This window comes from Triturus cristatus, chromosome 4_1, assembly GCF_964204655.1.
Source record: "Triturus cristatus chromosome 4_1, aTriCri1.1, whole genome shotgun sequence".
NCBI classification, from domain to species: domain Eukaryota; kingdom Metazoa; phylum Chordata; class Amphibia; order Caudata; family Salamandridae; genus Triturus; species Triturus cristatus.
The window spans coordinates 84,250,971-84,395,149 of NC_140585.1; the positions used below are offsets into that span (position 1 = coordinate 84,250,971).

Sequence of the window (144,179 nt, forward strand, 5' to 3'; positions counted from 1 at the left end):
AACAAAAAGAGAAGTATGACACAGCCAGTGTTGACAGCAACATAGCCCTTTTTAGGTCTTGCTGATCCCAGCGCATGCGCTGGCTCGGAGAGACATTTTGTATGTGGGATTTTCAAAGTGCTACCCACACTGTTTTGCAGGCCTAAAGCTTGAGTGCACGATCGCGTGCACGTGCACAGCTGGCATCTAATGGCTCCTCAGCTCGCACTCCCACCTCCCTTCTCATTAGCTTTATAGATTGAGGCTCCTTTGTTTGTATTACTCCCTCCCTTCTCTCCCCGCTCTTTTTGCACTACCCCCTCCCTTCTAGTCAGCTTCCTTGAGGCTCCTCTGACTGCAATTCCCCCTCCCTTCTCTCCCTGCGTCATCTCATTGCACTACCCACTCCCTTTTTGTCAGCTTCCTTGAAGCTCCTCTGCTTGTGTTGTTGTCAGTGAGAACTCCAGCCCGGCATGGGCACAGATTGTGTGCATCAAAAGTAAAGCGCGGGTGCCACGATTATACCAAAAGTAAAGAAATAGAAAAAAACATCTATTTCTTTACTTTTGGTATAATCGCGGTACCCGCGCTTCACTTTTGATGTTATAAGTAATGCGCGGGTGCCGCCGATAATACCAAAAGTAAAGAAATAGATTTTTTTTTCTATTTCTTTACTTTTGGTATAATCGCGGCACCCACGCTTTACTTATAACATCAAAAGTAAAGCGTTGGTGCCGCGATGCTTGTTTAAAGTTGCACCACTGTATTATATACATCAGCAAACATACGTTTTGTGTTTAAAATCTCCACCAAGTCATGCATAAAGAGATAGGATCCAAATTATTTACTAGCGGTAGGACGTCAGATCTAACAAGCATGCACAATTCACATAAAAGCATAGAGCCCTATGGGAGCATGCTGTGCAAGATACACTTTGATATCTCATTGACTTTGAATTTCCTCTTGAAACCGAGGAACCCTGCAAAAGATCCTCTTCAGTCAGTCGCAATCGTCTGACAGAATGTCTGTTTCTAACTGAGGAGTGCTGTGAAGCTACCGTCACATCCTGTAAACATGGCTGCGTCTACTTGGGGTTTGTTACTCGGCCTATGAAAACAAGCGTCGATGAAAATTTCAAATTATGGAAAATGAATCAAAGGGCGCGCGCGTGCCTCGGAGAGATAATTTCAGAGCTGTAGACAGTCTCGGCTCGCGAGCGGATATTGTTATTTCGATTTGCATCGGTACTCTTCTGTGCAATTTACAGAAGGTGTCTAAACCTTCAGAGTGGACGATAGATGGAGTGGATTCCAATGGGATGTCGCCATTATGTATTGTCGAGTGCCCGATTAACCTCCAGTAAATCAACATCTATTTATTTAAGCAGTAACGATGCTTGAGAAATTATTAATTCTTATCAGTGGGCATTATGCGGTTATTAGACTGCCACTACTCTCGCGGAAATTCATAGGGCCACCTTAATGATCGCGCTTTCACTAGCTGGAACGCCTGCCAGCTCGAGTAGAAATATTGTTTTCATCTGTTGCATAATTTTATTCAGAGATGGCAGGGAGGTTCAGTTTATAATATGGCCTGAAATTAGCTATAAATTTCAAGCTTTCATTGTAGCTATAAATTTAGAAGTGCTGGCACCACATCACACGCTGCTAAGAGCGGTTGGTTCGAAATCGTGGATGCATTTAATTCTGTATACTGAAATGATGCTTATATATTTTGTAAATTATTCTTATGGCTTTGTTATCGCTGTGCTAATAAAGTGTGTGCAGCAGTGCTTGAAATGGAAAAATAGAAGTGCTTGTTTCTGAGAAGTGCTGGTACTCTCCAATTAAAAGTATTAAATTTCTCTTTAGAAGCCCATTTAGAGCACTGGTACAAAGGCAAAATGAACCACGCATTTCACAAAGGACCCCACCACCCCCCTTGTTCACCAGAAGGTTGGCAGGAGGCGGAAATACCTAGACACAACTTGAGTTTTCATTCTTCCTTGCGTTTACTGAAAACATAAACATGTAATATAAAGGCAAAGAGCAGATCTAATTGACCTTACATTGTAGAGCGCTCATTTGTTTCTGATATAATGAAGTAAAGGGGGAATGGCCATATTATAGTGTTGATTTAACCTTTTAGAAGCTCACTGAGTAGATGGTTCCAATGAAGAATGTGCCACTTTATCGTTAGCAGGAGCATTGCAATAAATACTAATTTACCATTGCCCAATTTAGGGTCAAAATGTTATTTGAGGTCAATCATGGTTTGGCTGGTACAACATTACAGCCCAACTCAACAATTCCGAGTAATGAGGTAAATCCATATGAAATGTTTTCAGAAAAACTTTCACCAGGCTAATGTGCCAAATTTTCTCCCCAGAGTAAGTTATGGAATTGCAGAATTACCAGTGGAAATCGGTGTGGTAACACACATTTCCCCTAGGGAAACATGAAAGGTTGCATTGATGTGTGGCATTTAAGGGTAAGGGGAGAGCTTTGGAGCCACTAGGCCCATTTCCCCACCACTTACCTGGTACTGATCCTCCGACCAGTCTAGGCCCTTCCTGCACCAGCCTTGCGCCTCGAGTTCCGCACCTCAATCTTCCTGGAGCATCCTCTCTCCTCTCCTCTCTCTGACACTTGTTCCATCTCAGTCTCAATTGCTCTCCTCTCACTCTCTCTCTCGTGCCGGTTCCTGACTTTCTGTGCACCCTCTTCAGGGACTCTTTCTGTCTTTGCCTCTCTTTTTCGCCTCTTCTTGGGCTTTTGGCCCTCTTTCTCACACTTTTCCACACTCTCTCTTCTTTTTTGCCTCTTGCCTCATCATTTCGCCCCTTTCTTGGCTTTCAGCCCTCTCACTCGCACTTTTTTCATACTCTCTACTTTCAGCTCTTTCTTTTGTTGTAGTCTTGCATCCTTCTAGTCCCCCTCTCTTTTCTTTTGCCTCTTTCTGGGCCTTCAACCTTCTTCCTCGTGCTTTATTATACTCTAAGCTCTCTTTTCCCGTTCTTGCAAACTGTGGGTGCCTCTCCCCTGTTATTTCAACTCTTTGTGCTTATGGGTCTCACTCACACACACAACAACATACACACAACCACACACACACAACCACACACACACACACACACTCACAACCACACACACAACCACAACTATACACACAACCACAACAACACACAACCACAACAACACACAGAACCACACACACAGAACCACACACAACCACACATACACAACCACACACAACCACACACACAACCACACACACAATAACACAAACACAAAACCACACACTCAACCACACACAACCACACTACACACACAACCACATCACACAACAACACACAACCACACACACACATAGAACCACACACACCACACACAGAACCACACACACCACACACAAAACCACAAACAAAACCACAACCACTCACACACACAACCACACATACACAACCACACACACAACCACACAACCACACATACACACAACCACACACATACAACCACACACACAATAACACACACACAAACTCAACCACACACAACCACTACCCACACAACCACATCACACAACCACAAACAACCAATACACACACAACCACATCACACAACCACATCACACAACCACAACAACACACACACACACACAGAACCACACACACAGAACCACACACAACCACACACACACAACCACACACACACAACCACACACAACCACACACACAACCACAACCACTCACACACACAACCACACACAACCACACACCCACAACCACACACTCACAACCACACAAACAACCACACCCACACAACCACACACCCACAACCACACACCCACAACCACACACCCACAACCACACACACTCACAACCATACACACACAACCACACAACCACACAACCACACACAACCACACACACACAACCACAACCACACACAACCCAACCACACACAACCACACACACACACAACCACACACACACACACAACCACAACCACACCCACACACAACCACACACAACCACAAACAACCAAACACAACACACACACACAACCACAAACTGTTTTTTGGGCTGTCAGCATAAATACGCTGTCACCAAACACAATGAACACCTCGGGAAAGTTTGGGAAGTCACCCCCAACTTTGAAACCACTTGCTGTTGCAGAGTGTGTGCTGTACACATGGCAATACCTTGACACAGCGGACTGTTGCAAGGAATGCTTTGAGCCTCGGAGACTGACAGACCTCAGTCTGTGCATTAGTTCACCCTGTCTTGGCGCTGCATAAAAACAGGGTGCCCACTGTCCAGCATGAAGTGAGACATTGTGATCGGGCTGGAGATGCTGTTTAGCAATCTGCTTAGAACATTGTGTTTCATTTAGGGCATTAAACATAAAGGAGGACTGGTAACGTTAAAAGGATTTCATTTTGAGTAGTGACTAAAACTTTTAAAAAGCCTGCAGTACTGAAACAAGCATTTGCAATGCAATAGGTCGCGCATTTGCAAAAGTTTCAGCTATTGTCATTGTTTATGACAATGCCTTTCTTTTATCTATTTTATAAAACAATCACATAAATAAATGGCATTATGATTTACAAAGCCAATAGCTAGTGTTGCATTATTATTAGCAATGCCAACTGCTCACACTTTTATAATGCGAGACCTATTGCATTGCAAATGCTTGTTTTATTACTTTTCTATTCATTACAAAATTCCTTACCCAAAAACATCTTGTTAAGGTGGATTTCATGCTCTTGAAATGAGAGACACTATAGTCACACCAAAGCTGTTAGGCACATGCTACACATGGGCGCTCAGTTTTCAATGAGACAGCTGTCTTTACAGTGTGTGAAAAGCAAACATGACACCCACTTTAGAAGGATAGGCTTCGTTCATTCAATGCCTTCGTCTTGCTGTCCCCCCTATTCTACTCTCTTCCTGCTGTCCCTTATCTTTCTGCCCTCTTCTGCCCTCCACTCGGTCTCACTTGGCATGCTTCTGCATCCCACTCTTCCTCCCACTGTTCATGTTGGTCCAACCCTCCCCGCCACAAAAAACAAGCACTGGCAAAGCCAATAGATCTCTGCAATATCCAAGCTGTTGGCCTTGTCAATGAGAATGTCTTTTAGCCATGTTATGTTATGTTATTCTAGCCTCCATTTATAGTGCGCACAGCTACTCGGAAGTGTCCCGGCGCGAATGCCAAATGGTGGAAAAGGAAAAAGGGTTGGCCCGACGTACGATTACTTAAATAGCAGGGTTTTAACTGTTTTTTAAACAGCCTAAGGATCTCAATAGTGCGTAGTCCAAAGGGCAGGGCATTCCAAGCCATGGCCGCTTTAACCGACAGGGAACTGCCGCCTAATCTAATCCGGCGGTACCTAGGAACAACAGCAATGCATTGGCCTGTAGATCGAAGCTGTCAAGGCGGTACGTAGAATGAAAAACGTCTCTTAAGATATTGAGGCCCTGTCTTATAAAGGGCACCATGAACAAGTGTGAGAGCCTTAAACAGAACCCACTGCTTGACCGGGAGCCAATGTAAATCACAAAGGTTCTGACTAGCACTGGATCCACCAGGCATACCCAACAAAGCTCTTACCGCCGCGTTCTGAACAATCTGCAGCTTTTTTAGCTGATATGCCGGGAGACCAAAGTACAGGGCATTGGCATAATCTAGCCTTGACAAAATGAGTGCGCGGGTCACCATCTCCTTAGCCATTTTAGGCAAAAGGGGCAGAAACTTCTTTAAACGTTTTAGTGTGCCAAAACACACACCTGCCAACTTATTAATCTGGGGGAGAAATTTCAAATCCTCACCGAACCAAACCCCCAGATTTTTCGCCGGACACCCTGAGGAATTGGGCATAGGGTAGCCCTCAGGCCAGATGTCCTCCCTGAAATGCGGGGGAAAGGAACCATAAATGAGCACCTCCGATTTCTCCTCGTTGCATTGTGGTAAATATTTTATTACCGGTACTATTTTTTATGCGGTAAAGTCTAGTAAGAATAACTCAGTATAAATAAGAGGCAGAATCCGTGGTATTAGAGGTTCTGAAAGGCTTTATTCCTCTACAAAGGAATTATGGTTCGAACCATAGGCTTCAAATTCCATCACCACGAGGGTTCAGGAAGGGAAGGCAATACATTATTGACAAGTAAAGATATTTATATGAAAAGCATTACGTTAAGACAGATGCAGGAGGCGTAACAGCTGATAGTACAGATAATAATACACATACGTAATGAAAAAAGGCGTACATATAGGCGTAACTAGAAACGTCATTAAACATGGTGTCACAAGTGGGTGGATCCATAAGAGAATCCTGCAATGTCAGCAGAAAATACTTGGCAGAGATGCGCGCGCAGCCGCATGACGTGTGATTGACGTGCAACTAGAGGATGAAGGGGCCTTGACATTTAGCTCTACATGTGGAGACAGAAGTCTGAGGGGTCATGTCAACCTAATCCCAAATCATATCTAATATCTTATGTTTAAAGAACTGTATTATCCAAAAGGAAAGGTCTCTCGGACGGAATCTATTCTATACTGACTGTTAGTGCGTGTACAAGCGTCTAAGTGTCTACATGAGATGCGAGGAGGCAGGAATCTTCCATGGTAACAGGGGCTATGATTTACTTGCATGAGGACTGTGAGGCCTGGCCCTTTGCTCGGCAGCTGGAAGAATGTTTACCTAAACTACTAGACAGGAATGCATCGGATGAGGAGCGGAGCAGATAATCTTGAAGGTGAAATACAGTTTTTGGCAGGCAATAGGCCGGATCAGGCACCGTTAGCCGCGCAGGGAGTAGGACAAAGTTCATGGGTACAGATGCGGGCTCGGACTGGGGCTTTCAGAGGCAGAAGGCAGAAAAAGGCTTGATGACAGAATTCAGGGCCTACTCGCCTGAATCTGTAAAATGTGGAAAGTGAACCACATAAAGTCGGTGGCCTTTCATACTTAGGAATGGAATATCTGACCCATTCATGGCGGATCTGAAAGAGGACATGTTGACGGTGGACGCACATGTATTTGCGTCTTCATAACTGGAACTGGAGGGAACATACATGTACTTGTAGCATGCACATGGAGCCGTTGGGGTCTACGATAGGGGACATAACTGATCATAAAATTCATATTTCCTCATTCCCTCCTTGTCCCCTACGGACCCTCAGGAGATATCGATCTTCATCAATCCATCAATCTGTTCATATAGCATCATTTGTTCTTCTTTCTTCTTCCGGGATTTTGAACGAAAACTTGGATGCGGGATACACGATGTGGCACACAGACCACAAATCGCTGGCCCACATTGTAGACATAAGCAGCAACTGAATAGTATGAGAAAGCCAATACCTAGGAAGGATAGGATCCTCCATCCCCAGGCTGACAACACGCTCCAGAACCAACCGGACCAAGTCCAGGTGCCTGGACTCTGGTGTATCTGGCTTATAATCTTATGAAGGCGAGTTATGGCTTTATATACTGACGGCGAATTTTCTGGTATGAAAACACAGCAACTTGATCCGATGACCCTACAAGCTCCGCCCCTATCGGCCAGGATGACGTCAAGGACAAGACGATTTTGAAGCACAACAATCCGCATCGCAGACTGCTCCTCTGTTAAGTTGCCTAGGGCGGAAGTAGTTTCATTCACTACTGCTTCAAGGGTTCTAGTTAATCTACGTATCAGCTTACTATTAGTGACCGTACCTATATAGGGAAAGAAACCTTTATTGAAATCTGTGTATTGCTCCCATGCCGTTTCAGTGTAATCGACGATCGGGAGATCTCTCTGCTGTCTATTGTGTACTAAATGGGTATTTCTGTGATAGTCAGGAGGGGCTAGGAAAACAGGTGGCAGAAGGAATGCTATGTAACAGGTACCATCCCAATCTAGAGGTAAACGTATATATGCGGTCTGGCCACATATGAAGTAGGAATGACGGGAAGCTCTAAATGTAGACTTGCCTTGATCACTGAATCTTATTACAGTGGTACATTTACTATGGCCCAGGTGTATGGAACCATTCTTTCTTACACATAATTCTCCTTTAACTGGAAATACTGACATAGCGGGCAAGATTGGTGTGGCTTCGGATTCAACATTCAGAATCATGAGGTTAAGTGTAAAGTTACCTAATCCATATACTTCATTTTCTAGATCAGTTCCTGTTCTTTTGGGAAGTCCCTCCTTGTTAGGGTAGCAGACTTTAAGCAAAACTAGGTTCAGGTTTCCCCATACCCAGTTGTCTTGATAAACTGCGGAATTTGAATCTAGGGAATTAATTAAACTAAACCATGCTCCACAGGAGCCATTGTGTGTGAACGGATACGGAAAGAGAGGCAAAACTCCCTTATAGTTCTGATAGGGAGGGAGTCGGCCACATATCCAACAATTGGTAGCATTGCTGGTCTGATGGGAATGATGTAACATACTAATAAAAGTGTTGTTGCGCAGCGCAAATCTATAAGACAACTCATGCGGAGGTAGTTCGCTAAAAGAATGTTCAGCAGTAGCATTGTAAGCACGCTTTGAAATAAGGTAATACATGTGTAGCAATACACTAGAAATGATGATCAGAAGACTGAGAAAAAACAAAATTAATAATGTCACTATGCAATGACTACGAAGCGATTTACAGTACGCATGTTTTCTAAGCTGTATCTGTCTATTTCTCTCTCTATTTCGGTCTAGAGGATACATGTCAGAGACAAATTCAACCGATTCACCTTGGAGAGGACTTAAACAATCAAATTGTCTGACTTGCTAGACCTTAGTTTCAGTTTATAGAGTTCGTTTTTCGTTTGTTCAACCAAGGGGAGCTTTGAGTCTGTCTGTGAGGGAATGCAGGGCTGAGTGTTCACATCGGACGGTAGTCCATAAAATTTCTTGATATGACTCGAGTGCAACCACCCTTTACGTCCCTCAATCTTCACGGCTGTCCTTGTTGTCAGCAAGACGAGTTTGGGCGACTTCCACCTGGGCTCCAACTGGGTCTTCCGGTCGAAATTCCTTACAAGAACCAGGTCACCTGGAACCACGTCATGGGGCTTTACCTCAGTGTTATCGGGAAAAGCTGCAGCTACCTGTGAACGACAAGATTGTAGTGCAGACATCAAGGAAGCCAGGTAATCTGTCAGCATATTACAGTCAACATCAGTGATTTTACGAGGTATAGGCGTCCCCCACATATTTGGTGGTCTACCGAAGATCACCTCATACGGGGATAGCCCTGTTCGAGAATGTGCTACCATTCTCATGTAAAAGAGCGCAACTGGTAAGGCTACTATCCAATCGACACCTTTTTCTCTACATATTTTGGACAATCTGATTTTCAGAGTTTGGTTATGACGTTCCACGAGACCTGCTGCCTCGGGATGTCGGACACAGTGGAATTTCCATTGATAACCTAACAGAAGTGAAACGTGTTTCATTAGTTCGGATGAGAATGGCTGGCCGTTATCTGAGTACACGACACGAGGCAAACCGTACCGTGGGAAAAATTCTCGAACTAACTGTTTGGCAGTAGTCGGGGCAGTGTAATCTGAAACCGGGTAGGCTTCTGTCCAACGGGAAAGAGCACAGACAACTACGAGAACATATTTGAATCCTCGACATCGTTCCATCTGGATATAATCCATCTGGAGGACTTCAAAAGGGTGATCGGGAGGTTGAAATCCACCCTGCTCTACGGGAATGCTTTTACCTGGATTAAACTGACAACATATCATACAGGTACGCACTTTCTGTTTGGCTGCTGCTCGCAAGTGTTTGTTGAACCAAATGTGTTGAATGCTGTCTAGCATAGCTTTTTCTCCTAGGTGCGCTGGACTATGTATTGTGTTAATGATGACTTGAACCATGGAGTCGGGAAGAAACCATATAGATTTTCCCTTCGTCATCCATCCTTGATCCGTTTGGATCCCTCCTAATTCAGTCCATTTCTTTATTTCTTCTGGTGTAGCATGTGTCTGTATGTCAATTACATCAAGGGCGGGATCCTTAACTGTCATGCAATGTGTTGGTGTCGGAACTATTGTCTTTGTCGTGTCAGTTGTATGAGTCTGGTTCTGAGCAGTCTGTTTAGCTGTTCTGTCAGCTAGGTCATTACCCTGAGAAATGATATCGGTAACTTTTGTATGGGCTTTGCATTTCATAATCGATATTGCAGTAGGTAGATGAATCGCGTCTAATAGAGCTTGAATGAGGGGTCCGTGTTGGATGTGGGCACCGTGAGAAGTTAAATAACCTCTCTCTCGCCACAGTACGCCGAAGTCATGGACGACTCCGAATGCATAACGTGAATCTGTGTATATGTTCACTTTCTTATTTTTGGCTTGAATACAGGCTTGTGTCAGAGCGATGAGCTCTGCTGCTTGAGCTGACAAAGTGTTAATACAATTTGTTTCAATGACTTCAGTGTCTGTTGTGACTGCGTAAGCGGCCACTAACTCTCCTGTACTTGTTCTCATACATGAACCATCTACATACAATGTCAGGTCCGGATCTGATAAAGGGATATCTGTCAAGTCTTGTCTGGGTTTCGTCGTGATAGTAATGACTTCAATACAATCATGTGCTAATGGATCTGTTCCGTTTACTGGCAAAAGTGTGGCAGGATTTAATGTATTACAACGTCTGATTTCTATGTGTGGCTGAAACAATGTTAATTCATAACCGGTGAGTCTTGCTATAGTCAAGTGTTGTGTTTGTGTGCAGTTCAAGAGAACCTCTACTGCGTGTGGTACTTGTACGGTCAATTGATGTCCTAACACTATGGCATCGCTTTGTCTGATTGCTAAAGCTGTTGCTGCCACTGATTTCAGGCACGCAGGAAGAGCCTGAGCTACGGGATCTAATGTACTAGAAAAATAAGCACATGGTTTGTGTGATCCTGCTTGTTCCTGAGTGAGTACTGACAAGGCAGTACCTTCGCGTTCTGTAACAAAGAGTGTAAAAGGCTTACTGTAACATGGTGTTGCTAAAACAGGTGCTTGGCATAAAGCTTTCTTTAAGCTTTCAAAGGCATGTGTATGTTCTTGAGTCCAAGGGAGGACAGTCGATGTGGCTGCCTCCTGTGTTGTCAACTGAATGAGTGGTTTTGCTAGAAATGCATATTGAGGGATCCACTGCCTACAGTATGAAGTGAGGCCTATAAAAGCCCGCACCTCCTTTTGTGTCTTGGGTGGTGGCATGTTAGCAATTAACTGGATGCGGTCGGGTGTAAGCTGTCTTCCCTCCTTGGACAGCAAGTGCCCAAGGTAAACAACTTGCTGGACACAGAATTGCAGCTTAGAAGGGGACACCTTGTGCCCCTTGTCGGCCAGAAATTGTAAAACCGTCAGTGACGCTTTTTCACATTCAGGTTCGCTTCGGGCGGTGATCAGCAGATCATCGACATATTGAAGCAGGGCAGTGTTAACTGGCATGTGGATACTGTCAAGTTCTCGTTTCAGTGCTTGGCTATAGATGCTGGGGCTTTCTGTAAATCCCTGAGGAGCGCGTGTGAATTTAAAACTTCGGCCATTTAAACTGAAACCGAACAAATATTGACTTTCCGGATCTATTGGGACGCTAAAGAAAGCATTCTTGAGATCAATTACAGTAAAGAACGTTGCTTCTGAATCAATGGCTGTTAATAATGAAGAGATATCTGGGACCACAGGGTATTGTGGTACAATACATTTATTTAATTCTCGCAGATCAATAACTAATCGATATACTGGTGGTGCTTTTGGTTCCGTTCTTTTAAGAATCGGAATTATCGGGGAATTACATACATTGGAGTCGGTTTCCACAACCACTCCTTGTGCAATGAGCTCGTCAATGATTTGCAGTAAAGCCATAACAGCATCTGGTGGTAACTTGTATTGTCGCATTCGTGGTAGTACCACTCCTGTTTTTAGTGTGACTCGATATGGTGTAATGTTCATGCAACCAACATCAGTGGGGCCTTGTGCCCATAAATGTGTAGGTAAATTCTGCAGCCGGTGATCCATGTCTCTGGACACGTAGTGACCTTTGAAGTCACGTAAAAATAATCGTACTCCTTCCGGAGAACAACATATTATAGCTCCTAGAGCTTTCAATGTTTTTATACCTAACAAGTTTTCTGGACATGATTTAGTAAGCAATAAATCTGTAGTTCGTGTCAATGGACCAACCGTAAGTGGAAGAGGTTGCGATACTTCATTAATGATAGGCTTTCCTGAGAATCCAAGGGAAATATTCTGTGAGCCTGAGAGGGGTGCCCCTGGAACTTCACTGCGTCGTATTGTTGTTCTGCTTGCCCCTGTATCAAGTAAAAACTTTCTGTCTTCCCCTAATAGTTCACTATGTACATAAGGTCCCTCTTGATCTACAGGAACCTCGATAAGGGGTAAGCCAACTTCCCTCTCTAGGCTATTTCATGTGTATCGCTGATAATCGGGATAGTCATTTTGTGCATACTGGTACATCTGTTGTGTCGTTGCTTGTGTTGCAGCAATAGGCTGCTGCTGTGGTGTGGCTACGGTCTGTTGCGGAGCTGCCTGTTGCGGAGCTGGCCTAGATTGTGCATGCTAAGGGATTTGTGGTTGATTCTGATCCTGTCTAGGTGGACGTGGTCTTTCCTGCGTTCTACCCGTGGCGATATTATGTTTCAGAACTGGACAATCGTGTATATAATGACCTTGTTGTTTACAATAGTTGCATGTCCCTTTCGTCGGACCTGCGGAATCACCCTTTTTATGACCATCAGCTGGAACTGACTGAGCCACAAGCATTTTCATTTTCGTGTCTTTCATACGTCTTTGTTCATGTTCTTGTTCTTCTCTAATTCTATTGTGGTGATATTGTAACATCTGTAACATCTGTGACGGGGTGTTACCTTGCCAGGTACTCTCGAATTTCAATACTCTATTCTTAACTTGCGGTAGGGAATTTTCAACTAATTTTGTCACAAACAGATGTGGATATGACTCGCTACTTGCTTTTATGCCACTATTTATACCAAAACATTTTTCAAATCGGGAATAGAAATCACTTGTATCTTCATCTTGCTTTTGTTTACAGGCTGAGATTGCACCCCAGTCCTCCTTTTTCGTAGTTAATAAACGTGGCAGTACCTGCACTAGTAATCCTGGTAGTGCTGTAGTCTTTTCCCCAAGCCCTGATCCTGCAGCTCGGGCCTTTTCTTCGTTTTCTAATGCTGTCCAATCTATCTTTTGGTCTCCCACCTCCCATTCCTTTTCTTTTAGTTTCTCGTAAATACCGGCAGGCATTAATACTTTTAATATTTTCATAATGTCGGGGTAGGTATACTCTCCCATGAGTAACATGTCTTTTATCTCACAGTGGAAACCTGCTGGATCCTTGTCATGGCTGGGTACTACTTTCTTCATTTCTAATAATTCAATTTTAGTTATGGGCGTGTACACAAACACGCGTTTAAAATTATTGTCCTCACCTCTTATTGGGTGCACTTCGCGTAAGGGATTCTGTCTATCTATGTGATACATTTTTCTTCCCATAGTGGGAACTGGAACATGTTCTGGGCATACGAAAACTATATACTGGTTTCGAAATTCTAGAATTTCTTTAATTAAATCAATACCTGACCCTCTCCATTTATTCGTGAGTAATTCTGTCAATATGTCAGGTAAGGGTCCAGGATCGGAGTGTTGGCTTTTATATAATATAAGGAGGTGTTGAATCATGTATATACCAGCTAAACGCTGTTCGTCTGGGGCAAGGTTCAGAAACGTGTGTGCTAGTGCATCATCACTGTATTTGCTGGGACTGTCAGCCCATTGTACTGCTGACCTGGCTAATTCTTGTTCATCCATGGAATCGAGCATATGGTACCCCCTTCGGTCTCGGAGTAGTTTATCAGCAGCTTGGAATAGGTGTTCAGGAGACCTTGTATTTAACATAGGGGCTTGGAAATGTCTGTTACATTCTGGACGTATCGGACGTATCGGATCATTAAAGCATCTGGTATTATTAAAAGATCTTCCTTTACCTACATAAGCCATTGTCTCTAAGTGTCCTGTAGGCATTTCGTCCTCCTCTCCCTCTGATTCATGTTGATCTGACTCTAATCTTTCTGTATGTATTCGTTCTACTTCTTTGCGAATCTTACGGCACATAACTACTATACATGTCTGTTTATCATGTTTCCCTTCTGATATATTCTGACCCCATTTGGTAAGTACTTGCATTTCCTCCTGATCTACCCCAGGCCTATCTCTGTTTCTGATCACACAGTTTATGAAGAAGCGTAACAGTTGTCTCTGTACATCCACTTTCTGGTATTCCATAGCTTCGTCAATACTTTCAGGGCCTCGCCCTGATTGGACAAAGTGATATATATTATCTAAATGTGCCACCATTCCTGGTAGCGTCGCTAAATACCTTGAAGCTCGTCGTATACGTAGTGATGACAGCAGCATACCGTCCCGTCTACCGGGCACAGGATCATATCTACAATCCACTAGATGCTCTTTAAACAAGTCGGAAGTTGCTAGTTGGGGTGTACGTTCGTATGCTAAATCTCTAAGGGATAATTTATTTCCTCGGGCTGGCGTGGCAAAAATTTCTGTCGTACCTCCTGTCGCACCGTCTGAGGTGCTAGGCACGAAAGGATTTGTTGGATGTAAGATAGAAACTGTAGAGGTAGGAAAAGTGGTAGAAACAGATGGACCTGTGGGAATGTGCGTAGGAGTTTGTTGTTGCGGGGATACAGACGGATGATCTTGGTGTTGAGCACCATCGGTGGGCGGTGTGTGTGGCGGAACATTAGCATATTCAGGAGCTACATCATCTAAATAGGAAGAAAGGAAAATATCTTTTGCTGTTTTGGGATGTACTTTTATCGGGAGTAATGGAGGTGTCAAGTTTTTCGGTATTTCCGGGGTGGCCTGAGGTAACCCTTCGGCCAGAAGAGGATACATACCATTCATAAGAGTGTTTCGTTGTCTGTCTACTTGTTCTGCTTTTACTCGGGTACCTTCCTCAATTAATAAATTTTCTCGGGCTTTATTCGAATTCTCCCTACTTTTCTCTTCCTGTCTGAGCGCTTTTTCTGTACGTCTATATGATTCTTTACGCCATAATTCAATGGCATCTTTCTGTGACTGTCTGGCTTTATTTTTCCATAATACTTCTTCTACTCTCATGATGCAATCTGCATCCCAGGTCCCAGCTGCGGGCCACCTCTGACTTTCTGGTAAATCTTTGGTGTAGTCCACCCATAAATCAAGAAATAATACGGCATCTAGGCCATGCTTATGATACATAAAGTACCCTGGAGTGTCCCTAGGTGGAATGGGAACAGCTTCTTCGAGTACCCCTTTTCTGGTTTTGATCTGTCTTAATTTTGAAAAGAGCGGCATTTTTAGACCTTATTACTTGAACACACTTAATACAATAAACGCAATAATGAACAATCATTCACACCACAATATGTAGAACGTATTAAAACATTTAACATTTAACAGTTTAACGAACGATGATAACTAATAGGAAACTAGTTACTGACATAATACTAACACTAGATAATACTGAATTATATGCAAGACATACTAGATATACTGCTAAACAGTACAGATACACTGCTGAAACAGTGCAGACCGGATTTGTGTACCCAAACCCGTCTTGACCGGCACAACCAATGTGCACGTCTAAATGCCTCCCCGGCAACGGTACTCACCGGGTAGCACGGAACGGAAGGCCTCGGAACTGAACTGGACTGGACCGGACTGGACTCGACTCGACTGGACTCGGAACTTCGGAACCTGGTGGGCCTCTGTATACCTCGGATCTTGCTCTCTCAGCTAGGCTCTGGTCGGGATACTTCGCACTTCTCACCGCCTCGTCTGGGTGTTGATCGCAGCCTCAGTCACCCCCGCTTGGCCGGAGGGAGAAACAGGAAATCCTGCAGGTACGCGTTTTTGTCCGTTCAGCTGTGGCAGGAGACCGGGCCTGCAACGCACCTCCGGCGCGTGAGATGAGAAAGTGTCCCTGTTCGGGCGCCAATTTATGTGGTAAATATTTTATTACCGGTACTATTTTTTATGCGGTAAAGTCTAGTAAGAATAACTCAGTATAAATAAGAGGCAGAATCCGTGGTATTAGAGGTTCTGAAAGGCTTTATTCCTCTACAAAGGAATTATGGTTCGAACCATAGGCTTCAAATTCCATCACCACGAGGGTTCAGATAGGGAAGGCAATACATTATTGACAAGTAAAGATATTTATATGAAAAGCATTACGTTAAGACAGATGCAGGAGGCGTAACAGCTGATAGTACAGATAATAATACACATACGTAATGAAAAAAGGCGTACATATAGGCGTAACTAGAAACGTCATTAAACATGGTGTCACAAGTGGGTGGATCCATAAGAGAATCCTGCAATGTCAGCAGAAAATACTTGGCAGAGATGCGCGCGCAGCCGCATGACGTGTGATTGACGTGCAACTAGAGGGTGAAGGGGACTTGACATTTAGCTCTACATGTGGAGACAGAAGTCTGAGGGGTCATGTCAACCTAATCCCAAATCATATCTAATATCTTATGTTTAAAGAACTGTATTATCCAAAAGGAAAGGTCTCTCGGACGGAATCTATTCTATACTGACTGTTAGTGCGTGTACAAGCGTCTAAGTGTCTACATGAGATGCGAGGGGGCAGGAATCTTCCATGGTAACAGGGGCTATGATTTACTTGCATGAGGACTGTGAGGCCTGGCCCTTTGCTCGGCAGCTGGAAGAATGTTTACCTAAACTACTAGACAGGAATGCATCGGATGAGGAGCGGAGCAGATAATCTTGAAGGTGAAATACAGTTTTTGGCAGGCAATAGGCCGGATCAGGCACCGTTAGCCGCGCAGGGAGTAGGACAAAGTTCATGGGTACACATGCGGGCTCGGACTGGAGCTTTCAGAGGCAGAAGGCAGAAAAAGGCTTGATGACAGAATTCAGGGCCTACTCGCCTGAATCTGTAAAATGTGGAAAGTGAACCACATAAAGTCGGTGGCCTTTCATACTTAGGAATGGAATATCTGACCCATTCATGGCGGATCTGAAAGAGGACATGTTGACGGTGGACGCACATGTATTTGCGTCTTCATAACTGGAACTGGAGGGAACATACATGTACTTGTAGCATGCACATGGAGCCGTTGGGGTCTACGATAGGGGACATAACTGATCATAAAATTCATATTTACTCAGCATTTTAATTAGGCCTTTGCTAGCCATTTAAAGAATTCGGAAAGGCAGTTTTTAGCAATTGTCGGAGAGGAGTCAGTTTTGTTCCACGTGAAGAGGAGCTGGGTATCATCAGCATACGCTATGATTTTAGCACCCAGCTCCTCTGCCAGTAGACCAAGGGTGTCATGTAAATATTAAACAAAAGTGGGCTTAGTGTAGAGCCCTGAGGGACTCCCGTATTTAGACTTCTAGGCCTAGAAGAGAAAGGAGGCAACCATACTGTGATCTATTGGCTAAAAAGGATTCGATCCACTTCCATACCTGCCCCGAGATGCCGATATGAGACAACCGTGCCATAAGTTGTTGATGAGGCACGGTGTCAAACGCGGCAGAGAGATCTAAAAGCACTAACACTGCTCTGCCGCTGACATCCAGACACTCTCTAATAGCCTCCGCCATCTCAACCAAGGCTGTCTCGGTGCTGTGGGAGGCCCTGAAACCCGATTGGGCGGGGTGGAGGAAGCCAGATGTCTCAACAAACTCCGAGAGCTGCTTAAAGGCGACCTTCTCACACACCTTCACCACAGCCGGGAGGAGTGAGATTGGGCGGTAGCTAGTCAGGGTGGTAGGATTAAGTGTGGGCTTTTTTAGCAAGGGAAGGAGTTTTTCCAGTTTCCACTCCAGTGGAATCGTAGCAGTCAGGAGGGACATGTTAACAATTTTGTTAACTTCTGAATTGACTACATCTGCAACTGCCGCCAATAGCCTTGCGCGACAGGGGTCAGTAGGAGAGCCTGATTTTAACGATTTAAGAATAGTCAGGGTATCAGACAGTGGAACAGATAAGAATGTAGCCAGAGAAGGGTGCACTGAGCCTGGTGCACCGGCTCTATGATGGAAATAGGTCTCCTAGACCTCCTAGACCTTCTAGACCCAAAACTATTCTGTATATCTTTGATTTTATCGATGAAAAAGTCCAAAAGCTGTTCGCACCAAACCTTAGAACCAGGACAAGTCCTCTGTTCAGCACAGGGAACCAGGAAGCTTTAAACAATGGAAAATATTTCTTTCACATTGTTTTTTGATTGGGCAATACGCTCTGCGAAAAAGTGGCCTTTGGCCATATTCACCATGGAATAATAAGTATTCTGAGCTTTCCTAAGAGCTATTTTGGCAAAAGGACAATACACTTGTCTCCATTGCCGCTCTAGCTTCTTACATGAGGATTTTTGTTCCTTTAGCTCCTTAGAGAACCAAGGTTGGGACGGGGATTTTCGTGCTCTTTTATGGCCTGATGGGACAGACAAGCTCCCCACCGCATTGACCAACCAATTCTTGAAACTGCCAGCTGCTACCAATAAATGTTCCATGTTGTCTAGCAACAAATCTGCTTTTCATCATGACTAAAAGTCACTGATAGCATAGAATCAGAGGATGTTGGGCCGATGCTGAGTCTCTTCGCCCCCATGTTGAGTTTATTGTCCTGCCCCTCCTCACACAAAAAAGCATTGTGACGTGGCCTGCGCCGGACGCGTCGTATCGCTTTTTCCGGTGACTTTCATCCATTTCTTTCATGCATAATGGCAACTTAATGCTTATTGCGTGTGGTGTCCGATTCAAAGGGCGTGACCCTTAGAGGTGGTGATGCACCCATAGTAGTGTCTCATACTACCTCATATGGCTCTGCTGGACATGCGCCTGTGTGTGCGACTGGACTAGTCTCGTGTAACCCAAATCAACGTCCACCAGACATTGCGCCTCATTTCCAGGGATGTATCGAATTTGCGATTCTTCCTTTTGTGTGACCGGAATTCCCTGCTGCAACCCATATTAACGTGCACTAGTCATGGTGAATAATTTCCAGGGAGATATGGAATTTGCAGCTCTTCATGTTTGTGACCTGAAGTGTCTGGTGCAACTCGTACTAATGGGCACCGGACCTTGTGCACAGACTGCTTGGGTACGACATTGATCAATGTGTATCTGACGGGCGCCTTCTGCATCAGCGAGGCTCCCCTGTGTTATTCCCTAATCATTGTTGCTCCCTTCCTGACCCTCAAAAAGGTGGACCAATTGTTCTCTTCTCACCTTGCCCCTCTCATAGATATCGAGGTGACAGGTAGTAGCAAGAGAGATTCACTGGGATGGAGAAACAGTTCCGAGACAGTTTAGGAGCGGGTCAAGGGACTGCGTGACTCCTTTGTGTTTTGCGACCTATGGCTGATTTCCCGGGTGGCTGCAAAACACCGCTATTTACTTCTAAACTCTTCATTAAACTTGTTACTTTCTCCACCTGTTCCTGAAAACCCGGGCTAAGTGAGACCTGGGGATCTTCCATCCGGGGTGCTCCTTCATGCACAAAAACAATCCTGCCAACAACACAGATACCATTGCACCAGGGTGCAAGGGTGCCTGTTTTGGCTCTAGGCACCATATTGTGTGCTGGCTGAAAGGACATGAATGCACGGTATCTAAAAAATATGGTGTATTCCTGCCCTATCAATATGGTGTAGGGAAGTGGGACAAAAAGACTTCCAGCGCTGCCAAATCACTGTAAATGAGGCCCAATGTTATTTCTCCTCTTTGCGCCTCCCGCATGCCTTCCCTGGGGAGGTGCAGGCTTTTGACGATTCCCAAGTTTACAACTTGTAAATCTGGGAATGTGTCAAAGTCCATGGGTGTTCGTGGGAACACCCACAGCAACACCCATGGAACATCTCTTTAAAACAGAGTAAGGCAAGGCAGTAACTTGTGCTAGGTTGTCTTACACAACATCTATAAGGTCATGAAAAGCCACGCAGGGTGGCTGTGTGTGGCCTTGTAGATATGGCTAAGTCCTGTGCGCCGTCGCAAAGCCACAACACGTGATGTTACATCGGCGCACAGGGCTTGCAAATGAGCCCCTCCAGTTGTAACGCTGCGGCAATGAGTGCTGTGTGAGTGCTGCACAGGAGTTTGCAGAGATGCTGCAAGGCGTGGCAGGCCAAACGCTCCCTTGATAACTATCTCGAGGCTTAACTCATGTTCTCAACCGCCCGTGTGTGCCAACTGCCGAAGCTGCAAACACTCACACGTGCCACTCTGCAGCGGCCATGCCAGCCCTCTGCGGCAGCGGGATCCACAGATAAATGTGGCATTGTCAGCTGTAGTGAGATAGGATGGGCACAGCAGGAGATGTGACTGAGGTCATCCGGGGTCACGCGCTGACCAGTACTGGCCCGGGGAGGGTGTGCAGAGTCCAAGAGGGATTGCAGCGGTGGCCATTCCTGACCGGGGAGAAGACATTGGAACCAATCACAAGCAGGGGCCTTAATCAGAACAAAATATTATGGGGCAGATTTATGAGCCCCTTGCGCCACTTTTGCGTCACTTTTCCCATGTTAAAAGTGACGCAAAAGTGGCGCAAGGGGCTCATAAATCTGCCCCTATGTATTTATTTTTAAAGAAGTGCTAGCTTTTGACAAGAAGGCACATGGTAGCGCTGAGTTTATCCCAGGTGTATTGAAGGCGCTCTTGTTAAATATGTATGTATTATACATCTGTAGGCGTGTTTATTGCAAACATGAGATGTATTAAAACACCAATTACACAGAGAACCCCAAAATTTGGAACAGCTGGGATTATGCGGTAAAGTTATCTGAAGTAGGTGCACTCCACATCTATATGCTCATGATATGTTTTTAAGACAACTCGAAGTGCAATAATATTTGCTGCCGTGGACTCTTTTTTATTTAGAAGGAGCTCCTAGTTCTGAAACTTTCAATAAACCCTTGCCTTCAAATCATTGGAGAATAGGGACACGAGTGAGTAACACAATTGAGGGCCATATCACCAGCATACACCTAAACCTCTCAGTCACAACTATTTTACTGGCTTCTTACAATATAGATATGATTAATCGACCTTTGAAGAATATTGATCTAAGCTACTTTTATTGAGAAATCTCTGGTACTTGATCATTGCACCCACTGATGTATGCCAACAACTTTCCAATATATCTGTCTACAAGACAGTAGTTCAAAGCCTATCAGCATTGGCACTATTATGGAAAGACAGGCTGGTCCAGCTGCATCTAGAATTCTGGAAAAGCAATGGAGGAAAATGCATAATGGGAACAATTTCCCCTTATGAAAGTGAAAAACGTTCAAAGCAACCATTGGGGATTTCGCTACTCACAGCACATCTCAGATGAAATGTCCAACTAAAAGAACTCTTCAAAATCATTGATGAATTCAATTACTTGGACTTCACCTAACACCTACACTCTCGGAAACCCTATCACTCAACGCCACTATTGTTTAATACTTACCTTTGATAATAGGGACCATCACCACTTGCCAGTTATTCTAAAACCTGCTTCCCTCACTGTGCAATTAAAACTCTGCTCAAATTGAGTTCTATAAATCTGTCATTATTTGCAGACTGCATTATAATATACTTGTTAGAAATGGGGGTCTCTAGTTGGCCATGGCTGGCGCCAATGTCCAAATAGGGACCCTTCTTCCTAAGTCAGGGCAAGTGGGCTACCCCCTTTGATAACCCCTGCTCAACCCTGTGGTATCGCAGCACGAGCAGTTAGGTCTATGTCAGAGGCAGTGTGTGAAGCGTTTATGGCCACGTATATTAAGGCAGTAATGACACCACAAAAGGACACAACTCAGGTAGATATAGAAAAATAATATCTTTATCCAACAGTTTAATTCAAAGACTCTCAAAGCGTTTCAACAACTACAATTCACGTCAACTTGTAGGGACTAAAAGAGACAACAACGTATTCACCCAAAGCGGGACACGGGCTGAGTTCAGGGGCCTACACGACCCGTTGCGCACCAGGTACTTGTCATTGGAAGGGACTACAGCACGCAGCTTCTGGAAGAAGCGGAGACAGTGACAGGCGGACTCCCAGCGACCACAGGTCTTGGAGGCTGAGGTCCGCAGCGTGCACTCACAGTGGTTCGGGCACTCAGGTGCAGGCGGGCGGTCAGTGGCAGCAGCGCACGGCTGCAGCGGCCCGGGCTGGTGGTGGCGATGACTCTTGTCGGGCAGCTCTGTGGTGGGCGCACAGCGGCAGCAGCTCTCTCTTAGCTGTGGTGGCCCACAGAACAAATCCCAAGGATGCAAAGTTGTCAATGGGGCGGGTGTTCAGCGGCCACAGCTCTCTCTTAGCTGCGGCGGCCCACAGGACAAATCCCAAGGATGCAAAGTTGTCAATGATGCAGGTGCTCAGCGGCCACAGCGCTCTCTTAGCTGCGGCGACCCATGAAGTAAATTACGAGGATTAAAAATAGCACCAGGGGTTGGCACTCAGCGACTACAGCTCTCTCTTGGCTGCGGCGGCCCACTGGACAAATCACGATGGTGCACAGTAGCAAAGGGTGTGGGAACTCAGTGGCAGCAGCTCTCTCTTGGCTGTGGTGACCCACGGGACAAATCACGATGGTGCACAGTAGCAAAGGGTGCGGGCATTCAGCGGCAGCAGCTCTCTCCTGGCTGCGGCGGCCCACGGGATGAATCACGATGGTGCACAGTAGCAATGGGTGCGGGCACTCAGCAGCAGCAGCTCTCTCTTGGCTGCGGCGGCCCACGGGACGAATCACAATGGTGCACAGTAGCAAAGGAGGTGGGTGCTCAGCGGCAGGAGCTCTCTCTTGGCTGTGGCAGCCCACGGGACAGATCATGATGGTACACTGTAGCAAAGGGTGTGGGCACTCAGCGGCAGCAGCTCTCTCTTAGCTGCGGCTGCCCATGGGACAATTTAGGGTCTCGACCAGGCGGGCACCACAGTGGACGCTCAAAAGCCACAGCGCTCTCTCGACTGCAGCGTCCACGCAGATTCAACGGAAGGTCCTAAGATGCTGATTCAGGCGGCAGCCCTCTCTTAGCTGCAGCGGCTCACACGGATCCAGCGAAAGGTTTGAAGATACAGATTTAGGTGGGCTCTCAGCAGCGGCACCTCTCTCTTAGCTGCAGCGGCCCACACAGGTTTAGCATGAAGGTTCAAAGGTTCAGAGTCAGGCAGGCACTTAGCGGCGGCAGCTCTCCCTTAGCTGCAGCAGCCCGCATAGGTTCAGCGAAAGTTTAGAAAGTCTCAATTCCGATTCAGGTAGGCTCTCAGTGGCGGCAGCTCTCTCTTAGCTGCAGCGGCCCTCACAGGTTTAGCAAAAGTTCAGAAGCGCCCAGTCCGCGGTCCTTACAGTAGAACTAGAGGCTCCGGATTACTCGACGGAGGCCTCACCTGCAAGCAGAACTCCTCGCACAGGAATTCCGATAGCGGACGGGGTGAAGTCTAATGTCCCTGAGACTTCTGCAGGAGGCACTCTCGATTTAGGCCCTCGGTTTCTTCAGCAAGCTTGATGAAAATTGCAAAGTCCTTTATTCTGTTCACTCGGACAGAGTTTCGTCTTGACATCCAGAAGGAACACACTTGGCCAAAGTTCCAGTGCAGCATTTTATACCTAAAAAGTCTTTGTTCTCTAAGGTTTCAAATCACTGACACCGGTCAGAAATCAGTTTGGGTGGGTCGGGGCGCACTTGGTTTACGAGGTGACATCCTGCCCTTTCAGAATGAGGGGGTCTGCTATCAGACACCCAGTGGGAGGTGGAGACATCATTCACCTTGCCAGGCACGGCCCTGCTCGGATCAAAGAGTCACCCCTCCCCATGCTCTGAATACCGATCTCTCTCTCCAGCCAGGTCTGACCCAGCTGGCCCTGCTGCTCCAAAACCAGACGGCCAATTCACATACGCGCAACAGCCTTAACTAAAGCTTAGGCAAGAAACTACCACGTTTTCAGGAAAGGTATTTCAACACATGCAATATATAAACGTTCCTTACTAATAGGTGCCCCTCAATGTCCTGAGCATATACATATCAAACTCGAGGGTACTATCAGGTTCCTGGGGGAAACATCGTTAACATCGCAGTCAGTACACCGCGATGCTGTTACATCGCGGTCGTTACAACGAACGCGATGTAACCACGCGATGCCATTACAACGCAAGTCTTTACATCGACTTGCGCTAGATGGCGTGCTAACATTACAAATAGTGTTGTTTACTATCCCAACACCTTCCCTACTGTTAAGTGGACTGGAGTTGGAATAGTAAATTACGCTTTTCTAATGTTAGCACGCCATCTAGCGCAAGTTGATGTAAAGACTTGCGTTGTAATGGCATAGCGTAGTAACATCGCAGTCCTTGTAACGATTGCGATGTAACTGCACGCGTTGTAATGACTTGCGTTGTTACGTCATACATCCAGTTCCTGGGGCCCGATAGTATGATAGAAAGCAATCTTTAACCGGCCCATCCTGGCCTATGAGAATGGATCATTTCGCAGTAGCGACAGTGAAATGGAAGGTAACTCACAATTGAAACAGGCTACACCGATGTATGTATTATAGTTATCCTTATTCATACAGTCATTTATATACAGGAAGCATTTGCGCAGTGGCACTGAGTAGCAGTGGCACAGCGCCCAGAACATCTAAATCCAGCCAATATAAAAGATAGGGAGAGTAGAGAGGAAGGGAGACCCACGCTAATGATGCCAGGTCTAACAATACTCAACATGGGATGCTCCAGTGGCGTTGCTCTCTACCCCATATTTGCAAGGCAGCATTAAGCCACTTAACGTGGCTTAGTGCCACCTTTTAAATATGCCCCTTACTGTAGCAGTCCGCTGCGGCGAAGTGGCAGACAATGGGCATTCCAGCGCAACACCCAAATCTTTTAGATGCTGTGACAGCGTCAACAACTAAAACCAGGTAAAACCTGGTATAAGGATGGTGATACAAAGGGGAATTATTAATTTCTCCTGATATTGTGCTCCACCTATGTGCATTCTCCAGCACACATAAAAACAGCAAAGCACCTTTAAAGATTGTTTATGTTTAGGAATGTGTCCCCTGTAAACAATCGCCCCTGCTGCGCGGCATCCATGCAACATGGCGCAAGGGTGCCAGTGCTGGTGTTAGGCAGTTTTAGTGCTAAGGGAAACACAGGGTTGAGCTGTATTTTTGTGAAAATGGTGCATCCCTACAGTTAAAAAAATGTGTGGCGTTACCAATTTTGAGGTAACACCTCACTCTGACATTTTCTTGTAAATTTCCCCAAGAGTTTTGATTAGACACTAATGTACAAGACACTCAGGTTGAGTGAAGACAGTCAGCATGTTTCAGGGTTCCATGTGAATCTCACAAGACTAGCGATGGTGGTGGTTATTTAGGTTCATTACTAGTTCCTCATGTTTCATAGCATTCTTTAATACGCAATCCAAAAACGTAGACGCAGCAGCCAGATACTGCCAAAGTTAGGAATTCACAGTTCTTCACTTGCATTAATCAAAGACTTGCTGGGTAGAGAGAAGAATTCTGGTAAGAACTTAAGATCAAGGATTTAGGCTTTTGATATTTGGTAATTCTTACTGGTGGCATTATTTTAAAGATAATGAACTCTGAGAGTAATCCTGAACCAGGGCTGACCTATTTATATTTTCTTTGACTCTCCTGTGGTAACAAGGCATTGACAAAACATGATTGTTTGCTAACAAGCAAATGTGTATTCATTAAGTTACATCTGACCAACGTGTTCAGATCACAAACTTAATTTAAAAATCACAGAAGGTAGTTATAATATGGAAATGATGTTGTATTTCTGGTATTTTGTAACATGCGTTTTAGAGGTTTCTTTGTTATTTGAGCATTAGCAATTACCAGAGACTGTCACAAGGTTTATCATATGTCAAATTAGGAACAATGACTTGGAATCTCAATGGCAAAATATTAAGAGTTTTTCTTTTTTCAGATGAAAGGGCATCTGCAGAGCAGGTTCAGCTCAGCTGCATGAGAAGGCTGGGTGATGTCCAACTTCTGGGATTCATTGATTATTTCAGGTTGCAAGGTAGCATGCATTGCTGCAAGCCTGATGTGGTCTTTAAAATGTTACATACGGTGTACACCTGTCATTTCTCATTGCAGTGCCACGTTAGCCTGCCTAGGGCCAATGGCTTCACCCTTGTGTCATGGTGCAAGGGGGCCTGGCATGATGCTGACCAGCAGTACAGAAACATCACATGCCTGAAGCATGATTCAGGCATGTGATGATAGATACCTGTGTCTTTCAACATCTAGGCAGCTCAGCCTTGCAAGGTGACTAGCTGCATCCCATAGTAATGCAATGTATTCATATGTGTATCAAGAGTATTTAATATGTTTAAAACACTGTGATATCCAAGTATTTAGAATGAAATATGGACCTTTGGTAGCTACACTATTTAAAATGCAATGTAAAAATCTTTGTCTTGTAGGTGGACATGTACCATTCAACCGGGGTGAAGTCGACACCTTCTAGGACCCCATTGCAACCAGTAAGCATATGAGTACATGGATGTAGCTCTGTGACGGCTGTGTGTGATCCATGTGTGTTGTAACATTGTGATGAATATGGGGAGGCATCAAACATCTGCAACCAAATTACAGTCAGTGTGCCAACACAACAGGACTTGGCCACAGATTCATTTGGAATTGACAAGTTATTGTGAGTGTGGGGGCAATGTAAACAGGCCCACAGGAAATCTGTAGTACTTTTATCATATCAATAGTCGTTATGCATTGGGCACATGAACCATCATCTGGTGTGTAATGTACAGATGTTCAAAACAATCAAATTTGGTCATACCACAAATGGCGCAAACGTAACAAAATAAAAACAGAAGGATCCCTTCTCTGCTATATATTACTTGGTCAACCTATAGTCAAACAAAGTGCAGTGCACCAGAAATGTACCAGGGTGTGTATTAATCAAAAACACACATATGGTTCTGTTTCCTTTATCCATATTTTAAAAAGATTTTATTATAAAATTATATTTCAATACATTAATGAAGTACTTATTTTGTATTTAGTACACACTAAAAAGAGTATTTACAAAAGTACCAAAAATATCTTTTACACAGTATCCTAATTCAATAGAACATACATATGCACAAATACAATCATAGTGCCAATTCACATAAAAAGCATTGAAGAAAAGATTTTTTCTTTCCTATATAGTTCTCTACCATATAAAAAAAACTAACACTATTGTTCAAGTTTTTCATGTGCGTATTATAATTGAAATAATGTCGACACATCATTTTGGCGGCTTATCAGATCAGTCTTCGCCTTCTTCAGGACAATTTAAAGATAAAAATATTCTTAAAACACGTTTAAAAACAGTAGGTAATCCGGGAAACAGATAAAACACATAATTTGATACATATCATACATATACTACTCTGTTCAGTGCACAATGTTGAGTGGGTGGGTTACATCCTATTATATTCATTCGTCATATTTACTATTTTTGACGGTATATATGTTTTCTATTAAAACAGAGGTACCAAAGTAGGAGAACCCTCTGAATAAGTGTTTCTATCCCACAGATAAGCTTTATATGGTTCGCTATCCAAACCTGGGTAATATTTACTTTCCCTGATTAATTACCTCTTAGATTTTGTTAGTATTCGGCTTCCTTTGTGCTTGTGGATATATTCAAATGGAGCCCTGCACGTGGGGTATCGACCTGTAAATTATAAGAGACTATCAATCTAATCAGCCTTTCCCACTTAGGGTGACCACATATGCTGAAGATCCCCTCTACCCTTATGAGACACTTACTTTGTTCGAAGCAAAACAGGGTCAACTATGAGCATTTTGCTTCCATCTGTTGTTGCACTGTTAGCCACTATACCAATGGGTAAATTATTCTAGTCTCTAATAGAATACAGGAAAGGGACTAATTATTACTTACCCTTCATGCCTTTATTCATTGTAATTGTTCTTGGGTGTTGTGTTCTGTACTTTAGAACACTTGTTCAGTTTCTAATGAAACAGTGATTCCTGGTCACGTACAATCCAGAATTACCTAAAGATGTTGATTTAACAGGATATTTATTGAGCCTCCGTAGTAAACAAAATAGAAATATAAAACACTTTTTTCATAGGACTACATATGTAACATAAATGATCCCATAGTGGTCGTGCTATTCACATCTAGCTCTGCTCATATTGTTTACATATTACTGATCGTATCTATCAGAGGTTCCTTCATAGGTTTACACTTAACATAACCATTCATTCAAATGTAGTTCGCATTACCTCTCACCTACGTAGCCTTTCTGGCGAGGGCTGATGATGTGGTAAATTACATTCTTGGTCTTACAGTTTACTAGATCATTTATCCAGTGACACACTCCGTTTAGTTCTATTTTATTTTGCTTGATAAAGGAACTACAGTTTGTACAGGAACTCCATGGAAAGTTTCCTGTAATGTTTGATCCATCTACAATTATTTACTATTTTCTTCTCTGTAGGTGTGTATTAAATGGTTTTGCATAGTTTTATTTCTCCTATATGAGAATATAGGTCTGTGAAGGGGTAACCACATTTCAAAAGATGTAGCAGTGAAGTGGAACGACCATCGCTAAGCTTGTCTGTGCAGGTTTATTTTGCATATGTCCATATTTGTGTATGAAACAGCTGCTGATGAGGTGCGAACAGACTACCAGAGACTGTTACCAAGTGTTAACATAAAGATATTATGAAATCAGATAATTGCAAAATGCATGTTAATATACCACATACATTGCTTTACCCTGCAGCATACTATGCTCATACATGCTGCATACGTTTAACCTCTCCTGCTACATAATTCCAGTGTGACTGACTATAGGTGTGGCTGATTTACACTTAAAATGTTTACTGACACATACATGTCATGTACCTGTGTGTCAATTAAAAAGCTAGTGTTGATCCCTTGCTCACTTTGCCAATGGATTCAAGCAAACCTGGCTGATGAGGGGTGCTACCCCGAAACCAGTCCCAGGATGCTTGTTTCCGGTCCAGTGAGGACCTGGCCTGCCATTTCAGGCTGGACTGTTTCCATGAGGCACAGGGTCAAGACTGATTTGCTTATGGCTGGGTCCAAACTGCGGTGGCGAAGTGAGCTGAAGAACGATGATGTAGTCAACCCAGATCTGTGACTGGAGGTGAGTGTCTGAAAAGTTTCAGCACTCTGTCCATCATCTCCTTGGGTTTACTTGCTAAGTGTGGCACATCATGCATCTCACTTTTGTCAGTTACTTTCAAAGTTTCATGCCCATATATCTCCTATTTGTTCAAAATAGTCCAGGAGTTGTTGGAAGGAGTAATCATCCATGGGGCAGAATAGAATCACCAACAGGCTGGTCTTCAAGGACAGGCTGCTCTACAGGAGGTGTTATTTGTCCTTCTGAAAAGAGATAGAAATGTGTCAATCATGATCCATGTTAGATGTATACATAGATGTTTCGGTGACAGTCAGACTGATTTTTTATCCATATATATTCACCGGTGGGGTGTTTTTGTGTAAAGTGTAGGAACTGGCGTCTCTCAAGTATGCGTAAATTGCTACTTTCAATCTGTGCGGTGCAAAAAGGTGAGGGAAATACACACCCTGAACCCTCCTTCTGGACCGTTTGCACGACCCACCATTAAACTGTAACACTTATCCTATGCACACGCTAGTGTTCTCTAGATATTCATCTGTATATATTTCTTATGTTTCATATCAAAAACACAAAAGACAGTGTAAACAATTGTTTTTCATCAAACGTCTCGAATAATTAGTCGTTGGGTGTTCTGTCGTTCTTTTATTACATATGGAAATGCCCAGCCAACATGTGTTTTGTCATGGGTAATATCCAACACGACTTCTACAGGACTACAAGAAAAAAACATTATTTGTGTAACAGATCAGCCGATCCCATATTTCTATATGTATAAAACATCCTTGTAATAGTGCACAGCCAGTCACTTATGCAGGTGAGTACGTTAAGTAAAAATTTTACCATTCGTAGCTTGAAGATTCTATTACAGTGTGCATCGGTGTATTCCCATCTGTTTTTCAATTTTCTCCATGGTGGGGAATCATAACAATTTTGTAATATGTCCTGTTATACATAAAGTGTCAACCCGTTTTGATTGTTGCAGTGCCATAAAAATAGCTAATTACTAGTACCAAAAACCTTAGGTTGATGGGGAACACTGAATAGATTATGACCGGAATCCCAGTAAGAAACAAAATCAGGCTATAGAAGTCCCCATCTTCAGAATAGTGTGCATAATATAATGACATTCATACTTATAAAGGTCCCGTGCCATTAGTCTGACTAAGAAATGTAGTTAAAAGTTGTGTGTCCTACCTGGCAATCAAAAGGACTATAATTGTCCCGTTCAAGAAGACAAAATTAAGGGTGGTAGCCGCGTTAATCTCTATTCGTATTTGATCATCCTTTCTCATAAATTCTTATATCCTTATCCGCAAGTCTTATTTCAGCGAGTACGCCTTCAGAATCCTATCGCTCCATGCATGTTGTTACCCGAAAGTAGAGTATACCCTTTCCCCGTTATTAATAGAGTTTTTGTTGTATTGTGCTCGGCACAAACACTTGAGCGAGAACCCGACCATCTGGTCGGTTCCGCCTTTCCTGGAAGTGTGATAGTCTGGCATCCACTCCTCAATCCATGTATACTCCAAAAACTTTATTGGCTCTATTCGAGTGTATACTGGTTCTGTTATACACATGAATGTCTCTATTAAACAGGAGAATTCAAATTTAGTGCAAAAAGTAAATTGCAGCACAGGGTTGGCAGGCTTTCCAAAGAAGAAGCGGATAGGAGTGCCACACTGTTTACTCTCGTGTTTCTTTAAAGGTAACAACAAAATATATATATTACAGTTTATCGATACAAAAAATTAAATTGAAAAAACATTAGGGTTTTTAACATGAATTTGCATCCTGTCCGTGCGAGTTCAACTAATATCACAGGCGATAGACAGCATTACTGGTTTCCTTCGTACTACATTCTGAGGTATGTGTGACTTTCTTTTTACACATCACAAATATTATGTTAATACCAGTGACATCATAAACTTTCTACGACGCTTCCATATACACTTTTGAAGGTGTGATTGATTTTTTAGGTCAGTCAGGTGTCCACCTATAGACTCTCAATCTCCCAAGAAATATTGCATTTCGTGGTCAGTGTTCAGCCCCCTCTCAACCGTTTTAAGGCGCATACTCCAAGTCGCCTCCATGCGGCATAATCTCAATTCTCTGTTGCCTCCCCTCTGGTTTGGTTGGACTTGATCTATTCGAAAGAAGGTAAACTGCTTGTGGGGACCCTGAGAGTTGCAAGTGCTTGCATGAATGGCCATGGGTTATCTCTTGTCCCCCTGTGTGATAGCTCTAACATGTTCACCCATCCTTTCTGTCAATATCCTGATTGTGCTCCCCATGTATCACATTTGCATCTAATCACATGTACCACAAATTTCGATACCCAGTTGATATTCTGTCTTATTGTGTATGTCTGTCCATCCATCCCCATGAAGATCTTCTTCTTGTCCTCTGTCCATCTGCGCATCCCAGAGCACCCACATTTGTGGTAACCCAATGACTGGTTGGTGAGCCAATTTTTGTGCTTCTTGGCCTGGGAGATGCTAGGACTGAGAAGATTTTTCACAGTTCTCTTCCTCCTATATGTCACTAATGGTCGCCCGGTTGTGAATTCTTCCAACTTTTTGTCTGTCTTAAGTATACCCCAATGCCTGTTCATACTTTTGACCATTGATTTGGTCAGGGTGTTGAAATTGGTTATCAGTCTGACTGGTTGTTTAGTGTCTGTTTTTCTGTTTTTGTCCTTAAGTGTGTCAGTCCTAGGTGTGGACATAATCCTGCATTCTGCTCTTGTAAGTGTCTGTTAATTGTAACCTATTTTTCTAAATATTTCCTTCATTTCTCCTAGGCAAGAAAGGAACTCTCCTTCTTCACTACTGTTTCTTTGTGCCCTTGTGAACTCTCCAAAGGGAATAGCTTGTTTCTGATGAGGGGGTGAGCACTGTTTGTGTGCCACAAAGAATTGCAGGCCATAGGTTTGCGATACAGTCCACTGTGGAGTATGTTATTCCTGATATATAACTCCACATCCAGGAATTCTATCCACGTTCTGCTGTGCTTTGAAGTAAATTTGATTCCCATGTTATCGGGATTCAAATGTTTGCAGAAACCCTTAAGTTCAAATTCCGAACCTGTCCATAGTAGAAGGCAGTCATCTATATATTTTCCCCAATATACGATGTGTTCACTCCATTTACTGCCCTCTGTGCCCCATATCCAGGTGCCCTCTAGATGTCCCATAAACAGGTTGGCAAATGATGGGGAAAATTTCGATCCCATCGCTACCCCGTGTCTCTGTCTATACTACCCAATGGTAAATAGAAAAACATTTTTGTGAAGGATGAGGTTCATCATTGTTAGTAGCATATCTGTGTGTTTCCAACTGGTCTTTTCTCTAACTAGTGCTTGATGGCTTGATAACTCAGGTCTAGTTGGATGCCGGTGTACAGAGCCACTACATCTAATTTTACTAGCAGCATGGGTTCCTCCCATGTCAGATCCGATAAAATGCTTAAAATATGTTTTGCGTCTCTTATGTGAGAAGGGAGGTTCTGTACCATCGGTTGTAAAAATAGATCTATGTACTCTGAAAGTCTTTCCATGGGGCCCCTGATGCCAGACAAAATGGGTCTCCCCGGGGGAAAAGGGAGGTCTTTATGTATTTTGGGTAGGGTGTTTAAGCTAGGGTAGGTTGGTCTAATTACTTTGAGATACAGATATTCCTCCTCATCCAAAAGCCCTTCCATGTGCCAATCTTTGAGGTGTTTGTTAATGTTAAAAATTAGTGGCCCCCATGGGATTTATACCTAGTTTTTCATAGCAGACTGTGTCACTTAACTGGGAGATTATTTCCTTATCATAGTCTTCTGTGTTCATGACCACTATGTTTCCTCCCTTGTCCGCTTCTCTGATTACTATCTGATCGTCCGATGTGAGTAGTTTCAAGGCCCTGCGTTCTCCCATCTCCAGATTGTCCAGCCCCCTGTGTTTATTCTTCCTTTCTTTATTGTCAGCTCTGTCCAAGTCCTCTAATATCAATTTATAGAAAGTGTCTATAGAGTTGCCTCCTGTTAGTATCGGTATCCACATTGATTTTATCATTCAAGAGATTATAGACTGGTAAAACAAGCTGCTTTACATTCCTTCAAGACGTAGCCTGAAGGCTGCTCTCCATAGCTACCACTAGGATAGCTTTCACATAAGGTTGTGTTTAACCTATCACCATAAGGGGTTGTTTGGACTGATACAAGGTGCCCACTAGAACTAGTGGACAGCATATATCAGGCCACCTTCTCACACCTACTGCCTGCCTGTACCTCCTTCTCACTGCTTTCCCTGTGCTGTCAATCTCTTTGCGTGTGTGAATGCTGCCTGCCTTTGTGTTATGAATGATTCACTGCTGTCCCGGGGCGCTAAACCAAGTTCTGTGCGTGCCTGCTCCTCCTTCCCACTGCTTTCGCTGGGCTCTCAGCCCCGTCTTATGCGTGCCTGCCATTCTGTTATGAAGGATTCACTGCTTTCCCCAGTCACTGAGCCCGGTTGTGTTTGTGTCTGAAGCCTGCATGTCCCACCTTCTCACTGCTCCACCCGGGATCTCTGCCCGTCATGTGCGTGCATGCGGCCTGCCTGTCTCTCCTTATCTAGAGGGGTGTATGTTATCTTAAATACATAGTGTCAGTGAGTCACACACGCGTTTGGATTACTGCCGCCAGGACGCGCTTTCGTTTCTCTTCTGTAACACATATGGGGAACACACACCCGTGTTCGTCCTACTTGCCAATACTGTTCTGAATTTAATTTTTACCGCATTTCGGTCGGAGATATAGTACTTGCGGCATTATTACTTAAGAAACATCTATTTTAGATTCATTTTGCTGTCTCATTATACTTCATTTGCAACCTTGTACCCAGCCGGGTTGGAATTATTACCGGTCTTGGGAAATACATTTCGCTCAAGCGACTGTGCAGAGCCGCTTTCAGAAGTAAAAGATGAATACCGGGGTCAGACACCGATCTGGGCAGGAGCCCAGAGACGCAGACTGTTACGTTCTGGGCCCTAGGCCCACATGCTGAGTGAAAGATGACACGGACACTGGAATGTGGTACTGATAACTAGCCACGAGCACGTGCACTCGGGCCCTTTTATTAGCGGGGTCTCCTGACTGGTGACGTCCATGTTGGATGGGTGAGGGGGTGTGTGTGTGGGCCAGCCCTTGAGGGAGTGGCTGGCAGAAACACTAGACTGTTTCCAGCAGGACACACACAGACCAAATAGGTGGACGAGCGTGGCAGGACCCTTGATGTAGTAAGTACATGGCACTACGGAGCATGAATTCTTCACTACGAAGGTATGTCTGCGCTCTGCAAAATTACTCCACATCCTGAATCACAAGTGGTCTTTTGCTTCCTTTCTCCTTCCTCCCCTTTTTCCCTTTTTCTGACTCATTTCAGAGTCTGACTACGGGGCTAGCCCCCGCAGTGCTGCGATCTCTTGTGAAGATCGAACTCCTCCAAATTGGGGTAAGGGGGTTACAACAAAGACGTAATAACATTTATTGGTGTGGCAGTATATTTGTAGTGTTTGGTTTGGATGGTTGTGGGTGTGGTGCTGCCTGAGGGACAGTATGGGGAACCACACTGCCACCTATTTATGATTAGTGGCAGTATGCAAGTCACATCACCACTTCACATGATGAGATATTGCACTCAAGAAAATGTCATGAGTCATGGTTACATATCAAATATGTATGGATATTGATGGCTCCCACACACCCCTCCTGAATGATAAGCATGGGTTTACAGAGCATGTCACAGATGGGCAATGTGAAATGTAAATATCGTTTCCCTTTGATGTTTTTCATTACAGATAGAGTAAAACACTAATTCAACAGGAGAAAAGAGAAGGTATCTGTTTCCCGTATTTTGACAAAGGAGCAGTTATCTGCCCCTTACAAACATAAATATATAGGATAATTCTGGTGATATTACAACCAGGGAGGACAACACATTTTTTGCCCTGAAAAAAGTCTGGGACCTGATTGGGCCACTATTTTTTCGGACTGAAACATGTTGGCACTAGGGTCATAGGACCATAAACCTCCTTACGACCCACATTTACTTTTTTAAAATTTTAATATCCCCTGCAGTTCCACTAATAAAGGGATACATGGAGGAGTTTTATTCTTTATACCTCCTGGCCATATTCTTCTAAGTGCTCCCTGAAATATGGTCGAGCCCACCCTGACCTTTAGGAGTCAGGGTGAACCCGATGATGAAGCATGAAACTACTATAGTGTGTGAGGGTTACATTACAAAAAGGAATTGCTTCCTTCCCCATGACTGAGTGGTTGATACCCAATAGGCTTCTTCATTCTTCCTATTTTCCCACCTGTTTTGTTTTAATTGTGTGGAGTACTTACAGTGGCATAATGCCTCACTCTGCTATTTTCTCCTACATAGGCCCCAAAGTGTCTACTAACAGTATTTCATAAATACATACACTGAAGAACTACCCATTGTCAATTTGTTGGACAATGTGTGAAAAGATGTGTGTTGTGTCATTACACATGTAAAGTCTGGTCACCTAACACGTCTCAAATAAAAAATTATACTATCAAGCAGAAAGAGGAGGAATGGTATAGGAAAGCATAGCTCAGAATCGGATAATGGGTCCAAGACGTGCCAAGGTTAGCTGTAACGCACATTACTACATCCCTCCCACAAAATTTTACAAATTGGTCACATTGTTGTTCTAAATCTACAAGGCTGTGCAGAAACCTGTAATGAGGCGTCAGAAGGACTTGTGAATCATGATGAGCATACATCCCCTGCAACCCCATGTGGAAAGTGAAGCAGTTGTTGAGACTGATGGAATAAAAAATTCCAAAACGTACACCGTGCCCACCGTGCATCCTGTGTGATTTTGTCCTAGCTTAATCACCACATATGGTTAAATATTTGTCAGACCAATCAAAGACTCTTTTCCAATGTGGACTTTGTTCCACAAAACATTAATACGTTTGTCAAAAACGAATTTCAAATGAGGTTTGTTGGTGGCCTGTTCCTTGAAGATGCTGTAATCACAATTGTAGACATCAAAATTGATTCGGGGGTGGATGCATCTGTCGTGATACACTACCAATCCAACAGTACTGGTCAACACACCAAAAGGTAATGGGAACGCAAAGCCTCAAACATTGGCAATTTATTTGTAACAAAACACTTCTAAAAAAAATACCATATTTATCCTAACTAATCCTATACTACACTAGCCTAAATTGTACTATCATCTAACTACACTAATCTAACTAGCTTACTTAAAACTATACACAGAACAACATACCTTAAACAGCAACCCACCACCCCCCTTATGGCACATTGTTGACGGCACAAAGACACCTTATCCTATACATCAACTAACTAAACATACATGCTAAACAAATATATATAGGTTTTTTATTTGTATTTTTTATAACAAGTTAAAAAACACATCAACCTCCTCCCAAAGGAAACAGAACCTTAAACAAAAGCACTATGAAGATAAAATACTAAAATCAATGAGCAACCTACACTAAACACTACAATATCCCTACACTAAATCTACACTTAGCACTAACTAACTAATAAATATGTTCACAGGATGATAGATAGGAGGAGGTAATCATGGGACCAGACAGGGTGTTAAACCAAATGAGCACTGTCCATAAATAAGCAAACCCCAGGGCATCCTTAATGTTCATGAGGTGGCCCTTACTGTCATCCTGGTCCTGTTCAAGTCGGGCAACTCTGATGTTCAGACTCAACATTAACCTCCTCTCACTTCTGGTGAGGACAGACCTTTCATGGTCTACATCTTGTCTGCTTAAGATTGGACTCATTAGTGCTCTTTACATCAACCTTGCCACAAATGTGGGACAGAATCTAGTTGACAGTGGCACTGCTACATAGTGCACTTGACTTACTGTGACAATTATGGACAACATACATATGAATTGATGTACTTGTGCATGGTTTGACTTAGACTCTGCATGCATGCATGTTGTGGTCCGACATGTCAATGTACACATGTGTGTGTCTGTTCACAAACAACACATATTCTGATTTTGAATTGTGCCTATTAGATTGCTCCACCTCATCAGGGGAGACGTGTGTGTATGACATGTGTTGAGGATATGATTTGGATCGTTTGTATGCTTTTCCTATGCATGCTCCATTCAGCAACAACACAGACTGATGTTCAAAACAACTTTTGTTTTTATTTCTGGTCAATTGGTGCTCCCTTCATTTGGCACTATTTGCAGACCCATGATGCATGCACACCCATTACATGGTGCATGACTGACTGTGTTTTTGCATGTCAGTAAATTGTGCACTTTCACAAGTGATAGCAGGGTGATCTGTCATCTATTTGTACATATGGTGCATGTGTTGTATTCAACATGTATGTGGCACAGCAGTACCAAATGTTCTGTGTAATGTACTGCATTGGATAATTGAAATTTGTGTCTGATGAGTTCTGTGAAATCTATATTTCAAGAATGCCATTGAGGTGTGTGTGATATTTTCTTGGATCTTCCCTTGTTGGGCTGTGTTCCACATGTCTTGATTGATTTGCAGTGTGTGGTTGTGTGCATTGATTGGACCTGTTCGAAGGTATGTCAGATTACGTTTGTTAACTGTGCATTGTCTCATATTTGAGTTACGTGCTTGCCTACTTGAAGTGTGTGGTGTGTTCAGTTCGTACTTCCCAACAAGCAATCCATTTCCATAAGTGCCAGTCTCAAACGGCTGGTTGATGACCGATTGGCAAAATACATATGAGTCATGCACACTGGAGGTGGTACACAATTGCCTGAATGTTAATGGAGTGTGTGTGTGCTTCATGTTCTTATATATGTGTGCAGTGTCCGTGATGGAGCAGGGTTTTCAATATAAACCCAAATATCTGTATGTCATTATTAAAAATACTACTGATGAATTAGTAATTACTAAAGATTTGTCGTGTTTTGTCTAACCAACCTTATTAACAGAAGAATTACACGTTGAAATGAAATTGCATGGCTAAAATAATAAGTGAACTAAGTTGGTGAGCAAATTGACAGAATATATGTTGCTTATGTGATGTTATGTTCTGCGCTTATAATTAATATGCATTAATGCCTTTTGATGTCGCAATTGGCTAGATAAATACATACACATAAGGGTATTAGCAGGGGAATAACACTGTATAATCATTTCCATGTAGTAAATATGTTTTGTGTCTCTTTTTGCTTAAGTTGACCATTGTGGCCTGCTGAAAGATGGCCACCATCCGCAGCCTGCATTCGAGTAGATGTAATATGAAAAGAGGCTTTGCGCTGACTGCGACCCTGTCCTCTACATGAACCGAAAAGCCATGAACATGACGACAAAATCTGGGCGAGATGCCAGATGCCCCTGAAAGTGAAGAAAGTTGCAAATGCTATAATCCGACCTGAATAAACTTATAATGGTCTCATAAACAAGATACATTTTATCCGGAGAAGACATCCGTAAAAGTAACGAATTAGCTATGGACTTATATTTTCTATTCAGAATTTGAAGTTATCAATACATGGGAAAATTTCCTAATGTATCAAGACGACATCTTTTCCTGCCAAACGGATGTTTGAGAACTATGTTTGCAATATTTAGAATGTAAAATTTGGTATAAATATTAGTAGACTAGAGAGGTCTAGCGCCACTTCTTCCCGAACCAATGATCAGAGGTCCCGACGCTGACGGAGAGGACGGTGACTCTACATGACGGCTAGAAACTTTAACTTTTGCTGAGGACCAGTTTTAGCCAGAATAGGTAAATATGGAGAAAATGATCTTGCATTTATTTGGCTTTTCTTACAAATTAATTTAGATAAACTATATTCTGTTTGAATTACTGTGTCAGGTGGTTATTTCCTTGTTATGTTTATTGAATATTCAGAATGTTTTTCACCAAATCTATAGCAACTAGTTGATGCCATTGACCTCAAGGTATATGCAGATTAGTTAGGTATATAGAAAGTGTTTCCCCTATACAAGGCACGGATAAAGTGGTTAGGTTTGAATGTTGGTGTAATGGGCCCCACCAGCGTGTGATGTGTGTGCGTGTGACTGTGAAATCACTCCGTCCGTGGAAGTAGAGGGGATTCGGAAGCTCCGATCTGCACCAGTTTCTTGGTAGCAGAATGATGGTTAACTATTGGCTTGATCTGGTGAATTTTGCGTGTATATAAGCTTATTGATTATTGATTGATATTGATATATGTACTAACACTATATGTTGAAGTCGTATTGAGTTTTATGTAGTGTGTACGGCTTCTGGGATGTAGGAAGTCGGTGACAGTTCCGTAGTAGGGCAGAGGGAAGCGCTGCTCTTGGAAGAGGCGGGGTTGTTGGCCCTGTATGCAGACAGGGGAAAACGTGTGACAATAGAAGTTGCGCGTCGCATTGTCTGGGTTCGATTCGGTGGCATCGCTGTGTGCTACCATTAGAGACGTATTTTCTGTGTGTGAGAAGAGTGTATGATAGCGAAGGTTACCTGTGAAGTTCTGGTTTTGGGTATCAGGATTCCTTTTGGCATTCCAATAACGCTTATCACTAGAAAGGTAATAGGTATTCTCTGAGCTTGTTAGAAGGACAGAGCAGAGGTAAGCGCTGCTTTGTTAACGTGAGATATAATTCTGTAGTAGGACAGACTGTTTGCTGTTCTCGGGAAAGACAGGATTCTGTGTGAATGTACTACATTTTCTGGTGTGAAAGTGTGTAAATGAGAAGGCATTCTGGTTAATTGTGAAACTCTTAGGAGCATTCCGGAGAAAACAGTTAATTGGTGCTTGTTAGAAGGGTAGAGTAGAGGGATGTGCTACTTTATCAACGGAAGTAACGATTCCGTAGTGGGGCAGAGGTAAGTGCTGCTCCCGGGAAAGGCGGGATTCTCGAGGGAAAGGTCTTTTGCTATTCTGTGGTTAGCGAAGCAGACAATGGAGATGTTTGTATGTTGTAACTAACAGACTCGTAGAAATTGAAACAAAGTCTACCGAGTAGTTTTGTAAAGGAGGGGTAGACGAGAGACAGGAGACAGGAGCAGGAGCTGCTGCAGCGACTGCTGACGTCAGGAAGACCGCGCTGTGATTGGACAGTGGGTTAGAACAGTGGAAGCACGGTGATTGGTGTGCAAGTGTACGCCGCGCAAGGATTGGGTAACATACAGGGTGACGTAGACGCTCCAGGATTGGTGCGTTAGTGTGAGTCGCGCTGGGATTCGTGGACTGAGTCAGTGACGTAAACGCTCCGGATTGGTGCGTTAGTGTGAGTCGCGCTGCAATTGGACAGGAGATCGTACAGTTGTAGAAAAGACTAAAAGGGTTGTGGAAAACAGGAAAATGTATTACCACGCTGGGGAAAGGAAAAAGAAATCCTTGTTTAGTAAAGTTAAGACCTGGTTTGACAAGGATAAGGATATTGTGACTAGGGAAGGACAGTTACTTCCTCCGACAAGAACCCCCGCATCCTTCATGGTTGCAAAATATGGGTATCATACCTGTAGTTGGTTAGACAACTGGGTAAAGTATACCAGAGAGGATGGAGTTTTAGCTTTCCCGGAACATGGCTCATTTAATCTGGCCATATTAAGAAACTTACAGGAGAGGATGATGAATCTAGAGCCTCGGCCTAGGCCGACGCAGTTCGAGGCATTGACTGAGTGGGAAGATGAAACGCATGAGCGAGAAAAGCAGAGGAGTTGAGGAAATTACCGATATATGTTCGGGCGAAAGTATGATCATGAAACTCATCATGATCGGATGAGAAGATGGCGAGATGCCAGTATGACTGAAGGATTATATCCTGTAATAACTACCGGAGAAATAGAAGGGAAAAAGTGTACAGAGAAAGCACATAATGTAGAAACAAGGAGGTATGGGGCGAATGAGTCTGAAGATGATGTCTTAGAAGACATGTTTTACAAAAGACCACCCCCGTATAGACGAGAACCAGAAGTAAGAACACCAGTTACCACAATGAGAGACACCCTGCGAGTTATAAAGACGGAAGTCATGACCCCTGAGTTAAAAAGTAGTAGTTCTCTTGTGGAGAGAGAGAGAGAAAGAGAGAGACAGAGAGAGAGAGAGAGAGAGAGATAGAAAGGGAAAATGAGATTGAGGATGAAAAGACAAGAGAACTAGCAAGAACCACACTTGAATTGACAGAGAAAATCAGAGAACTGACTAAAAATCTAGAAGCAGTTACAGTGCCAGTAACAATAGGTCCGGTTATGCCTATTTTTGACAAGCAGAGGACGGGTGAAAGTGGTTTAACAGTACCATATGTAGGTAACAGATTGGTTGTTCCTCCAGAACAGACAGAAATGATATCAGGAGAAAATCAGTGGAGACATACCATATGTGGTGGAGAGTTAAATGAGCAGACTAACTCAGTTTTGAATTCCGGTTGTATGGAAGGGAACAGAATGACTGGAGGATCGATCCTAGAACCACAAAGAGTTACAGAACCAGTGGGTGCAGAAAAATCTACGGGGATAACTGCTGAAGACTTGAATGATTGGCTAAAAGTTTTGCAGAGGAAAGAAAAGGATTCCCAGGCAATTGATGTAGCTAGACTACGTATAGAATTGGAGGAGCTAATAGTGGGAACAATTCCTACAGAAATGCTAAAAGACCATCAGGATGGGGAGTTGTTATTTATGTGTAAGAGCATCACATGGAGAGCAAGAAACACACATGACAGGCTGAAAGGAATAGCCAGTGAAAGGGGAATTGACATTGACAAGGTAAAAGCTTTACAAAAGCCTTACCGAGTGGATTTTACAGATAAGGACGTCGAGAATCTGAACAATGCAGGCCGAACAGGGCAGATTAAGGAAATGATTGCTTTGCTGCGAAAATGGGGAGATGTGGAGAAATGGAAGGATAGATGGTATAAAAAACGAGAAGATGCAGTAGATAGAACTTACTCAACATTCCCTTTGAAAGAAAAAGAGAAACCAGTGGCAGCTTATCCCATGAGGGAGATTCCAGGAGGAGGGTATGTACATGTCCCATGGACCAGACAAGATATTTTATCATTTACAAATGATTTCCCTCGACTGAGAGAGAAGCCTGTCGAGTGGTACAGACAGGTTGACAGATTTGTGAAATTGTCAAAAGTGCTGTGGATTGACCTGAATAGTCTGTTTGATATAATTGTACCAGCAGACTTGTGGGAAGAGTGCAAGATAGTCGTAGATTGGCCCACTAAAGAATACCCAAGAGATCCCAAGACAGGAGCTCCAGACCCAGAGGTAATGAAAAAGTATGAGCAGGTCATGGTGTTCCTGAAAAATAAGGTACCCCCCAAAGAAACAGACTGGGTTAAGATAGATCAAACACATCATGAAGTGAAAGAATCAGTCCATGCTTACTATGAAAGACTAATACTGGCTTTCAAACAGTTCAGTGGAGATGATCATCTGGGTGACAAGGACCTGAGGCATTTTGTATATAGGTTTGTGTATGGCTTGCGACCTGAAATCAGTGAAATGATAAGGGAGCATACCGTAGACTGACAGAGTAAAAAGATTGATGAGATCCTGAGACATGCTAAATACTTCAGTGATGAGATTGAGGCAAAGCAGAGAAAACTGAAAGAAAAGGCGATGTGGGCACAGGTGAAAGTTGCAGAAAGACAGGAAGCACAGTTGGTTGAACAAGCAAATAATCCAGGAAATAAACCCAGATTTGGCCCAGGAAAAGGGAAAGGCAATATTGAGGAAGCAAAGAAAAGATTTCCCTGCCACAACTGTGGAAAATTAGGGCACTGGAAATCCGAGTGTAAGAATCCGCCGTCTACTAATGATGACAATCCATCATTGAATTCACAGGTGCAGCACGAGGGGTGTGGTCAGCAGCAGCAACAGCAGAAGGCTGTTAAGCAGCAGAATCAGGTGCCAAAACCGCCCTTGCCACAAAACAGAGGATCCCAGAAGTACAGCCAGGATTCGGGGTTCTACAATGAAGAACAGGTAAACAAGCCAAAACGCGCAAGCGCTGTGTCACAATATTGGCTAAGAAACGAGGGAAGTGACTCTGAGGGAGACTTCTGACGGTGCCGAAGAGAGGAGGAGGAGTGCGTACTTGGCGCAACTCTAGAAATAGACAAGGCAGGACCTTTTGTTGATGGGAAAATCAATAGTGAAAGTGTTACTTTCTTAGATGACACAGGAGCTACGAGATCAACTGTCAGGTCAGCTGATATAAAGACTCATCCCCTCTCGGATGAAGCAATCCAAGTAGTTGGTGTATCCAACACACAGATAAAAACTCATCTTACTGAACCAGTTAGGGTTAGAAAAGAGAAATTCTCAGACATGCACCGGTTCGTGGTGTGTGACACCAGTCCTGTGAACTTGTTAGGCAGGGATTTGCTGTGCAAGATGAATTGTACCATCTTTTGTACACCAGATGGAATAGCCTTTGAGACACCAGGTGAGGATGTCCTTTACAGAATGACCCTAGATAACAGGGAAAGTGAGGCTCTTGGAACATATGCAGTGTTCAATCCGGATGGATTACCCCCAGAATTAAAACAGACAGTAAAAGCAGCAGTTTGGGATTTTACTGGAGAAGATGTGGGCCTGATGAGAAATGTAGATCCAGTAAAAATTACTGTAAAGGATGGAATAGCTTACCCAAACATCCCACAATACAGACTGACACCTGAAATAATTGAAGGAATAACCCCTATAATTGAGAAAATGATCCAGCAGGGGGTGCTAAGAGAAATATTGAGCAGCCCATGTAATTCACCTATAATGGGATGAAGAAACCCAATGGGAAGTTCGGAATAGTACAGGATTTGAGAAAAATTAACAAGATTGTTGTGCCATGCTGTCCCATTGTGCCAAATCCATCAGTGATTTTGTATCAGATTCCCCATGATGCAGAATGGTACACAGTAATTGATTTGTGCCATGCTTTCTTTTCAATCCCGTTACATCATGACAGCCAGCCTATTTTTGCATTTAGGTTTGGACAGCGAATTTTGGCATGGTGCCGAATTCCACAGGGGTATACAGAGAGCCCCTCGATATTTAATCAATTGCTAAAGAAATCTCTGGAGTGTTTAACAATGCCTGAAAATTCAGTTTTGGTCCAGTATATTGATGACCTGCTTGTGGCATCAAAACACATGAAGCTTGTGAGATAGACACCATTGCTTTACTGAATCATTTGGCAGATGGAGAATTAAAAGTATCTCCAGCCAAATTGCAATTCTGCCAGAAAGAAGTCCAGTATCTGGGACATAATATTGAGAAAGGCCTGAGGAAAGTGACCATTGACAGGATCAAAATCATCAGAGGAATGAGAGCCCCAATGACACAAAGAGAAGTAAGAATGTTTCTGGGAATGGTTGGTTATTGTAGTCAGTGGATAAGTAACTTTTCCTTAATTGCCAAACCACTGATTAAATTGTCTAAAAGTGAGGTGAAAGACCCATTGGATGTAAACCCAGAAGAAATGGCAGCATTCAAAGAATTAAAGAACAGGCTATGTGAAGCTCCTGCCTTAGGAATGCCAGATTATGAAAAAGAATTTGAGCTGTACTGTAGTGAGAGAAATGGATGTGCACTTTCAGTGTTAATCCAGAAACATGGACGTCTGAGAAGGCCAATTGCGTACTTCTCATCAACACTTGACCCAGTAGCAGTGGGTTTACCAGGTTGCCTGAAAGCAGTAGCTGCTACATGCAGAAGTCTGGAACAAAGTGTGGGCATTATAATGGGATATCCTGTACGGGTATTCGTACCTCATGATGTGGCAATCCTTTTAACAAGGAGCCGGACACAGTTCATGTCTCATAGTTGGCTGACTAAATATGAGAAAGTCATTCTTGGTGCAACAAATGTGAGTCTTGAGAGATGTGTGAATGTGAATCCAGCAACGCTGTTGCCAGATGCTGAAAATGTGGGTGTGAGAGATGATGTTGATCATGATTGCCTGGATGTGCTTGATTACTGTACAAAACCAAGACCAGACATAAGAGATCTACCACTGCCTGAGAGTGATCATGTGTTGTTTGTGGATGGATCTTGTTTGAGAACTGATAAAGGAATGCTGAGTGCTGCATATGCTGTGTGTACAGTTTCAGGAGTTGTGGAAGCATCACCCTTGAAAGGAGTTAAATCCGCTCAAGTGGCAGAATTGGTAGCACTGACGAAAGCTTGCAAGATTGGAAGGAATGTGAGAGTGACTGTAATGACTGATAGCCAGTATGGCTTCGGAGTTGTCCATGATTTTGGCCAGCTATGGCTACAAAGAGGTTTCCTGACCTCAAGTGGAACTCCCATAAAGAATGCTGAAGTGGTTGAAAAATTGCTTGAGGCGATACAGCTGCCTAAAGAACTAGCAGTTGTAAAATGTGCTGCTCATAGTCAAGGTGATGACTTTGTCACACTTGGGAACAAATTTGCCAATGACATAGCACAGTATTGTGCAAGGAATAATCACTCCATCAACCGGAGTAAAGAAAAAGAAATGTCTTCTTGTTCCTTAATGTTTACTAATGGGATAGGAACATGGGAGGAAGTGAAACAGTTGCAGGATGAGGCGGGAGATGAGGAAATGAAAGATTGGGTGAAAGCAGGTTGTGCACCAAGGGAAAAGGACCACGTATGGGTCTACAGAGATGGAAGACCAGTCATGCTCAATAGCATGCTGTCAACAATGGCAAGGATGTATCATGGCCAGGGACACCTGGGGAGGGATGCTATGATAAGGGCCTTTAAGCAGACCTGGTACAATGCAAAATTCAGGCTGATAGCAGAGAGTCTCTGTCAGAGATGTCTGATATGTCAGCAATTCATTCCTGGAAAGAAAACAGTGGTAAGCCTAGGTACAATAGGCAGAGAGGGAGGACCCTTCACCAGAATGCAGGTAGACTTCATTGAAATGCCCCAAGTCAATAGATTAAGGTATGTTCTGGTGGTAGTCTGTTTGTTCTCCAGGTGGGTGGAGGCATTTCCAACAAGAAGAAATGATGGGATAACAGTAGCCAAGCTATTGTTAAGAGAATTCATCCCAAGGTGCGGGTTCCCAGTGACCATTGAATCAGACAGAGGAGGACACTTTTATAATGAAATCATGAGTCTAATCTGTGAAGCATTAAGTGTACAGCAGAATGCTACATTGTGCTTACCGACCAGAGGCTGCTGGTGTGGTTGAACAAATGAATGGTACCATCAAAAACAGAATTGGCAAAATGTGCCTGGCCACAGGAATGAAATTGCCTGATGTCTTGCCTCTAGTCCTGATGACAATTAGGTCTACTCCAGACAGAACAACAGGTTTGAGTCCACATGAAATCATCATGGGACGTGCAATGAGACACGCGTTTGTACCAGTCAACAAGCTGATGACTATAACTGATGACATGATTTTGGATTACTGTAGAGGCCTGGCTGACGCAGTCCATTCTGTGTTTCACCAGGTTGGAGAAGACGCCACCACACTTGAAAAGAAACCAGCCCATGATCTGAGCCCAGGGGACTGGGTAAGAATAAAAGTCCACAGAAGAAGAAACTGCCTAGTTCCAAGGCGGGGAAGACCAAGGCAAGTTGTTCTGACTACAACGACTGCTGTGAAGTGTGCTGGAGTGAAAAATTGGATACATGCAAGTCACACTCTGAGAGTTCCAAATCCAAGAGATGGTACTGGAAAAGAATACTTTGAAGAATCAGATTCCAGTGATGATGCAGACAGCGAGGCAGTAAAAAGAAAGAAGAATCCTGAAAGGGGGGAAAGTGAGTCAAGAGAAACTTTTGTCCCACCAGAAGGAATTCTGAAAGGAACATTACCAACTTCAGAGACGAGTCCAGATTCTGAAGAAGTGCCTGAAATTCCAACTAACAGTGACGAACACAAAAAGAAAGAAAGAAAAGAAAAGAACATTTCCACAGAGGTGATACCTGAATCAAATGAGGAAATTGGAGAAGTTCCACCTGAGATAATTCTTGAAGAGGAAGGGACAGAAAAAGACAGAGAGGGACAGATTGCGGAAGAACCCCGAGGAGGTGTAGGGAACATTGACAACAAGCTAGGTGAAGGGACAAGTAGACAGCAAGAAGATTGCGTGTCGGAGACCCGAGGAGGGACAGAAGTAGGGAAATCTCAATCGGTGGAAAAAGAGACTGTTGGAGAAGGGAAAATTGTTGATGAACAAGAGGCAACTGAAACAGAATCTGATGAAAGTGAGAATGAGATACCTGAAAGTCGAGTTCTAAGAAAGAGAACTTGGATTGGAGAAAGAAATAGTAAAGAGGGAAAACAGAAAAGAAATGCTAAAGGTGATCTTTGGCCCAATAAGATAAAGAGACTGAGATACCGACTGACACGAGTTAACTCTTCGAAAGCTGAACAGGTGAACGAAGTGTCAAGTCAAAACCAAACGAAAGGAGAAGAAACAAAGAAATCTGAAGAAACTAAGAGAATCAGAAAACCAAACCAGAAGTATAAGTCACCAGAATGGACGTATGTGGCACTGCCTGAAGAAGGAGAAGAGGCAGATAGTCAAGGAAATCTAGAGGAGACTTTGCTGAAAGTGTTTGAAGAAGAAGAAGAAGAAGCTGTTGGAATCCTGAGAGTTATCTTGTCCGACATTGGAGAAGAAACGGATGTTCAGGACCTGATACAGTTTGATGATGATGAAGACACAGTGAAGAATGATGAAAACCCAAATTGAGTAAATCCAAAGAATTCACTTGAAAAAGAAAGTGAAGAAGTATATTAAGAACTAATAGATTGTAATAATCTGGTGGGTACTTGCTGCCCTAAAAGTTTGGTAGTGGAGTAGAAGAGGCTAAGTCAAAAGACACGGTCAAAGTAACAAGATGGCTAACACTGAGAATAATCAAAGTAGAGGTACCTTCTTGAAAAGATGGTGCAAGATGTGCTGCTGCTGTACAGGATTATTAATGCTGCTTTGGAGCGTGCTTGCTCTACTAATTTCTTTTAGAGTTACAATAGACACTTTAGAAGGACATACCGAGAACATGACTAACATAGGGAAGAGTTCACAGAAGATAATTCCAACTAGAATGAGCAATATACATGTACATAAGGATAGGTCTATTAATGATTTTTCTAGTAATGTGTTTTCAAAATTATTGTATGAATATGTAAAGACAATGGATGTAAGGGATTGCTACGTCTGTATGCAATTACCTGCCTCTGTTTCGGAGGGAGTGACTTATCATCACCTTCCGGCTACGTATGGAATTTCATGTAGTGTGTTGATTAGTATATTTTATCTATTAGGGAAATTAGATTATAACATGTCAAATGTAGATAATATTCTTGGGCAACTGCCTATGAATAAAGAATTGAATCCTGCTAAAGAAGCTCACATTTTAGGTGAGATTTGTATTGAAATTAGAGAATTAACATTAGAATATGTTTTTAGAAACAATTTAACCTGCAGTTTGAAGGAGGAAGAGAAAACATTCCTAGACATGGTTGAGAGAAGAAGGTTGAACATGCATAAGAAAGCTGAAGGACATAAGATGAGTGAAACAATGTGGGATATTGAGAAAGATAAAGAGTTGAAAAATGGGGCCAGTCCAACTTTGGCTCTAGATGCACCACAGAAAGGAAAATTATGCATTACCAGGAAGAAATCCCAGTATGATTATTATTTCATAGGGACTAGTGAGTGCCATGATACATACTTTATTGCAACCGAATGGGGTTTTAGAGGTGAAGAAGATCCAGTTTTTCCAGGAGTGTATTATATTTGTGGGAATAAGGCTTATTACAGGTTGCCTGACCATTGGTTTGGCACATGTTATGTTGGCCTGGTCTTTCCAAAGATTTTTCACATGGATAGAGTAGAAAATGCTGAACAAACTAATCCATTAACACGCTATAGAAGAGAAACATGGACAGAAATTGTAGGAGATATTTTTGGAGCTTTGATACCAGCAGTGGGAATTTCATTGAATGCTTTTGGCATTCGGAAGCTGTCAACAGTGGTGGATCGCTTGTCAACAAGCACCGCTGGAAGCTTTCTTTTGGTAAATACTGAAATGGTTGCTTTACGCGCTATGGCGATGCAAAATCGACTTGCCCTTGACATTCTATTGGCAAAAGAGGGTGGAGTCTGTGGAATGCTGAAAGTTCAACATTGTTGCACTTACATTCCTGACGAAAGCAAAGATCTAAAGGTCTATATCCAAAATATTACTGATTTGCATGAAGAATTAGTACCAATGGAAGCTGAAAGTATCTGGACTAAAATGGCTAATAAAATGATCGCTATTAAGAATTTTATAGCTAAAATAGGTAGTACTATATTTGGTAAGGTATTATTTCCATTAACGTGTGTAATTGTAGCATTATTAATTTTAGATTAGGGTGTCTGTGTTGTAGATACAGAAGAAATAAAAAGAAAATAACACGAGAAAATGTTAAAAAGAGACAAAAGAAACCAGAAAGAGATCCACAAGAAATAGAATTAGAAGAACTTAGGGAAAGCATATATATAGAAACTAAAAGAGAAGATGACATGGAAACAAGAGTTTGAAAAATGAACAAGAAGACATTTTGAATTTATTCAATAAGGGGAAATTAAATTGATTTTTGGGTTTTTGATTTTTGTGGTGATAATATATCACCAAAGGGGGGATTGATGGAGCAGGGTTTTCAATATAAACCCAAATATCTGTATGTCATTATTAAAAATACTACTGATTAATTAGTAATTACTAAAGATTTGTTGTGTTTTGTCTAACCAACCTTATTAACAGAAGAATTACACGTGGGAATGCAATTGCATGGCTAAAATAATAAGTGAACTAAGTTGGTGAGCAAATTGACAGAATAGATGTTGCTTATGTGATGTTATTATGTTCTGCGCTTATAATTAATATGCATTAATGGCTTTTGATGTCGCAATTGGCTAGATAAATACATACACATAAAGGTATTAGCAGGGGAATAACACTGTATAATAATTTCCATGTAGTAAATATGTTTTGTGTCTCTTTTTGCTTAAATTGACCATTGTGGCCTGCTGAAAGATGGCCACCATCCGCAGCCTGCATTCGAGTAGATGTAATATGAAAAGAGGCTTTGTGCTGACTGCGACCCTGTCCTCTACATGAACTGAAAAGCCATGAACATGACGACAAAATCTGGGCGAGATGCCAGATGCCCCTCAAAGTGAAGAAAGTTGCAAATTCTATAATCCGACCTGAATAAACTTATAATGGTCTCATAAACAAGATACATTTTATCCGGAGAAGACATCCGTAAAAGTAACGAATTAGCTATGGACTTATATTTTCTATTCAGAATTTGAAGTTATCAATACATGGGAAAATTTCCTAATGTATCAAGACGACATCTTTTCCTGCCAAACGGATGTTTGAGAACTATGTTTGCCACATTTAGAATGTAAAATTTGGTATAAATATTAGTAGATTAGAGAGGTCTAGCGCCACTTCTTCCCGAACCAATGATCAGAGGTCCCGACGCTGACGGAGAGGACGGTGTATCTACATGACGGTTAGAAACTTTAACTTTTGTTGAGGACCAGTTCTGACTTAGAAAACGACTATGAGCCAGAATAGGTAAATATGGAGAAAATGATCTTGCATTTATTTGGCTTTTCTTACAAATTAATTTAGATAAACTATATTCTGTTTGAATTACTGTGTCGGGTGGTTATTTCCTTGTTATGTTTATTAAATATTCAGAATGTTTTTCACCAAATCTATAGCAACTAGTTGATGCCATTGACCTCAAGGTATATGCAGATTGGTTAGGTATATAGAAAGTGCTTCCCTATACAAGGCACGGATAAAGTGGTTAGGTTTGAATGTTGGTGTAATGGGCCCCACCAGCGTGAGATGTGTGTGTGTGTGCGTGTGACTGTGAAATCACTCCGTCCGTGGAAGTAGAGGGGATTCGGAAGCTCCGATCTGCACCATCCGTAGGAGGAACAAGTGGGAAATGGGTGCAGTCAATTGCCCCCGACACATGGGGAAAACCAGCAATGTCATAGAAGCCTTGTTTGTTCCCCAGTTGTTCCTGTGCAGTGTTGGGAAAGTGAAGATGCTGTGGTGTCTGGTTGATGATGGCATCCAAGACTATAGGGATGCACCTAGAGAAGGATGACTGTGAGACTACACCCACTCTGGAAGTGGTTGGTGTGAAGGTACCAGAGGCGCACATGTGCAGCACTGCAAGTAGCTTTGTCCGCGGTGGGATGTTTGTGCAGCGCTGTGATGGTGCCTGCAGCCTTGGTGCTATCTGTGTGAGTATGTGTAAGATGGAGTTCCTCTTGAGCCTGTAGTGTGCTATCACATCCTCTGGCCGAATGTCTCTGAGGTTGATGCATTGGCGGTAGAACCGATCTCTTCTTTGGCTTACCTGTTTGGTGGTCCTGGTGGCGGTGGCAGTGGTGGTGGTGGTTGTGGTCTTCTTGGGGCTCCAAGCTGCAGGAGTAGTACCTCCATGGCATCAATTGGTGAACAAATGAGGCTCTGGGTTTGTATCCCTTATGTTCTGTTTTTTTGCTCATTACAAATATTGCCAAGTAAGCCTAATGGCAATTTTTACACAGGAACTCCCACCTTACATCTCATTTTTGTTAAGTCCCGCTAACAGAATTGGCGATCTGAAAATCGCACATTTACGGTGGTAAACTGCTGCAACTTGTAAATACGCAGATTAAAAAAAAGCCGCCTTAGGGTCAGAAAATTGACACTACGGCAGAGTTAATTCCTTGTACATATGCTCCTGAGAGCTTTTAAAAACTGCATCGTAAAAGCATGCAGAAGGGTCGCAAACTGGTGAAACTGAGAGATTTATGACAGAGAGAGAAAAAGTACTAATATATTATGATAATAATGTGAAAAGTAATAATATGGTTGGTGAATTTCTAGATTAAAAATGATTTGAAAGGATTGCTCTACTGTAATGTGTTTTTGCTATGTTTTCTCAAAACGAAAATCTGAAACTGAAAAGCGAAACTGTTTTATAAATGCAAATACTGAAATGGTAGATATATGAGAGTCTGAAGTGTTTTAAAGTTTGCACATCATTTAGCTTTCCATCTAGGCCTCAAAAATGTATTATGTCTTTTCATTGTAGGCCTTAGAGAAAAGTACTTTTGTCCTTCATTATTCCCTTTGAAACAGAATAAAATGCTGACTTGATTTGCTTTAGTTACAAGTGTTATCAGTGAAGATTCTTTCTTACAGTCTGAATATTCATTCTCTATTGTAAGCTAACTCAGAACTGAGCGCATGGACAATGTTGAGTTGCAGGTGTGCTTCCTATTTTCCGTGGTGAAATTAAATATTGTACATTCTTAGAAAATTGTAGATATAGAACGAAGTTATTACGTGTAGGTTCCGGATGATTTGGGCTCAGTAATGATCATTCCACGATCACACCATGGATCTCAACCAACAGAATCTGTACAAGAAGTCACATTTGGGGGTTAGAATTGTGAACATTTCGAGGATAAAAACTTTATTGGAAAAGTATGTGTGCGGCTATTTTCCTTTAAATCTTGGGCGTGACATGCTGTCGATCCAAACTCTGACTATCCTGAACTTAACCCTCCTGATTTCCTCTGCACTTCCTTGGTTGATGGAGTTGAGCAGACTAAACCTTTCGGTTGAAGGGTTAATTATTCCAGACTATTGCACGCTGTGCATTAGTCGATCTTGCATCTAGGTCCTGATGATCTGTGACTGAATTTTGGTTCATAATAGTTCTGAAATTGTATACTGAATTTGTAAGTGCATGTTTATTCTTTCTCGCTCTCTCTCTCCCCTCACATCAGTTATTTGATTTATGATGTATTTTGCTTTAAACTGTGATTGTATTGTGATTTTTACCTGGATTCAATTTCGAAATCATGTACTAAGAATTCTAATGTATTTTTTGTACATTGACCATTCACTTTTGAACATTAGATAAAAGTGCCTTGATAACTATATTGAGTTTATTTTTACTTATTGATGAATATTATTGACAGGTTACGGTTATTGATTATTGTTGTAGGCATTTCTTCATTACAGGTCCTCATAAAGGAATGGCTTCTTTCTCTAATTATATGAGTCCCTATTAGCTCTTACAAAGATCTATCGGAGGACCTTATGATTGGTAAGTGGGTGTAGAGTTTCTATGGGCCCAAACTCTGTGTTGTTGTAAATTATAATACTGAGATTTGAGTTCATGGTGTGGTGGGTAACTTCTGTTTGTGCTCACAATTTTACACTGTTTCTGCTGGATGACTATCAAAACAGATCATCTGCAGATCTCGGGGTAAGGTAGGGCCAGATTTCATGCCAGTGCCTTCCAGTTCTTCACTATGAGGTTCCGTGAGAATCGGAACCACACTTTTTGGGTGTGTTCGAATATGGACGAGTTTGGTATCTACGAACCGCCAATAACGAGTTTAGTGGGTGTGCGCGTTTTCGCTACGCCACTATGTACGGATCGTCTCATTCCTAGGTATGTCCATCCGAACCCTCGGGTTCCATTTTAGATGCGGCATCCATTTTGTTTCTTGCCCTCAAGTAGCCAGCGAACGGACCTTGTCCGCTCTGTGACCCTAGGATTCCCAAGCTTTCACGAAGGACACGTGCTTCGTTGAGGGTGTCTTTTATGATAAGGGAAATGACACGGCAGAGGCAGATGGCCCCGCTCAAGGCTCATCTTGCCGTGCCAGTCTATTGTTTCAGTCATGCATGCATTAGTCACGAGGGTTTTGATCCTGCAATCAAGTTTCTGTTATTACTCTCTACACTCTTTTCCCATCTGTTGTGCATCCTTGTTTTCCCTTTACATCTGTTCCTGTCCCTTCTCCTAATTCGTTTACAATCAGAATGGAATGTGCTTAATGTGGGGATGATGTGCTTTTACAGTTGGGAACCGGCAATGTTGCTGTAATTATGTTCCGGGCTTCTGAAACATGAATGCGACCCTTTTGAAGTTTACTGTGGGAACGGAGTTGTAACCTTTGTTTGTTATGTTGTGCTATGACGAAAATGTGTATAAAAGGAGCGATCCACTTTTGCAATTCGAAGCAGTCTCCCAGAACCTACACGTTGTGTACTTCTTGCGATTTCTGTATCCCTGCAGTAAATAAACGCTGATCTTTGATGCCGCCGGAAGTGTCCCGTGTCTCTGTGTTTTGTACGCCGGAACAGGTAACCCACGAAGGTTTCAGGTGTTGTCCCCTGGCACCGCTGGGCCTTAGAATAGCCCAGTCCTTCAGTTGGCGCCCAACACGGGGCGACATCAGCAGTACCGGTCCAAAGCCCGACGATCGTGAGGAACTTCGTGTGAAATCTCCGAGGGAAGGTGCACCCCGCTTCATCGATCCAGTTGTCGAAATAAGTGGCCCGAAGACTTTTCCCGCGAAGATTCCCGCCTCCTGACGGCTGCGACGGACTGATGCCCTGACTATCGACCTGTTTTGGCGCCTGGCGTAGTCCTTTGTACGGCGAGACGATAGACGGGCCTTCCTGGTGACGCCATTGCTCTTTCAGTTAAGTATTTGTGGGTCGCTCCCAGAATTTATGGTTTTGTAGTTCCTTTTTGGGACGGTTACTTTGTTGTTTGCATGGTTCCATTGCATTTGTGGTTCTTAGTTGTTGGTTCTTAGTTGTTGGGTTTTATTTGACGATTGCAATTGACAAAAACCGAGGGTCTTGCATTTTTGCGAGGACATCGTAATTCGATAGCCCTTGAAGTTTGTAAACTCGGTTAGTGTGCACGATGCCTGGCCGTAGTACTTTGGTTGGTTTCCTTAAATGTTGCAGCACGGATTCCCGACTGGAGGATTCATGCCCGATACCTCCAGTTGGAACTCCAATTTATGAGCTCTATAGTCGCCACGGCGTAGGTCCTATTGTATATAATGAATATTGGATTTGTTACACTAAAAATGACGGTGTTCTTAGTTGGCCATCACATGGTAGTTTCGAAACTGCAATATTAGATAATCTTGAAGCTAAACTGTTTAAAAAGAAGGCTAGGCCGGCCATGTTTGATTCCTTTTGATTATGGCGCAAAGAGGCCAAGCAGAAGGAAATCAAACAGATTGAGAAAAATAAGAGAGAAGGTGTCATTACGGTGATGCGAAATGCAGAACAGTATCAGCGAGACAAAGATGAGAAGGAGCAGGAAGTTAGTGCTAGACTTCATCATATGGCGGTGGATAAATGTTATCCGGTGTTACCGTCTAGTTCTGATAAGACGGGAGAGGAAGTGATAGAGGATCCATTATTGTCTTATCTATTGAAATCACCACCTCCCTATGCACCAGATACCGTGGGTCCTGTGATTCCTCCGGTTCCTCAACCTGTTGTTTTGGCGGCTGCTGGTCAGCCTATCGTTCCTCCTGTTCTTCCGCAACTTGTCCATCCTCCTTTACCCGCTCTTTTTCCTACTGCTCCTTTGTCAGTATCCCTTCCGCCCAATCTTACTACTACTCCTGTTACCCCGACTACTGCTACTGTTTCTACGCTTACTCCTAATGTTTTTGCTCCTGTGCCTCCCTCTTCTTCCCCTTCTGTTCGTAGTCGTATATTTAATGCTGTCGCTACTCTCTGTTCTCCGTTTTTTGGACCAGTACTCGGGTCAGATCTTTCTGATGTTGCTCAGAGGCGCAGTCAAATTCCTGATGGTAGGGAACGTGAGTCGTTAGTGAAAATGGCGCGTACATGGATTAGGCATCCTGTGAAGTACACGTCGCGTATAGTTTTTGAGACATTTTCCCAGTTTAATGAGCCCACACAAAGATTTGTGTATGAGGAAATGTGTAAATCTTTGAGAGAAGAGTGGGATAATGATGCGGTAGACAATGTACCGCCCGAGATCACTGAGCTACAGAATCAATTTACGACTGGTATGATTGTGGGTGATAATGTCCGACGTGCTTTAGAGCGTCTGTTATCTTTTCGATCTATAGTGCAACCTCGAGCATTGTTTAAGGATGAAACTGGGGAGTGGATGGCAAAACCTGGTCAGTATCCTATGCGGGAAGTTCCCCTAGTATGGATGCCAGGTGATCCTGCTGCTAATCCTGCTATTCTACCACACTTTCAGAGAGTTTGGATACACCTCCCATGGAAGCGATCGGAAGTTTTGCAGGTGAAGCAAACCTTCCCCGACCCCCGTAAAAATCCTGCCAGTTATTATAAGGAGTTGTCCCAATTAGTGGATGCTACTGTCATGAACCTTGCCGATATTGACATGTTGTTTGGTAACGTAGTACCTCAACCGATTTGGGCGAAAATCCGTCAAGAGAATCACGCAGCTGAGTTAGGCGGTGATTGGGCTGCTCTTGCGGCGGCTGACGGACGGCAAGTTGGTGGGGCTAAACCTGAACAGCTCATTGAGAATCTGCCCCAGAGGATAATTACACTTATGAAGACACTTATGCCAGCAATACGCGTTAATTGGGACAAATTGTCTGCATGCAAACAAAAGAAGGATGAGAGTGTCTCCGATTTCTTTACGAGATTTGAGGAGGCATTTATTGATCATAGTGGTCAGGATATGAGCTCTGAGGGAGGTCAGCGATTGTTTGTTGATAAATTTGTATCGAATTTGTTGCCTGAACTAAGCAACAAGTTGAAGAATTCTGAAAGTTCGTGGGCCGTTTCTACCACTGCTCAGATATTAGCCACGGCCCAATACTACGAAAATAGAGAGAAAGAAGAAAGCGAACGCGCAGATAAGAAAACGAAGGATCTTAAAACGAAGGTCTTATTGCAGCAAGCGTATCCTCCGCACTCGAATCCAAATGACTCGCAACAGCCATATCGCTTACAATCGCAGTTTTCTAGATCGCAGTCGCGTAATGACTCCTCTACACCTCGCTTTGTGTTGGGGTACAATCAATGTGCATATTGTAGGGGTGAGGGTCATTTGAAGTTTAATTGTCCAGTGTTGCGTGACCGCAACAATGGTGTTTCGGCTCGAGGAGGTCGTAGTGGTCCTCAACAAGCATCACGTGGTAGAGGTCGCGGCGTTACTCAGAATCAGAACGAGCGTCTTGCCACTTCATCAGATTCGCAAAATTGCTTTGATCGGCGCGATCCATCGTCTGGTAGATCCGCACAGTATCATGTGGACGACTATTATGTTGAGCATGATGTTGGTGTTGACGGTAATTACTAGGACAGCCGTAGACAAAGGAAGGGAGTAGTATCAGTTCCGGTTGATCAGAGAGGGCCTTATGTCGCAGTTACTACATTGGGCGTAGTTGAGCCTTTTCTGTTGGACACTGGTGCAGTGAAAAGTTCCATCATTCATTCGAAACTCCCTGGCGCGCCTTTGTCTGGCTTGACGAATGTTTCCGTTGGATTCTCTGGCGCCCCCGTTAGCAATCCAGTTTCTAGCCCTTTGCCCCTTACAATTGGGTCTCGTGAGTTAAAAGCTCCCCTGATTTTGACTACTGGTTGTGGTGAGAATCTTTTGGGCCTGGATTTATTGAAGCGGTTATATGCGACTTTGTACTGTTCTCCTGCGGGAGTGGAGCTTATGCTAGGTCAGAGAGTGATCTCTCCTATGTATCTGTCGACTGATAAGCTCCCATCGGAATTGAGTTCTCTTCCTGATTCTTTGTGGGCGACAGGTCCCAATGACGTGGGCCTGCTGGATATACCACCTTATGTCGTTCAATTGAAATCAAATGTGCGACTGCCGCGTATTCCCCAGTATCGTATCTCTCTTGATGGAGAACGAGCACTTTTAGCGATCATTTACGATTTGATCGATAAAGATGTCATCGAGGAAACACGGGGTAACGTGTGTAATAGTCCTGTGTTACCTATTTTGAAACGAACTGATCCATCTAAGCCTCCTGTGTATCGTTTTGTTATTGATTTAAGGGAGGTAAATAAAATTGTTGTTCCACAGTTTCCCGTGGTGCCTGACATAACAGCTTTGCTGACTCTGATTCCAGCTTCTGCATCATGGTTCTCGGTAATCGATCTGAAGAATGCGTTCTTTAGCATTCCGATTGCTGAGGAAAGCAGAGATTTATTCGGTTTCTCATTGGGTGGTCGCAGCTTCAGGTTCAAACGCGCACCTCAGGGCTACTGTGAGAGTCCATCGATCTACAGCCAAGCTCTTAAGAGTCAACTTGATGCGTTTGTGTTGCCGGCTGGTGCGGCTTTGATCCAGTACGTTGATGATCTGTTGGTAGCTGCTGACACTGAACAGATTTGCAAAACTGCTACAGTATCACTGTTACAGCATCTATGTGACTTACATCACAAAGTATCACCTTCTAAGCTACAATATTGTTGTCAAGAAGTAACCTATCTAGGTCACTTATTGTCAAAGGCGGGAAGAAGGTTGACCCCTGAAAGAATTGCAGCAATTGCTCGAATGACTGTGCCAACAACTCAGAGAGATGTGCGTGCCTTTCTAGGTATCACGTCATACTGCAGGCAGTGGATTCCGAACTTTTCACTGTTAGCGAAGCCATTGATAGCTCTCACGTGCAAGGATGTTTCGACTCCTTTGCCATGGACGGAAGAGTGTCAGAAAAGTTTTTCTGAACTACGTGATGCGTTGTGTTCGGCTCCTGTGTTAGGTACTCCTGACTACAGTAAACCATTTACACTATACGTTCACGAGAGAGAAGGTTGTGCGTTGAGTGTTTTGACGCAACAATTCGGTGGTAAGCAGCGTCCATGTGCATGTTTTTCCTCGACCTTAGACTCGGTAGCTAGAGCATTGCCGAGTTGCTTGAGAGCGACAGCGGCAGCTGCGGTGTCTATTCGACAATCCGCAGGTTTGGTTATGGATAATATGCTCATAGTGATGGTTCCGCATGCAGTTGACACTCTCCTGAATCGGACAAAAACTCAACATCTGACGAGTGCAAGGTTGTCCGGGTATGAGTTGACCCTTTTGGCAAGTCATATACAGATCAAGCGTTGTAATGTGCTGAATCCGGCGACATTGTTGCCGATTAATATGGAATCAGATGGTGTACCACCACATGATTGTTATTTACGAACTGAGGAAGAAACGAAGGGTCGTGTGGACCTGAAAAACACTCCGTTGACAGATCCCGATGGCACTTTGTATGTTGATGGTTCATGTTTTAAGTTGCCGAATGGTGATGTGACGACTGCGTATGCTGTAGTGACGTTGAGCACGGTTGTGGAAACCACGAGATTGAGTCAGAATTCAGCGCAAGTAGCAGAATTGATTGCGCTAACAAGAGCGTGTGTTTTGTCTAAGGGAAAACGGGTGATTGTGTTTACCGATAGTCAGTATGCATTCGGTGTTGCACATAGTTTTGGTCGATTGTGGAGAGAAAGAGGATTCATGACATCGCATGGTACGAAGATCCAACACGGGCAGCTCGTGAATGATCTTTTGGATGCACTTACATTGCCTAAACAGGTAGCGATTGTTAAATGTAGTGCGCACCGAAAGGTTACGGATGATGTTGGTCGTGGTAATGCATTTGCGGACGAGATTGCCAAGGAAACGGCTAAGGATCTTGCAACCCGAATGTATGTTACGGGTTCAGTGAGATGGCCGACGGAGACTAGTATGTGTGAAGATACTGTTGAGAGCGTGAAAACAATTCAGAATGAGGCCACTGAGATTGAAAGGACCAAGTGGAAAGAAAGTACGGGAAAGTTGGACATGCATGGATGTTGGGTTGACTTGTCGGAATGTCAGAGGTGGATGTTACCGGATGCGTATGTATTAGCCGTCGTGACTATGGCTCATGGTTTGTCACATATTAGTGCAAAAGGTATATGCAAGTTATTGTCTCCTGTATGGAAGAATGATGGTATTGCTAAGTGTGCTGAGAGAGTGGTTAAGAATTGTATGGTGTGTTTGATGCACAATCCTGGCAAGGGCACCCCCACTCCACCCGGTAATTTTGCTCCTCCTGCTTGTCCCTTTGAAGTTATCCAGCTGGACTTCATTCATATGGAGAGATGCAATAATCTGAAGTATGTTTTAGTTGTGGTTTGTGCGTTCTCCAGATGGATTGAGGCCTATCCTCTTAAGGATAATACTGCCCTGTCCACAGCGAAAGTCCTACTGAAGGAATACTTTCCTCGGTATGGAATGCCACGGATTGTGTGGTCAGATAATGGAAGTGAGTTTGTGGGAAGCGTGATGCAGAGTGTGTGTAAGGGCCTTGGAATTCGACAGAAATTCCATAGTGCCAATCATCCTCAGGCAGCGGGTTTAGTTGAAGGGTACAATGGTACTCTGAAGCTGAAACTTGCGAAGATACAAGCTACGACTGGTTTGTCATGGCCTGATGCCTTACCTCTGGCTCTCCTATCAACCAGAGCGACTGTACACTCTCGAGTAGGGCTCAGCCCATATGAGATTGTGTTTGGCCGCCCTGCGAACATTTGGGGAGTTCCGAGACCTAAGGCTTTTGGTTGTCTTGAGTATCCAATGCTAATTGATTATCTTCATGATCTGACTACTAAACTGAGGTTAATTCATCAACAGGTCTTTGAAACTTTGCCGGCACAGACAGAGGGTCCTGGACATCGGCTCCAACCGGGTGACTGGGTCGTTACCCGAAATTTTGGCCGAAAACGCAACTTGGAGCCGAGATTTGTGGGACCCTTTTAAGTGCTATTGGCTACAAGGACTGCAGTTCGGTTGGAAGGCAGAAAGAACTTGGTACACGCCGGCCATACCAAGAAGGTGCCGATCCCTTCACCAACAGAAAGTTGGGTGAAAACTGGTATAGCGGCAACGGAAACTGAGACCCCTCTATGCTTTGTGCCGTTTAGCGATGGTCAACCTGTAAGAGACAATTCATTGCAGTCAGACATACCTGTTGAGTCGTCAGTTGTAGAGAATTCGAGGTCTGAATCGTCATCCAATCGACTGAACACTGTTTCACCAGCTGAACAATTATTTGAAGAACAGACTCGACCTGGAAGAAATCGATACTTTCTTCGTCCACGTAACAAAGACTAATAAAATTTTTCTTATATTTTCCTTTACTGTTGCCACGAACATTATGAACAATTACATCCTTCTTTTTTGAGTTTCTTTTTATGTGTGCTTTTCACAGCTAAAGAGATTTGTATTAAGCCGAGTGTTTAGGAAAACCTATCATCCGGGTTAACCGTAGGGCCGTGCGGGTACTCCCTTCTGTTTAGCAGGTTTCTGACACTAGGTCGGTTACTTTTGTCGACTCCTGGGAACTCCTGGGAATTGATAATCGCTACTCAGAACGAAGTGCGTCAAGTACGTCACGGACGGTTTTTAGAGGATGGCATTCTCTAAGCTGTTGGAAGTAGAAAGGATGTCGGCGCAAAGATCAAAATTGCATAAGATTGTACGAACAAAATGTTTTTTGTTTCAGGTATTCCTACTGTTTCTGACTGTGTCTATGCTATTGGTGGGTGGAGTGTATTTCGGAATACATTCGCTATTGCCTTCCATTTCACCTACTCTTTCTCCTAAACCAAGCTCTATTACCACTGTTTCTCCACATTCTTTTCATCCTCTGCCCCAACATGAACAGGTTAGACGTGCGGAATTCATGAATAACTCCTTCGTTCAACTCCTACATCAGCATCAGTTGGTGATGAATACTACCAACTGTTGGGTGTGTGGGTTAATGCCACATACCATGGATAGGGGTATTCCGTATCTGGTTCTTCCTTATAGCTCCCAAGGGTCAGCTCGAGCATTCCAAACTATGTTCCGTAGTGCACTAGATTCCTACCCCAGTCGAGAGCCACGCTCTGCAAGCTTTGGTCCTGGCCCGTACCATAAACCTTTGGCGATAGCGATTGCGGATTTAGATAGAGATGTTTTTGATGCATCGCTTATTCCAGATGAAGAGGTGCAAGCCTATAAGGATCTGAGTGAGGCTGAGTATAGTACGTCAGTGGGTGATAGACAGCTTAAGAGCTCGTCTCCAATATGGGTCGTACCCCACCTCGGTAATTTCTGCTTGAAAGGTTTGGGTCGAAATCCGAGAGCACAACTTGGGAACAGTGCTTGTACTGATACGTATGTTCTACCGATGCTCTCTTCCCCTGTTTTTCTGACTGCCAAGGGTACCTATTTTGTATGTTATGAACGTGCATATACATGGTTGCCCCGTGACTTCTCGGGTACCTGTTATATCGCGAATCTTTTGCCACCGACTTCTTTTGCCACCGACTTTTACAGTTGCCTCAGACTATCACAAGACTAGAATTGTGAGAGGCGTTATTAGCGAAGAGGATACTGCCGGTCAAGAAGCAGGAGACTTCTTTAAGGGTTTCTTGCTGTTTTGGGGACCTATGGTTAATAGTAGGAACCTAAGACAGTTGACCCGTGTGGTAGAGTCGACTGCTAACATAACTGCGAGTGCTCTTGGTAATTTAACAGCAGAACTTCAGGCGGATAGACTTATGACGTTGCAGAACCGTATGGTTCTAGACGTTGTTCTTGCGGATAGAGGTGGTGTGTGCAAAGTTATCCATTCGAGCTGTTGCATTTTCATTCCTGACAACGCTCCAACTGTTTACCAAGCCATCTCGAAGTTGCGTAAGATTTCCGAGTCCATACACGTGGACGAGGGTAATTGGACACTTCTAGGATGGTTTTGGGGCCTGATATCCACTTGGGGCTGGAAGATTCTGATGATCGTAGGGGTTGTTGTAACGTTTCTGTTCACGTGTTGTCTTTGTGTGCAGTGTGGTCCTGCCTTATGTAGTCTCTGTGCTACAACGTGTATAAGACGGCCATCTGTTACCAAGGAGACATTGATGGATAGAATGATGTTCCAGCAACAGCTGAACGATCTGATGAATATCGAAATCGATTCTGATCTCGACTATTGCTTGCCTACATGAGGGCAAAAGGAGCGTCTGAGGTTCCGTGTGAATCGGAACGACACTTTTTGGGTGTGTTCGAATATGGACGAGTTTGGTATCTACGAACCGCCAATAACGAGTTTAGTGGGTGTGCGCGTTTTCGCTACGCCACTATGTACGGATCGTCTCATTCCTAGGTATGTCCATCCGAACCCTCGGGTTCCATTTTAGATGCGGCATCCATTTTGTTTCTTGCCCTCAAGTAGCCAGCGAACGGACCTTGTCCGCTCTGTGACCCTAGGATTCCCAAGCTTTCATGAAGGACACGTGCTTCTTTGAGGGTGTCTTTTATGATAAGGGAAATGACACGGCAGAGGCATATGGCCCCGCTCAAGGCTCATCTTGCCGTGCCAGTCTATTGTTTCAGTCATGCATGCATTAGTCACGAGTGTTTTGATCCTGCAATCAAGTTTCTGTTATTACTCTCTACACTCTTTTCCCATCTGTTGTGCATCCTTGTTTTCCCTTTACATCTGTTCCTGTCCCTTCTCCTAATTCGTTTACAATCAGAATGGAATGTGCTTAATGTGGGGATGATGTGCTTTTACAGTTGGGAACCGGCAATGTTGCTGTAATTATGTTCCGGGCTTCAGAAACATGAATGCGACCCTTTTGAAGTTTACTGTGGGAACGGAGTTGTAACCTTTGTTTGTTATGTTGTGCTATGACGAAAATGTGTATAAAAGGAGCGATCCACTTTTGCAATTCGAAGCAGTCTCCCAGAACCTACACGTTTTGTACTTCTTGCGATTTCTGTATCCCTGCAGTAAATAAACGCTGATCTTTGACGCCGCCGGAAGTGTCCCGTGTCTCTGTGTTTTGTACGCCGGAACAGGTAACCCACGAAGGTTTCAGGTGTTGTCCCCTGGCACCGCTGGGCCTTAGAATAGCCCAGTCCTTCAACTACCACCTTAATGGAAGCTTTTTTTCCTTTGACTGTAATGGAGTTAGCTCCTTAAATATTAGACTTCACCCTTATTCACTAGCCACCAGGTTATGATGTATGTTTATGATAAGGGGGCCTTCAGTATAGACAGCCTTTGTTTTCTCAGAAACTAAAATAATCAGTTTTTCCGGCGATGATAAGGAGGTGCAGGCAGCTTTAAATGATCAAACTGGGGAAAGGGGGTGGTTCAGGAAGGAGTTACACGAAGCAGCAACCATTAAAAAGAGGGTAGGACAATGAGAGAGAGAGGTGGGAGTTTCAAGGAGTGACACACAGCAGAAACAGGCAGGGGTGAGAATGTGCAATGAGAGAGAGGGACATCTGCACAGGAAACAGGGGAACTGAGTGAATGGATACCTGAATGGGACGTACAATTGGAGGGCAAGGAACTGGCTGGATTAGGGGTGAAGGTAATAAAGTAGTCCCTCAACTTCGCAATGCAGGCACTGCATTGGAGGCAATAGAGTGCATTCATCCACATGAGTTGAGAGACAAATCCTCCACTGTGCTAAGGCAAGGTTTGATAGTATCAAGTCAATGGCTAAAAGAGGCTGGTCTAAAGCAGGCCAGGAGATGAGGGAGTGGGCCCAACGTTCACAGTAAATATTAATAAACAATGGGTTTGACTTTGCATGACAGCTTTCCTGTCTGAATCCAGGTCTACAGAGAGGTAAAGTGACTTCCACTGGAGAACACTATCAATATCTGCCTAGGTTTTCAGTGTCCTTATTTTGCTACTTAACCCCTTATTTAGTATTTGGTGAAGCAGGTGGAACGCCATGAACTGGCGGTCCACCAGGCCCACCAAAGCAGCGCTTTCCCATCTTCGAGTAGAGTCATGGAAACTGCTCGGCGCACTGAGAGATCTGTCCTGTAGTGTTGAGAGTAAAATTACCAAACGTGTATTTATTTGATTTTATGTAGCTTTAAGCACTGAATATGGATTCTTCACATTGTAGCAATGCAAGGAACACACAGGTATTACTTTAAAGTACGAGAAACATGGATACCAATTTCAGCTTTTCAATGATAATGAATCACAAGGGGAGGATTTGCAGAGAGGAAGATGACGAGGTAAACATAGGTGAAGAAGGCAACAGGAAGAAGAAAGGCACTAGCAGTCAGGGCATTTGTGAAGGCGTAGTCTGAAGATAGGAGTATTTAGGTGTTGTCGAATGACAGGAGGGGAGAACTACTCCTGAGTTCACCTTGATGGCTGCTCCACAGCAGTGTTACTGCTCAGAAAAATGTTTTGAAGCTTTAGCCGTTCAGCAGGCGATTGCTTTTACTGCTGAGAAAGATGTTTTCTTAAGACAGAAAGTGACATTGTTTGGGGCATTAACATGAAAGCTTTGCTCATACTTAGTTACTTCCTAAATTTGTTGCCATTTGCTAAAACTTGAATTGTGGGAAAAGCCAATGTTGGAAATTTGAGAGGCCATGGTCTTTGGTGGTCCGTGAAAGGGGGATAAAAGGAGAGATATCAGAACTGGATGTCAGTGTGCCTGCAGTGAGGATGGGCTTCGTCACAACACAAAGCTAAAGTTCTAACTTCACGGAGCTCTTTTCTCTCACCCGCATTGGAATCAAATAAAGGATGCTTTACTGCAGGATTACACCTCCTGGGTATGGTAGTGAACAAAGACAATACAGAAGAAATTGCTTGAAATATGCTTTATTATTAATAATGAGCAACTGTGGCAAAATAATTAAAAAATTCAAATTCTGGGACCAGTTGTAAAAAAAAGAAAACATAAAAACACACTTTTTGGAACTAAAAACTAGGTTGACCACCTCCAACAAGATCATTACAGACATTGTTTCCAGTCCTGGACTTTCTGTGATATGCTGGCGTATTCTGTGAGTTGTAGTCTTTGTTTTGCTTCTGATTAGCTATTTAAGCTGACACACCTGGAATGAATGATTTGTAGATGAAAAGTTCAGGATTGGTGACAGTGTCCAAAATGACCTAGAGTGCAGATAGTATGATGAAACAAATCAACCAACAGCAAGTTTCAAAGAAGATGAGAGTGCCAGTTAAGTAATTCCCCCAGGTGTAAGCAGAGACGCTTAGTGTCAATTTCTTGGCCTTAACACATGCACTACAGTTCATCAACAGAGAATAGCAGGGCAAACAGAACAGCCATGCATTGAGTGGATAATGGGAAGTAATATGAACAAGTGAAAAGCTCTAATATAGAATATCTGTTGAACATGGGTGGTCAAGTGAATAGTGAATCAACACTTTGGCAACACATATTCCTGTCGTAGAGGATTTTTACATCATTTTGATTTTTTGTAAAATTATATATGATAAAAATTGCAACATGAAACCATCTTAAATTTATGAGAAAACGTGTCCAATTTTTAGGAGTAGTTTAAAATCAGAAACTTATTGCAAGGTCTTAGTTTTCAGAGTTAACCTGTCAATGTATACACTGTGCTCAATCATAGATATTGTAATATATTTGTGAACATTAACAGCGTGCAAGACTTATTGAGATGCATTGACTGAAAAACAATTTGATCATCCAGGTAGAACTGCAAGCTTCACAAAAGATCCATGACAGATCCCATTTCACCAATGGTGCAAACGTTTGAGTTGCGTCTGATCTTTGCATATCCCTGGTCGCCCCAGTAATGTCCCCAGCTGAAAATAAGAAAGAGAGAAAACAATTAAATAAGGAGTGAAGGATAAATGCAAATCCACAGTAACAAAGAGAAGCAATGGAATCAATGTTAATGTGCAGCAGATTATCCATAAAATTCTGCACTTCGGAAAGTATCTTTTGAGCCTGAATAAATGTTTGAGAGTTAAACAACAAGTGAGATATGCAAGGAAGAATGAATGAACAAACTAATGGAAAAGATTTAGGCCCTCATTATGACGTCAGTCAGAAAGACTCCAAACGGCAGTCAGAATTTCCTAAACAATGTCAGAACCTATGTTTCCTACTGTTTCGGAAACATTTCCAACTGACTGATTACGATGAAAAGAAACCCGTTCGGGCATTGCGAATCGGTTCCTACTGGCATTCGGAGACCCCGAGTAGGTCATAGCCGTATCGTACAGCTCTATGACCCGCTTTTCCGACCGAAGTATTATGATGTCGAATTTAGACAGTCTTTCCAAATCGGTCTATCCAACACAGAACAGATGTCGGAAACTGACTTTGGAGGCCCGTAGCAGGCCCTCCTTCACCCTGGGGAACCCACGGGACCCCCCTTTAAAACCATGCACAGTGTGGAAGGCACCATAAGGTACTTGTGACAGGGTGCAAGTTTTTCCGCAACCACCCCTGTTTTCAATGGGAGCCTGTGTTGTCGATAGGAACACAGACTCCCATTGAAGTCAATGGGATACTTGTGAACGGTGTTAGGAGACATCGTAATTGATCGGTCGGACTCGCTGAACGTAAATAGGTCGGAACCGATTCCAACAAGGAGTCGGCCGGACTGCTTCGGACCGACATTGTAATGAGGACTTAAATGTAAAAATAATTTAAATTGAGCTTTATGGCTTGAATACAAGCTCCCTAGGTAATTGATGTGATTTTTATCGAGTCTGGATTCATTGGGTGTAATTAATAGCACCCAGTTACGATTTATGGGGGAATAAGACTGGGATTTTGGTGCTCACCGCATCAAAAATGTATGGTCCGGTCAATATCATGGATTTTTTCTCATATAAATATAAGTAGGTTTGACCTACTGATATTTATCACAAAACTCATAATGGTCGTATGTTTGACAACAGGAATTAATTAATTGGGCTGTGTATTGAGTTTCAATGTGAATTGAGTAAATGTGTTTGAAGTACAGAGGGAGCAAGAGGGTGAAATAACCAAGAAATTAATTGGAAGGAATGAGCAAATTATAAAAACAATAATTAGGAAAGTTGTTATGTGAAGATAAACAAAAGATTGAGAATATTCAAGACAAAACATAACAAATTATAAGAGAGCATCAGCAATGCCAGTAGGTCTCGGCTCTAAAAGTCTGAGCTTTTGACCTTACTAATGTTTTTTGCCAGTTGCGTGCGAACCATGAGTCTTGTGCACACATGGGCAGGAATTTTGTAAAGTACTTTCTATTACAGAAAATCCATTCCATAATGGTCATAATGCATAAGCATGCATGCGCACACGTGTTGTGCTGCATGCACCCAGGCGTCATGGCATGCACATTGCAAAGCATGCATTTGCATGCATCATGGTTCATGGCAGCCATTTTAGTTGGTGCCATGATGATTTTTAATTGGCTGGTTAGGACAGTAAAGTTGAATGTAAAAAAAAAAAGAGAAAAACAAATCCGTGCATAAAAAGGAAGCAAGGGCTCCAGAGACACTTTGCAAGTGTTGGGCCCTTGTGAAAATGTAAGCGTGGGATGGGAAGTGAGGCAGGGAGTATCAGGAAGCGGGGTAAGGAGTAAAATAGGAAGACAAAGGGAGGGGGCACAGGGAAAAGCTGGTGATACAAGGAAACACGTGCACTCCCCTGGAGTGCGAAATACAAAATTGCTCCCTTCCTTGCACAGCTCCGCCTGATAATTGCTGCCCCTGATCTCCCTGCTGCTGACCATTGGGTCAATCGTCCGAGGCCCTCTTCCACCCACAGGCACATGCCTGTACCTCATCCCTAGTGATCTGTGGTAGAGTGTCTCTTCTCTGCTGCTGGGCCTCCCTCTTTTTCTGCAATCCTCAGAATCTTTTCTGTCCTTTCACCCTTTTTTGCACTTTTGCCTTTTTCTTTCCTTTTGCACCTTTTTCAACCTTTTCACCTTTTTTGCTGATTTTGTCCCTGCATTTTTGATCCCCGCAGCCCTACCCCCCTCCAGTGCTACTTTCCTGCGCCCTTTCTCCTGCCTCCCTGTTTAGCCCCCAGCACACAACTTAACGTTGGCCGCATCGCTGGCACAGAGAAGGTGCATCAAAGGTAAACCCGTCTGCGCCTGACTGATCCTGGACCACACCCATCACCACGGACCCTGGATCTCGGACCTTTCACCGATACAGTGCCAGCACCCTCCTTGTCCTCAATACCAGATGCCATGCCACCTGCCAACTTGTATAATAAAAGGACACCCAAGGACTTTTCTCCTGCCAAAACTGCAGCTACACCCTCGCCCACCTCCACACTTCAGCTTCTCCCACCACCCTGCTGACCCACAGTGTATCCGACCGGCTCAGCTGCATCCTTCTCAACACGCGCTACCTCCAAAAACGTGCCATAGAAATCTGGGACCTCCTTGACTCTGTCCCTGCCGACATCGCCTTCCTCACGGAAACCTGGACAAACCCCAGCTCTGGCCTGGACATGGCCACTTTTATCCCCGATGGCCACAAGATTACCCCCAAGGACCGCACCAACTGACCACAAGGAGATATTGCCATCGTCCACAAAAACACCCTCCGCCTGACCACCCACGCAGACAACCCAACGACAACCATGAAACACCTGCACTTCCAGATCCAGACCAACACCACCCTCCACAGCACCCTCAACTACATAACTCCTGGACTCTGCCCACCCTTCACCGAAGCCATGAACAACTTCATCTCACCCCAGGCTCTCACATCCACTGATTACATCATACTTGGTGACATCAACTTTCACCTGGACAACCCCAATGACCAGAACATAACATCCCTGCTGGAGAACCTCGCTAATGTAGGACTAAAGCAGCTAGTCACCTCTCCAACAAATGCAGCATGACATAAGCTTGACCCATCCTCGCAGCCAGCAAATACATCATCTTCAGCCACACCTCTGAACTCCTCTGGACCGACCACCACTACATGTACTTTGCCTTCACCAAACTCACCATACACCACCCCACTCAACACCCCCCTGTCGTAGCCGGCACAAAGTCACCAAAGAAGACCTCACCGCCTCTTTCAGTACAAACACACCGCCGAAATTCACATATGCTAAAACCTCAGCAAGGAACCTGCACCAATAGATATCCAACTGTTCCAACACTCTGGCACCCCTCAAGAAGGCACCTGGCAAGCAACACTCCAAGAAAGCTAGTTGTTCACTCCCACCCTCCACGAGTCCAGAAGCACCTTTAGATGACTTGAAAAGAGATAGAGGAACAATACAACCCCAGAATTGAATGCAACCTTCAAAGCCGCCATCACCACACACCACCTCCTTCTCAAAACCACAAAGAAAACATTCCTCCAAGACAGAATTAATGCCAGTGCACACAACAGCAAAGAATTCTTCGCAACTGTCAAGGAGTTTGCTAGGCCCAACAGCGAGAAAGCAGACATCCCACCCTCCCAAGACCTCTGCAATAACTCGGTACCTTCCTCCACCACAAGATCAGGCAGATCACAATGGCTTTGACACTCAAGACCCTCCCACCATGCCCTGCATGACCCAACGACTATGAACCCCAACAGATCCTACTTAACTGGACCCTGCTCACTACAGTCGGCACAGCACACTCAAGACCATGGAGAGCATCCACTCCGGAAGTCACTCGGCCCATGCCTGCACCACATCTTCCATAGAGCCGCCACCTCCATAGCCCCGAGCAATGCCATACCATCAACTACTCCATCGAGACTGACACCTTCCCCGATGGCTGGAAACACACCAAGATCAACCCCCTGCTGATGAAGCCTTCCGCCGATGCGACAGACCACAAAAACTACAGACCCATCTCCTTGCTCCCCTTTCCAGACAAGTTAATCTAGAAGGTCATCAACGCCCAACTCTCATCGTAGCCAACCACATCCTGGACATTTCCTAATCTAGCTTCTGAAGCAACCACAGCACCAGACCATTCTCCTGGCTGTCACCGACAACATCAGCTCCATACTTGACCAGGGAGATACAACAGCCCCCACCCTTCTGGACATCTCGGCCTCCTTCAACACCGTCTCCCACCGCACCCTTATCACGAGTCTCCACAACGCCAGCATCCGCAACAAGGCCCTGGACTGGGTCCACTCCTTCCTCATTAGTCGAGCACAGTGAGTCAGACTACCACAGTTCCTCTCAGAACCCACATAGACCAGCTGCAGAGTGCCCAAGGGCCCTTCCCTGAGTTCTACCCTCTTCAACTTATACATGGCCCCACTCACAGCCATCGTCAGGAACCATGGACTCAACATTGTCTCATACACCGATGACATCCAGCTGATCCTCTTCCTCACCAACAAACTCACAAACACCAGAATGAACTTCCACAGCGAGATGAAGGCTGTTGCCACTTGGATGATTGCCTCAAAGACTGTGATACTTATCCTGGGACCCACCCCCTCAGGTTGGGTTGACTCCTGGTAGACCGCCGACTAGGATCCCCCCACAGACCACGCACAAAACCTCAGCATCATACTAGATTCCTCGATCACAATGAACCACCAGATCAATGCCGTCTGCTCATCATGCTTCACCTACATGTTTCACCTGTTTCGCAAGACCTTCAGATGGATCCACAGAGAATCCAGCATTACAGTCACCCACGCACTCATCAGCAGCAGACTCTACAACGGCAACACAATTTAAGCTGGCATCACACAGAAACTATAGAACGTTCAAAACACTGCAGCCAGACTGGTCGTCAACATCCCCCGCCTCAGCCACATCACTGAACACCTTAAAGAACTCCACTGGCTTCCAGCCAACAAAAGAATCACTTTCAATCTCCTCACACATATCTACAAAGCCCTCCACAACTAAGAACCAGCATATGTGATCCATCGCCTCTCATTCCATATACACACCAGATACTGCTGCTCCACCCAACACTGATCCACAAGAGCAGAACCGGAGAAAGACCCTTCTCCTACATCGCCACCAATTCCTAGAACACCCTGCCTCTCCACTTCAGGTAACCCTCATCGCTGATTTAATTCCGGAAGGGCCTCAGGCCTGTCTCTTCGACTGAACTCTAGCACCCAGACAGATCAGCAGCCCTCCTTCCCCCTCCTCTCAGCATCTTGAGACCCTCACAGGTGAGTAGCCATGCTTTACAAACCCTTATTTATTGATTGAGTGTATGCAAAACTAGGTGGAACTGAGGGTGAAAACATAAAAGAAATAGAGAAAAACAACATTGAAAATAGGAACGAAGGAAAAGCATGGGAGAGAAAGGGTGTGAAGCAATGCCATATCTACTTACTTTATGTCAGAAAAAGAGAACGTTAGACTATTTTAAGAATTATTTAAGAGAAAGACCAAACCAAAAAACATAAATTTGAAAGATAAAGTAGAAAAAGTGAAAGCATAAACAAAACAAAAGTAGTTACACTAAGGGAATGGAAAGCACAAATGCAATAAATGTGTCCTTTTACAATCCATAGTCTAATAATGGCCACCAATATGCCAGGGTCAGTGATACTGTGAGACATTGGCTCCAGAAATTCAGTGACGTCCAGAGAATGCCATGACCAGCCAGCATTATGCCGGCATGAGTATCATCATTCTAAGAATGCCACAATAGGCCAAGAATGCCAAGCACTGCTTAGGTGATTGGCACCTTCATGTAAGGGATGGTTTCCACAATGGATTATTCAGATGCCATTGGCCATCAGAGATCTGGTGACTGCTAGAGAAGGCCACTGCCTGGTCAGAGTATCGCACAAATCATCATCCCCAAACTGTCTGTCTCTGTCTTTCTCTCTCTCATGCACACACACACGCACACACACACACACACACACACACACACACACACACACACACACATACACAACATACTGTCAATACACACACAAGTCGTGCAACTGCAAACAGACACTGAAACACATACACATGCACACAGTCCCTGACAAACACACAGGGACATATGCAAATAGGTCCACACATGAGCGCCCTCAACCTATCATGCGTGGACAACCTTAAAATGATCTACCGCAGAAATAATTTCCTTTCACTACTGCCTCCTTTACTTTCCTCGGCACTCTGCTTTAGCAATAGGGAAATGCATAAAAAACAAGCATTGGCAAAGCCAATAGTTTTGACCTATGTAAAATCTATTGGCTTTGTTAATGTTTTGTTTACATGCTACACAGCAGCACAAACTGCTATGCAACATGGCATAAATGTATTAATATGGATAAAATGCACGCCAAATACAAATAATGTATTTAAATAACCTGTAAACATGGTTCTCACAAACTATATGAAGAGTGACCATCTAGAAACTCGAAGGCAGCCCAGCATTTTGTTGAACATGTTAACACAGTAAGATTGGATGCAAGTTGGCTAAGCTCCTAAAAAAATATTTACAAAAAATCAAGAGTTAGGGAGTGAAGGAACGAGTCGCGAATGGAAAGAGTCCATATGAAGAAAGAGAATAAATACGGAGCAAAATATAGAATTAAAGAAAATGTTGATTTCAATTGTGCAAAGGTAATAACTGGTTAGAGTAGGAGGGACTGAAAGGAGAATTGGTCACAGAAACATGTAAATAGATTAATTTTAGATTGAAAAAACTTGGCTTGAGGTAAAAAAATAGAAAATTGATCTTCATGTTTAGAAAAAAACACTAGCTAAAGAAAGTGTAGTGATGTGGCTTGCATATCCCTGTGCAGTTGAAAGTACCATTATTATATAGTCATAATTACAGGTATAAGTAATGCTAAGTCTTGATAGTGGTTGATAAAGGACAAAAAAGGGACCTAGATGATTATTGATGCACAGCTCACGTCTTTCTGCCAACATCAACCTACGAGAACCAAGAGCAGGTACATACTATGATCTCACGGATGCAGCCAAGAGGTTGTCCAAGACACCACTAACACAACATGCACACACTCAATCACCAGCATGCCGCACAAAGGCAGGAGGAAAAGTTGGAAATACACCCCACCTGTTCTTAATGATCCAGTAGCCTTCGTGATCTTCCTCTCCGTATCCCACAATTATGATGGCGTGATTGGCATCTGGACAATCTTCTTCATCATAAATTCCTGTATGGTGACATAAGTCGGAAAAGTGAGTTTTTAGATGAGCATCCATGTCATCTAGGCACCACTTGAGGTCAACAAGCAGAGCTAGCAAGAGCAACAGGCACATCTTCCTTTAAAATAGCATTAGATAGATCCATAAACTCACAGGGTCACAAATCTGCAGGTTTACTATTGGTGGAGCTATCAAAGTTTTAGGAACTCTCAAAGGTTTCCATGAGTGTAAGAAAAATGATTTTTGTGGGATATTGGCTTACTGGTTGAAGGGTGTGAAAATCTTCTCAAGCAGAAACCACAAATTCTGTCAGCATGAACAACAAACCAATCCAAGCAAACTGTGCTCAACTCTCTAGTAACTTTGCAAAAAAGCAGTCAGGCTTACCTCAGAGGAAATGTGTAAAGTATTTATTCAGCAGACAAACAGTAATAAAGTGAAAACACTACACAAGAAAAATCCCACACCAATTTAGAATGGGAGACTAACATACTGGGACAATTTACAAGTTCAGGCCAGCCATGATGGAGCGTGAACAGGTTAAAGGGGCCAAGTTAGGCCCGCTGAACATAGTACCTTAAATCCTGGCTGTGAAGCATTGTGAGTTCCTGGTTCATGGATGCATCATGTAGCAGAAGTTCCGAGGAGCTGGGAGACTGTGATGCGAGGCGCTGTGTTGTGGGTGTGTTGGGTTGCAGTGATCCTGCTGGTTTGTGAGGCTGCGATGCTAGGTCCTTCATTGAGGATACGTCACTTTGAGGATGTGTCACACACCGGCATTCCCCAGGAGCTTGAGGTCCTGAGTTGGGAATGTGTTTCACAGCAGCATTTCTGACGTAGAACTGCAAGACAATGTCGGGTGCTGCATCGTTTCTGTTGGGACCACAGATAGGCTAGCAAACCACCTTCAGGCCCACTTCCATGGGTCCAGGACTGAAGTGGCACCGCTTTCAGGGCAGGACTCATAGCAGGCAGGGATCAAGGTGGTTCTAGACTTTTCTGTCCCTGAGTCTCTGATCAGTAGGCCAACGAACACACCCTTGGGCCACTCTGGTGGTCCTGGGTTCAAGATGCAGGTCCTGCCCTTCTCACTCAGGCAGCGGGGCATCAGAGTAACAGGGAAGCAGAGTGTTAGTCCTTCGTGCAGCAAAGCAGCACAGCAGTCCTTCTTAGGAGTCTTCTACAGGCCCTGGTGTGTACTGAAGAGGGTGCAGTATGTTTACCTGGTACACGCTTTGAAGTAGGAGAAACCTCTAGAATCCTCCCCCTACAGAGCTGTCTGGAATTTGCTACCTTCCTGCCCTGGCACCAGCTTATCCGGGGGTGCAAAGACTAGTGTAATACTCTTGTGAGTGTGCTGAGGCAGAGTTTTGTGATGTGCAAATTTGTTAGTTGACAACTCTGCCTCCCTATCAAGTCAGAGATGTCCTTCCCGTCAACAGCTATTCCCCCTTTGTCTCACCACCTGAGACTAATAGACAAATACCAAACGCCAGCTACACCTAGTCATGTGACACAGGATCAGGTTTCAAACACCAAATGGTTTAGAAGAGAAAATGCCCACTTTCTAAAAGTGACATTTCTGAACTGTGACTTAAAAACTTAAAATCCAACTCAACCAATTAAATAGGGTTTTAAATTGCAATTCTTAAGAGACCAAACTCAACTTTCCTACTTGCTCCCAATTGAAAGCTATCACGTATTAAATGTAATAAGGTAACCCAATGTTATCCTATGGGAGAGGCAGTCCTTAAAATAGTGAAAAACTAATTTAACAGTGTTTCACTTCCGCTACGACATGTAAAAGTTAAACATACATGCCCAACTTTTTTAATACCCTGCAACCTGCCCTATGGAATATTTAGGGCATACTGTAGGAGTGACTTATGTATTAAAAGGAAGATTTAGGCCTGGCAAAAGATTTATTTTACCAGATCAAAATAGCAGTTTAAAACTGCGCACACAGCCTGCAATTACTTTTAAAAGGCTACTCAAGTGGGTGACACAATTAGTGCTGCAGGCACACTAGTAGCATTTCATTTACAGCCCCTGGGTACATGTAGTACCACTTTACTATGGACTTCCAAGTAAATGTGCCAGTTGAGAGAGTACAACCATGTTGGCACTGGTTAGCCGCGGTAAAGTGTTTGGAGTCCTGCAACCATGCCAAGGATGTCAGGTTCAATAATTATTATTTGGGAGACGGGTGATCACCCTTTCGAAAAATATTCACAACTCTTGTCAGGGTGAACTCTGAATATCACTAAATTAACTTGATTTCAACCCCCTGGTAGCAATGGCACAGAGCTGAGAGGTTTTATTTAGGGAAATGCGTAAAGTACTTCTGCAATACCAAAACGGTAACAAAGTCAAAACAGCAATCAATAAAAATCCCAAACTTAATTAGAAAACATATTACATTTTAATAAATGAAACCAAAATGACAAATCCAATTAAGGGACCCAGAGATGTGAATTGTTACATATTTAAGGTAAAATAGTGTAAAAAAGCACAAAGCTCCAATAGTAGCCAGTTGTCGTGGCAGATCGGCACCTAGGTGTAATTTCAGGGTGTACATGATGGATCGCGGATTGGTTGGTGCCAGAGGTTTTATCTTGGGACGTAATCTCAAACATGGAAGTCAGAGTCATTCTGCGGGCAAATCAGCAGACAGTTGAGGAAGTCTTTACGATGTCGGATAGGCTTTGCCCATTGATGCCATTGGTTTATGCAGGAAAGCCCTCAACTGGAAAATTACATGTTTGTTCCCAATCCCATGGAAGTCCTATCACCAGCAGCAGAATTTTGGAGGCTTTGCCCTTTCAAGATTTCTACTCTCACACTTATGGGCTTATTTACAAGCCCTGTATGCCTCAGGTGCGTCACTTGTTTTGACGCACCAGCAGTGCAGTGTGCTGCTCTATATTTACATGGCCACGCAAAGCAATCCTGCATGGCTTTTCATGGACTTATAAATATGGCCCCTTTTCACAAATCACTTTGCAAAGAAAGGGGCGTGCCTTGGGTGTTCCTGTGGGTGGTCCCACACAACACCCATGGATTCTGCCGCATTCACAGATTCACAACATTTCGTAAAACTGAGAATGTGTCAGAATCCTATGCCTCCTCCTTTTTCTATGTGTGCTGCAGAAAGCCTATTGTGATTTTTTGTGTGCAGGAAGGTGTTCCTTCCAGCACAAAAAAAGTAATCCCCACAATGCAGGCACACATGCACCATTGTGCAAGGGTGCCTGCGTTGGTGCATGACAGCCAATTGTGCGCCAGCGCAGGGTAAAGCACAGGGATGCATCACATTGTTATTAATATCACACATCCCTGTGCTTTTAAAATTACGTGGCACCGAGTTGTGTAATTTTGTTGCAAATAAGGCCTTGGTCTCTTTTTTGATGCTTGTTCCTCCAGTGGGCTGTGTCTAAAGTGGGCTCCATGAGGCAGGATGCGTTCTTGCCAAGGACCTGCTGAATCAGACTTTCTGCTACAGAGAAGCTCTGGCCAGGAAAATACTGCTTTCTAAGTCTAGTAAGATTGTGCCCTGTGCAGAAAGGCTGGGGTGGTTTGTCCCAGTTCTCTGGAGGCCTTTACTTGCAAAACGTTTCTAAGTCCTAGGCTTTTATGGGTGATAGGAGAAGTACCATCAGGAAGAAGCCCTGGGTTCCAGCATCTCAGGAACAGCACTTGGGAGTCAAGTCTCACTCCAGACGAGGCCACTAGCCGGTTCACGATCAGGTTCAGTTGGTACTAGTTAGCTGGATACATCAGGAAAAGGGCCTCTTGCAGGTTGTTGTGGCTACACAGGAGGGCTAGTGAGTAAAGTAACCACTGCCAGCTTAGTTTAGGACCAATAGGGTGTCCTGATTGAAGAAAATAGTGCTCTGAGGTTGTAATTAAAATCTAGGGAGTAACAACATATGTAATAGGGGGCGTCCTGATGGGAGGTTACAAGAATAGACAAGTCGGTACCAAGGAGGGACTACCTAGACAATTGACCAATGAGAAGCCACCATTTACAAAGGATAGGGAAAGGAGCTAATTAAAAGGATGGGCGGAAAGTGGGCGGAGCTTTATGACCATATCCTGAATACAGAATGTCTCAAAGAGACAGCGCAAGTGCTGCCAAAGGCGAGACCCAAACAGGGGCAAGACATGCTCACTTGTGTCGCACATCTGCATACCCTTGCTACTTAGGACATCAAACACACAGAAGGTGATGAGAGGAATGCTTGTAATTTTTCTAACTACTGGCAGGTGCTAAGTGGGAAGTGTGAGCCCAGGGATGGGTCCAGTGTTTACTTTGCCTCTGAAACCAAGCTACCCCCGACTGATCTGGGTGAAACCAATCTTGTGTGCCACTCCTACGTACTGTGAGATGGAGGTTTGTGCATGGCCACAACCTGACATGATTGTCGGCATTCACAAACCTCCATGGCTTACCAATAATATTCAAGCATGGGGTAACTAATATTCTGATGGAATAAATGGATTTACACAAGTGCAAATTGACTTGAAGTACCCGTTTCACAAAAGCTCTTCCTCGTAAATCCAACCATTTGTGTTCATAATTCTGACCTGCGAGTACAACTAGTTTTGTGAACAGGGCCGTACCTTTTTGGTGATGATGGGTAGAGTGTTTTATAACTCTTGGTGGTACCTTTTTGTTGGCAGGCCTCCTTTGTGAGTGAAGGGGACATTCAAAGATGGCTGTGGGGTGGAACGAACTTGCCATTACCTTCACTGTAGTAGAAGAAGGTGTCCGTCACACCGAAGCCCACGGTGATAGGTCCATCATAAGCCACAGCGGCGGCCATGTTGTCTTCGCCACTCAGTTGATAGAACTTGGACATGTTCATTGGGACTGTCTTCGAGTGTCTCAAGCGACAGTCTCCACCCTGAAAAGAGATGTAGAGGATCACACAGTGTGGCTCTGACTTCATGATCTCGATGGTATTATCAAGTAGAGTTATCCAATTACATTTTGTTTTAGATACAAGACTGCCACTTTCAGACAATTTATGCGTCATGTTGAAAATCATTATAGAAAGTACTGCTAAACAAATATTCACATGGATGAAGAGATTTAAATGCAAATTTCCAAAGGGCAAAATATACAGGGAGCGAGCCAGGAAAGTAACCTTATTGTATTTGATAATGAAACAATAAGAACGATCTTGAGGGAGATGAATTGATGCCAAATACAGAAAATGTTTTAGTTGTGCTCATTCCTTGTTATCGAATTGTGCACATCCGAGAGCACGTAAGGTAGCAAAGCCTGTACCTGAAGTATGCATGTAACATGTTACACAATATTTTTTACAAATAACCTTTCAGTGAATCTGGCTTTGGGAATGAGTGTGCCTTTCTGGGGAGAACCCTATGACATTGGTGAATTTCCACCTCCAGGTTCAGACTCCATCCTTCAGAACGCCATAATGTGCCTCGGTGAATCCAAGTCCCTTTAACTTGTGAGGAAAGACACAAAGGCATCATGGGATATCAGGTATGTAAACAACATTAACGATTTGTCCTGGGGTGCTCTTGCTGAAACATCCTCCTCTGGAGTCAGGTGGAATAGACTTTCATCAGGAGTCTTGAATTAAGTGATAGTGCAAGGGATAATGATTCAGTGCTTAAATTTTAAAATAATATGTGCCAGGGCCCTGACCAGGAGGCCACTGCAGTTTGCACCACCCAACGCCCCTGTCATCGCTGCCAAAACAACTACTAACCATCTCTGTCACCTGCAAGTGCGACCGTTCAGATTATTCCAGGTCCCCAAAGCTAAAGGGATGACTGAGGAGGCAGGTACAAGTCATTTTTAGAGTATACTGTATTAATAAAGAACCGCTGTTCTATTCACGTTTAAATTGGATGAGCAGTGCCACCATGTGGCATTCTGTCATAAGTGCAGTGTTGACAATTAAGTGCCGGTGCCGAGCACCGGAAACCAATTAAGTGCCACTGCCAGTGCCGAGCATCCGAAATCAGTGGCTCAAATTAAGCACTGAAACAATATCACCTAATGTGAGAGTAATAATTACTTAAAAATGACATGCTCACAACACAAAGCACCTCATCATGACTATGGCGGTCTAATGGACCGCCATAGTCGTGGTGGCAATCCACCTGCCATATTCGGTTGGACCAGCACTGGACCACTGCTACTACTGGAGACCCTTGATCCCTAAGCGGTGGCTCAGCAGTCTCAGGCAGCAATGTGATGGTGGGACCTCTGCAGCACCGACAAGTTTCCTCAAGCCACAGTTTCCATGGCGGTGAGCCCACCGTGAAAAGTGTGGCGTGATGAATTTAAGGGGGCCCTACAGGGCCCCCTGTTGCCTTTGCACCAGAGGATGCATGCCGGGGGCACATGGTGTGCCCACCGTCTGTATGCACCCCAAGTTCCTGCATGGCATGGACTTCACTGTCCATGACGTGCAAGAATGGGCAGTGCCTTCCCATTGCGGTGCCTTGCTAAGGCTCACCAGTCGGAATCCGGCAGGTGGTCTCATTATGGGTTTTGGCAGTCTTGGAGCAGGGCAGTGGCATGGAGGTCCAAGACCGCCAAATTCATAATAAGGCCCAAAGTCTCCTAAAATCCCTTTTGGGGAAGAAAGATAACTGATAGAAAGAAACAGAGACATTGAAATAGAGTTTAAAAAATCTACACAGGACTACAGAGGCTTCAACATGACATGGTGATCAGAAATGGTCTCAAGGATATGGGCCAGAAAGGGTAACAATTTATTTTACTGGCAGTCATTTTGTCAATTACCAGACTGTCAAATCAATGTGAAATGCAAAATCATAGGTAGCTTGGGTCATTTTCGGGAGAACCGAAATGTTTTTGCTCAATATGCTGTGAATCTTTTGGATTACTTGTTTTTGTAAATGTGTTTATTGGCTGTTTTTAATTTCTTTTACCACAGCAGATGCTCATATGCTGTGTATGGGGTTTTCAATGGACTCCGAAGTGAAAATAAAAACCTCCAATAAAATCTACAAATGTATACATTTAATCCCTTTTGCCGCGGCTGGAATTCTGCCGCCGCGCTGGGGGGGGAGTTTGGGGGCACTGCGGTGGCGCCGTGCTCATGACGGAACCACTCCGTCATGAGTCACGGTTGAGCTGTGCTCATGACGGAGTGGTTCCGTCATGACTCCGCCCACAGCGCTAATCGCCCGCACAGGCGGGGAATGAGCGCTGCGTGGGCGGAGCGGCCGCCAACGGCCGCAGCATGACGGAACCACTCCGTCATGAGCACACGGCACCCGTGGCTCATGACGGAGTGGTTCCGTCATGAGCAGGGAAGGGTATAAGGGAAACAAAAGCATTAGAAACAACATAAAAATACTAGGATATTCTTATCACAAAATAAGCAAGTGACTGAGCGAATACTATGCACAAACAATTTTACGGATGTGAAATTTGATAATCAGATGATTATAAAGCCATTATATTGTCGATTTGATATAAACCCCAAAGTACTTACATATCCTTTGTATTTGTATTTATTAGAGGGCATTATTCCATGCTGGGAAATATACTTAAAGGCGGAGTATGGAAACCCGCCGCAGCAGCCGCCATCTTCGGAATCGCAGTCGACAAGCTCTTGTTCGCTCATCTCGAACAGTTCCCCGGTCTTTATGCAATAGCGAGATTCAAGGGCTCCAACCTATGGGTGTGGAAAACATATTTAGGACCTGAATGGATTTCGAAAATTATTTCACCCCAGATAAATCAATATCCCGCCGTTCAGTCCGTGTCTGTTCCTTGGTTATCGCCTGTAAAGAAGTTACCCCTTCATGATGGGGCATAGCAAACGCATTTTGTGCTTCCTACACCAGTAATTACCAGACTTTTTGATGCCTTTAAATTTCAGTAAGTTTGAGCTACCAAAATCTAACGGGGAATTCCTTGAGTGCAGAAGTTATCGCTCACGGTAACTGCCCTAGTGCAGTACTCTCCATGCCTTTTGCTATTGCAACCCCAGGCGAGCAGATGTTTGCCCATGAGTTGTAAGACAATAGGGCACTTGTAAAGAAAGCCCATGGTTAAATCTTAAGGAGAATTTACAGGATCTGTTGCGGCACATTTCACACTTCAACCTCTGCACCTGCTTCATCAATCCCTTGATCCACGGGAGACTTCTGAAGTAGAGCAGCCCGGGAAGGCCCTGTCCATTAGCTCAAAAGTAGAAGCTTCCAAGCTTAGTAGAGGGACCTCATCTAACTTCTGGTTACGCGATGGTTGGTACTCTAAAGACTGATTCTGGCCGGTATCTCCACAACGTTTTTTAGCCTTCACAAGTTGCAGGACCGGCATGTGGAATTACCACGTGAAACTTCACAGGCTCCACGGATTTTGAGCCAATCCCTGCATTACTAATATCCAGCTGACTATTGTTCAAAGAAATCCCGCCGCAGCTCCACGGAAGAACATGACCACAGACTTACACAGCCTCTTCTCCCCCACTACTTCATACACCACTATTGATGAGATCGCTCCTCTTCTTAAGAACAGGTTTATCAATGGCCTTGATTGAATCCCTCTTTGTAAACAAGCCTGTTTCTTGTGCTGGACGATGACTGTGGCACCCATTCAAAAATCTGCTTAATTGGAAAAGCTTAGAATTTCTTTAAAAAACACAACAAAAAACTCAGCAGGAAAGCCCACACAGAGAATTATGTGTCTGTGATTCAAGATACAAATAATTCCTGTCGAGAAACCTTTAAAATTGTGCAAAGACTTTCCTCACCCTATTCTACCAAATCCTCTGTTCCTTCCTCATAGGAAATTGTGACTCCAGGTCTTTTTTAGGTCTCGCCTAGCGGTGCAGCGCATGTGCTGCACGCTTTGCGAGGCATGCAGTATACACTATAGGTGAGGGAAGCCCCACCCACTCCCCTGACCACTTTTTCATTGGCTTGTGGCATTTTCTTTTCTAAGTGCTGCATTCTGATTGGTTTAGAGGCTGCTAGTCCCGCCTTATGACGGCCATGTCTCCTTCCATGGCTATTGGCCCCTTTACTGCGTGTTTCCTGAGCACTACTTTGTACCCGTGCCACCCCTCCCGCTGTCCGATCCTTCTCTCCCGCCCCCCCACTTCCATTGTTCATGCATTATTAACGCCCGCCCACCTGCACTCCCGTTTGCAATACAATAGGTCTTGCGTAAATGCGAGTCCTCTGGGATTGCAAATGCTTGTTTTTTGTTGCGGTGGATCTATGTTCACAAAGGAAAGCGCTTGTTGTAATTACTTCCTCATGTTGTCTATCTTCTATGCTTACTGCTCTCATTGTATGAGACCTAGTAGAGAGTGCGCGCAAGCGAAGCTTCTTTGTTTTTAGTGCGTTTTGGCGAAAGCATTCCCTAGGCTCTCGCGATAATTGCAGCAGCCGGCTTCCCCCGCCCCCTACTTAGCAGGAGGAGAATCCGAGGTGCCCATGAAGACCACAGCACCGCAGGTTCCCGAGGAGCCATCAGCCGCCGGCACCGACATGCCGAAGGAAGGCACACAGGTGAGTGTTGGTAAACCAAGGCTATGCGAGTGCTCCCTGTCTCTCAAAATGTCAGTTTGACCAAGTAACTAAACTACAAGCCGAATGCAGCTTTTTTTTGTCCCCTTTCTAACTCCTGTCCTGAAGCCGTCGGGCTGTCACTTGTATCTTTGCTCCCACCACTGGCCACAGGACAAGAATACCCCCCACCTGCCGCCTGCAGTGGTAGTTGTCAGTCTGTGCCACTGCTCCATCACAAAGCTACACACTATCAACAAGTGAAAGAAAGTATTCACGGGGCACATCGTATCCACTCCCGTGGCTCGACCCTCCCCTTTTATTCTCATTTGGATCACTATCTTCAGTGTGCTATCTGTCCCGAAGTGCTGAGAGCAGCTGAGACACTTATCTCCTCCCATTGGCTTGAAACATAAATTCTCCCTCTTTCTCTGACGTTTTCTGCAACAGGAACTGACACCAAGATCAATAACCCATATCATTTATTTCAGCTTTAAGGAGTTGCCTTATAATGAAGCATTATCCAGAGTCTGGCTGCAAGTATTTTAACCTATTGGAGCGAGGTCTTGTACAATTTTAAATTTCCTCCGGAGATTACTTAAATGTCAATCCAACGCTATTCAGCCCCTGCTGTTAGAACGCTGTATTTTATATTGTTTATTAATTCCGTTTTATTAATGCCGTTTGGAACTTCTCTAAGTTACTATGGTTGTCTATGTTTCTATATTTTGTTTCGGTAAAACGAAATGGTTTTAATTAACTGAAACAAACTCACTAGGCAAACTGTTGGAATTGCGTTCGTCGTGCCTTACTCTTTTTCGGAGAGTTACAGTGGCAGAATGTAATGCTTCTAGCACCGGGGATCCTGAATTACTAACAAGGCCGTGTGAAAAGAAAAACATTCACCGTTAAATACCTGCCAAGCTCTGACCTAACGTTGATAATGTAGTAATTCATAAACATATATATTTTTTTTGGTAGTATGGGTGCAGAAGGTTTTCTTTTAGCCTCACTGTGCTTGTTATTATCGTAGACTTTGAGAAGACCTTGGGACAGATTTACAAGCCCCTTGCGCCACTTTTGCGTCACTTTTCCCATGTAACAAGTGACGCAAAAGTGGCGCAAGGGGCTTGTAAATAAGCCCCCTTATCTTTAGGCTTGCTTACGTCTGTCAAAGTCAGTGGGCGCCCTGTTCGTAGCCAGATCTCCGCACTCTTTTTAATGATAGAGCCCTAACTTGGCCACTCATTCACAACCCCAAATACTGAATGGCACCCCGTTATCCCCGGGTGTTAAATCCAACACCATGCTACTTTTGGCAAATCGCATTATGTGCTAGCCCGTTTGCATTTTTAAATGAGATAGGGGCCTGACATAATGTAAAGTCTAACCTGGAGCATTAGTTTAAAAGTCACTCTTGCCTTGCACAGAAGCTTGGTTGTGTGTAGTTTCTGAAAAATGTTTTAGATCTTTTATAGCTATCTTTTTAATAAATGCACCGACGCTCCTAATCATGTTTCAAACCAGCTCTGAACGCCACTTTCCATAACGCCATTCACAGACCCTCTACTCTGAGCAGGTGAGGCACAGAAAGCCCGCACAAACCTGAGCAATGTTTCAACAGATTCACCCACTTGCTTCAATGCAGCGCCCATCCACAGCGAGACACGCCTCCTCCCCATCCCTACCAAAGGAGAACCAGCCCATTCTCTCCCAGAAAGAACATTACCAAATTAGATTTTTTTAAATGATATCCATGCAAATGCGTATCTCCTTGGAAAACGTATTTGATTTAAATTATTGGTTTGAGTACCATTTTAAAAAAAATAATCTTCGTTAAATCCTGCTTCCGGACTCTGACAGTCCAGCCACTCGCCCCTTTACTCAGATAGACCTTTCAAGTCTATCGTGAATGAATAGTTCAACTTGTCCAGGTATCTGCTTTTCTCTTACTGGGACTTCTAGATCCTATTTTATAATAGTAAACAGAACTGCAAGTTTTTTTTTATAAATCTTTATTGACATTTTAAATTGCCATTACAAAACAATTTCTATCTCCTCAACACATATCGAAGCATCATAACTGGATAAAAATAACAGGTATAGTCTAAGTACGTCGTATATTATCTTCCTGACCAGACCTGTTCTAAAAGCACCCCACTGGTATACATGATCTTTTAGCTCGTTTCAGCCCCCACAAATTATCCCATGCTATCCACCATATTAAATTACAGGGACCTGTGAGTGTCTATATAAAACTCCCTCCCCAACACTCCCCACCCACAACTCAAACACCCCTTCCTTGCCATGTCTGCTCTACTCCCTGAAACAGAACTACAAGTTCCACAATGCAATTGGGGAAAGCCTGGCTGGGTGAGTTACCCGTGCATGGCCTAAGAAACTTCGGAGCTCTTACTTTGGCCGGAGGAATTGGGCATGGTTCCCTCTGCCCCCGTCTCTGGGGATGAAGCCTGGAATTGGGGATGGCACTCAAATAGGGGCTCAAAATTTCCCTAAGATCAGGTCATTTTTCAAATCCGCAATCCGCCATCTTTTCCAGCTAAAACTTGTACAGCTGCTACTCCGTTACTCATAGAAAATCGCATTCATTCTCTCTGTGAAGTGTGGCTTTGTAGCCTGGTCTCCACTGTATATCTCCGGCACTGCTAGAGACACTGCCAAACACTGAAGCTCACATTTTTTTGGGGTCTGAAATGATATAGTAGCATCACACTAGCCCTGACATTCCTCTACTGGCTCACAGTTAAAGAAAAAGTGACGCTTTAAAGCCCTTAGTCCCTCTGGCTAGAAAGGGGAGGCCCCTCACCTGGGAAAGCTTGCTCGATAATAAAAAGAAAGTAGACATCTGAGCACGGCTAGGAAGGAGGAGAACAAGGGTGCGAGCTTGTTAGGATGTTCACATTATTTGCTTTGTCAATGGTTGTTAGTTGCATATGATAAATAAGCACCATATATGGCTTTGTTGTATATAACATTGAAAATGCTTTAGGTCTGAAATGATGATACTCTGAAAAAACTAAAACGAGTCTCTTTGAAGTTGTATCAAGGACAGTAAAGGGTGGTACTGCTAGAACAGTAGATGTTTCAGCGCCCAGGCTAATGTGCTGCATAACTAAATACATACAAGATCCCCAAGGCGAGACCGATTGCATTGCAAATGCTTGTTATTTTGAGGAAACATATTAAAGATTTTTAGTTACTTTAGTAGCTGGAGTCTACCTTCAGCCTTTGTCAATGAGATGACCTCAATCCTTTCCGGGGCCTCCTCTGTTCTAGCTCAGTTCTGCCGGATGAGTTTGGATTATTTACGAAACCCCATTGCCACTCCAAGATCCAAATCTCCAGACGACCCCTGTCCTCCTCGGACTCTCAGTCGGGCTCTGAACTCCACAACATCTTTTCCTGTGTAAGGGTTCTCTGTCTCCTGCTTCTTTTCCTCGAGCTTGGAAAGAGGCACCAATCATTCCAGCCCTGAAGAAGCCAGATGGTAACCTGCAGTGTGGGCTAATCATCGCCCTGGGTCCTTCCTCGTTCACCAAAGCTTCTGGAACAAGAGGTAAATGCTCAGCTTTCGGATTTTACTGATCCAGTCACCTTCTGGACAAGTACCAGGCTGGTTTTAGATCTTCCTACCGCACTAAAGTTGCCTCACTTTCATTGACAACATCATCTGGAAGCTGCTGGACAAAGGCGCCAGTGCAACATCGGTTCTTCGTGACCTGCATGCTGCCTTGGACACTGTCTCTCACAACACCCTCTGTCGGAGGTTCCTCAATTGAGGTATCGCGGGAAAAGCTCTGGACTGGCTATGTTCCTAGTTCAAAGATCGCACCCAATCTATAGTCTTGTCATCCATCTGTTCCCAGTCCGAAGCGCTGATCTGTGGGGAACAGATGGGATCTTCACTTAGCCCCACTCTCTTCAATATCTATATTACCACTCTGGCAGTTTATTTGCAGTTTTGGCTTTACCCTGATGTCCTATGCCGAACAATAGGCAAATTGCGATCTCTTTAGCGGATACTGTTTCTGCTAACTAAGTGGGACAAAGTTCAATTGACATTGAAATTCACATAATTTCCAGCATTTCGTATTATGCTTTTTAGATGAAATACTGAGAGATTATGCAATTATGCCATTTGCCGTAATTGGGGTTAAAAGTTGAATCAAAGAAGCATCAGATCAACATGATTGGGCAGAACGTTTTTGCCACTTGCTTTTTGTGCTTTGTTTTTGACGCAAAGTGCTGTATCGAGTCCGTGCTTCACTTAATTTTGCTTCATTTTTCAGAAATTTCATGTGAATTTCGCACATCCCTACTGCCAGACCTGCACATTTTCATGCTTATTTGACTGCTGTTGCCTGATGGATGAACTTAAATTCTGTTTCTAGACTGTTACTTTGCAGTTACATATCACTGTTAGCCAATGGGATGGCCCAATTGAACTTCATGAAAGCAACCGTAGACTACAGCTCTCAGAACACATTAAGGGTCTTTTTACGATGAGGCCCAGACAGACTCTGACTGCAGCAATTATAATTTGGGTGGTCTGAATTGAAAGTGGCCGGTCATTCCAGCTGGATTCTGACGGGCTCAAGGTGCCTGTCGGCCAGTCAGAGATCGGCCTGTATTCCCAATGGACGGGGTTTCCGCTGTTGAGATTATGATGCTCGGGAACTGAAAGGCTTTCCATGCCGGGCTTTCCGTTATGGAAAGACTGTCAGAAAGCAAGTTTGGGGGGCCCCTAGCAGGGCCCTCTTCTCCCTGTGGGCTTGGCTTGGGGAATGAGCCTGTTAATCTCTGCACCACTTGCCAGGCACTTAAAGGTGCCTGCCACAAGGTGCAGGGATTAACACAATCTCCCATTTCTCTATGGGAGCTTGTGCTAAGGCAGGTTTACAGTTGTAGCAAAAGCTCCCATAGAGAAATAAGAGTATGTGACCACACCATGTGCAGTCGCATTGGAATTGTGGTGTAGAGGTCGCCAACCGGAGGTCGGTCGGTGCCGAGATTCCAGCGGTGTTGGTTGGAGGAAACTCTGACCGACATCGTAATCGAGCCCTACATTGTAAAATGAGCAGCCAGGAAGGTGGGAGCCCAACACTGTAAAATTAGAATTTTTTTTCTGAATTGAACCATGCCCCATCTCTCTTTGCATTTTTTTACTATTCTCTTATTTTGCTCTTTGCCTCTGTGTATTATGAACAAAGGTTTGTAGCTTACCAAATAATTTTTTTCCGTCAACATTGTACCACAAGTTATGTGTTGAATTTGAATCTGTCCGTGTGTGTTTTCATATATGTGTTCTTCAGCTGTGTAATGATACTTCCTGAAGAAAACAGATTAACAGCATAAATGCCTTGTTCTGATCCAGTCACCGTACGGAGGGAGTGGCCTTCGCTAGACAAAATCTTGTGTCATGGGGTCATGTGGTCTGTCAACAATTACACCCCACACAAGAAAACCACAAGAGCTGTGGAGTGGTGTGACCCTGTCACCTTAGGGCACCTGCACAGGCTCCTGTCTAGGAGTGAGCCAGACAGACATGTCAAAAAGTTTGGCTGGGCCAGTGTCCAGAAATTATTGCGGGCTCTACATTGAATAGTGTTGTCATAGGGGCATATGTATCAAAAAATCTTTTTGTGAGTGCTTAATAGCAAATGTATGTAGGTTTTGCAATATTACTTGCTATTCCTACGTATTCCTTAATTGAGAATCACAAATTGTGAATAGCAATTAAGGAATTCCTAGAGGCCCGTAGGAATGAATGGGAAGACATTCGCAATTTGCGAGTACCCATTAGGTACTCGCAAATTGCGAATGCAATTTCAAGGGTGCAAGGGTGTCAAAAGGACACCCTGTTGCACCCCTGAAATATGCATGTGTGCACATGTGGCGCACATACATGCGCTAAGGACATGCATGTGCGCCCTGTGGCACTTTGACAAATACAAAAAAGTGAATTTTTCTAGGAAATCGCAAATTACCACCAACTTGAAGTTGGTAATAATTTGCGATTTCTTAAGGCAAATTCCCACAACTTGGGTGCTTCCAGAATTGCATTTAAGGAATCACAATTTGCGGTTCCATAAATGCATTCACAGAAGAGAGAATCTCAAATTTAGCGATTCCCTATTTTGCGATGGTCTTTTGGGATGATACAACCAAAAAGCCTTTTTCCCATTCGTACATGAGCCGATTCTGAGAATCGTCCCTTTTGCTAGCGGGGAAAAGGCTTGATGCATATGCCCCTAAGCATCTAGTGGTATTAGCCATGTTAGCTGCCTTGTCATTAATAAGGCAGCCTTGCTTTAGACCTATAAATAAATGTTGGAGTAGTAGCGTGGTGCCATTAAAAATGTTAGGCCTGGGCAATATTGACCCCTAGGTACCTTCTGCTGACAGGCAAGGAGCCACACATCTGATGTGTCAAGCCTCTGGATTGTGCCATTCAGGGTTGCACTGTTGTCATAGAAGTCACTCCCAATGTGCCGGCCATCAGACGGTGGTCAGAATAAAGTCAATTCCTGTCTCGCAACCTACCATCCATGAGAGTGAGGTCAAGTGTTTGTAGAGGGTAGTCCTATTGAGGTGGAGGGTTAGCAATATTTTCTGGGGAATAAGGAATAATTGTAGGCTAGGTCTGTAGAAGTCATTGGGAATTATGGGATATTAAAAACTATGCGAAGGTGGGTGCAGACACCACAAAAATGAAGGCTCAATGAGAAGGATGTCAATCCTCCTTTGCCCTCAAGATCACCAGAGGTGTGGTGCCGCGGCCAGGGCGACTGACTCCGGAATCTGGGCATCGCGGTTCGATCCCTGGTGCCAGCGGCAGATTATCCCAGCACCATGTGACTCTGGGCAATAGCTCGTCTAATCTTCCCGATGGCCCCCAGCACCTAGAGACCCTTACGGGTGATTGTCCGCGCTTTACAAATGTGGATTACCAGGTGCCAATAGAAAGACTGAGTAGCAGGAAAGCAGCTGGATACGACCCCCTATGACCTCCTCCTCAGATTCCCTCACAACCACCCAGTAGAAGTGCCTCTCATCTCTCCATAGCCCCTCTCTCACAATCATTTCATTTGTTATCCAGATAAAAAACAGATCTGTTTTTTGCAGCAGGAACATTAACCCTCTGCGCTACTTTATGGGGAGTCAAAACAAACTGATCTCTCCATAGCAGGAATATTAATCACAAAAGTTATCTTGACATTTTAATTGCTGCTTGAAATCTGGAGGCACAAGGAACTCTGCTGCTGGTTCTTTTAAATTGTACGTTATTGCTAAACACAGTGCCCCCATCCCCAGAGGTCAGCACCCCCCTCCCAGATCAGCACCCAGTGGAGCGGCACCCATCGCACCACCCGAAAGCCAGTCCTGGCCAGAAACCTACCGCTGCAAACGCCCAGCAGGAGCCGCAGCGTCCTTGGTCCTTGATGGCGGTGACGCATTTCTGGTCCCGCCAGTCCACCTGCGGCGGCAGTGACGACAAGCTCACGCCACTGTACTTCGACGTACTGCGCTGCCTCACTGCTGGAATTCTCAGGCAAGACATGGATTTCAGCTCGTATGAAGTCTGCAAGAATCAAAAACAAAGATAAGACAGAGTAAGTGAGAGGGAGAAAGGGAAAGATGCGAAGGAGGCAGAGTGTGGGGGGATAAAAGAGACAATCAGAGAAAGAAATGAAGGGAGAAATTAACTGAATAGAAGGGAAGGAGTCAGTGAGATAAAAAGTGAAAGAAAGGGAACGATGATATACAGAAAAGGAGAGAGAAGTGGAAGTGTGGATGGACAGATGCACAGAGAGAAACAAACAGATAAATGTGTGAATGGTGTATTGATGGACTGGCGGGTGGTTGGATGACTGGATAGTAGGACTAAAGGGTGGATGGATGGAATGCACAGACAGATGAATGGATGAATGGATTGGCAGCAGAATGGATGGATAGGCGGTTGGATTGAAGGTTGGGTCTTTCCATGGATGGACTGAAGATCGAACAGGCAGATGATAGATGGAAATGCAGATAGGAAACCAGATGACTGGACCATGCCTTTTCTTCTTTGCACAGGATGTACTGAGCCAGTGCAGTGTAAGGGACATGTTCATTTTCATAAGCTGGGTTTTACACATGGGCATTGATGGGCAATGTGGTGTAGGCAGGGACATATTGAAGCTTTTCAGAATGGATTTTATCACTTTGAGATAATTAGTGCCTCCTCAGGGCAGGCACTGACCATTCGATTGTCTGCAGTCACATGCGCAGTCACATGAGGAGTCACCAGGCCCTTTCCTTCTGACTTTGAAATCTTTACAACATGTGCATTGCAATAACTGCACATATCAGTATTTCTTGGCCAACTCATACTGAGTGCCTTAGAATGTGCTTTGGGTCGCCGTTGCTCATGATTGGATTGCTTTACTGTCCATCCCACCTTTCTTCTCCTGATTCGGTGGCCTTTGTCCCGCCCAGGAGCTTTTCCATCTCATAGTGCTTGCAATTGAAACAGATTCTTATGTTGCTCTAGTCAGACATTGCATTGCAGATGGACATTTACCTTTGTTTCTTTATACATAGAGATAAGTGTGCTGCTAAAGTAACTTATATAACGCGCCTTTTTTGCGCTTAGAATTTGTCAGAGAGGGATAAAGATGGCGGCTGGTAGGTGTTGACCTTCAGCTTTACAAGTACAAAAAAATGACTAGATCATTCTCGACGTTTTGCCTGAACAATGTTTTGGCCGGATCTTCCCCTTTCAAATCATCCCTCTGGAATATCAGATGTGCTCATGAGCGGCCACATGGACAAGGCATGTAGACAGTTAACGACAAAGGTGATGGGTGTCAGGCAGCCCATCTATTGCTTAAGCTCTTAACGTAAGCATTGCTCCAGTACTAGGCGCATGAATGAAATGAAATGCCTCTCCATCGTCATAAGCAACTTATTCAGAGAACTATGAACGATATAATACAAATACTTGGGGTCTAATAAGAGTTGGGCAATAACAGAATACCCTCATATTTCTGTAGAAATTACCACATCTAAAAGAACGTCCACCAGTGGTATTTCCCCCACTAGATGGATAGCACAGTGGAGAAAAATTGCCCTCTATAGTTACAAAACCTCTAGAAATCTGCAGATCTTCGATTACAATCCAGCTAAATTGCAACCCACTCTAGAAAGCCACTGATCTTCGATTACTATCCAGCTAAATTGCAACCCGCTTTAGAAAGCCACTGATCTTCGATTACTATCCAGCTAAATTAAAAACCATTCTAGAAATCCTCAGATCTTTGATTTTTATCCAGCTAAATTATAAATCACCATAGAACTCAGCATATCTTTGATTACTATCTAGCTAAATTGCAAACCCCTCTAGAAATCTGCAGATCTTCAATTTACAATCAAGCTAAATTACAAATTGCTAGAGAAATCCACGGATCTACGATTATTATCCAGCTAAATTATTAACCACTCTAGATATCTGTGGATCTTCGGTTACTATCCATCTAAATTACAAACCCCTCCAAAAATCCTCAGAGCTTCGATTTCTGTCCAGCTAAATTACAAACCCCTTTAGAAATCTGCGGATCTTCAATTTACTATCCAGCTAAATTACAAACCACTAGAGAAATCCACTGATCTACGATTACTATCCAGCTAAAATATAAACCGCTCTAGAAGCCCGCAGATCTACGATTACTATCTAGCTTTGCACTTGGCACTTTTTTTCTGAACTAGTCCCCCAACAGACACTTCACTGTGAAGGACTTTTTATATATTTATTTCCCGTTGTCTGTTAACTCTCCTTTGAAGGCTCTAAATTTACTATTGAATACTTCAAGCAAGCTGATCTTACCCGGTCGGCAAAGTGGTTCAAGGCCATCCGGTAGCTCTTCTTGCCTTGGTCCGCCAGCTTGTTGTGCTCCGCGACCTTCTTCCAGGTCTCCTCCCACCTTTCTCGGCGAAGCACCTCTTCCTCTTTGCTCTCATACTTCCTCTCTACAAAGTGTGATTAAAACGTAATCAATTTAGCTGTAAAGGCCTCAATAGTTGAGTTTATGTACATTTAGGTAGTGAAGACATTTGCACAGTGTCACCTCCAGAGCACTTGAAAAACTAACTGCTGGCTAAAATGGGAATTAATTAGGTAAAATATGCAGTCTCAGATAGCCATGAACGTACAAGAATTTGCAATAGACACCAACCACCACCACAATCTAGCTCTACGGAACAAGCCAACTCTCAGGTACAACACACACTTGTTAGACGCATTTGGTGCCTACTGCATTATGTGCACCAATGGCTGCTGGCCAATGCTCTGGACAGACAAGATTATCCAGGGTTTACCAAAGAGATGTAAATTTCACAGTAACCAGGCTCATTGAGAATAATAATGTCTTAAAATAACAAAAACACTAGAAATAAAAAACGGTATGTAACCATTGATGACAAAGTCTAAAGGCATTTTTCAGGTTTTTCACCCACTTTTCAAAGTTCTGCCTATTTTATAAATTGATGCCCATTGTGCAGAAAACACTGCCTTGTAGTCACTAATATTCTTAGGCAGCCGCTGTCCATTCAGGTAAAAGCGGTGGAGCCACGTGGGGGGTATTTTGACAGATGATGCTGAGGGAATATTAAATAAATATCTAGTTTTTCCTCGTCATCGTCCATTGAAATACCGCCCCCCCCCACGACCCCACTGCCTTACCGCTCGCTGTTCTTATGTTCTTATGTTATTTACAGCGGCAGCTGCTACTTAACAGGGGTGGGGGGTGGGGGGAGTTAGGAGAGGGTGGGGGGTAAATTTAAAAAGTTTTTAAAAAAACACCTGCAGGGCTGCCGGCCACCGCCTCTCGGTCCTCTCCGGGTCCTTGGTCGACTGCAGGAGCCAGGAAGCACCCAGGCTCCCAGACTCCCCTAGCCAAACATGACTCTGCCTTACAGGAGCATTGTGATTGGTCTGAGCACCATGATTCAGTGCTCAGAGAGGGGCTGGGAGGCTGTGCATGTTCTCCACCCAGGCTGTGCCTTACAGCCATTGGAGAACATGCAAATTGCGCATGACTGTTTGGCCGGCCTAAGACAGCCCGCCAAACCGTCATGCGAACTATAGAGTGTGCTCACCATACCCAGCCCCGTCCATAAGCAGGAACAAAACACTAAAATGATAATAGCATTGGTTATTATTAGTTTCGTTTTCCTTTTTAAACTGCTTGCAGAGCAGTGGGGCGACGCTCCTCTGATTTACCGGATTAACCACAGCTGGTTATTTATGAACGAAGTCTCTATAAACCACTGTCCGATAGCTCTGTGTGACCCTTCTCCTCACCTTCAAGTGTGATTGGGCTTTCTCATTATTTCCTGGTGGTGAAAAAGGCAGGTAGGCTAAAGCAGGAGATGTTTTGCCCAGGAATCCGGGGCTACACAGTTACAAATGACTCCATCTCAACTCCACTAAGCACTTGCTGTGAAGCAGGAAGACATTTATAAATGGTGCTTCACACCCCTTTTGCCAACGAGAAAGCGCTCCCAGGTATAGTTATCTTCTGAGCATGTTAGCTGAACTAACCTTACTATAGATCAAAGCAAATTGCTTTCTTAGTTGAAACCCAGCTTCTGACTACAGCCTTAAATATTGATTCTGATGTATTGTCACCGCTTATATGTTTGTGGATATATTTTATTTCCATTGTACAAATGCGTTCAGCGGCATTTGATGAAAGATATAGCTGCTGGAAGAGGAGCTATAGCACAAGTGACTAGGGACCAGATTTGCTAATGCTTTGCGGTGGGATTTACTATGCAATGCAAACCAGGATTTGCCTTGAAAAGTTGCCTAGGGTAATAAAAAGTTGTGATGTGCAGTACTTTGCACTACGTTGCTTCAAGGAAGAGTTTCATGGGTGGTACATAGGCATTCCCTTGCAACCACCCAGGGGTTTTTATGCAAATCCAGGAGCGGTTCCTCCGCTATGGCAGAGGAGCGTCGCCCCACTGCTTTAAGCATTGAGTAGCGGAAACCTAAATGATAAGAACTTTGTGTTATCTTCCTTTTAGGCTGCTTCCTGCTGCTTTGCTGGTGGTTGAGTGGGTGAGGCCACTCTGCTCTAGAAGCAGGGCAGTGGAGGAGTGGCTTGCCCACTCCTAAGTGCGCAATGACTGTTTGGTCGGCCCTCTTGGGCAGCCCAAACCAGTCATGCGCACTTTTCCCATTCTCCATGCAGGCTGCATTACAGCCTGCATTAGGAACAAGCCCAGGCCCCCATTCTCTGGTTGAGTGTCAAATCAGGACGCTCAAACCCAATCACCACGCTGCATTGCAGTGTGGTGATTGGCCAGGGGAGCCTGGGTGCTCACCAATCACAATGCAGCATTCTGATTGGTTAGTGGGGCCTGCTTCCTGTTGGTTCCTGAATGTGCTCGAGGAGAGCAGGAGCAGAGACTCAGGACCCGGCCGGGGGCAAGGAAAGTTTATTTTAAATGTATTATAATCCATGAGCGACCCCCCCGTGCGAATCCCCATGCCCGCCTCGCCACCCGCGAGCCATGCCGGCCACCCCTGTGCAAATCCCTTTCTTATAACATTTGCTGACAGATTTGTGATAAGACCTTACGCCTCCTTGAGGTAGGCGTACGGAAGGGAAATGTTTTCATTGCTTCTCATTTCTCTAACATTGCATGTGTGCAAAACCTATGCTTTGAGGAATGCACATACTCTTGCAGCTCTGGCATAAGCATGTGTGTTGGCACCAGAAATAGGGGAGGGGAAATGATGTGCAATATCTCAGTAGGTATGGCACCTTCTTCTCTCTCTCTTTGACGCGAGGCAGCGCAGCAAGTGTTGTTGCTGAACCGCCTTGCATCAAATTATAATAAATCTGAGCCTTGGTCTTGTATTAACTTCTGAAGAAGGGGCAGTTATCAGTTGATTGAGTGTCAGCTGGTAGAGATTTCTCAAGTATGGTGGCCTCCTAGGGAAAAATACCCAATGCAAGCAGCATCTTAGGGGCAACTCTAATATGGTGCAATTAAGGTTTATGCAGAGAGTGCTTCAGAATACACAGGGAAATGGGTGGCATGTCAGGGGCACGGAGAAAGTGATGATACATTTCAGGACACAGTGGCACGAGAGAACATTAACATCACAGGAGCAGGCATAGCATCAAAGGCCAGAGGTAAAGAGACCACACAGAAAGCAGCATGGGACTGAAGACACCGCTTGGTACAGAGGGCCCTGGAGAGTATGACAGATAAAAGGGCAGGATGGGAGTACATTGGAAACAGAGGGCAATGGAAGGTACAAGAGGTACAGAGAAGAATGAAGGTAACATTGAGGATACAGAGGAGTGTGAAGTACATAAAAAGAGAACTGAAAGAAAAAGTAGATCCAGGGGAATGACTATCACATAACATGCAATAAGCAACAACAGATTGGCATTCAGCTGGGCGGACACAAGTTCTGGGTTATCTGGAAACGTTTCCATGGGTCGTCCACTCCAAGGTCACTAGTCGTGATGAGGTAGCTCCTTCCTTCCTTTCATTCCAGAATCTGGACATCTGAGTGCCATCTGCAGACAAGAAAAACTCTGCTAAGGTGAATGGGGGGTTGTGCAGTTTTCCACCCTGGCACTGCATTGAACGTGCCAGATGCGACTAACAGGGAAGAATGAATATGTAAACTTGGGCAGAAAAATAATTTTGGTGACATTCTTTAGGTGAAGGCTAATTGCAAAGTGTATAGCTAGGGCCATGAAAGGGCATTTAGGCGTGTTGCTTTTGTTGCACTCCTTCTCCCCTTTGGCATTTTTAGGTTTTGCCTTGGCAGTGCATGCTCTGCATGCACTGTCTCAGCGAGACCTAAAGTAATCTGTATGTTGGGGTAAATTTAATGTAATCTGTCTTTCCGCTTGCTATTGGCTTAGTTGTGGTTGTGTTGTTGTTATCTCCCTTTCTGTTGGCTGTTGGTCATTTGCTAACTTCCTTGAAGTCCCGATACAGCGGCGCCTAACTACAGTGTTAGTTCGCTCTGCTTGCACTTCTTTTAATTGAAGTGCAGTGTGCCATCTGTTTTTCAGCTGTGGCCTGGTAACTGAAGACTGCTCTGTACCCAGGACCGACAACGCTTCCTGCACCATCTGAAGCACTGGTCTCCGCGCTCACCAAACGAATTCAGGCTTCACGGCCGCCGCCACGCTTCATGTTTCATGAAACCCAGCTAGCGTGAAGCTAAAAAAAGACACAGACTCTTTAATTAAGAGCAACGCCCGGGCTGTTAAGGAAGCGCCTGAGGCTCGAGACTCCCGCGTTTCCGACCTCTGTTAACATGTGTGGCCAGAAAGCGGCGGGGTTGCCAGCGGCTTCTCAAGGCTGCTTTGCACAAACCATTCGCAGGTCAAGAAGAGAGCGCGAGCGCCGTGAGATCCGACCCTGTCAGCCTGCGAGGCCAGTGACCAGGAAGGCTGCTCTTTATTTGTTTCACGGTTGGGCTTGTTGCCTTTGATACCAACACCATTACGCGAATCTTCCCCCCAAACACAAGCCAGTTCCAGCTGTGCATGTGTGAGTTGCATTAAATTCTTTATATTTGATTTGTTTGTTTGTGTGTGTTGTTTTTAAGACATCCCTGCATCCACCAGGCTGTACTATTTTGTAAAAAAAGATGGATTTGGAATTAGAAACCCCGTACTGCTAAATCCTAATAGGTATGTATACAGGTGTGTTACAAAAAACGTAATAAAAAAAACTATGGTATCTTTGTTTTATTTGGTTCCTGCCCGTGTGTTTGTCTATGGCGCACGCTTTACGGCCACCTTATCTGTCAGCATGGTGTGCTCTGGGCAGACATTGGTGCCAGAGCAGGATTTTAAACACCACAGCACAAAGCCATCCAGAGCAGGCGGAAACGCAAGCCACTACACGGTCCCTTGGTCAGCCTGCAGGAATGTAAGCTGTGCGGCCAAATTACATTCCAGTGCTGTTCTAATTTTTTTTCTCTTCATTTTTAAAAGGTCATTTTATTCTGCGGCTTCTAGTTTGATTTCACATTATTGAAGGGGCTGCTGGAACGATACCTATTCTCCGGGTTCTGCAGCTCATTTTCATGCCGGATGTGTTGGAGGAAGGAGTTAACAGCTGGGGCCTAGGGGGACATATTCCTGTACCAGAATCGGCGCCCGGATTACACCAAATTAACACACACAACATCGGAGTCTGCCCACCTTATAGAGTGTGTACTGACCAACGAGCAAGGCTGGCTTAAGGTGGCACGCACTGTACAGGGCAACGTGGAACTGTGACCAGTCTTCACAAAAAGCATGTGACATAACATAGTCCCGAGCTTGAGGTGAGAGCGAGGGTGGGTCTCTAAATTAAGTGATATGAAGCAGCTCTCTGAGACAAAAGTTCAGCCGACCAGCAAGGAGTTCACCCTGGCATTTAAAAACGTGTTTGAAAAAGCTGAACAAAGACAAGATGCGCTGTCTGTGGCTCCCAAAGAAGACAAACGGCAGATCACAAATATAGCTGCGTTGTAGTGTGTCCTGGTCCCGCCTCAAGCACTCCCGTCTGCCAAATGTGCCGTTTAATAGCATTCAAAGACCATTCTTTTCACCCTGCCTACCGCCCTTGCTATCACAGTAGTTGCTGAGTTGAGAAAAACACAAAATTAAGTACGTTATTTAGTACGTCTCCTTAGTTCGGGATTGTGAAATTAAGATTGCTGCTGTGCCCATGGCTTGTGAATCTTACGTGTTCCTGCCACCTGCCCATAAGTGCTGCAGCCCTTCACCCACCAATCCCTACGCACCTCCCCACCCTCTCGGGTTCCTGCAGTGTGGTGCTGTGTATTGTGTACCATTAAATGAGTAATATCTGTACTCTGTTGCCAAAGAAATGTTGGTAATTGGCACACAAATACACACAACATAATCACATATGTATAGTTCTTGGAACCACAGATGTGTGGTATGAGGCGCTTTAAAAAAAAAAAAAAAATTGTATGGCTAAAGCTTTGCACCTTTCTAGTGCCATCCCAAACTTTTCTTGGTTGGCACCAGGGTGAATAGAGCAAAACTACACCTGCCAGTGGGAACGCTTTTTTTATTTTCTATTATTTGTGTCTTGATGGTTTTTGGAGAATGCTGCATTCTATTATTGGGACTTCAAAGTGCTTGGAGCTGAGCAACCCACAAGGGGTTGCAACTGCAAGAGTAGGGGGGAGGGTCATGCAGGGTCAAGATCTTGGGGAAGTGGGCAAAGTAGCAGTGTTTTGCCAGCTGCTGCTTGATCAGTTACTGCAGGTATAATGGATGTGTTTCCAGGTTTAAACCATTGATGCTGCAAATTCAACTTGTTTCCATATGTTGTGTTACTTTAGGCACCGGTATGTGTCTCAGTGATTTCCAGGAGTGAGTGGGGCTTCATGGCAGGAGTTACTGAGAGCTTCTAAGAGAGCTGGGGCTGAAGATAGTGAGAGGTTCTCACAGTGACCGCCGGCAGGTCTGGCTACAAGCCCATGCGGTCACTGGCCTCTCTACAGCGTGCACAGAGCGATGGTCACGCATGTGCTAACTATTTACTGTTTTATGTGAAAGTGTCTGAAGGCGGTGTATACAGCTGTTAAAATATTACAACAAAATCATTGTTGTCACACATGTATCTGTTACTGGTAACAAGCACTGGCAATGCATATCCATTACTGTGTGATCTGTATTTGACGGAAGCTTGAAGTGAGGCACCAAAATACTGGTGGGGTGGTACTATGGAAAGCACAGGATTTTACTTTACATATGTTAAGCCACACTGTTACTTACACAGGCCACACCGCTTGCAAGGGATTCCTATTTACGCATCTTAGGCCACACCCCTTTTGGAGACCATCTATTGTTTTCATCCCGCTTGCCTGTTCAGTGGGAGGATTTCAGAAAGATGAGGGGAGGAAAGGGTGTACATGTCTAACCGAGTGATAGACTTCAGAGTACATTGTTGTTAATGACAGAACGGGAGTGACTGACGCTCTACGAAGAAAAATATGCCTTCCACAGATCTCAGTACTATTAAATTCATCGTTTCTTATTGTCAGAATGAAAACCTTGCAAAAAATTAAAATTGAAAAGATCATAATTTTTCTGACTCATTTACCTGATACGGCCAACAGTCATTGACAATGCCAATACTTCTAGTCTCTTTTAGGTTATGTTCTTTGTTGTGTGATTGATTTGAATTTAGTAACCGAAAGTTTGCAGGGAGCACCTAACTGCCTCAAACTAACTACACAACATAAAACAGACCACAGTTCTTCAAATCATCCACAATACCTGAAACTGATCACAGTACGTGAAACTAACTGTAGTACGATATCTGAAACTGGCCACAACCCTTGAAACAAGCATATGTGGTTCTGAGTGGTATTATGTTGAGCGTAGTCATGTTGTATCGAGTAGAGTGTAAATGTGTGTTGTAAATATGTGTTGTGTAATTATGTGGTATTGAGTGTTATGATGTGGAGAGTATTTATGTTGCATTGATTAGTGTGTAAATATGTGGTTTGTAATTGTATGGTACTGAGTGGTATGAGGGGTGTATTTAAGTTGCATTGAGTAGAGTACATTACTACACTCAACATAATACCACTGAGTACCACATAATTACACATCACATAATTACACTGTATTCAGTACAACATAAATACACTCCACATACCACTCAGTACTACATAATTGCACGCCACGTAATTAGTCTCTACTTAATGCAACATAAATACACTCCACACAATACCAATCTGTGCCACATAATTACACTGTACTCGATACAACATAAATACACATCTTTCACTCAAGTTTGTGCTATATAAAAATAAAACAACTCAAAAATAAATTGGAATGCAATAGGTCTCACATTACTGAATCTTGGAGCTTCTAGTGTTGCATTATTATTAGCAATGCCAACAGCTCAAACTTTTATAATGCGAAACCTATTGCATTGCAAATGCTTGTTGTAGCTGTATTTACTCCTGTTCAAAGGGTCATGAGGGACATTTTCACTATTGGCACCAGAGGTGGCTGCCTATGTGGACAAACTGGACAATCTATAGAAATAGCCCTGATCGAAGGATGCGGTCTACACGTGATAACAATGGTGGGCAAAATCACTGTTTCCACACACTATGCAAAATTATGCAGAATCCTGAAATATAATTATGCATTCTTTCAGCGATTCGGCCTTTAGTTTAGGGTCCACAAGATCAGAATAAGCTTGGACGAAATTTGAAATACGTTGGTGAAATTCCTGTAATTTCATGTCACACTTATGCGAAATTCCCAAAGTAACGTCATCATGCCATGTTGTGTAATTATGCTGCCGTTCAGGGCAAAACTATAGCACCACAGAGCGGAAATATCCATGGTGAATATAACACCGTGTCCTAACAACGCGGAACAGACCCCTCGGAAATATCAGTCGCGGATATAACACCTTGTCCTGACGACAGGCAACAGACCCCTTGAAAATCTCACGAAACACCCAAAATATCAGTCTTCAAAAACAATTCACCCTTTTTCTGTAACAAGACAACCTACCAGTGTTTCGAACGTACCACAATACTCGCCTGGTACATACATGTTGTAGCCTGGCAGCTTTCAGAAAACAACTCAGTGATCGCCTCTTACATACATGACCCAGCATACCTGCATTCGGAAAACAACTCAATGCTCATCTGTGATATGTATGACGCAGCCTATCTGCCTTCAGAAAACAACTCAGTGCTCACCTCATACATACATGACAGAGCCTATCTGCTTTCAGAAAACAACTCAACGCTCATCTGTAACATATATGAGCCAGCCTATCTGCTTCCAAAAAGTAACTCAATACTCACCAGTTACATACATGAGCCAGTCTACCAGCTTTCAGAAAACAACTCAATGCTCACCTCTTACATACATGACTGAGCCTATCTGCTTCCAAAAAATAACTCAATACTCACCTGTTACATACATGACTGAGCCAATCTGCTTTCGGGAAACAACTCAATGCTCATCTGTAACTGGTATGACACAACCTATATGCCTTCAGAAAACAACTCAATGCTCACCTATAACATGTATGGCCCACCCTACCTGCTTTCGGAAAACACATCAATACTCACCTGATACATACATGACCCACCCTACCTGCTTTCAGAAAACAAATAAATACTCACCTGTTACATACATGAGACAGCCTACTAGCTTTCTGAAAGCAACTCAATGTTCACCTGTAACATGTATGACCAAGCCTATCTACTTCGAGAAAACACCTCAATGCTCACGTGTTACATATTTGACCTAGCCTACCAGTTGTCAGAAAACACCTCAATACTCATCTGTAACATGTCTGACCCAGCTTATCTGCTGTCAGAAAACAATACAATACCCACCTGATATATACAGGGCCCAGCCTACCAGCTTTCAGAAAACAACTCAATACTCACCTGATGCACGCATGACACAGCCTACCAGCTTTCAGAAAAGAACTCAATACTCACCTGATGCATACATGACACAGACTACCAGCATTCAGAAAACAACTCAATACTCACCTTTTACATACATGACACAGCCTACCAGCTTTCAGAAAACAACTCAATACTCACCTGATGCATACATGACACAGCCTACCAGCTTTCAGAAAACATCTCAATACTCACCTGATGCATACATGACACAGACTACCAGCATTCAGAAAACAACTCAATACTCACCCGTTACATACATGGCCCACCCTACCAGCTTTCAGAAAACATCTCAATACTCACCTGATGCATACATGACACAGACTACCAGCATTCAGAAAACAACTCAATACTCACCTTTTACATACATAACACAGCCTACCAGCTTTCAGAAAACAACTCAATACTCACCTGATGCATACATGACACAGCCTACCAGCTTTCAGAAAACATCTCAATACTCACCTGATGCATACATGACACAGACTACCAGCATTCAGAAAACAACTCAATACTCACCCGTTACATACATGGCCCACCCTACCAGCTTTCAGAAAACATCTCAATGCTCACCTGATGCATACATGACACAGACTACCAGCTTTCAGAAAACAACTCAATACTCACCTGATGCATACATGACACAGACTACCAGCATTCAGAAAACAACTCAATACTCACTTGTTAGATACATGGCCCAACCTACCAGCTTTCAGAAAACAACTCAATACTCACCTTTTACATACATGACACAGCCTACCAGTTTTCAGAAAACAACTCAATACTCACCTGATACATACATGACACAGCCTACCAGCTTTCAGAAAACAAGTCAATACTCACCCGTTACATACTTGGCCCAACCTACCAGCTTTCAGAAAACAACTCAATACTCACCTTTTACATACATAACACAGCCTACCAGCTTTCAGAAAACACCTCATTATTCACTTGATGCATACATGTTCCAAACATACCACCTTTTGGTGTGTCACAGTCTGTGTGTGTTTGGTGGTGGTGGAGGGGGCAGTTCCAGGTGCCACGCCTCTGCACAGCGCACAATTATTGTAAAATAAGAGTTGTACCGTGATCCGCCTTCCAGGTTTGCCATTCTGCTTCCAGGAATCCAGCCGCCAGAGCACAGGAGAGCAGTGATGCCAGCAGCGCCGCGAGCCTCTGTGTGTGCATCCTGTGAAACACAAGAGAGTGAAACACGAATACAATCTCCTGTGCATGCAGCACAGTGCTTCGCTAATGAACTAAGTAACATAACCTAATGAATTTTCCATGTTAAACATGTCTTTTGCACCCCATGTGTTTACTACCAATTTAGGCTAAGAAAGAAACTGGAATGCTGTGCTTTGGAGGAAAGAAAGCCTTTATTGGAGAGTACAAAGATGGCACGCAGTTTTTAAAAGTGGTTTAAGGTTGTTATGACAAGTGCTTGTTTAGGTCTAGCCTATAGCGGCGGCGTGCATGCTCTGCTCCCTTTGCGAGGCATGCAGTAATGGAGTATGCAGTGGAAGCTCCGCCCACTCTCCGCCTATGTTTTTAATTATCTTGTCTCATTGTCTTTCGTAAATGCTGCCTTCTGATTGATTAGGGGGCTTGTTAGTCCCTCCCTATCATGGCCATGTCGTCATTTGTACCCTTCCATGGCTACTGGCCTCTTTACTTCGAGTGTTACTCATTAGGGTACGTGTTATTTAGACTGTGAGCACCACTTTGTCGGTGTCTTCTTGCCCCCTTCTCCCCCCCTCCCCCTGCCCGCACACCCGTTGTCCATGCTCCCCTCCCCTCCCATTTTCTTTAATGCAATGCAATAGGTGTTGCAGAAGTGCAAGTTCTATTGCATTTCAAATGCTTGTTTTGTAATTCTAGGCTCTATCATCCCTGCCTCAAACTCCTCCTCCCGTCTGACTGATCTTACCCTGTGCCCGGTGCCCTGGTTCATCAGCATTCGCTTCACTTTGACTTTCTTTTCACTTGTATTCTGACGTCATTGCTCTGGACAGTGTATGTTTGAATCAAGAGCATCAAACACACAAAACAAAAGGTGATGGGAGGAATGCTTGCAATAAGTCTAACTGCTGGTAATAGCTCGAGGTACCATCCCAAGCCACTGCTCTTTCGCCCAGCCATATGCCATATGCAAACCAGACATGACCCTCATCCAATGGGAACAGTGCAGCCTGAGCTGCCAGGCCATGTGCTCCTGAATATGATAGGCTGAAATGTGGCCTGAGTGACTGCCGGGGACTAGACCTCATTCAAGCCTTGCAGCCATCACTTTCAGTTCTCCATGCTGAGCAGGAAGCATGTCAGAGGACATGTGCCTGATATGGGTTCATTTGCAGTGTGCATCTGGGCAGATCAGACTAAACGCGATGGCATAAATGCTTCCATCTAAACAGCGTAAACCACTAGCAATTGATCGGGGTATCATTCCAATCCATCATTTTTCATCGACTGTGCCATTCTACATTCTACAGAGAGGCCTCTTATTCTGACTGATCCCCTGGGGGGCAGGGTCTGTACTGATTTGAATAAGTCATGCCTCAGCCTAGAGTGGCAGAGCGGGTAAAAAGCGATTGAATGGAATGTTTCCCATAGGCGGTGTCAGTGGTTTAGATTCTTCAGAAACATGTGTCCTACTATCTTGTGTGTGTTTGATGGAACGCCCTGAGCGGCTGAGACTATGACAGACGCGGGTCCCGTGCTCAGCGTGCCCCGAGTCCATGCCGTACCTCACTTCTAGAGCCAATGCCACTCTGAGGCCACCAGTTACACACAAGGGTGTCGACGTCATACACTGGAATAAAAAATTGGATCACAAAGAACCCGGATGACCTAGTACCATTAAAAACTAATACAAAATGCCACCTCTGGAGAAAACCCCTTGGTTCTCACAAAAGTTAAGGCCACTCAAAAAAGAATGTAAAAAGTATAAAAGGAAACATAGAGTTAAATATGATGATATAAGTAAACAGACCTATAAAGCATCTCTAAAGAAAATATCATCAAGCCATCTGGAGAGCCCCCGCGAATAATTTCACAGATAGGATCCAGCATTCGTTCAACTCCTCAAGAGAGGTTTACAAAACAGTGAATCCCTTTCTAAATTATGATATGCCAGGAACAGGGGCTCGCGCATCAACAGAACGCTGTGAATCTCTTCTGCATCACTTTCTAGGGAAAGCGAAGGCCATTTATGGCAATCTATCAGGCTCACCAGAATATACGGATAGTGCAGACTACAGATTAGGAGCCAGCAACAGCAAATCAGTACTGTCTGCTTTCCAGCAACTGCCCATAGAGGGTGCAATGGCTGTGGGAACCTCAATTAAATCAGGCTCACCGCCTGACCCAGCTCATTGACATTCTGCTGAGAGGGGGCAATGTGAGGCTCACCACCCCGACCGCCCTGTATAATCTTTCCCTGAAGAACTGTAGTGTTCCAGAGGAATGGAAGCCCGCTATCCTCCGCTCACTACTTAAGAAACCTAATTTAGATCCTGAGATGAAAGGTAATTATAGACCCATTTCCCTACTGCCTGACGTTAGCAAAATTCTAGAAAAAACAATCCATAGGTACATCTCAGATCAATTGTAAACCAACAATATTGTTCCTCCTACCCAGACAGGTTCCCATGCTGTTAGCAGCACAGAAACAGCTCTTTCGAGGGCCACAGAGGATCTCAAAATGATCATGGACCAGGGTGGATCAGCGGCACTGATCCTCCTGGACCTCAGTGCCGCCTTTGATACGGTTTCCTACCCTATTCTTCTGCACAAGAAAGGCCCTCAGGTGGCTTGCCTCAATTTTGGACAAACGCAGTTTCAGAGTAGCGTGGGCCGTTTTCTGTTGTCCAGCGTCAGCTGTACTGTGGAGTTCCTCAGGGCTCGTCAGAGCCTTACACCTTTTAAAATGTATGTCCTCCTGTTATCAAATATCATCTGTCCATTTGGTTTTAGGATGGTATCTTACGCGGATGATACCCAGCGGATTGCCACACTGGCACCAGACATGGACTCTATTTCTGTGAGATTTAGCTGCTTAGAAAAGGTGTCTGAGTGGATGGCAACCAGTTGCTTGAAGATGAACGGCGAAAAAACTGAGGTTTTGGCACTAGGGAACAAACCAAAGCTCTGGGATCAGACCATCTGGCCATCTCCTCCAGGAGAATGTCCAGTCCAAAGTCAGAAGTAAAAGCCTAGGGAGGATCCTGGACAATCAGCTATCCAGAGAACCCGGAGAAAATAACAAACTCCTACAAAGTCCAGCCACACTTGGTTTGCACCACTTGAATAATTACATCGGGGCATATCAGCAAGGGGCGGCGATAATTATCACTAAGTGCGCTTATCGCAAGGATAATTATCGCCGGCTATCGCTGGATTTTTTCGCTGAGATAGCGCGCTATCAGCGACACTTTTATCCAAAGCGAAAAAATTCCAAGTGCAAGCTGCCAAATGTGTGATTATCGCTGGAAATCCAGCGATAATTGCTCAATGTTTGGCGATAGCTGGATAATAGGGTAGGGCCGACTTAGCCATTATATCCACCTTCCATTGGATATAATGGCTAAGTCAGACTGAAAGCAGGCGTAAGGAAAGTAGCGATAACCACGGTGAGCGCTACTTTTCTTATCGCTACGCAGGTTAGCGAGCAGCTTACTGATAGGAGAAATGTCTGTTAGCGACATTCCTCACGTTATTTTGGGGAGGAACGCCCACTTTGCATCTCACCAGAGATGCAAAGCTGGGCGTTAAGGGAAAGGGCGCTGAGGCATGGATTCACGCGATTGTGTGACCTTGCTGATAGTGCGATAGAATTATCGCCGCTTTTCGCCCGAAAGCGGACGCTAAAGCGGCGATAATTTTATCGCGGCGCCTTGATGATATGCCCCTTAGTCTTTGATATTGTTAGTTATCTGTTTCAAGGTTGTGCTTACATTGATTATGTCAATGTGTACATTGTTGTATTGTCTGTTATGCTATGTATGTTTCATTATTGCTGCTTATGTCTGATTTTTTAACTTTATATGAATAAAATGAAATATTTTTAACTGATTTTTTGTTGTACACTGATCCTATGTAGATACTAGCCTGTTATGTCTAGGACTTGATTTCCGCATGGTCCACAGTTGCTAATTAGTTAACAATCAGCCGGCCATGGCCTCCCAAGCAAAGAAGGTGGCTAGCAGCTGTTTTGACTTGAGTGCCCTGAAAAAGGTCCTGAACTGGCTCCCAAAAGAATCCCGTAGAATCGCGATTCAAGGCTTGATCCTGTCTCGCCTTCATTACGGCACTTCGCTTCATTTAGACAGTACTAAATCAGTGACTAAAAATCCTCAGATTATCCAGCTGCTGCCCGGATACTGTTAGACATTCAGAAAATACATTCGGTAGGTGCTGCGCTCAAAACTCTTCACTGGCTGCCCATACGCTGCAGGGTACAATTCAATGCACCATGCATCATACATCGGGCAAAGCACAACACAGGTCCTTCTGTTCTCCAGCAATGGGCACTGCCTACCATGCCAACAGGGAGCTGAGGTCAAACAACCTTGAGCTGCTCATTGACTCAAAAATTAAAAGAGCCAGGAGCGGAGGTCGGTCTTTGACTGACCCATCACCCGAGCTCTGGCACGCTCTCTCAAAATGACAATGTCATGAATTTCAGAAAAAAGAAAAGATGCATCTCTTCCCGTAATCTTTTCTAGTTCTTTAATGTACTCACTCCATCCACTCCAATAGCGATAGAAAGCTCGATGTCCGGGTGCCACGTGCTTTATAACATCGGTGAATAGAATCAGTGGTCGAAGTGGGGAAAAAAAAGTAGGGGAACTGTGGGCGGAGACTCAGGGGGCGGGAATAACCCAAGGATTGGATTAGTGGGCGGAGTCGGAGGTGTGGCTAGAAATAGCAAAACATACCAATTTTTGAACGTTTGGCATTTCACTGACCAGTTACAGCTTATAACGTTATTTAATTCAAAGAATCAATAAACATGTTTATTTGAGGTTTAATATATAAGTTGTTTATATTTAATTCATTTACAATGTGGGACATGTTTCCAATCACAGATTATTCCAAATACGCTTATAAGTGGAATCATAAGCCATTTGTCTCCGAGCCATGCAGTTTCTTTCATCTGCACTTCTCCTCCCTTTTTCTAACCATTTCTGAACATAAAATTCAGGTTTAAATTCTATGACAGGTGGCCCCACGATATTTATGAACATTGTAGAAGACAGACGATTGATTGATATTCTGTTCCGCAGTGGTGTGAGCACATCATTCATTACACTAAAGCCCCGTTCACATTCAGCAGTTGAGGTACAAAAGTTGTTTATAATGTGCAGTAATGGTTTCAGGCTTTCAGAGATGCAATTTTTATTTTGTTTGTACTCTCTGAAACCAAGGATGTACTGCCTGGTATCAAATACATGCAACCTGCTACAAAGGTTTTGTAATTCTCCCTCACCGTATAAGATGTCTACTGGATCTAGCCAATAAACTGGTTGTAGGAGTTTCATTCTATGTACTAACTCTTTGTATTCTATTTCATCATTGTTTGTGGTTGTGCATCTAGAAACATTTGATGCATTAGACATTGTCATCCTTTTTCTCAGGTTATTTGCTAAGCTCCTAAAGGACTGTGCCCTATTGATGCTAACACAGCCTTTGTTCTGTTGCAGTCCTACACCAGCAAACTGCATCCGTTCAGCAGCATCTAATGCAGTTGTAGCAAACAAAGGGCCCAGGTGCATCAGCCATTGATTCAAACACTAAAATCTGCATCTGTATTGAACGATCGGCCTCATATATGGTCATATCACGCCGCTGCTGCCTTCTGGATAGGTCACCCAATTCTGTGAGAGCATCATATAAAATGCCCATATTTTCAACAAACACCAGGGAGGTTAATAAACGGTTTAAACCAGCATATTTCCTCTGCTCAATGTCACTCCTCGTTGAGTCTTCGGAAGATTCCATGAAATGTTTACTAAGTCCTTTGTAGTTATTCCAAACAGCTCTCACAGATCTTTCACTTGAGGACACCCAACGTACATCTAGCACCTTTCCAATTGCCAGAAGTCTTACTTCTACCTCCAGAGCACATTCCCCAAGCTCTCTCTGATTTTTCGGAGAGGCATGGTAGGTGGTATATAGTTTATCAAAAAAAAATTTGAGCTGATTAATGCCTGCGACTTCTTTACAAACATCACCCACAGCAAGCTCCAGCTTGTGGTTAGCACAGTGCCATACACTCAACTGTGGATATTTCAGTTTCAGAAGAGTTGCCACACCGGATTTCCTACCTATCATATTGGAAGCACCATCTGTTACAAGCTGAACCAAATGACTTTGTAAATACTCATCAGTAAAACCGTGTCTCTCTAAGCATGCAAGTAAGGTATCTAAGATTAGATCTGCTGCTGTGCTTGGCAACTCAACAAGGTCCAAGAAAAAGGTCAGTGGCACATTGTGTTTATCAATACATGCTCTTACACAGATAATTAGTGTGGTCAATTTACTATTTGTGAGCTTAGGGACATATTTATGGGAATGGTGGCGCAGGGCAGCACAGCAAGTTACTTTGCTGCGCTGCCCTGCGTCACAGGGAAAGGGCGGGAATGTGCCGTATTTATCCAATATGGTGCATTCCGGTCTTTTCCCCCTGCACTGGCGCCATTTCGACAGCCTAGCTTCAACGCAGGCACACTTGCCCCATGGTGCAAGGGTGCCTCCTTTGCGTGCAGGATTGTTTTTGTGCAGGAAGGGGCACCTTCCTGTACAAAAACAATCTTGAGAGGCTTTTTCATCTTTCTATGTGGGCTGCAGAATAAAGCACAGTTTGAAAGAAGAAAAAGCAAGGAGAAATAAAGATATTTCTCCTAGTTATGCCTCCTCTGGGGCAGCGCAAGATTTTGCTGCATTCCCAGGATTACAAGTCCTTGTAAATCTATGAATGCGCCAAAAACCGTGGGAGTTGTGTGGGAGACTTTTATTATTGCAGGAAAACTACTGCGTGACAAAGCCACTGCTGCTCTAGGGTGTGCTGCTTTGTAGACCTGCCCGCAAGACTGGTGGTGAACCTGGGTATGAATTGTGGTGGACAGGGCTTCAAGTTTACCCAACTGGCCACCGGTAGGGTTCACCTGCTGGTGCTAAGAGACCAGGGCTTCTAAGGTCTAGTGGGGCCTTCTAAAGTCTATCATGGGTGCTCCCTCAGGAGTGGTCTGATGGACAAGGCATGAAGGCTGAACCAGGTTCCCCAGTTCCAAATTTGGTAGCTCTGGCCATAATGCCACATCCTATCCCCACCGAACACCCTTCTGCCCCACTGAGTGAAACTCGCACTGTCTTCACCTACAACCCAATTCTGCCCCATTATAAGCACCTGGATGTGACTCATTTCAAATTATGCAGTGCCTGAAAAAAAGTAACAACATTCTGAGAAAAGCAAATACTCATAGGGAATGCAGGATTATGTAAAGCATGCAAAATATAAGCAGGAACGACATGTTACCTTAATGCTTTTACTCTCGTTCAGAAATCAATGAGTAATTTTTGTCTCAAACATTGAGGACATGAATATAGGGCTCCTCCTGTACACATGTGTTAAGCAGGGCTCAGAGACAAAGGAACTCTTCAAGAGAATCTGATCTGACTCACGGAAACCCACAAGGGCTCCTTCTTATCCACAAATTGTCCACTCTTGATTGTCAGCGCCAGGATGCCCGTTAGGTGAGAGTGCGCTTTACAAGTGAGATAAATAAATAAATAATTCTTATTCATGTCAGCCAGCTAGCTGCTCAAACATAGTATAGCACATATGTATTCAAGTGTCCTGCAAAGAAGAATGAGTGCGAGTAAGTAAATGTGGGTGTGAATGATTGAGTGCCTGAATGTAACTGAGCATGTGTGAAAGAGTGTATGTCGATGAAAGTGAGAGAAAGTGAGTGAGAAGGAGTCACGTAGAGTAAGTGAAACTGTAAGTTAGAATGAGGTAATCAGAGTAGGAAAAAGTGGTGAGACTGAGTGAGTGAGAATGTGATACCGAATGTTGAAGAGTGAGTGCAAGTGAGCAATTTTGAGTAAAAGGGAAAGTGAATGAGAATGAATAATGGGGGTAGTGAGCCTGAGTGAGATGACATGTGAGCAAGCAGGACAAAACACAGGCTTTGGCAAAGTGGAGGTAAATATTTACTTATGGGAGGAACATATTGTGCATCTTGAAAAAAAATGTGTTCAACTCCTGGGGATGTTGTCTTGGCACAGTAATGGCTTTTGAGAGAATTTGTGTAAAAATGGGGTGTTGAAAATAAAATGCAGTATTTGACCCTATAGTTTTTTTTTCAAAATTATCTTGGGAGTAGCAACACCCAGACTGCAAATCCTCCGGGCCCTCCTTTATCTCTTCTTAGTCTTACAAGGCCCAGTAAATCACACTCTTTTCCAAATCTCTTTCTAAATATTATCACTCTCAAAAACAGTTTTTTCTATGTAATTTTCCTTTGATGGGAAGAGGAGGTTTCTGAGGTGGTAGTATCAGGCAAGTGACACTACTTGGGCTCCCTCTGTTCGAGCCAACATGGAGGATCCCTCTTCATTGCTACCTCCACCTGACCCCAGACTCCGCAATGCACTCCCTTACAGGCTTGATTATCCACTCCTCCTCTCCAGTGCACCTTATCTCACAGCTGACCTTGGGCCCCAACCCATATGAGGCACCATTGGGCTCCACTTTCATTTTTCCCGGTAAAAACATTAGTAAAATCACCTTCAAACTTAAAACATTGAATATAGCAGTAAATATAATTAGCACACACTTTAAAGTATGTTCCACAGTAGCCCTTATGACCCGACTGCTAATTAAATAAACAAAAACAGAAAGGCCATGACAAGGCCGGCTTTAGCGCTGATGCGAAAGTCTTTTTTGGCGCCACACCAATAATCACTGCCATACGCCACAAGTGCTCCTCATCTCCCCATAGCCCCTCCCCCTCATGACCTCCTCGGATCCCCTCACTGCCACCCTCCACCAGTGCCCCTCATTTCTCTGTAGCCCCTCCCCCTCATGACCTTCTCCTCAGAATCCCTCACTACCATCCTCCAGCAGTTCCCCTCATCTCTCCCTAGCTCCCCCCTTCCCCCATGACCTCTTCCTCGGATTCCCTCACTGCCACCCTCCAACAGTGCCCCTCATCGCTCCATAGCCACTCCCACTACCTCCTCCTCGGATTCCCTCACTGCCACCCTCCAACAGTGCCCCTCATCTTTATGTAGCCCCTCTCTCATATGCATTTCATTTGTTGTGTAGCGCTACTCATTTCAGTGTAGTGTGTGTCAGTACTTTACACCACGCACACATTATACAGAGACAACGAATCATACAAGTATGTAAATCAGCCTACAGGGAATGTCACATAAGCCAATGAGGATTACAAGGTGTATGAATCACATGTCATCCATACTGGTGGGCAGTTATTTTAAGAGGGTTTGGTCTGGAGAAGCACAAACTCAGGATTTAAAGAGTACTCCAGTGGTTAGGGGTTGGCTTTACTGATAAAAATGTATATCTGCCCAAAGATACTCATTTTAGCAACATTAGAATAATGAAAGACTGGGGAAGTTCTAACTATATCACAAAACAAAAACGCGAAGTTCTAACTATATCATTCAGGTTTGCATACAGCTCTTTGATGACAGTTCATTGGTCACTGTCCTATGTTAGGATTGTAACTTCTGAACTGCAAGTAACACAAGGATCTCTGTCACAATGACAGTAACCCACTGAGCTGCCCTCAACCACTAACAGAGAAATGATTGCTCTCCAGCAGGATCATTAATCCCCAGCGTTATCTGGGCATTTTTTTTATTGTCCTATTGTCCTGCATCAGCCATGATAATGATAAAAACGGATTAAATGAAGCACAGACAAAGTACATGTCCTCCTGCGCCTGTGCAGATTTTTAAAAAAAACAAATAGTGACACATTCTCCTACCTACTCCATGAGTCAAACTTTGTGTCACAGCCTGACGTGATAAGTTGCTGCAGGGGTCAGGAAAGGTGAATCAAAATAAACAAACTTCTTTTCTCCTGCGCTGCATAGAACAAGAATATCCACGCAGCAGGGCAGTAGGCAAAGGTTACCGCGGCCAAAGAAAGGATTTGTCGCCTTTCGCCATGCCCCTGTTGGAGATGAAGGGGTGAAAAAATAAACAAAGCCTCGTTAACATGTAAATGGTCTTTTAAAGACCTGTGAAGTACTCAGGTACGGCTGCGATAATCTCTGAAACTGTCTGTGTGTGAAGCACTTTGAGCCCCATGGCGTTTCGCGCCTGCCTTCAAGCCCTTACTAGAACCGGGCCTGAATTAGGGCAGTCCCGGGACGCTTTTTTTAAATCAAGAAGTAGGGGAACGGACTAGCATAATTTTTAAAAGTAGGGGCACGCCGTGCCCTTCCGTTCCCCCCCACTTCTAACACTGAATAGAATGAATACAATTTGGGTTGCTTGTGGCCCCTTCTAGCAGGGGCCTTTGCTCGCGCTACAACATGGAACTTGTGCTCCCTTCTGGTGGGGGCCTTGCCTGGCAGTTCAAAATGGATTCTTCTAAAGGGAAGCAGGGTCAGGCCTTATTTGCATAAGGCAGGCCTTTGTCTAGAGTGGAAAGATGCGTGGCCAATAATGGGTTGGAATGCTCCCCGGATGAATTCCCAGTGATCTAGACTGTTTGCAAGCTTTCCTCCCACTATATTCTGCGTCTTTGTATTTAAAGGCTTGTCAGAGCCACACTTACATCTCACCACCCTGAAGGCAGAAGCATGCAAGACTTAGAACGAGAAGTGCCTGGTGCCAGGGCGGATGACATGCCCTAGCATGAGGCGCTTTAGATGGTGGCAATATAAGGCTGTCTCGGTTACACAATTTACTGTGCTATGTAATACAAATCTAAAGTCCCGCAAATATCCCTCACTTCAGTGACTTTCATGATTATTGATTAGTAAATTAATGCTACAACCGTGAAAACACCTTCTGCACCTCACAACGCATATTACACATCACATACTATGGAGAATAATGCTAAGAGAGTCAGCCTTTTAAAAAACGAACCTATGAGAATAAAAGGTGCTCTACAAGAAAGAAAAGGAAATATGGGAAAGAAAACAAAACAGTAAAATGAGGGACGAAAGGAAGTAATAACGAAAGTTGGAAAGATGAACATAAAAGGGGGATGAAAAGACAATCAGAATAAATGAATGAAAGAGAGAAAGGAAGTAATGAAAACATCGAGGAACTAAGAAATGAGGAAGAATAAAAGAGGAATAATGAAGAGAAAATGAAAAAATACAACATAAGATTGGCATGAAATAAAAGAAAGGAAACGTGAACAATGCAAAGAAAAATGTTAAGTAATAGAATGGAAAGAATGGATACACCATAAAGAAAAAAATATATAAAGGAATCAAAGCGAAAAAACAAAGAAAAAAACGACATATTCAAGGAAATAATGACAAAAGCAAAGCGCAAGAAAGAAAGTTATTGGACACAGAAATATAATTCAGGCGCCTGACATTGGTAATGCTATACATACCTTACTCTGTAGGAAGCCCCCTCTCCGGTGTGCTTTATTGGCAGACTTCAATGCGCATTTGCAACTGAGAGCGCCTTATAAGGCCCCGCCAAGCAGCTCCTGCTCACAGGATTGGCTGGAGGCTTTCTGTGTTATCAGAGACATCACAGAGCGTTGGTTATCAGGCCTGACAAGGCAGCCCCTTTTCAAGAAATAAGAAAATGCCCAGATTGCATCTTTTCCACCATTGGAAAGTCCTTTCAGGGCCAAAATCAGTTGCTTATTTATTTTCTTTCATCAGCCAGAGATTGTAAAGTGTGCAGGTATTGCTTACACAGTGGAGCAAGTGTATTCTATTGTATTGCTTTGTATTTTATTGTTTTGCATTGCCTAGCTTTGTATTGTAGTGCAATGCACTGTATTGTGTTGCATTGTACTGAATGCATTGTATTTTATTGATTTATATTGCATTGCATTGCATCATATTGCATTGTATTGTATTGTTTTGTATTGTAATGCATTTTATTGTATTGCATTGTATTGTATTGTTTTGTATTGTAATGCATTTTATTGTATTGCATTGTATTGTATTGTTTTGTATTGTAATACATTTTATTGTTTTGCATCGTATTGCATTGTATTGTTTTGTTTTGTATTGTATTGTATTTTATTGTATGGCATTCCATTGCATTGTATTGTATTGTATTGTATTGTAGTGCATTGCTTTGTTTTCTATTGCATTGCATTGTATTTTACTGTATTGCTTTGGATTGTATTGCATTGTATTGTATTGCGATTTGTAAAATGCACAGTAACCTAAAAGGAGCCCTAGGCATCTGGAAGCACCAATGAGCCATCTGAATGGGAGCTATGTTATGCAGTGTACAACAGCGCACCAGGACTGGGAATGTGTTGGCACCAGCGAAAGTCTTTGGGAAAGAAAACATGGAGCCACACTGCCATCTTGTGGTTCATTATGCACATTCTGATTGTAGCTGAACATCTACTTTATCTCTACATGAGATTCATTGGGAAAGCAATCGGAAGTCTCACTGTTTTCGTTCAACTACAGGCGGAATACGGTCAAAAGCAAGCGAGGCACTGCATTCAATTCAGTAAAGAGACAACCAAACCTTAAAACTGATGCGGAGGCAGGACTGCAAAGGATGCATTAGGCTGCAACATGTTTAATACAGAAACAGACAGGCGTAATTGCTGGAGCTTGCTCAAAAATATACCTGTGCTGGCAGAAAAGATGTGGACTAGAGAGGATTTGTGGCAGGTCTCTGGCTACCTCCCTCCATGCTTGTGATGGGGTTGCTATGAGTAATAATGGAACACCTGCTTTTAATAGCCTCGACACCATGTAATGCTGGAGATGCCAGCGGTGCACCTCCAGTTCACAAGAAGAGAGTGGAGGCCTCCGAGCAACACTAGATCCTGAACTTCGGATCACATGCGGGGTCAGCTGCTTCAAATGGCCATCACTTCGAGGTGAACAGACGCTGAATGCAGCATGAGTTGTTAGGGTTCGCCTGCACATCGCTTTCACTGCGTTTGCGAAATCTGGGGCATATTTACAACGAGGCGATAATAAATTATCGCCGCTTTAGCGGCCGTTTTTGGCCAAAAAGCGTCGATAATGTTATCGCTATATTAGAAAGGTCACGCTAACACGTGAAACCTTGCTTTAGCGTGGGGATGTCTAACGCCCAGCTTTGCATCTCTAATGAGATGCAAAGTGGGCGTTCCTGACCTGACATGATAGGAGGAATGTCGCTAAGCGACATTTCTCCTATCATCAAGCCCCACGCTATGAAGCATAGCGTCAGGAAAAGTAGCGATAACACCTGTTATCGCTACTTCCCTAACACCTGCTTCAGGACTGACTTAGCCATGATATCCTATGGAAGGAGGATATCATGGTTAAGTTTGTGAGCCCATCTCAACAAGGTAACGTGAGATTATCGCTGGGTTTCCAGCGATAATCTCACGTTAGCAAGTTAGCGTGAGGATTTTTATCGCTTTTGAGATAAGCGTTGCTAATAGCACGCTATCTCAGCGATAAAAATCCGCGCTAGCCGGCGATAATTATCCTAGCGCTAAGTGCACTTTGCGATAATTATTGCCGGTTGTTGTAAACATGCCCCTCTGTTGTGTTTAATATATCTTAAAAGGGGGCTCTTGTCAGTTGCCGTTGCTGAAGTACTGTGTTCCGCAGCTTTTGTGTGAACTTTCTTTTTCATTTACTTTCCCTGGTTGCACGCATTGAACCCGTGCTTGTGAAGATGTATCCGGCACGGTTACATTATTAATATTTCAACGCACATTTTGATCACTGTCTAAAGCTGCACACATGTTCTCGTGGCAGCCGGCACAGCTTTCACATTCCACATTACACCATAGACATCACATATGTTGCTTTAGGCCACTTGCCATAGTGTAACCACAAATAATGGTCTAGACTTCAAGGACTATTAATCTATGCGATAAGATCTCTTCTCAGAGAAACCCCTTTCCACCTTCCAAAGCTGAGCCCATAGTTTACGACTGTCTGGAGCTCAACAAATGCTTAAGGCATTACACGTTTGTGTCAAGTACAATTCAGGTCCCAGGTCAATAATATTACATTGTGCTGCAAGCATTTATTAACTTTCAAAATACTCCTTTAGTTGCAAAGTTGTGCCACTTTCCAAACAAATATGAACTAAAAAATAAGACATAAAAGGCCACAATAACACACACCACCTACATTTACTAACAAATCTAGAACAATCAGTAACTGCAGCTCTGGGAAATAGTTTCCTTTTACTGTGGGGCGATTTTCTTTTCCACAACTACCACCAGATTGAAAGTGCTCACCTACACACAACCACAGTAAATCCATACTCCACAGGGCCAATGTGCACCTGCTCTGTTCTGCACGAATAACTGTTGGATGCAGCAACATTTCCTTACATGTCCGCTTGGTTTACTAACATGGATTGAAGGCTTACAACATACACGCACAACAATGTCACCCACATTTCATTTGCAAAACATCCTGTGCGCTTCACCTTACCGCTCAGGGCTCCAATTTTCAAATTTATGTTTTCATGGCTATATTTAACTTCCAAACAGGCAGTCACAAGTGCAGTTACCTTGCAGGCCCTAGGGTTATGATTTCAATGGTGCAGCAGGTGCAGTTACACTGGCGCTGAAAGCTCTAGGAACCCTTCTAGACACCAAATATTGCTATATTGTATTACAGGCAGTCACAAGTGCAGTTATGTTGCAGGAAAAAGGATTATGTTTTGAAAGGTGCAGCTGGTTCAGTGGCACCAGGGCATAAGTCCTCTAAACACCAAATATTGCTATATATTATTACAGAACAGGCAGTCACAAACACAGTTATTTTGCAGAGGCCAGGGTCATGATTTGAATGGTGTGGCAGATGCAGTGGCACCGGGCCCAAAAGTTGTCACCTATTATTGCTATATTTTACTTCTAAACAGGAAGTCTCAATTGCAGTTACCTGCTGTTAAAAGGGGCTTGATTTAAATGGTGCAGCAGGTGCAGTGGCACCGGTGACCAAAAGCTGTCATAAGTCCTCTAAACACCTAGCCTTGCTATATTTTACTACTAAACAAACACAATTGCCATTACTTTGCAGTTAAAAGAGGCACGATTAAGCAGGTATGTGCAGTCGCACTGTGGTCAAAAGCTCTGGGACCTCACTAAACACAGATTATTGCTAAATTTGAGTACTAAACAGACACTCAGAAGTGCAATTGTATAGCAGGCACTAGGGTCAGGATTGAAATGGTGCAGCAGGTGCAGTGACACCAGGACCAACATCTCTATGCTCCCTACTAAACATCTAATATTGCTAAATGTCATTACCAAACAGGCAGTCACAGGTGCAGTTACCTTGCAGGCAATAGGGTCATGATCTGAATGGAGCATCAAGTGCAGTGGTCCCGGGGCCAAAAGTTGTCAGAATTCCTCTAAACACCAAATATGGCTATATTTTATTACTAAACAGGAAGTAAATAGTGCAGTTATCTAGCAGGCACTAGAGTCATGATTTCAATAGTACAGCAAGTGCAGTGACACTGGGCCCAACAGCTCTATGCACCCTACTAAACACTGATTCTTGCTATATTTCACAACTAAACCAGCTGTAAAAGCACAGGTATCGTGTGGGCACTAGGCTCATGATTTTAATGGAGCAGCAGGTGCAGCGACACCGGGTCCAAAAGTTGTGGAACTTGTTTTCTTTCGCTAAGGCTGCACAGCGTTTACTGTTAACCAATACTGATCTTCCCCTGGCTGCTTGCATTTTAAACGTACTTGTTTAACTCTGCCTTGGTGTGTGGGACCTTTAACTGATTTTCACATTCTTTATCATATTGTTGCACTTATAAAATAACATTTTTTTCTGTGTCATGTGTTTGTCGCTAATAAAAAAAAATTCTGTGTCTTGTGTTTGTTGTTGGCGCATTATATAGATTAATCCCGAACACAGTGATTGCAGTGCTTCACATGAGCATGCTCCATGGTGCTCTGAAGGGACGTTTTAACCTCCTTTTTCTGCTGGGACAGTTTCTGTATAGCAGTGCAGCACTAGACAACTGCTGCGGAGTCTTGGATTGCATATATGGTCATGTACCTATTCTGAAAGTATTTCTTGAGTTTTGTGATTGCAGTCTTTTCCTTCCACTGGCCAGGAACGGAGCCTATGTAGTTTCAAAGGGGGGTGGGGGGAGGAATTAAGAAAATTCCAGCTCCTGGGCATTGTTGTCATATTGCGTCAAAGATTGCCTTTGTGAGTAAGCGTGATTGCTGACTGTGCAGGATTTGTGCTGCTGTTCTTTTTAGGTCTCGCATAGCGTTGCAGTGCAACGCACTGCCATCGCTCTGCGAGGCATGCAGTATACACTACAGCTGGGGGAAGCTCCACCCACTTTCCATCCATAATTTTCATTGGCTTCATTCACAAATTCAGCATTGTGATTGGTTTTTGGCTCCTTAGTCCCGCATCCTGACGGCCATGTCGTTAGTTTTGTTTTTCCGAGGCTATCAGCCCCTTTACTTGAAAAATCGTTTTGTTCCCCTACTTCTCCCCGTTCCCTCCCGCAGTCCATAATTTTAATGACCACAACCACCCACCTAACCCCTCCCATTCGTGCCTTCTTTAATAACCGCACTTCTTTTTAAAATGCAATAGGGCTCGCGTAAATACGAGTCCTATTGCATTTTCAGTGCTTGTTTGTTTTCTGATTGGTGGCTGAATCTGCACTCTTTGTCTCGCATGTGCGCGATGCCTTACATCGTACGCATGCATGACAAAACAGTGACGTTCACTGTGAGAGGCAGAGACAGCACAAGCAGTAAAGCGGTGGCCGGCCTGGCCAGTCACCGGTCGGCGCTGCTGGTTTACTCTCCCTCCCGTTGTCAGTGCCTTCAGGCTTGACTGCTGACAGACCAGGTAGGACTTCAGAGCGTGCACCAGACTGTTCATTTGTTGAATGTCGAATCAAATTGAGACTGACTGTTGGAGGCCACGTTACTATCCTACGCTTTAAAAATGCTCTTGTAAACCGATGCTTTTACTTTTGATATTTTCTGCAACTTTTCCACTTTTTGTTCTACCACGGCGCTTGCTTTAATTTATTATGCAGGGCGCCACGCTTGATGTTCTAGCTCCGCGTTCACTGTCTACATTATTATTATTTTTTAAATCATCTAACTCGGGCCTCCTAGTGCCTCATTTAATTAAGCAAGACGCCCGCTTAATTTAATATGCACAGTACTTCTTTTTTGTTTCTTCTGAGTACCGTTTATAAGTTCCTACGAGTGGGGTCCTAAAGTGAGCACAACAGTCAAGTATAAGCATGTCTGGATAATGTGCAGAGTGTAGTGAGGCCTCCAGCAGTTTGCGATCGGAAGGCTCTGATTAGATAAGGGACCGTAGGTTGCGAGAGTCTTGCAATGGGGTCCGTAGGGAGGGGCAAGCTATCAGTCTTTTCCGTGGAGGAGACCTGCATCTCCCAGAATCTTGACGAGTGGAACTCCCTTGCCTTTCCGTATGAGGGTGACCGATCATGAGGGGGTTAGTAGACACGTGATTAGAGGCTAAAGATTGCAGGGTAGAAACGTCTGTGTTCAGTGTTGAGAGTTGTCCAGGGAGCCCTCTAGAACTATCGGTGCGAGAATTCCAAAAGGTACCGACCCCCATTGCTAAACGGGGGCATAAAGCACAGTGTCCTGATTATGCGACTTTTCACCGCAAACACGAAGGCATTTGAATTTACAGTGTTAGGATTTTGTTTACCCACACTTCTGGTTGCACCAGTTTGTGCCCTTGGTTGCTTTACGAGCGGTGCAGCTTTCGCAATTAGTGAAACGTTATATATTAAGTGTGGCACGGCCACCACTTGCTGCACTTGAAATTTCCTGGGATATTCTGATGCTTTGTGTGATTTTAAATTGTTGGTTCCATTTTCTATGTAAAGCTATAGTTATATATAAAGGTGTTAGTTAAATGTTGCTTTAATGCAAAAATAAAATCACCTCTGAATTGCAGCTATGTTCAACAGGATCCCAGTCTTAACCTTCACACTGCCTCTGTTGAGCTGAGCCTTCACAGCTCGGCCGAGCTACCCTTAAGAGGAGAGGAGAGCTCCACGACTACAGAGGAAGTGCCCTGTTTTTCAGGGCATGCCTACATTGTAACCTGATTAGTCATTGCTCTTTAAACATTATTGTATAGGTTTGGCATTTTTTTCATGTAAAATGTTGCTTGGTTGCAATTAACGACCTTATGCGTTTGTCATAAATAGAAGTGATTTAAGCAAACTTGATGTTTTTTTGAATGGGTGTAGAAGTGGGTAAATGGCGTTCTTTAGGTGTTTTAAGTTATCATTGCCTGTGCAGGGGTTTTCCAAATGTAATTTCGGTTAGCCGGCCTTTCCCTTTCAGTTCAAACATGAACCTTGGTCCCTGGTCCCTTTCGCACCGAAGTTCTTAATCTGCCTCAGAATTTCGAATCTGTCATTTTTACCCAGCAATGCTCGGGCAGATTTTACCAGCGGCAGGAACTTGAGGAAACACGCACATTTTCTTTTTTTCTTATGGTATAATGATAGAAATATGAGCACTGTCCCTTTAAGGCATAGGGATAGGTTATCGTTGGATGGCCTATGTGTGCATGTGCTGATGTGGGAGCAAGCAGCCAGACAGGCTGCGTGTGCAGAGACATCCAGGACGCGGCCGTCAATCGATACGAGTGGTGTGAAGTGAATTAATGTGAGGCAGGCTGTCTGTCTAATGACGTCTAAAGCATACGTTTAGTATATTTACCATTATGTCAGAATATTGTTTTTGTTTTAAAAGTATTTGTTTCTGTATGGGGGTTATAAAGTCTTAAATATTGTCATATTATGCTTGGATTTAGCACATTCTTATAAGGTCCCAAAGGCGAGACCGATTGCATTGCAAATGCTTGTTTCAGAAGGTATCTATTATTGTAGAATACTTTTTAAATAAAGAAACCGCTTTTTCTTCTTTGGTGTGAGTTCTCCACATTTTCAACACCAATTGTTTTGCTTAGAAGGCAGGTAGGTGGTAAGACCGGCTTTTTTTCAGACTTGCCTTTATTCTGTAGATTATATTGTTCTAGCACCAAAAATATGTTATATCGTTTGTTGCATTTTCCATTGGCCATATACATGAGTAGCGTGGTAATTGAGTAATACTCTGTAAACTGAAGCAAGAGTTATTTCCTAATAGATATTTTAGCTTAAAAATTGCTAAAAAGGGGTATGAGTTCTCCAAAGTAGTTAAAACAGCTTCCTGCATTTTTGTTGTTATATAATATAAAGACACCAACTGCACAATCTTAAAACGGGCAAAGTGCATTTATCTAGCAGGCACTATGGACATAATTTCAATGGTGCAGCAGGTGCCGTGGCACAGGGACTTATTGTAGCAAATGCCTGGGGATAAAAGACAGTATGTGTTAAAACTTACAAACTTCAAAGTTTATAGCACAATAATAGAAAATGTCACAGTGTACTGTTTAAAGAAAAATTGTAAACTATAAGAAAAACAATGGCAATTACAATGCAATGGCAAATATTTACTAAATGTTCATTATTGTTTCAAAGTTTATGTTCATGTTATGTTCAAGTTTTTTTGCAATATTGAAAAAAATGTGCAGTACAAAATAAAAAAAATCTTCGCAAGAGAAATCTGTTATAAAACAAATTGCACCTCTCATAAAACAATTATCTCACTTTCAGTGTGTTTCTTTCACTTATATTGCACAGCTGCTCAAATGTTAATGTAAAAAATGTGAAGTTATTTTTCATTTGTTTATCTTGACAATGGACAATAACCAAACAACATCTTTTCATCTAGTTTTTGCCATCTTGTTTTTTTGGATTCGAATAAACAGCACTCACACTGTACTTGTATGGATTTTTATCAACCCTTCGCCTATTCGCCCCTTAGCTAAGCCTACTTATCGGGTACATGTTTTATATCTTTGTCCTCCACCGTTTACCTAATCTCCTACTTTATAATACCACTAGTAACAGCACAATAGATTGCCTTTTTGAACATAAACAATTCATAACACTTTAACTGACTTTCTGTAACTTATATTGTACGACTACTCAGCAAGCTACAACTTACAACAAAAGTTTATTATTAATCACATAGGCAAAACCTAATGCATATACTAATGCTTGTTATAGTATTGGGGTGGGACATAATGCATCTGCTGCTCCCCCCACTTAGTGAAGGACCTGGCTAGGTGTTCCCTAGTTGCCTCCGTGTCCAGGGTGTCAAGCCCAGTATCAAGAGAACATGCACCTATCTATTTTCTATATGTATCTATATAACCTTTTTCACAGACCTGTAGCACCAAAAACTCATTTGTACACTTTACAAAGTAGATACTTTTGCTATCCATAAGAACCCTCTGCAATAACATACTGCTGGACCTGGCCTTTTGTGCTCTCTCCCTAAAACATGTTAAAATTGGCCCACAGCTGATTGGCAGATTTAATTTACTTATATGTCCCTAGTATCTGGTACAACTTGTTCCCAATGTTACTAGTGGGCACTCTTTGTCCCATCCACTAAGGTAGTCCCGCAAAACATGTCTTAGGCCTGCCATTGCAGCAGGTAGTGCAGTTTTAAACTGCCAATTTGACTTGGTGAGATAATGCTTTTTCCAGGCTCAAGCCTTCCTTTTTTCACCCCTTCCGTGCTCCCGTCAGCCCATTGCCATCGCGAGCACCACCTGGCTAGTGCTGCGCACGTCCGTTGGCAGACGCGCCCCGCCCACTTTTTCAAACCGCCGCATTGCGGCGGAATTTGCGCCGCGGTTAAGTGGTTAATAGATTGCCGTCACCGCTAGGGCAGGTCCTAAGCCCAAAGCGCAAGCTGCATTGTATTAAAAAAGTACTTAAGTTTTACGTGTCCTGGTAGTGAAAAAAACTCTTATATTTGTTGTTCACCACAGTAATGCCCATCTCTTCCATAAGACAACACTGGGTTACCTTATTATATTTCATAAATACTAACATTTAATTGGGAGCAGATAGCAATATAATATTTGGAATCACAAGAATTGTAATTAAACATCCTCTTTAATGGTAAAGTCTGATATTAAGTAACAATTCTAACATGCATTTGCAATGCAATTGGTCTCGCCTTTGGGACGTTATATGTATTTAGCTATGCAGCACATTAGCCTGGGTGCTGAAACATCTACTGTTTTTAATATGGAGGGAAAGTAACCACCAAACTGCTTAACACATCAAGTATGGGAACACATGGAAATATTGCCTTTCAGCAGGAAATGGTATAGTCCAAATCTCTATTTATTAATATATAATCAGGGCATTCGGTGGTCATATCACCGAAAATACCGGATTTGAAAACAATGTTATTGTATACGGGTGCTCGCTGAAGACACTTTCTATGGACTGGAATCTAGAGAATGCTAAAGTGATTCTGGTATTTTACTGACCTCTGCTGGTCGTTTTCTATCAGGAAAGTTAAATTGAGGCAGTTGCCAGAAACATTTTACAAAAAGAAAGTCCCTCAGCAGAAAGCAATTCTGGTATTTTACTGACATCTGCTGGTTGTTTTCTATCAAGACAGTTAAATAGAGGCAGTTGAACAGAAAAATAAGTCCCTAAGCGGAAGCAGACAAGTCATAGGGCTGATCTCCAGAGCCCACAAAGTACATACACATATAAGTATACACTAAAGTATATAAGTATATACTAAAGTATATACAAGAGGTCTTGAATGCTCGACCTATAAATACCACAGTTGCATTTTCTTGACTTACCCATTTGTGTCTTTTGCGACTGCCTTGGGTCACTTAACTGTGAGTGGCTCTGCTATTGGGCTTTGTGTATTTCTCCCAGTCAATGAGACAAAAGGAGCTTGGGTGCTGGCAGGATAGACCATCTTGCCATCATGGCTGGGTAGGAGCTATTCTCTGCACCCACTTGCCTTTCAAAGGGCTTGCCTCTAGCACACACAAAAGAACCAGGTACTTGTTGGGCCCCGCCCACCATTCCCTGTCAGTAGACGGGGCGTGCTTCGCATTCCAGCATGGATCCCGCCAGGCCTCCCACCGCATTCTAACTCCCGGATTACCTGACTCCTTGCTTGACCTCCGGTTTCGTCTTTGTTCGCTCGTTGTTTTTGTTGGGTTCCTGTTGTGCTCTTCTGCTTCCTGGGTCCTTGGGTGTTTTTCCGGGGCTGGTTGTCTTGCTGCTCCTTCCCGATGCGTCACATTGTTACAAAGGAGCTTCTGTTTGGCCTAACCCCTTGCATCTTGGTTCTGAAATTCAAGAATTAGGCAAAGGGGTTTTTATAGGATCACATTGTCTTAGTTTTTTGGTTAATTCCAGAACAATGTTTTATATAGAAACGGTACTTGTCTGATGGCCCCGTGATCTTGTTGAGCATTTCCGGAGAATCTCTTGATTTCTGGTTGCTGCAAAGAAAGAAAGTGTAATTAGTATTGTGAAATATTCCAGATCTCCGCTAGTGCAATTTGCATACTTGTGACCCCTCCCTTTTTTGCTTTTTTGTCCCGTGCTTCCTCCTGCTTAGGGAAATGAGTTTTTTGGTTTTTCCCTACGTGCAGGAGTAATGGGAACATTGTTAGTTTTGCTTAAGGGTCCTACCACTCCTACGGTGACTCTAACCTAGGTCTGTATCTTATCATCCTTTTCTTGTTTCACACGCTAACCTCTGCAGCCCTATTACCTATTGACCCTTGTCCGTCCTCCTAGAGAGTGGGGGTGTTCCATCATCCCTGGGAGGTGTTTCCTCGCACATAATTGGCATATTCCATTCAAGATATCCCTTAAGAACATGGCAGGGGAATTATAATCAGCTGCTTTTACCCATACATAGTACTCACCTTGTGTTTCTTCTTTAGAGTTCTAGAAGACTCTCTCTCAGAAGACCCAGCAAACATCTACCCCTTCTTCTTTCCCTTGTTTTGTTTCCCTCCATGAGGTTTAGCCTCATGTCCATCCATGTCGCACCTGCAGTAAACTCAGGTCAGCAGTTACAGCACTAGTCTTTTTTCACCCCAGAACTCTTGGCACCTTGGCAGGCAAAGGGAAGAACTTTCCAAAACTTGAAGGGGGTGTAAAATAGGAAATCCCCCAGCTCCAAAGGCTGGCACTAGGTATGTATATTGGTTCCTCCTAACACTTTTTCAGTACACTCCTGGACCTAAGGACAGTACAGAATAAGTACTGTCTTGCTCTCCAGAGGACTGCCCTGCTGTTTGAGGTCTGCCTTGTTCCAAGAGAGGACTATCCTGCTGCTCGTGGCCTGATGTAACCGTCACTGGGCTGCCCTACTGCTTGACGCCTGTTCTGCTCTCTGAGAAGGAACGGGGCACCTTCTCCCTTCATCCCAGGCTACCTATGTGACGCCAGGATCAGTTTGCTGACCTCCTGCAGGAGCTACAGGGATACCAAGCTCGCAAAGCCTCGCAGGAGCTGCCCCGCTAATCTGCTCTACTGGACCTGCCTGAGCCCTGCTGGCCTCTGATGAAGTGAGTTCCCAATCTCCGAAAGGTGTCTCCCCAGGTCCTGGACCCTTGGCTGGCATCAGAGAGAACTCCTCCTTGCCTAACTGAAGGTTCCATTAATTCCAGCATGAAGCATCCCAAAGACCTGCAAATTCTTGCCACACAGCTCAAAGCTTCATTGGAACCGACGCTGAGCAACATAAAGCCCCTCAAAGACTTGATGCACAACTTCAGCCTCATTGAAACAGACAACAAGCATTGCGAATCCTCACTAAGGCATGGCGCATAGACCTCACACCAAGGAAATAAGGTATAAACTTGGTGTTGTACCCGGCCTGCTCTCCATCATGGTTGGCCTGGACTTGTGATTTTGTCCTGGTCCAGTGCACCCACATAACCTTGGTTTGCTCTTTTCACCTTTTGGCACTACTGTTATCTATTCCTTTAAAATTCAATATCTCCAGTTCTACTGAATTTTTGTCATTCTGGTATAATTTTACTTATTAAAAATGATTCTATTTTTGGAAATTGGTTTGGGATCTTTCTTGTGTTGTATTTTCACTTTACTACTGTTTGTGTACTGCATAAAAACTTGACACTTTGCCTCTAAGTTAAGCCTGACTACTTTTGTGCTAAGTTACCAAGGGGTTAAGCACAAGTTAATTTAATGACTTTTGTGCTACTACCTGACATATATTGTGGTTGTTGCCTGAGTGGGGCTTCCATCCCCCTCAACCAATAATCCATTTTCTGAGACATCTATTAGTTTACAGCAAACTACACAAGATGTTGTGTGTACAGGCAGAATTGTTCAAGGTTACTGATCTGTAGCTGTCTCCCTTATGGCGATACCATCCCTGGCTTGTACCTTTTAATTCTCATATCATGATATCTTCATGTAGTTCAGATCCGCTGAACATTACATGGCTAATGCCAGTTCTTGGATGCCTGAGACAGGTATTCTGATCCACCCTTCTTTTACAAATACTCTCTTATAGCACAGTTTGAATTACCAAATATATTTATGCGTGCAAATCCCATCATGTGAATTTACACTTTTAAATCCATTTCCTCTCACATAATATATAAGCAGACCAGTGTACTATTATGGGTAAATAAATCTGCTGCCAGGAATGGAGGTAGAGCACTAGAGTGGAGATGCCTTTGAAGGTTTGTGAGCCAACTTAAACTTGTGAGAATTCACAAACTTTTATTTAGCTTAATGCCCCTCCATCTTGAAACAGTTGGAGATTTATTCGAGGGAAGGGGAGGAGTAAACATTTTCCATTTTCTGGGGCAGTATTGAGCTGGAAAGACCATTCATAAATACTGGTGGTGCAAAACTAGTAGTTTCTCAGCAAAGCCAAAATATGCTCATCTATTTGCTCCTACAAAACAGAACAGTGCTGCAACATTCACAGCTTTCTAGAAGTCCTACTAGAAACTTCTGAGAATGGCAAAGAAACTACGCAAGTACCCGGAGCACAGAAATAAACCTGCATGAAATTGTTGGAGATTTCTTAAGATTCTGGCCCTTATGTTCACTAAGAGCTGAAGAACAGGAAAATATGGCCTCACTGTGAGGAACCAGTCAGAAGGTTCTATGCTGCAGGTAAAGAGAATTATCCCTTTGTTAGACTTGTCAGCCTTTGCGTGGTCTCCCACAAACATTTTACTTTTGCTGAATTTGTTATTGTTGGCTATAAGACTTTATGCACTTTACCACTGCTAACCCATGCTGAAGTGCTCATTTCGTATAACATGATTACATCGGCTTACACCTGATTGACATATTTGTTTTATTTAAAATTTGCTAGTAAAGTGATATACCCAAGGACTGTAAATAAAATGCTACTAGTGGGCCTGCAACACTGATTGTGCTACTCACTTAAGTAGCCTGTAAAGCATATATCAGGGCTGCCATTGCAGCCGGTGTGTGCAGTTTTAAACTCCTAATTCGACTCAGCAAAATAACCTCTTTGCCAAGACTAAAATTGCCTTTTTAATGCATAACGGTCACACCTAGGATAGGCCCTGGACAGCTCCAATGGCAGGGTGCCCTGTAATTAAAAAGTTGGACATTCACTTTTAGGTTTTACATGACCTGGTACTGCAAAACTCCAGAATTCGTTTTTAATGTTTAAAAGACTTTATAAAAATTCATTTTGTATTGCCTAACAACACAAAAAGATCTAACAGTAATAATCAAAAACGAACATGCAGTATTAGATATCAATAAGAAAACCATAAAAGTCTTTATAATTTATTGGGGAAGGGAAGAGAAAAGGGAGGAGGGGAAAGCGAGGGAAGAAGTAAAGACCATTATGGCAAATCACAAATATTTGTCAGAAGTAACAACAGTTTGTCTCTAAATGAACCTCATATAATAAACATTATATCTAAAAAATATCATAAAATGTAATTAAATATGTAAAGAGGACAGAGGCAGAAAATATATGGAGGGCGAAAATTATCAGAAGATACCGATTCAATACTTGATACATCACTATCAACTTGGTTGAGATATGAACTGAGTGGTATAACAATTGCGCACTATGGGGAGATGTACATTGTATAGTATACAAAGGGGCAGATTTACAAGCCCCTTGCATCATTATTTTTGCGCCGCAGTTGTGTCACTTTTTGTGACGCAGCAGCAGCGTAAAAATGCGGCCCATTTACAACGTGATGCATCTAGTGAGATGCGTCACGTTGTAAAGCCCTGCGTCACATTATACCTGTGTCAGGTATACTGTATGCAGGGTGGGCTTTCCAACGCAAAAAAGCCTCGTAGAAGTGACGCAACCTACAAGATTTCACTGCGCCACTTCTAGGATGCCACTGCATCAAATTCTTACGCCTGCTTGAAGCAGGCGTAAGGAGTGATGCAGCACAATGAGGATAGGCATCCCCCTGCATTGTTGGAGTTGTGTCGTGCTTGCGACACGACTCCAGCAATGAGTGACTTTTGCATCAACAGATGCGTCAGAATTTCTGACGCATCTGTCAATCCTTGCACCATGGTGCGCCATATTGTAAATACGGCGCATCCATAGTGGCGCAAGGGTTTCTCAAAGTGACGCAGAGAAAGTGACGCATCTTTAGAGATGCGTCACTTTCTTGTAAATCTGCCCCATAGTATCTAACTTATGATAGGTACCCACTGAATCCCACCATGCTTCATAGGAAAGCTTAATTTATGTTTTCCAATTCAAACTCATCTGGTCGCTAACAGGATATACAATAATTTATTTTAAAGGTGAAGAACGAATGAGCGAATTGGATAATGTTCCCAGAAAAAGATAAAGGGCCACCTCTTAGGGCTACCCTCAATTCCGCTGCTAGGCTTTTAACTGGTAAAAAGAAATACCACCACATCTCTCCGGACTTGCGGGAACTGAATTGGCTGCCTTATGGAGCTCGGATCCAGTTAAAAATGTCATGCATGGCTCACAAAGCCATCCACTCCAAGACTCCGCTGTACCTTGCACAGAAACTGGAACTCTCTTGTGGTTCTAGAGCCTCAAGAAGCACCATCACCCTTTTTCTTAAACCTCAAAAATTCAAAAAGAAAAGGGCCTAAACCAAGCCTCGGGGTTGTCTCCAAAGATCTGGAACTCCCTTTCCCCAAAACAGAGGTCAAAGGGCTCCTGATGAAGAAATGTCTGCCTTAGCATGGCTCCGACATCGGATTCTGGGTCATACCCGTTGTCTCGGTTCAGCCACTTGGGTCACGATTAGGTCGGACAATTCTAGACTTTGATTTTGCCTATTGGTGTGTATACTTTTCCCTCACGAGATTGTTTGACAATGTTTAACTTTGATTCTGTCGACTGGTCTTTTCTTTTTTGTATGTTTATACCCTTTTTTGCATAATCTGTAATATACCCTTATGATGCATAATTAGTAAAGCGCTCTGATACCCTCGGTGGTCATGTTCGCGCTATATAAAACTTTCAAAATAAATAAATTAATGGAATGGGTCTGTTGAAAAAAGCAAAGGAAATAAAACAACAAGTTATATTATCAAATATGGAAATATTGCAACATGAACAAAGAAGACGGACAACATAATAAATATACTAGAACATTAAATAACCATATTTAAAAAATGGACAAGCATAAATACTTCAATCAAACCTTACAACAACCAGCACACGAAAGCCATCGGATACAAAGATCGGTGAGACAAAATGCTGTTAGAAGGGAAGTCAACGTGAAGAAGGACCACCCGTATCCATGAAGTCTGATAGCATGTGAGTTTGTGTATATGTATTAAGGTCTGCTGGATCTTCAAAAGTGGAAGTCTTGTTTTGTGACCTTGAAAATGCAGGTATGAAAAAGAGCATATCGCGCACCCAAAGCCTTTAGAGAAGGCCAGAGAACTAGGAACTCCTTTCTCCTGGCTGCGGTGGTTTTAGAAACATCAATGAGACAAAAAGATCCTTTGCCCCATTCAGGACACCTGCCACTTAGCCCTGGCTGCAGCAAAAACCAGTATCAAATCTGTAAATTGCAGCAACAGTATAATGACTCCTCTTGGTTTCGTAGGCGACATGGAAGAGGTGAGACGAGGACCCGGCCAATAAGCCATTTGGATATTAAGTGCAGTGGAAGATGATATATCCAGCAATTTTTGAAGGAAGGATATAAAAAAGGAAACACGATCATCTCCCTTAAATGCCTCCGGAAGACCATAAATACGTAGTTTATTCTGTCTATTTCTGCTTTCCAAATCTTACGCCTGTTTTTCAAGTTGACCAACTTCCTTCTCCAAACACTGAAGTTTAGCTGTTCCCACCTACAATTTCACTACCTGCTGTTCTTCCATAGTGACACAATATCGATTTGTGTCCATTTGTCATCTAAGTTTCGGATACGCTTATTAGTCTCCTCAACAAAGGGACGCTTTGCCCTAATCTCCTCCAATTATAATTCCAGAGAAATTGAAGACACAGTTTTCTCAGGTGATGGAGGATCTTGTTTCAGTCTTTTAGAAGATGAGGAAGGAGACTGAGATGTACTCAAGTTGGGCTGCTAAGAGGAATTACGAGACACTACAGAGGAAGCCATATCTTTAAAGGAAGTTGAATTTTTCAACACTGAACCTTCCGTACAGAAAAATTTCCTGAGGTAGTAGGCAGCTGTTTTTTTGGGCACAAATACAAATTGCGGCTTTTTCAATCTGCCCGTACAGAAAGAGACCAGTATTTGATATGAGGTAAAGAGTCACAAGCATCAGGCAAAGGGCATGCCAAAAATATATAGGTTTTCTTCACTTATATAAAACAAACATTCCTGCCAGGTTCTGGGCTTGACAAAAATAACAATATAATACCAAAAAAAAGAAAGTGAAATGGTTCAATACATACCACTATTATAATCGTCAACAGCAGTAATATTATAGCAACCCAAAATGGCGGCTGTTTCTGAAAAATTCCGTAATACCGCATGTTACTTTAAAATAAATTACCGGCAAGGCGTTCCGACAACTTTCGCCATCCTTTCCGGTATCTGGTTGCCGTCTGCACTACCTCCAGACGATAGAAAAAGTCTGTTTATGTCATGAATGCAGCAGAGCTCGGAATTTAGGATGCCATCTTGCGTGCCGGCAGAGCCACGGCCCCCCTGTATTCATATTTGACTTCTGTGTGGCCCACCTATCCTATAGGATAACATTGGGTTGTTTGCAGTTTTTCGTTATTTCATACAAACTCAACCCAAAGGTATTAGAGCACTTCACATTACACAAGGACATATTCATTTTTTGTAGGCAGGAGATTATGTGACTTGCCCAGAATCACAGGATGTTGAGTCGACACCAAAGCACGAACCTGGTACCCCAGATGCAAATTCAGCACCACTGGCCATTACGCCACATCCTCTCTCCACTGGGTTTATTTATAACATTTAATACGTGCTAACTTTTTGTTGGGAGCAGGTAGGAAAGCCATGTTTTGTGTATGCGGAATTGTAATTTAAAATCCTCTTTGATGGTAAAGTCAGATTTTAAGTCACAATTTTGAAAATGCAGCTTTTATAAAGTTGGCATTTTCCTGCCCTAACTATTTGAAGCAGGCAGCCTGTTCCTGGGTCACATGACTAGGTGTGACTGTCAGTTGGCCTTTGTATATTCCTCCTAGACAGCCAAAAAATAGATGGATTAGGTGTGCCTAGATGGGCCATGTCAGGCAGGGTTGGGGGCAAAGCTGAGCACGGACCCACTTGCAAATCAATAGGTTGTGCCCTGAAAACTCATAAAGGATTTCACACTAGTCTATTGTGCCTGTAGCCAGGCTGGAATGAGGCAGGGATGCAGGAAATCCAAACCCTTTTGAAAGGGGGGCATCTTGAAACTTCTCCTACTTCAAAGAAGGCACCAGGTTAAAAAAGAGTACCCTCAGACTTACACTTCAGTTCACTTTCTGGACCTGCAGGAGAACTCCCAGAGGACTGCCTGCTGCTGTGATCTGCTGTGTACTTCAGAAAACTGCTTTGCTGAACAAAGAAAGACTGCTCTGCTGCCCAAAGCCTTCCCCACGCCCCAGGGGTATGCCTTGCTGCTTGAGCCCTGCACTTCACCTTGGATCCTGGATTTCTAGAGTGATTCTAATCCCTAATTGGGTGGTCTTCTGAACAGAGCCTCAGGCACAGAAAAGGCTTCAACCATCTTGAACCCACACCTGGACCCAGCCCGAGTGAGTCCTGACCCTGCAAGTGGTGCCTTTCCAGTACTGAACCCTTAAAAGTAGTGCAAAAGTTGTCCAGATAACTCAAATCCAAAACTTGTGATTTAGAAACTGTTTGACCAAAAGTGCCTTGACAATTGAGAGAAGACCAGGCTCAACCTCCTTGTCGATCCTTGTTAGTAAGTGTGTCAGGATAAGGGGGACACATTTACTGAAATAACCCCTGCTCACCCCCTTGGTAGCTTGGCACGAGCAGTCAAGTTTATCTCATAGGCAGTGTGGAAAGCATTGGACATAATCCACAATAATACAGTGAAAGCACAACAAAAGGACACCATACCAGTTTAGAAAAATATCCGATACTTTATATATTCAAAACAAGACCAAAACTATAAGAATCCAACATACAGTATTTGAGAATATGCACTTTGCAAGAATAACCTTAAAAATGCAGTTCATTGGAGTCTGTAGCTCCATCTGGTGCTACCACGATACTGAAAACAAGAGAATCCATCAGTTCTGTCTCACCGCATTAATCAGGGTGTCAGCAGATTACATTGGTGCGAGTCAGTCGTGGTAACCGTGGCGTTGTGATGTGAAGTGAAGTGGTGCAGGGTGTGGTGCCCTCAAGTCGCAGTGCAGTCAGCAGCTCTGTGAGACCAGGGCTGCACTGCGGAGTGAGGCAGTGTTCGTTGCAGTGCAGGCAGGTCACAGTGCAAGCGACAGAGCCGGTTGGTGGAAGCTGGCGTCGGTCAGCCCAGACTGTGGTGTGGGACGAGGTGGTGCATCTTGAGGATTACGCGCGTTGCCCCAAGCCACGATGCGGTCACAGGTGTTGACGTCAGCAAGCAGCGACGGTGTCGGTGAGTCCAAGACAGTGAAGTGAAGAGATAGTGCAGAGTGCGGTGCCAACAGGTCATAGTGCAAGCTGCAGCTCGGTGGCGGTCGTCGTCATCGATGAGACCAGGGTTGCAGTCAAGAAGCAGCAGTCCCTTCTGTGGTGCCTTGAGGACACGGAGCCAGAGACAGACAGCTCAAGAGGCGGTTCCCAGAGGTCGGTGAAGTATTTGCAGTCCCTGAGACAAGCTCTACTTCAAGCCCTTGGAGATACTCAGCAACAAGTAAAGAAAGTTCAGTGCAGTCCTTTCACTGCCTAAGGCAGAAGCAGCAACTGCAGGCCAACCCAAAAAAGCAACAACACAGCAAAGGGGCAGTACTCCTCCTGGTAGTTGTTCCAGCTCTTCTTCTTGGCAGGTTCCTTGATTTCAGCAAGTTCTGGGCTCTGGCCCCAATATTTATATTCAGTTTCTCGTTGTTTTTGTGCGCAGAGAGTGTCTGTGCCCAGCCCAAACCAGTTCTGTCCTCTCTGGCCCGGCTTCGTGGCAGGAGGTGGAGACAGCATTATCCCAGGCAGACCAGGCCCATTTAGGTGCAAGGAAATCTCATCCCACTACTCTAAATGCAGCCCAGGTCTATTCAGTCCAGCCCTGACTCATCCAGGAAAGGCAGGACACACCTCAACCCCCCAGTGGCTGTGTGAAGAGAATGTACATCCATAGCCCCTCTCACTCCACAGCCAGACAGTCAAACAAACCCAGCAGAGGCACACAGGATGGCTAAGCAAGAAAATACCTACTTCAGAGGCTTCAGAGGCTCTGGGATACGGGGGAGGGAGAGAGTGACGTACACTCAACAAAGGGGGAAGAAATCCATACTATTCCTCCAATCCAGTGTGAATACTGCTGGGAACACCGTGGCTGAAAGATCATCGGTCAAGCAGTGATAACAATCACGGATGACTGCAGTGAGTTAATTCAATTCATCCTCGTAACTCAAATGTGCTTCCTAGCTTGAAGAGAGCCTCTGAATCCCCCATCGCCTTTGATGAAATGCTGCGCCTACAAGGCTATTTCTTTTAATCCTGCCCCTCCACTGTCACATCCGTCCTGAGGAAGACCCCATCAGTATGGATTTGAAGAAACCTACTTAGTTTCAGGGGTCGAAACGTCGACACATAACTGATGCCAGTATTGCCAACAGTGCATGCCACACTGTGACTTTCCACTTTACATGGCTACGTAATTGATTGTTATCTATCTGATTTGGACTGTATTAGGAATATGTGGCCTTGAATAGCATGCCCAACAATTTGATTGTGATACCCATTAGAAGTGTCTGTCACTTGCCTCACTACCTCAGTTAAGTCGCCTTCCTCCCTCCTCTTGCACTTATCTGGGCACACCAACTATGGTTTTTACTGATGTTTGTAAAAAAAATGTCTTAAAAAGTTGCATCATGTGTTGAGTGTGATTAAATAACACTCAAGCACCTATTTAATGTCTCTTGATTTATTATGTCTGATTTAATTTCATTGCTTTCTTTTACACTGTTTTTGATGTATTAGTACTGGGACCACCACGTTCTATACTGTTCTACACCCAGGTCCCAGTGATTTTGGTTTACGCTTTTCTATAACGAGACACTAAAACAGCAAAATCAGAGTCAAATCGGGAGGTCAGAAAGCTAAAGACAGGGGAAACATGACAAAAGATGCCGACAATCTGTCAAAGGTGCATCGTGGCAGCTCCCGCTATGTTTTTCTCCAAATCAGCAAATCATGTTCAGCGGCCCCTTGGAGGTATCCAGCTTCATGGAGCCGTCGTCCGCTACAACCTACAGCTTTGTCCGGCTGGAGATGTTCAGCTTCCAAAAAAGAGACTGTGGACGAATTAAGGATTCTTCACTGTCACTATGGCCAGCGGCTCACCAACAACGATGCCTCCTCGTCGAACCTCACCAACTGCCTTGCCACACTGAAAATTACCATCTCAGACAATTTTCCACGAAAATTCTTCTAAGTTCTAAGGTAAGCAGAGATTGAAACAATTAGAAATTGGGTTTCTGGTTGGCAGAGGTATGCACCTTCTCGAAGCAAGAACCACAATTCTAGTCAGAGTAAGTCAGATATACAACCTAAATTAACCTGTGCTCAAACTCTGGTAGATTGGCATAGAGCAGTCAGGCTTAATTTAAGAAGCACTGTGTAACGTATTAGTGCAACACTTCATACTGTAAAACAGTGAAAACTCTACATAAAAAAATACCACAGCTGGTTAGAAAGATAGAACTTCATTTCATGAACAAAGCATGACCAAAATGATAAAATTCCAATAAGTGGAACCGGAATATTTCATTTTTAAGAATACACTGAAATATATTGCTTAAAAGCATAAAGTGCCAACCAGGGCTATCTGGTCACACTAGGCTGGGTCAAATTCAAAAGTACAGGACAACCGTGATGGAGTGCGTGTCGGATGCAGACCAGACTGGCCCACTGAAACAATACCTTGGTTCATGGTTGCATCGATGTCAAGGACGAGATGCGAGGAGCACAGGAGACGATCTGTCAGCGTGGATCCTTTGGATGTAGGGGTTGCATTGGCTCCAAGCTAAGCAAAATTGGAGATGCGTCAGGAATAGAGGCAAAGCACTGCACCGTCATCGATCCTTGCAGCAGCGTTGATGCATCGGTGTCGCTGGAGATGCTCCGGTCCTGAGCGGTGCAAAGGAGTCAGTGCTTGCATTTCTATTGTATCAGCACTTTATACCCACTTCCAAGGGCCCATGACTGGATTGTCACCACTTGGATGCACAGGACTTACAGATGGCAGAGTCCAGGTGCTTTAGCAGAGTGGTTCAATCAATCAATCATTCAATCAATTAACATTTGTAGACTCCGCTAATCACCCGTGGGGGTCTCAAGGCGCTGAGCGGGGGGGTGCAGCTACTGCTCAAACAGCCAGGTCTTGAGAAGTCTCCTGAAGATCAGCAGGTCCTGGGTCTGTCGCAGCTGTGTGGGGAGGGTGTTCCGTGTCTTGGCGGCGAGGTAGGAGAAGGATATGCCGCCCGTGGAGGTTCTGTGGATGCGTGGGACGGTGGCGAGGGTGAGGTCGGCGAAGCGAAGCTGGCGGTTCGGGGTGTAGAAGGTGAGACATTTGTTGAGGTATGCTGGTCCGGCGTTGTGGAGTGCTTTGTGAGCTTGGGTGAGGAGCTTGAAGGTGATCCTCTTGTTGACTGGGAGCCAGTGCAGGTCTTTCAGGTGGGCGGTGATGTGGGTGTTGCGGGGAATGTCAAGGATGAGGCGTGCAGTGGCGTTCTGTATGCGTTGGAGTCTTTTCTGGAGTTTGGCCATGGTTCCTGCGTAGAGGGCATTGCTGTAGTCCAGTCTGCTGCTGACAAGAGCCTGGGTGACCGTCCGTCTGGTTCTGGTGGGGATCCATCTGTAGATCTTGCGGAGCATGCGGAGGGTGTTGAGGCAGGAGGAGGAGGCGGCGTTGACTTGCTGGGTCATTGAGACCGAGGAATGCAGGATGAACCCCAGGTTGCGTGCGTGGTTGGTGGGTGTGGGTGCAGCTCCCAGGGCGGCTGGCCACCAAGAGTCGTCCTAGGTGGAGGGGGTGGAGCCGAGGATGAGGACCTCTGTCTTGTCTGAGTTAAGTTTCAGGCGGCTGTTCTGCATCCAGTTGGCGATGGCCTTCATTCCTTCGTGGAGGTTGGTTTTGGCGGTGTTCTTGGTGAGTGAAAGGATCCGCTGTGTGTCGTCGGCGTAGGAGACGATGTTTAGGTTGTGCGAGCAGACGATATTGGGGTGCGGTGCCATGTAGATGTTGAAAAGGGTAGGGCTGAGGGATGATCCTCGGGGCACGCCGCAGATGTTCTTGGTGGCTTCAGAATGAAAGGGGAGAAGTCGGACCCTCTGGGTTCTGTCGGTGAGGAAGGAGTTTGTCCAGTCCAGCGCCTTGTTACATATTCCTGTGTCATGTAGGTGTGTGCGTAGGGTGTGGTGGAAGACAGTGTCAAAGGCAGCCGAGAGGTCCAGGAGGATGAGGGCCTCAGTTTTACCGTTGTCCAGTAGGGTCCTGATGTCACCTGTGGCAACGATGAGGGCGGTTTCGGTGCTGTGATTGCTGCAGAATCCAGATTGGGACGGGTCCAGGATGTTGTTCTTCTCGAGGAAGTGGGTAAGTTACCTATTGACGATCTTTTCGATGACTTTCGCCGGGAACGGAAGCAGGAAATGGGCCGGAAGTTCTTGAGGTCCTTTGGGTCAACTGTGGGTTTTTTGAGTAGGGCGTTGATCTTTGCATGCTTCCAGCTTTCTTGGAAGGTGGCGGTCTCGAAGGAGCTGTTGATGATCTTCTGGAGTTGGGGTGCGATGATGCGGTTTGCTTTGTTGAAGATGTGGTGGGAGCAGGAGTCGGATGGTGAGCCGGAGTGCCAGGGGTCGGATGGTGAGCCGGAGTGCATGGTGTTCCAGGTCTTGATGGTGTCGTCATCGTTGGTGGTTGGCAGTCTTTGATGTCCCTGAGACTTTTGAACAGGCAGCAAGCAGACAAGCCCTTTGAGTCACTTTGATTCTAGATTAGAAAGATTCAGATCCAACCCTTCTCACTCCCAGACAAGAGGGAAGCCAGCAGCTGGTCAGCACAGTAGAGCAGGAGTACAGCAGAGTAGCAGCCAGAAGAGTGGCAGTCCTTGTAACAGCACAGCTGTCCAGTGGCATAACGAAAGTTGAAGGGCCCCCCCTGCAATGTACACAGGGGGGCCCCATCTCCAGATTTAATCTGGAGCTTTCAGGCCAGAGTAATGTGCTGAGGTGGCCCCCTGCAACTCGGGCCCCCCTTACCATGAGTTCTGCGGGGGCCTGTGTTACGCCCCTGCAGCTGTCCTTCCCGGAAGAGTATCCACAGGCCCAGACCTGTGCTGAAGTGGTGTTGTCTGAGATCCAGTACTTATACCCAATTGTGCCTCTGAAGTGGGGGGACTTAAAAGAGATGTTTTTGAAGTGCATAGAATCCTGGCCCTTCTGGCCCTGGATTCAGACTCACTACAGGGGGCCATGCAGCCCATGTTGTGGGAGCATGAAACCGTCTATTCAAGTAAAAGTGTCAGCCCTTCTGTCCAAACCTTCCCAGGATGACCATCAGGATATGGATGGCTCATCAGTCACACCTAAGCTCCCTTTGTGTGTGGCTGTCTGTAGAGAATGCACATGGCCCAGCTGTCACCCACCCCAGACATGTATTCAGAGACAGGTAGAAAACACCAACTGGCTAAAGTAAGAAAATGCCAACTTCACCATTTTTTTATTTATACGTTTTTTATAGCACAAGCTAGACCCAAAGGTATCAGAGCGCTTTACATATAAAGCAAGATCATTGGATTGAAGTAGATGCAAAAATACAGGCAAAGAGAAAACCATAAGTTGTGTTTTTAAATTGCTATTCCAGAGACACCAAACTTACAGTCCCAACTCTTCCCAATGTGAAATTACACTTATAACATGTAATAAAGTAATCCCAATGTTATTTTAAGGGAAATATAGACTTTGCAGTATTGAAAAACGACTGTAAGGCTTTTTTCACTACCAGGAGATATACTATGTAAATGTACATGTCTTACTTTTTAAGTACACTGCACTCTGCCCTTTGGCTATCCAGGGCTTACCTTAGAGGTGACTTATATGCATTAAAAAAATAAGGTTTTGACCTGGAAAGAAGGTAAACTTGCCAGGCGGACAAAGCAGTTCAAAACTTCACTCATAGGCTCTGCAATGGCAGGCCTGAGACATGTTTAAAGGGCTACGTAAGTGAGTGGTACAATCAGTGCTTCAGACCCACTAGTAGCATTTAATGTAAAACCCCTTGGCACATCTAGTACACTTTACTAGAGACTTAAAAATAAATTAAATATGCCAATTGGGGATTAGCCAATAATACCCTGTTTTAGGGGAAGAGCACATGCACTTTAGCACTGGTTAACAGTGGTAAAGTGCCCAGAGTCCTAAACTAGCAAAAATGAATTCAGCAAAAATAGGATGTCTGAAGGCAAAACGTCAGTGGAAACAATGCCAAGGATGCCAGTTCTTAGAGGGACCAATCCATCCTTGTATTTGACTGCACTTCATTGCGGTGAGTCAAAACAGTTGACTTTGCCCCGGTCTCAAGCACATAGATGCCCATAGTTGACACTTTGATCTTTTAAGAGCTAGAGTTCTCTTTAAACTTTAAAAGTTTAGAACTCCGGTTCTACTGATTGGATTTTTGTTGCTCAGGTGTCATATAATTTATTAAAATGTACTCAATTTTTCAAAATTGGTGTTGGATGTTTCTTGTGTTGTCTTTTCACTTTATTTCTGTTGGTGTACTGAATAAATACTTTACACATTTCTTCTAAGTTAAACCTGACTGCTGCCAAGAGGGTTAAGCACAGGCACATTTAGTGACTTTAGTGGCTTATCCTGACAGGGAGTGTGACTGTTGCTTGAGCAGGGTTTCAACCCCTCAACCAACAACCCAGTTTCTCTCACCCTCACTTTTAGGTCTCGTCTGCAACCGCGCAAGCAATATTTTTCGTAAAAAGGTCTTACAGCTCACCCATTACTTACCTTTGGTTGGCTTCATAGACACTCTCATTTCCTTGCTTCTCATTGGTCAGCGTGTGCCGCCTTCAATTCCTTTCCTTGTGTTTTTCCATTCAGTGAAGAGTGGAACAAGTATGCTTCATTATGGGCAGCAGTGACCTTCTACTTCTTCTGCACCTTCATTGGTACTTTTTATTAAATTTTAGTTCTAGCAATTCATAAAAGTTCATATGTTTGCAGGTTGTCTCCACCCCTCCCTTCTCAACGTTTTTGCCGCGCTCCCCTCCTGTCCTCCTTCCACTCTCAATGGTGTTGCCTGTCTTCTCCTTTCATCCTTCATGTCGCATGCCCCTCCCCCCCTTCCTCATGTCTCTTGTCTTGCTGCCCCCACTCTCCCTTCGTCCTTCTGTCCATCTTGGCTCACCTCAATCGGCCTTAACAAAAAGAGAACTTTGACACAGCAAGTGTTGACAGCATCATAGCCCTTTTTTATTACATTTCTCTTCATTACAAAATTCTTTACCCTGGCTGTCATTGCTCTTGAAATGAGAGGCATTAGAGTCACACCAAAGCTGTTAGGCACATGCTAAACCTGGGAGCTCGGTTTTCAATGAGCAAGTTGTCTTTACTGCGTGTGAAAAGTAAATATGACACCCATTTTAGAAGGGTAGGCTTCGCTCATTCAATACTAGCATTGTCTTGCTGCCCCCCGCATTCTACCCTCTTCCTGCTGTCCCTCATCTTGCTGCCACCTCTCAACCTCTGTCTCTCAGCTTAATGTTCCCTCCTACCCTCCACCCGCTGTCCCTTGTCTTGCTGCCTTCTTCTGCCCTCCACTCCGTCTCAAATGGAATGCTCCCACATTCCACCCCTTCTCCCACTGTTCATGTTGGTCCAATTCTACCCACTATAGTAAACAAGCAATGGAAAAGCCAATAGGTCTCAGCAATGCCCAAGCTATTGCCCTTGTCAATTTGAATGTCGTTTAGCCATGTTGTCTAGCAACACATCTGCTTTTCATCATGACTAAAATTCACTGAAAGCACAGAACCAGAGGATGTCGAGCTGATGTCGAGTCTCTTCACCCCCATTTGAGTTTATTGTCCTGCTCCTCCTAACTCAAAAAAGTGTTATGATGTGGCCTGCGCCAGCCACCCATATTGCTTTTTTCAGTGACTTTCAGCCATTTTTCTCATGCATCATGGCAACTGCATACTTATTGTACGTGGTGTTCAATTCACAGGGTGCAACTCTCAGAGGTGGGGACGCACCCATAGTAGTGTCTCATTCTACTTCACATGGCTCTGCTGGACATGCGCCTGTGTGTGCGACTGGACTAGTCTAGTGTAACCCAAATCAACATGCTCCGGACATTGCGCCTCATTTCCAAGGAGGTATGGAATTTGCGACTTTTCCTTTTGTGTGACCGGAATTGTCTGGTGCAACCCATATTAACATGCACCAGTCATTGTGAATCAATTCCAGGGAGATATGGAATTTGCAACTCTTCATGTGTGTGACCTGAAGTGTCTGGTGTGACTCGTACTAACGGGCACCAGACATCATGCCCAGACTGCTTGGGTACGACATTGATCAACTTGTACCTGACGGGGCGCCTTCTGTATCCACGAGGCTCCCCTGTGTTATTACCTAATAATTGTTGCTCCTTTCCTGACCCTCAACGTAGTGGACTAACTGGCCTCCCTTCACCTGGCCCCTCCTATGGACTTCGTGGCACTAGGTTGTAGCGAGAGAGATTCACTGGGCTGTAGGAACAGTTCTAAGACAGTTCAGGAGCGGGTCAGGAGACTGCGTGACTCCTTTATATTTTGAGACCTGTGGGTGACTCCTGGGTGGCGGCCAAACACCTTTGTTTACGTCTAAACACTTAATTAAACTTGCTACTTTCTCCACCTGTTCCTGAAAACCCAGACTAAGTGGCACATGGGGATCTTCCATCCGGGGCCATAGGGCAGTCAGGGTGAACTGGCGGGTAGAGGAAGGTTTGGGCCTTGGGGTCTGCAGAGTGTTATCCATTGACCTTCTGAGTTCCAGTGCACTGCATTAGGGCGCTGAGTGTGTTTGAGGGCAAGAACGTTCCCTACAGACTGGTTGGTATCCTTGGCACATCATAGCGGTGCGGAGTGAGAGTGTGTGTGGGGGAGTGACATTGTGTGTAACGCCAGTGTTCATTACATTGGAATGCTGTGTGGGTTTCTACGTTGATTTCATATCCAAAAACACTTTACAATTGACACTGGCTTTACCCGCGAGGCTCCGGCACGCGGTGCTGCTATAAAGTGGTCTAATCTCCTGAATGTACGTTTCTGATTTCGTTGTGATCTGTTGTGCCCCCTAAAACCGTGTGGGATTGAATTATATGGATTGTTGGGTTGGGCC

The 144,179-nt window shown here is 43.9% G+C and overlaps 1 protein-coding gene across 1 annotated transcript; it reads right to left on the reverse strand.

The window, feature by feature from the left end:
• Positions 1-65,697: 65,697 nt before the first annotated feature.
• LOC146839607 (cathepsin S-like) lies at positions 65,698-115,755 on the reverse strand. Its single transcript, XM_085651693.1, has 8 exons — positions 115,625-115,755; positions 104,100-104,203; positions 93,379-93,521; positions 90,913-91,095; positions 81,467-81,649; positions 78,706-78,865; positions 73,867-73,966; positions 65,698-66,688 (listed from the first exon to the last, which is right to left on the reverse strand). The coding sequence occupies exons 2-8, from the start codon at positions 104,200-104,202 to the stop codon at positions 66,589-66,591; spliced, it is 972 nt and encodes a 323-aa protein (XP_085507819.1). The 5' UTR covers position 104,203; positions 115,625-115,755; the 3' UTR covers positions 65,698-66,588.
• Between the last annotated feature and the right edge of the window lie 28,424 nt (positions 115,756-144,179).

What these genes read in the sequence shown, in the direction of transcription:
- LOC146839607 (XM_085651693.1), bottom strand. Translation starts at nt 104,202, where the DNA reads ATGCACACACAGAGGCTCGCGGCGCTGCTGGCATCACTGCTCTCCTGT. An exon ending in TGAACCACTTTGCCGACCGG is followed by an intron (nt 91,096 to 93,378) that starts GTAAGATCAGCT and finishes TGATTCTTGCAG; the next exon opens with ACTTCATACGAGCTGAAATC. An exon ending in TACTGGATCATTAAGAACAG is followed by an intron (nt 66,689 to 73,866) that starts GTGGGGTGTATT and finishes TCTTATTTTCAG; the next exon opens with CTGGGGACATTACTGGGGCG.